The sequence below is a fragment of the Heloderma suspectum genome, chromosome 4, assembly GCF_057233095.1.
Source record: "Heloderma suspectum isolate Gila_16-S chromosome 4, 16-S_ref, whole genome shotgun sequence".
Taxonomy (NCBI): Eukaryota; Metazoa; Chordata; class Lepidosauria; order Squamata; family Helodermatidae; genus Heloderma; species Heloderma suspectum.
Genome location: NC_139461.1, coordinates 111,508,123 through 111,652,301, shown reverse-complemented (window position 1 = coordinate 111,652,301; position 144,179 = coordinate 111,508,123). Strand labels below are relative to the sequence as shown.

General features: G+C 43.5%; 3 protein-coding genes across 4 annotated transcripts; 1 reads left to right on the top strand and 2 right to left on the bottom strand.

The window, feature by feature from the left end:
* Positions 1-38,852: 38,852 nt before the first annotated feature.
* Positions 38,853-57,981, bottom strand: SSR1 (signal sequence receptor subunit 1). 2 transcript variants are annotated; one of them, XM_084850369.1, is made up of 8 exons: positions 57,790-57,981; positions 50,415-50,533; positions 47,488-47,575; positions 47,077-47,339; positions 45,892-45,968; positions 45,243-45,321; positions 43,801-43,894; positions 38,853-39,932 (listed from the first exon to the last, which is right to left on the bottom strand). In XM_084850369.1, the coding sequence occupies exons 1-8, from the start codon at positions 57,875-57,877 to the stop codon at positions 39,865-39,867; spliced, it is 876 nt and encodes a 291-aa protein (XP_084706495.1). In that variant the 5' UTR covers positions 57,878-57,981; the 3' UTR covers positions 38,853-39,864. The 2 variants fall into 2 exon arrangements, with proteins under 2 accessions (XP_084706495.1, XP_084706496.1); XM_084850370.1 differs by lacking the exon at positions 38,853-39,932 and adding an exon at positions 43,315-43,452.
* A 7,455-nt stretch (positions 57,982-65,436) lies between these two features.
* CAGE1 (cancer antigen 1) lies at positions 65,437-105,233 on the bottom strand. The gene is made up of 12 exons (XM_084851492.1): positions 105,176-105,233; positions 101,920-102,059; positions 99,639-99,735; positions 89,766-90,250; positions 88,451-88,645; positions 85,727-86,950; positions 82,260-82,409; positions 73,844-73,954; positions 72,087-72,164; positions 69,674-69,781; positions 66,918-67,022; positions 65,437-65,508 (listed from the first exon to the last, which is right to left on the bottom strand). Exons 2-12 carry the CDS (start codon positions 102,022-102,024, stop codon positions 65,437-65,439), a joined length of 2,730 nt encoding a protein of 909 aa, XP_084707618.1. The 5' UTR covers positions 102,025-102,059; positions 105,176-105,233.
* A 924-nt stretch (positions 105,234-106,157) lies between these two features.
* On the top strand, positions 106,158-135,778 carry RIOK1 (RIO kinase 1). The gene is made up of 18 exons (XM_084850368.1): positions 106,158-106,265; positions 108,923-109,047; positions 111,197-111,392; positions 112,819-112,909; positions 115,605-115,674; positions 117,581-117,623; positions 118,563-118,655; positions 120,360-120,472; positions 120,608-120,688; positions 122,799-122,885; positions 123,605-123,742; positions 125,025-125,128; positions 126,538-126,644; positions 128,365-128,430; positions 129,166-129,285; positions 132,608-132,661; positions 132,973-133,122; positions 134,298-135,778. Exons 2-18 carry the CDS (start codon positions 108,977-108,979, stop codon positions 134,406-134,408), a joined length of 1,695 nt encoding a protein of 564 aa, XP_084706494.1. The 5' UTR covers positions 106,158-106,265; positions 108,923-108,976; the 3' UTR covers positions 134,409-135,778.
* The last annotated feature ends 8,401 nt before the right edge of the window (positions 135,779-144,179 follow it).

Here is a 144,179-nt window from a genome sequence, read left to right as displayed (position 1 = left end):
TCTCCCAGTACTAACCAAGTACTAACCAGGGCTGACCCTGCTTAGCTTCCAAGATCAGAAGAGATTAGGCACATCCAGCCCTGGGAAACATCGGAGGGCCAGATTGGGACCCCAGGAGGGCCAGATTTGGCACCAGGTATAAGGTTTCCCACCACTGTCCTACTCCCTGGTGAAGCCTCACCTCAACAACAAACTCCGCAGGTGGTCCTAGGCAAGCGACTCCCTTTCTCAGCCTCAGCCTCATTTTTCCTCTCCTTCTAATAGCAAACTCATTCTCTTAGCATGGATCCTTTCAGAGGCAAAACAGCACCTTCCATCAGCTGGCTTGGGGAAAACTCAAAGTTTGCAAAAGTATTTTAGAAAACCTGGCGGGGGGGGGAGGGAGAAAAAGTGGGGGGGGGGACACACACCAAACACAGCCCAATGAGGACTGAGCATGCTCAGTGGGCAAGGAATGCAGGCTGACTGTTGGGGTAAAAAAACAATAGGCAGAGGGGGGGATGGAATGACACATCCCAAAAGAGGGTGTGACTGGCTAGCTGGCATACTGAGCAGGACTCGTGTATATATAAGACGGAAAAAAGTCCTACAACTCCCAGCAACTCCCTGGCTGGGGCATGCTCAGAGGTGTAGGGCTTTTTTCTGTCTAACTATGCATAGGATTGCACCCTGACATGACTTTTTGCCAAGGAGTATGTCTATGTTTAGATGTATGAAAATGACACAAGAGCTTCCTGGTTCTGGGTGAATTGCTCTGGAATACCGGGAATGTATTTTTACCACCCTTAGCCAGAGAAAGGTTACCATCTTTTCTAAGGACCCTGCTTCTGTGTCTTTAATGGCATCCTGGCACACAGAAATGGAACAGGTAGCGCTTTCCCCTGGCATGGGGATAGAGTGATGCAAGGCCTGGGGATCTTCTTTGGATTGCATTTGTAGCCTCTCCTTCGTCCAAGGTCAGGGGCACATACATGGGGTTAGCCCATTTTATCCTCAAAACACAGTTTTCAAAAGGGACTTTGAAAAATTTGTGGTATGGCATAGGGCGGCCTTTCCCAATGTGGTGCCCTCCAGATGTTTTGGACTACCATGCCCATCAGCCCCTGATCACTGACCATGGTGGCCAGGGCTGAATGGATGTCTTTCCCACACATCAGCGCTCACCCTTTTCAACAAGATCTCCTGACTCTCCGGGCAGCATTTTCAGGGGGCCAAAGGGCCTGTCGTGAGGAGGGAGAATTGAGGAGATTCACTTTCCCCAGCCCCATAGCTCACACTTAATTCTGGATCCGACCCCAGCACTGGTAGGAAATGGTGGTTAATGATTCTTTCCCCTTGAAAACATCCATTATAAAATCTTCAGCTGCCATCGGTTTCATCAGACTTTATGGGGAAAATACCGCTCAGTAATACCGCCATACTCTATTGTAGACTAATCTTTCTTCTCATATGTATGAAGTGCAAAACTGTTGCCTACAGTCTGTTTTCTATTGCTGTGCTCAATTTATTTTTAAGTGAATCAAGATGGGCCCAATTGTTATGCCCCAAATCACCTGTTCCTTTTCACAGTTTAAGCAACTCTGTTAATACTCCCATAAAACCCATGCCTATATTTAATAATTTCTACAGTATTTTCCCAGGGCTTTAATTATATTCTAATAAATTGACTGGTGAAATTTAACAACTTATTGGCTTTTGGCTGCATGCCTTGTAGCTACACCTTTGGCATGTGAGCGTAGCAGACAGCAGCAGTCCCTGCAGGTGTAAACAGAAAAGTTTGCTGAATGCTTTACATGCAGAGTTTTTATTGCATAGTTGTTTTTAAAGTTGTCAAAACCAAGTTGGATCCAGGATTGGCCTTCCGCAAGAGGAAGAGCTCTTGTCACGGAAGTTCCCTCCATCCCCCTCCCCGACACACAACACAGCTCACCCCATTCAGCAGGGCCTCCTAACTCTCTGTGTAGCATTTTCAGGGGGCTGGAGGGGCTGCCAAGAGGGGGCGGGGAAGTCCACTTCTGCCAGAGCAGTTGATCCAGCATAAATCTGTATCCAACCCACCATGTTTTGGGAACTAAAAAGGATTGAATAACAAGTCGAATGAGTTTGCATGTTTGGGGGCTGAAAAGATTCCCAAATTGGCACAACCAGATGCAAAAAGGGAGGGGCAGCATTTCTGTGTCTTTAACAGAATTTTGGAAGGTGCTAGGTTCAAAGTAAGGAAATTTTAGTGCTGCTCCACTGCAGAAAAAAATAGCCCCTCTCTAGAATGGTCTTTTGGTTTTGGTTCAGTTCCGCTCCCTGATTCTTTCAATCCTGATCTCCACGTCCTGTGGATTTCCTGGTCACTATCTTGAATTCTTTGTTCTGCCCCCCTGGTTAAGCCATTGCCCACCCTCAGTATCTGCTTCCAGTCTTCCCTACTTATCTGCTTCCTGCCTTGGGTTCCTGGGCCTCCCTTCCTGCTGGTGGTTGCCATTCTGCTTGCCTTACCAGAACTCCCCACACCAGCCTTGAATCCCAGCCTTCCCTAAAGACCTGTCTTCATACTCCTAAAAAGGCCATGTTGTGTATAGTTCTTGAATGAATATGATGAAGTTTGATTCTATTCTTTGGATCTCAATAGGGGCAAAGGTTTTTCATTCCATTTTGGATGTTGACTTAGCAATGCTAAGTTGATTAAGCTGTCACCAGTGACTGCTGTTGTGAATGGTCACTGTGCTTATTTTGCATACATTTAAGCTCTAATCAAATTGTCATAGACTGTACTTTTTGCATTTTGTTACTATTTAAGTCAATGTTTTATAGTTTTCCCCCCTCTACATCCATATTTGTGTATTTGTTTATATATGTTAGGGGCAATGTGAGCTAAATGGTGAATGTGCATAACAACTGGCCATTATGCACATTCACCACACCTCATGGAGAACGTGCATATAATCTGTGCATGAAGACGGAATTGTGCACATTCTCTGGCCACTGTGTATAATCCTCAATAGGCTTTGGGGAATGTGCATATCTCAACTGCATTTTGCACATTCTTCAGGCATTATGTAGAGAAATGTAACTTGCCCAAGAATCTAAGCACAAGGCAGAGGAGAGATCCGAGTTCTAAAACACAAAACCACTGTTTTGGACCCAAATAAAGATGGTGCTGGAAGGCAGTCCTTTGCTTTGCAGCATGCCAGCCTCCAGTTAAAAATAAAATTAATTTAAACATTTTAAATAAATAAAATAAAAATCAGGAGATGAAGGCCCAGAGAAGTGTCCATAGGCATGTTGGAGACCCCCACCTTAATCGATATTAGCAATGTTGTTAAATTAAAGGTGATTCTAAATAGAAGGCTCCTAACGCTACTAGTCAAAAGACATTTGTTAGCTACTCTGTCTTCTTTTTTCCTCAACTGGTTGGGGGGGGGGGACGACAAAAAGGCAGAAGAAGCAACGCCTAAACCTGGGAGGCTTACAAATGGAAGAAGACAAGGTCTCTGCACCCTCCATAAAATTCCAGGCATAAGGCTGTGCAATTGCATGACAAAGCTTCACCTGGAAGCACCCTTTGTAATAAAGAAAGCTGGGAGCTTCAGGGCTCTAGCTCTTCCAGACTGTGAATTTTTAGCACAACAAATAAACCTTTGTCACTAATTCGTTATAAGGTGATTGCATCTCCCCTACTCAAAATGCAATGTTTTGTCACGGTAAAAAAATGCAATTGTGGAGTGCAATTACACAAGTGTTAAAGGCACTTATTGCATGTGACACCAGCATGACCCAAATGAGTGATACAACACGATGCCATACAGATGCCTTGTAATGTCCTTTAATGTTTTTTAATAAAAAAAATAAATCTACAGAAGTTTTAGCAGTCCCATGCAGTACCAACAAAGCACAGCAGTACCTATATCACCCTTTAAGATGTTGGAAACATGAGCGAATTTACTCCCCACAATTTTATTTTGCTTGTAGTTTTATCCTAGTTTCCTTTCCTTTTTAACCGTTTTTTTTAGTTCTTAGAACTTTGCTCTCTAGTCCCTTCCATTATTTCTAAGTTTCCTTTCCTTTTTAAAAGTGCTCTTAGTTCTTAGAAGAATGTGTGGTCTTGCTCTTCGGTTCTGAAACGCTCTAACTAAAAATAAAGGTGGTGAATGCTTTACCCTGCAGCAAAGCTGATTCCCTCCTGCAGCAAGTTTTCCCACCCATGCCATTTGTTGCGTGGAGGACCAATCTACAACTTCAGCGACAAACACAGGTCTGGTGACCCTGGTTGCCACTTTTTTGCAAAACCTTCCTTCCAGGGCCACTCCTGCCATTAGACAGAGTGGAGCAGGCTCCTCAGGCAGCAGATGCCGAGGGGTGGAGTGTTCGAGGACAGAGAAATGTGGTGCCATGTGGGCTGCACCCCCTAAGCAACTCTGCTGCTCTTAGGTGCAGTGGATGCTGCCTTGTTGCCAGTTCAGTTGGCTTCTGTACACAGACTGTGTATGAGGGGGCAGAGAACCATCTTGTCCTTTGCTTCAGGCAACGTTTTGGTCTGGCCCTGCTTCCCTCACCTGCCATTTTCCCCCAGCTGGAATGTCCAGGCACAATTTGCTGCATCATAAGAACATATGAAGAGCCCTGCTGGGTCAGACCAAGGGTCCATTTAGTGCAGCATCCTGTTCCCACAGTGGCCAACCAGATGCCCATGGGAAATCCATAAGCAGGACATGAACGCAACAGCTCCCTCCTGCAAGTGTTCCCCAGCAACTGGTATTGAGAGGCATCCTGCCTTTGATACTGGAGGTGGCATACAGCCATCATGACTATAGCCTTATCCTTGGTAGCCTTCTCCTCCATCCAGTGTGGGGAGTGTAGTGTAACTGAAATGATGGCAAAGGCAGGGTTAAGCCCCTTCTGTCCACCGGTCATTTCTCCCTTGCAGTGGGTGTCCACCTCACCCCACCTCACGTCCATTTTGCGGCTGAGGAGCACCGGCTAGGCCTCCCAGCTCTGCGTTTGTGTTTAGATCAGCTCTCTAGATATCACATTATTCAGGCTCGCCAGACCATCCCACAATGGGTGAAATACTGTTGGGGCATGCTTTGACTGATCATCCGGAGAAGCTCTTAGGTACAAAGTATTTTACATGTCAGCAGCAAGTACACAGAGTGAGAAAATAGGTACTGTACCTCTTAAGAAGGTACAATGGGAGGGCGTGCTAGATTTCTGCAGCAACATAGTAGAAGTGATTAAATCAAACCCAGAGAAACGTTAATCAGATGCTAAATTACATGAATGAGGCTTGTATGGTGTGTCCTTAAGGTCACTAGACCCAAGGTCTGGCTGGCTGCCAAGGTCGCAAACGCCAAAGGCACAAGCACTCATCTGGGGAAATCCTTGCTGTTCCATGTGGAGGGGTGAGAAACTTAGCTACTGGCAGTACAGGCAGCGTCTCAGCTGATCCGAACTGCCTGGCTGGGCACAGAGGGGAATCAACATTTCAGGAATAACTGGGCTACAAAATGATTGGGGGGCCTTAAACAGCATTGGTAACCTCTTGGATTGCACCCAGAAGTGCATAAAATAAATGCACAACAAACTCTGTTATCATCTACACACCATCCACCCACATTAAGGTGGCCAGTTACGAATCATCAAAAAAGAGGACAAAAGGGGATACAAGTTTGCACAGAATGTGCATATGCTCACTGATATGTATAAACGTAATTTCTGACATAATTATAATTCAAATGAAAATATAGCAAATACATAGTGTGGAAGACTGTGACCAGCTGACCTGTGAGCCGGCCTCTTCAGCCTCCTGTCCAGGTGCTAAGTGTTGATGGACCACAGTTCTGAGAGTCCTTTATCTTTAAACTGGAATTGGGCAGCCCTTTCAAATAGAGGACTGTCCCCTGTAAAAGAGGACACGTGGCCGCCCTACATCTTGTTGGGTGGCAGCCATCGACCACCTTCACTGTTAGGCAAGTCACTCTGTAGTAGCTGAGGTGGATTAGCTAGGTGGCAAAATGAACACAGCAACTTTGTCTGCTGTAATTATCACCCTGTTGCTCCACCTCATTCTGAAACTCTGCCACAGCCTTAGAGTGTTGTGATGTCAGTCCCTAAGGAGCTAGACACACTTGGACAGAAAGTGGTCAAGGTTGCCATTTAGGACAGGTGGGGAACAGACCACATGTGATTATTTCCCAGAAGTGCCTATTTTTCTGGTTGACTCACTAGTTTGTTTATCGATTAAAATATTTATGTCCCGCCTTATGATCCCAAATAGTTCTACACAGGAAGTGACTGTTGTTATGAACAATTAAGTAGGCCTGTGCACTAATTATACACAAAAAGGCTTACAAATCCCTTACAAAGAAAGGAAGACGGACGGCAGGTGTTATGTAGTGGCTAAATATACAAGCCATGGTTCAGAAAGGCCCCAGTTCAAATCTTGCCTCTGACAAAAATTTCCTAGGTGGCCTTAGACAATCAGTATCCTTGCAGCCTCAGCACACCATCCGGAATGTGGGGATTATAACAGTACTGGTCTATCTTACAGGGCTCAGTAAAAATTTACTGAGATTGTGCATATAAAACTATTTGAAATGGGCTATATTAAGTCCAAGTATCATTAGTATTAATCTTGGATTTCCATTGATAATATTGCTATAGTTATTATGAAGTTTTTAAAAAAGAAAAAAAAACAACCCTACCCACAACAAAAGCTCTCAAAATACACGGGTATTATTGTTTTTCAGTTTAATCTTAAATATATCCAAGAGTAATTGTGAATTGTTCCTCCCCAACAGAAACTCTGTTCTAATAACACCACTTAGTAAAGGGTGGGCACCAGGCCAGTCTGAGGAGAGGATGAGCCTTGAGATATATGTGATAAACTGCTGCCCTTATATGACCTACTGTGGGGTTGTGTGTGATGGAGTGTGATGTGAAGAGCAGGTGTTGCTAACCAAGGCACATTAGGTAAAGAATATTAACATGGTCATGTAGACTGAATTACCAGGTGGACCTGAGGGATGAATAGAGGGCAGAGAAATACTTGAACGCCATAAGATGAAAGCAGGGTGGGGACAAAGGCTGCACATACAGATTGAGATGGATATGAATAGCCATCATGAAGATTTGGAAACGCAACAAGTACGGGATATTATTGGGAGCCTCCAGGCAATCCAGTGTTCTGGCTCTTGCAGCACCATTGGCTTGGGGAGAGAAAGATAACACATATACAACAAGTCCGACAAGTATCTGTTTCATGGGCACATGCTTCCCATTTCACTGCCAGTGTGTAAAAGGTCTTGAAAGCTATAGCTCCTGGCAGTATCCCAGGCTGAGAGATCTCACTGGGCTTTTTCAAGTGGAAAATAAACCCTTTGAAATGCACATGCCCAAGACAAGCTTCGCTTGATGGCTTTGCAACCTTAATTAAATGGGCTTCTTTCTAGGAAAACAAAATGCATGATACCTGAATTCTTTCTTTCTCTTTCTTCCTTTCTTTTTCTTTGACCACTTCCTCCCCCACCCTCCTTTTTATGACACTTAAAAGTATTGTCCTGGCCTGTCAGCCTTCTACAGTATCTGGAAAAGCTAATTTCAAATATACAGGGATGTTGCTAACTGGGAAGCACCATACAGTGATGTGGGTGACCTGGTGGATTTCTGAATATCTAATTGTCTGACCATCTGTCTCAAACCATCTCACACAAGAGTTGGTGAGGGAGGGAAAGAAGAAACTGCACATTAACATCACACTCCTATACATGTCTAATGAGAAGTAAGTCCTATAGAGTTCAATGGTATTTACTCCCAGGAAAATTGATACAGGATTTCAGCCTTCGGGCACAAGCCAACCCAAGTGAATAATTTTCCTGAAACAGAGAAGCATGTGCTTAATGATGTAAACAGAGTGCCTCGCTCTTTAGGGTTGAATCATGCCTTAAGATGTTGTACGGGGCTAAAAATGAGTGTGCTTCCAGATGGAGGGGTCCTCGCAGGTACAGTCAGCAGGCATTGTGCAGCTATTCTGTCTTTGCTTCCTTAACAGATTTTCTGTGGTAAGAACAAAGATGGAAGAAGTGGTAGGAAAACATGGAAGGGTTACTGTGGAAGACATCATCTAGACACACCCACATAAAATTCCATGGATGAGGCAGGTCTATGGTGCCATAAAAAACTTGTCTGGAACCATCCTAGGAGGCAAGAGCTACTATAGTTCAAAGCTGTAGCTCAGGGTTGGGCAACCTGGTATTTCCAGATATTTTGGACTACAGATCCCATAATACCCAGCCTGCAAGGCCAATGGTCAGGGATCAGCTGTAGCTGCCCTTTTCCCATTTTCAGTCCCTTATGCCATGATGAGGATTCAGTGCAGTGGCATCTCATCCCCTTCCTTAGCCCTGATTCGCCAACTCTTGGTACTAGTATCAATACAGAGAGCTTCTCCCAACCTGAACCTGTCCGAATAGTACAATCAAGATCAGAGGCCTTCCTCCGAGTGCCTGCTCCAAGGGAGGCTCAGAAGGTGGCAACAAAGGAGAGGAACTTTTCAGTGGTGGCTCCCCCATTGTGGAATGCTCTCCCCAGTGAGGTCCGCCTGGTGCCAACACTATTATCTTTTCAGTACCAGGTTAAGACTATCCTCTACTCTCAGGCATTTGATGGCATATGATGGTACATTTATGTCAGTTGTTTCTATCAAGTCCAGTATCTTATTGTAAACATTTTAGCTGTTTAAATTGTTTTACATTTTGTATGTTAGAGATTTTATATTATATTCTTACTATCTTGTATTCTGATGTCTGTGTTTTGTGAACCGCCCAGAGAACTTCAGCTATTGGGTGGTGTAGAAATGAAATAAATGAAATGAAATAAAAATACCTAACCACACACTGAGATCAGCTTCCCTGACAGGTGGCTGACCAGCCCCTGCTTAAATACCTCCAGCGAAGGACAGCCCACTGCCTCCCGACATAGTCCCGTTGTTGAACAGCTCTTTCCATTAGGAAGTTTCTCCAAATGTTTAGCTGAAATCTGCTTCCTTGCAGTTTCCACTCATTGGTTCTGGAGCAACAGAGAACAAGTCTGCTCCATCTTCTATGCGACAGCCCTTCAAATTCGTTTTCAACAAATCCAGGAGCAGATGTGCAGTCCTTGAATGAGGGCCTGAACATGGTCATGGGATGGATGAAGCTTAGTTTAGACAAGACAGAGAGGTATTGATGGAAGGTCATCCTCCTTAGTGTGCAAGGTTGTTGGTTTGAACAACACTGCCCCTACAGGACAAGAAGGTGCATTGCCTGGAGATTCTCCTAGAATAGATGTGGACAAACTCCCAGGGTCACGGGAGTGCACCCCTATCCCCCACCGCTGCACTGCCAAATTTGCCTCCGAAATTCAGGGGCATGGGATGGGAAAAAGCAGCTTTTTTCCTTAAAACAAGGCACACGTGGAGTGCACACCTTGTTTGGAAGCAAAATCACATTCTTGGGAAGCTTCTGGGAGCATGATTCTGCTTCAAAACAAGGCGCGTGTTCCCTGTGCACCTTGTCTTTTTTTTAAAAAAAGAAATAGCTGCTTTCTTTGCTGCTGCCATGGCAAATTCAGCTGGGGGCCCTAGCTGAGGCTGCCAAAAAGGCCAGGGTGGCACGTGCTTTGATGTTGGGTCCCGAAGTGGTGTGAGTGTCCCAGGGCATCCTTCATCAACTCTCTCTCTGGCTAGTGCGTGGGCTGAGACCACTTCTCTAAGATGAGGATTTGGTCTCAGTTATCCATGGTTTGGCAACAAAACTACAAGAAATTATTAGAAAAAAGAAAAGAAAACTAAGGGCTGGGGGAATCCCCAAAACAGCCTAACGAGTACTCATGGAATACTGGTGGCAGGGGAGCAGAAAATCGGGTGGGAGGGGGAATGGAATGGAATATTGTGGAGGAGGGCATGGCTGGCTTGCTGGACAATTGAACAGGTGTGCTACATGCTGCAGCATTTTGTCCCACTTGTTATTCTGTTCTGACTCAACTGCATTGGATGCCTATAAACATCCAAACCCAATTAAAAGTGCTGGTTGGTTATTATCTTTAAAAATGGCCTAGGGCCTGTGAACTGTAATATGTTCCTCCCCATATCCTTAGATCTGTAGGGAAGGTGTTTCTCTGTACCCCATCTTTTATAGAAGTTAGGTCTGTGAAAGCATGGAAATATACCTACTCCATGGCAGCATCCACAGACTGGAACATGTTGCCTGCAATAGTGCATTTAGCACCCTCTTCGTTGGCATTTCGATGGCCGGTTAAAACCCGGTACTTCAAGTAGACATTTAGTGTTGGCTGAAGGTGGTTGGGCTTGGTTTCTGTTTCTACCACTGCAGTTATGGATGCATTTATGGAAGTTTTTATGACTGTGTTTTAATAGCTGCTGTTAGTGTTTTAAATTATATTATTCTTGAGATTCTATTGGTATTTTAATGTTTAACGTTCACTTCGGGTGCCAGTTTGGCAGCAAAGGACACAGTTTAGAAATTCTAGAAAGAAGTACCAATTATAATAATGTAAATACTTGTTCTCTGTAAATCTTTGATTGCAACGTTTTTATTTATTTATTATTAAATAGGCATGCCTAAACAAGAAGGAGCTAGCATTTATTTTCTAAAGTGAAAAGACATTTCCAAAGCATCAAATGCCTGATCTCCTCCCTGGGTTCAGAGCAAAAAAAAAATCTCTCTTGGGTTTTGGCCATTACAAAACAAATGATGTATTTCGGATTGTGGAGAAAGAAAAAACTGGAACGGGGAATTCCGTTCCATGAAGATTCTGTTGCTATTCTGGAAACAATCCTAGTTTTATTCTCATGCTTTCTTTTATAGATGGTCGGCGGTTGCAGATGTTTTAAGGCTGCCTTCCCCAGCCTGGTGCCTTCCTGATTTTTGGACTACAACTCCCAGCATTCCTGACCATTGGCCATGCTGGCTGGGGCTGGTGGGAGTAGAAGCCCAAACCATCTGGAAGGCACCAGTTTGGGGAAGGCAGAAAAATGGGGGAAACATGGGGGACCTGCAGCAAAGTACTGCAGTGTGAAGCGTCCCTGTTCAGGATTCCACCCTATCCACTATGGCTTCTTGCAGGAAACTCCATTCCAGTCCCCTGCTGAGTCAGCCAGCTTTCTGTGGCCACTGAGTATGCTCAGTCCTCACTGGAGTGTTTTTGAGTTCCCCCCTTGGGGGTTCCCCCCCCTATTTTTGTACTTCTTCAAAGCTTGAGATTCCCCCAAGGCTGCTATACCTCATTCTTGTATGTGGGCGGTGTTATCTGCACACTCGATCAGTGAGTTTGATATTAGTATGCAGGGTAGATAAGGGTGTGCATGAGATGTGTGATATGTGAGTTTATCTTCAAAAAAATCAGAAGGTCATTTTATGTTCCTCTCACTTCCCCCCTTCCAGCTGATCCTTGTGCTGTGCTTGCTCAGAAGGAAGTCCCATTGAGCTCAATGGGGCTTACTCCCTAGTTATCCTCTGATGTGACCGGCACAAAGGGGAATCCCTTTGTTATCACCACTCAGAGATAACATGGGGATTCCTCTTGACTGCCCCCCCACCGGGGTCAGGTCGGAGCTTGGGGAGCCCATGGAGGGTACTCAGCCCTGCACAGGCCAGATTGGGCCACAGCGCACACCAGATTAGGGCCGCAGACTGGAGGTTGCCCTCCCATGCTCGTGCATTTAGGATTGCACTATCAGCCATCCATGTTGAAGGCTGTATTATTACTTAAAATAAAGGTGATTGTTCTGTCGGCCATGCTGGCTGGGGATTATGAGAATTGTAGTCCAACACATCCAGAGGACACCAAGTTGGAAAAGGCTGTGTTAACACTTTGGTGTCGCTGCCTGTTTCCTGATTTTGAAGACTTTCATGTTGCTGGAGCACACAGGCATGTATTTCTTCTCCTTTCAACCTACAATTGGAGGAACAGGAATATTATAAAAGGCTGTGTAAAGCACTCTGCTTGAGCTTCTGCAGTTGATTTTCTCTCCTTGTCTCTCAGGCTCCACTCTTGACTCACCACGCTGTCCAGTTCCACCTCTGACAGGTGCAATCCTTACCTGCCCTCCCCCCCGGCAGGGGTCCACTGAGCTTTCAGGCTCTACCCCTGTCTCAGGGTATGAACCATGGGAGACATACAGCCTTATTTCAACACTGTGCTGTATAGATTGTACAGCTAATTAGCAGGAAGAAATTTTGAAGAAGCACCCATGTCAGACAGGCTTTGTGAATTAGCGACCGTTCCAGGACAGCTGTTTCCCAATCGAGATCCTGTGTGGGCCTGCAACAAAGAGCCCATCTACATAGGGCTTTTACTCTGGTGCAGATGCGAGTCGAGGACCCTTATGTTAGATGACATAGTTACAACTTCACAGCCATCCGTGGTTTTCCCCAGAAAAAGCGGAGTACCAAGGAGTTGTTTCACTGTGATTTTGGGGTTTGCTGCAGGTTCCCCCGCGGTTCCAGGCCGTCGGTTCCTTTCCTGAATTGACTTTGCTTCTTACAGTGGGTGTATTGTAGGCGTGCATAGTGCCTGCATCACTCTGTGATGCCCCTTTGCTCCCCCATCCCGTCGCAGCTGCGCAGTTACAGAGGCACAGAAGGACGTTATCATTCATTTAATCACACTTTCCCACATTTTTGCAGCTTCGTATCTTCGCAATGGTTGTGGACTCAGTACCCAAGGACTGGGGGGGGGGGTCTTGGGGGGGGAACAACATCATTCCGGCCACCATTTCGGAGCAATGGCTAGGCACATAGCACTCACACTTGTGAGTGAGAACCATCGCTAGAGTCTCGGGCTGGGGAACTGACAAACTGATGATGCAGAAATAAAGGAGCCCAAAATACCCAATTTTTACCGAAAACAGGATCGTAAAGACACAGCAGAGCCCCTCAAATATAAAACAGCCACTGAAGGATTGCACCCCCACACTCATGGGATGGCACAGCTGCACATTTCAGTATAATGGCAAAAAAAGGACACGGCGAGTCTCTTAGGGAAATGTGCAGTACATCACGAGGGTATCGCAGGGGATGGTGATTCGAAGCCACATTGCTGCGCAGTTGCGACAGGGTGGGGGTTCGAAGAGGTGCCATGTAGATGGGGCCAAAGTGTTTTGACTAATTGGAGTGGGAGATTTGCATGCATACTTGTATTTATTTTAAGGATTTATATGCCACCCTTCCATAAAGATATTTTTAAAGTGGCTTACAAGTAAAACAATGAAATCCAGAATAAAATGCAACTACATCAAAAAGAGAGCAGATGAATGCAACATAAGACAGATGAAATAGAGTTTTAAGTGGCTGGGAGAACAAAAAGATCTTTGCCCGGTGGCAAAAAGACATCAGAGTAGGCACCAGACAAGCCTCCCTGGAGAAAGAGCGTTCTATATGTGGGGACCACCACCAAGAAAGCCCTTTATCCTGTCAACACCTACCTCACCTTAGACATCAGGTGCACCTGGAGGAGGGTTTCTGAAGATGATCTCAGTGTACAGGCAGGGTTATGCTGGAGAAGCCGATCCTTCGAACATCAAATATGTCCTTGTATTTTTGTACATTCATCTGCACTGTAAAATCATGTCAGAATACTATTTGTCACAGTCTTTTCTTGGAACAGAACTTCAGCAGCCCTTGTCACTTGCATATGACTAATATTTACAGGCTCCCAACCTAGCAACGGGGCTGGAAACACCCCTCTGCCTTTATTAGGCTTGAAGGAACTATCCAGATATTGCTCTCCTTTGGTACTAATTACAGTTGTCAGTACCTGTGTCTGCTTGCTCATGTTTGTCTGCTACTGATTCGTTGGCCTTTTAAAGGTACGTGTTTTATGTTTCTGCATCCTTGTGGCAGTCAAAGAGATGCAAGTGAATTAATCGAAGACAGGCTATTTGGGGTTAATTTCTAAAGTGAGATGTGAGAACCACCCCAGCCAGGAAGTCATACTATCTGCTGTGGCAGACCACATCTCTTATCCTTAGGATGGTTGCCAGCTTTTTTTACTGGCTTTGCTCCTATGCCTTTAACAGCAGCCTGAACCACAGAAAGGAAGCAGGTGAAGTTTTTTCTGGCATGGAAAGTATTTGACAGGAAAACCATTACCTGTTCCATTTCTGTGAGCCAAGCTGCTGATAAAGGTACAGAAGCAGGGTCAGCGAAAACACCAGCACCCTACTTTCCCCAGATATGGCACTGGTGGCTGCAGTTTTCAGAATGAAAGGCAAAGGCCCTGTTCATGTACTCCGATCGAGATTATTACTTCATGTGTGTCAGGTTAAGTCAAAGCACTGAAAAGTGGTGTTGGGTTTTAGGAACCCCAGAGGGCTGGATTAGGGCCAGAGGAGGGCCAGATTTAGCACCTGGGCCTGAAGTCCCCCACCCCTGTCTTAGGTGGTCTCTAGCTAGTTCCCATAGGTCTGTGGGAGCAGGACTTGCAGAAAAAGGGTGTGATCTGGGAGATGTTCAGCTCAGCTAGTGACTGTTTGAAAGCTAGCAGCAAAAATGAGCCTGAGGGAAGGCAATTTCAGCAGCAACAGAATCTTATTGGAGCACAGAGGCGAGAATGTAGTTAGGGTGAGTCAATGGCTATGGCCAAAAGCCCTTTGCGCACCACCCCTCCCCATATGTTCTGAATGCATAGAAGAGGGACCTGGCTTGCGCCCGCTGGCCCTGCCACAAAAGAGGCCTCAGTGCCTCAACAGCTGTGCACGCGGGCCCGTCCATGTGATTAGAACCTTGCACGGCCAGGGTTCCCGATTATGTGGAAGACCCAACAACGCGCATACATCCATTTGCACTCAGCGGTATCTCTCACACCTTCTGCTGAATGCACAGAGATTGAGAACAGGGCTAACACACATGCAGCGTTTGGGGAGCGGAGCCAGGAAGTGCGGTCCTCTCTTCAGTGTACTCACGGAGGGAAGATGTTAACACGGCTATCAGAGACAAGAAGCAGGAGGAGCAGGATACAAACACAGAAGGTGAAGGAATTGGGGCAGTTGTTTTTTCAAACTTTCAATCTTGGGGAGCTCTATCCACATGCGCTTGCAACCTAGGAGGAGATTTGGGGGTATAGTCTAGGCCTGGATGTACATTCAATTCAGCCAGGGAATCATTGGCCAGGACGTTTGGGCCGCACCATTGCTCAGTGTGAACTGAAAGTGTTCCCTAGGAGACGCTTCCAGTGTCTTTGCAGCTGCACCTAGCAGAAGAAATGCAGTAATAGGCAGAGCTGCCTCCTTCCAGGGACGTTTTTCTTCCATGACTGCTACAATACATTGCCGAGGGTTCCTCAGAATGCAGTCTGAAAAACCACTGGGCTGCGAGTGTTCTTCGGCATTGAGCACTGTCTTCTCCTATCTCCCTTACTCTGTTTCTAAGCTTGAGAAAAGACTTCATCATTGTTTACTTTTAATTTTTTATTTGATTTTAGCCCACCTTTCCCCCCCAAAATTGGCACTCAAGGCAGCTAACGATAATAACCATCATTTTAAAATAAAAACTTGCTTAAAACAATCATGGAACAAATATATTAAAAACACCATTCCAAAAACACAATAACAAAAGAATAAAAACAGCACCCAACCCAACAGACCAGCTCACATGCCAAAGGTCTGCCTGAATAAATACGTCTCTGCCTGCCAGTGGAAGGGCAACAGAGAGGGAGCCAACCTAGCTGCCCTCAGTAGGGAGTTCCAGAGCTGAGAGCAGTCCCTGAGAAGGTCCTCTCTTGCTATTACTATTTATTTAAGGAAAGTGCTGTACAGCACTTAGCATGCTGTGAGCAAGCCTTTGGCCATGAGCGTGCACAGAGTCCCTCTTACTGACTTACTAGGGCTGGCCCAAAGGACTAGGGGCTTTGCAGTCAGAGTGTTGGACTTTCCAATAGGCCTGAGCCCCGATATATGTCTTTTTATCATTCTTTAGGAATGCTGTCAAGCGCTGGTACCTTGAGGCTCATCAGGACAGGCTCCCAAGTGGCTAGAACACTAGAAAGTGTGCAGCCCATTGCAACAGCATTGTTGCCTACTCTGGAGAGGTTGCGTGGGGCTGGTGAGCAGAACTGACTGGGTTATGATTGCATTTCTTATACCACCTTCCCATTCAATGAATGCAAAAAGCCGTGTGTACGGAGGGCCAAGGGGCCAAGCTTGTCTGACAAGGGCAGTGTTCAGGGATAGTCCCCATGAAATGTATGCTGCATACATTCCAGGGACTATGGGCTATTATTACATACATGGAGCCCAGCCAAAAGGATAGCATACTGCTCAGGAGGGCACGGAAGGTCGTAGTGCAGAGTCACAGAGACTGAAAGCAGACAGACGAGATTTTCCATTCCAGCCTTTCTCCCCCAAGGAAGGTCTTTTATACCCCAGTCTCCCACAAAATGCCACACGCAAACACACTGCCCCAACCCCCAGGGAACACAATGGCTCCTTGACCCTTATTTCCATGGTGAACATGAAGTTTTAAAACACCTTGTGCTTCAAACTCTACAGTTTTAGGAAATATTTACATACACCTGTTCACAAGGGTGTTTCCAGAGGGAGGGTGCCGAGGTGTTGCCAATCAAAATGCTGCCTTTCCCTCCTTAATTGATTTTTTGAAGAAAGGACAAAGACGGAAGGAGTGGGTTGGAAAGACACAGGAGGTTTACAAAGGGAAGACAATGCTGTTCGGACCCCCTGTAAAATTCCGTGCATGAGGCAGGGTGATGGTGGGATAAAAATCTTGCCTGGAAGCACCATTAGCGTAGGCCTGCAGCCAGAATGGTTATATGTGGAATGGCCCCCTCTCACATGGTCCTGGCTGAGAGGAAATGGTGACAAAGCATTGATGAGCTTAGCAGTTCTCCCAATGGTTAAAAAAAAATGAGGGGGACCAACTCATCCTCCATCCTGCTTTGTGAGTAAGAGGGAGTCTTCATTGTCCTTTCAGTAGGAAAGCATTTATCAGAATCCCTCTGTTTAACTCCCTGGGTGAGCTGGCGTGTCACTTATCATCACAGGACTTGCGAAGTGGTAATTAAATTGTGCAACTTGTCTGAGTAGCTCTGATGAGGGTGTTCTAGCAAAGCAGGCAGGCAGGGCGGAGTTCCCCAAGTGTTCTCTTCCCCCTCCCGAATGAGACGGTTTCGGGGAAAGCGAACGCACGATGTGAAAGGCAATTACTGAATTAAATGGGCACCTGCTGCTGCCATTCTTCTAGGGCTGTTAAACGTGTAAGCAGATCACGATGGACTGAGCCGAGAATACCTATCAGGGATGCTGGAACTAGAGAGGAGCCACAACTTGGCTGGAAGGTTCGGGCTCAAGCTACACAGTGACTGGGTCATCTATGGTCATGATCCCAAAATAGTCCCAGTTTACTGACAGTCAAAAGGCTGGGGTGAGCAAGCACAAACAAAAAGACCCATTCACATCGGCAGGTATGGTCAGTTCCCAAGATACTCCCTGCAGCTGAAGTGTGCATGTAACTGTATATTTCAGCTCGCATGCAAGAAATTATGCCACCCTTTACGGCAGGCAGGAGAGCTAGACTTCTCCAACTGACTATCTAGTGAAGCCCACTAGAGACACTTCTTGAATTGGACCCAGGAGAGATCTGGCTTCACGTCCCAGATCCTCTAATGACCGCAACTGACTGCCCTGGGAAAAATCTGGTTTCTCCTATTTATTTTTGTTTACTTTTATTTTTATTGTGCATGTACACAGTCTAAGAGGGGACGCAAAGTGGGATGATAAGACTTGATTGCCTCCGTTTTGTCCCCACAGTCTCATTTTTGTCTCTCGGTCTCCACCTCCTCTGTGATGGCTAGTTGGCAAGGGCTAGCTATCCAAGACAGGGCAGGCTGGCCACGTGGCCTATTTTACAGAGAAGAGTCTTCTGTTTGAAGGGCTATCAGAGGACAATCTTCTATTTCAAGGTGTCCTCTGTTTGAAGGGGTGTCTACTTGTCCAGCCCAAGTCTGATTTAAAGATAAAGAATAACAGGAAGGGAAAGCCCGTGGGCCTTGAAGTTGCCAGTAAGCACGTGGACAGCGGACTGAGCAGGCACACAGAAGAACACCTGGTCACTTGTATTGGTGAGATGTATTGTATTTCTGTTTAAATCATAGCAATTCTTTCTGAATTTGCAACTATACATATAGATTAGCATATGCAAATGTTATGCAAATAGGCACCCTCTTTTGTCCTCATTTTCAGTAGTGCATTTCCTCTCTTTGGGCAATATCGAAGTGGCCACCCTAGGACAGGGTGTGCTTTCAGTTGCCCCCTTCTATTGACATGGGAAAGAGAGAGTTCCTAGGCCTTGGGCTAATGAGCTCTTGGATGCAGAGGCCAAAGTCCCCCACACATCATAATGCAATCAGGACAACACCTTGCCACTCATTAACTGGCAATGGAGAGGCTGGAGCTCTCCTGTGACCTCCTAGTTAGCACCAAAACACAGCAATCCAGTGTCTAGGACTCTCTGTTCAGAACTGCAGATAAATCAACCACTCCTTTTGTTCCCTCAGAAAATCTCTTTCAGTTTACAACCAGCTTTTTATTCTTCTAAGACTAGCTGGTCTTGGACCCCTGAATTCAGTAGCCCTGTGCAGAGCTACTCTTCCCTGCCCACCCCGGCAACCTCACTTACACTGCTGGCCTCGCCCTTGCATCTGCGTCCTCCATCTCTCTATGCATTGGAGGCTGAACTCCTGCAGTGGGCAGAAGCGCCAGCTGCCCACGTGATGTAGAACCCTGCTCTCTCCATGATGCAATTCTAAATGCATGGTGTGGTCCTGAATAGGCTAGTCTTTTTCTTTATTTGAGAGAGGCCCTGCTGGCATCTGCATTGGCTGTGATTCTTTGTCTCCCCTGGAAGACTACAGCTAAGATGCCCACTGCATCCCTACTTTAGAACACTGGGTCGCATCCAGTGCAGCCTGTCTGCCAGTGGAATGGGAACCGCTGGCAGAATAGATGCCTCCTCCTCTTGGGTGCCCCCCCCCCATTTGCACCAGAGCAGGGTTGTTGAACGTCCGTCAGCCAGAAGGCTGAATTCACTTTTGGAGTTGCTCTTGGGGGCCGCTTTCCAGTAGTAAGTAGGTCTGAAGGCAAAAATGCCAGCCTCTTTTAGCTTGAAACTCTTGTTGCCCAGTAACTTAGCTTTAGGGAGGAATTTCAACCTTTTAGAAAAAGCCGGGAAACCACCAGTCGGTACTAAGGAGAAAAGAGGGTGAGGCCAGGGAAAAGTGGTGTGGCCATCGGGGGGCCAGATTGGGACCTGGCCAGGACAGATTTGGTCTTCAAGCCTGAAGTTCAATATTCCTGCACTGAGGGTTTTGGGATGCTCTGGACCACATGTGCAGGGTGCAGGGGTAGGAAAGCAAGAACAAGACGCACTGCACATGTGGAAACCCATTCACATCACATTGGATCGAGTCCATAGCGTGATTTCAAGAGAGCAGTCTTGCTGACAGCCAGATGGTCACTTAACATGCATGGCCTTTTGTGCTTCGGCTTGCTTTTGCAAATTTGAACTGGCTGTAGATTGGGGTTGTATATAATTTTAGATGTGGAATTAGATTATAGTTAGATTTTAAATAAATGCATCAGGATATTGACATTTTATTCGTGTCTGTCTTTTCCCTGGGCTCTAAACTTTCAGAATGGTGCTGGGAAAATGTCCAGACAGATAAATCACAGTGCCAGCCTATACATGCCTACTCAGAAGTAAGTCCCATTACATTCAGTGGGACTTACTCCCAGATATGTGGGTATAGGATTGCAGCTTTAATTCCCCAACTGGCAGATCTGCACAGAAGATTTCCTAAAGGTGAAACTGGGACCAGATGAAAAGTGATAATTCAGTTGAAAAGGAGTTTCTTAGAAGACTTATAAGACAAAGGCTTATTTGAATGAGTCATTCTCATAATTTTGTCATGGGGAGCTGGGGTGGTCAGTAGCAAAGGAGGAAAAGGTTCCTTGTATCTTTAATGATCACACAGAGAAGAAAAAATTCACTCAGAAATGGCCTAATATGTTCCTGGGCCTGAGCCAGAAAATCTAAAAGGCCCATGTTTTGGGACTACAACTCCCAGAAATCCTGGCCATTGGCCATGCTAGCTGCAGCTGATGGGAGTTGGAAGTCCAAAACATCTGGAGGGCACCAGGTTGTGGAAGGCTGTTCTAGACAACTTTATAAAGCACAGGATCCTTGATCTTTTGGCATCAGGTCACCCTGTGTGTAGATAAGAAAAATACACATGGAAAAAGAAATGTGGCCTTAACCATTGGGAGTAAAAGCCTCCATTTCATCCTAGTAAGATAGTGATGCTATAGATTTCTTGGATTTTTCACTGCTGTGCTTCCACAAGAGCACCAGTGTAAATTAATCTTGTTGAAACAATAGAGAGCATGTTCTTAGCAGAAGCAAAGGGCTTGAATTTACTGGTGTCTGGGAGAACCTTGAAACAATAAGTGCTGCAGGCAAGGACCATAGGATCTGCCTTTGGGCTGTAATTATATGTTTATGATTCAGGTACTAGATCACTCAGTTATAATTAATTGTTGTGGAAGGTTTGCGCTAGAATCAAAGGCAAGGATATTTAGAACTGGGGAAAACCAACAAAACATCAAGGGAGCTAACTTTCTTTCTAAAATCCAGACTAAATTCCATGATTAACAAGCCACCCTGAGGGCTCTGAGTGGAGCCATATAGTAGGGAGATAAATAATAAAATAAAATAAAAAGGCAGATTCCCAGTTAGGGGAAAGTCTTCGCAAGCGAACATAGCGAATTTATTTATGTCATATAATGGTTTTTCTCCTACCTGAGGTGGCCATGTGTTCTACTTTAGAGAGTACAGTGCTCTGTGCGAAGGCCTGTCAGTGGACAGTCCTCTATTTGAAGAGCTCTCAAGTCCTGCTTAAAGAACAAGAATCCTGAGAAGGGAGAGTCCAGGGCCTTGAAGTTGCCCATCCACAGTTAGCACCTGGACAGCAGCCTGAGCAGCCACACCGGTCATAGTCTTCTTCACGATTGTGAGATGTACTGTATCTCTATTTAAAGTATAGTAATTATTTATGAATTTGCATCTGTACATAAAAATCGGCACATGCACATTTTATGCAGACATCTGTCCTCTTTTGCCCTCTTTTTTGGTGATGCATTTCCTCTTTTTTTTGGCAATGTGGAAGTGGCCACCTGATCCACATCTTTGGTCCTAAAATGAGCCCCTGGAGTAGCTTAACAGGGCATATTTTAAACATATTAAAACAAAACAACCATTCAACAGTCGTGTATCAGATGTTAATATAAAGCAGCCCAACCACTGAAAAATAAGAAAACACTGAAGACAGAAAAAACAGGCCTAAACAAGACTGTTTTAACTTCTTGCCTAAAGGTGCACACTGAGGGGGCCTGCACTGACATCCTGAGGCAGTGGCTTTCATAGTCAAGACACTGCTACAGAGAAGGCCCAGTCTTGTGCCTCCATCCTCCACACCTCTGAAGGTGGTCAGACATGCAGCAGGGCCTCCTCTGATGATTGCCAAGATGGTCCGTCAGCTAAACTGTTCCCAAGCCATTGAGTGCTTTAAAGGTGGTAACCAGCACCTTGAATTACAGTGGAATTCCTCCTGCACTGAATCCTGGGGTGACTGAAAGCAAAACAGGAGCCTTTCAGGGATTTAATCCTTAAACTCTGTGTATACACATTTGCAAAAGAACATCTGCCTGTACAGTGCCATGGAAATGTCAAGTTCTGTGACATCATGTTGGCATTGTTGTTGATGTGCTTTCACCCTGAGCACTCAGGTGTGACATAGAGAGTATGTTCATACAGCTGCATGAATGCTGCCTTAATTTGCACAGTCCTTCCACCATCACCACCCTATTTTTTGAGGCAAAAGGATCACAGGAATTGGGGTGCCATATATTACATCATATGTAACGTAGCAGGTATGTGTGAGGATCTGTTGTCCAACTACCTGTTCAGTATTTCTGGCTGGTAAATACATGAGTTGGCCTCCAGCCACAGCCTAAAGTTTTTAAAAACTGGCAGACCAGTGAGGATGGCTGAATAATACAAATCCATCAAGATAGTAGCTGATCATTGCTGCCTCTTTCTAGAAGTGTGTGTGTGTGTGCGTGTGTTTGTGTGTGTGGTGGGGGGAAGGGATACATTGTGTTTCTGCTGGAGCACTGAAAAAGTGCAGGATGTTCAGTGGGATGCACAGTTCAACTTCTTGAGAATTTTAATGTTTATTTTAAAAGCAAGTTTCTATCCCTTATGACTACAAATATATGCTTGACAATGTGTGGGCAATGTCTGTTTCCCTGACTAGTAAAACCAGACTAAATTGGGCAAAATGAGGAATTAAGAAAATCTTGGTACTGAAATACGTTAATGCCTCCTCCCAAACCAACCTGCTTGCGCATGAAGATCATTGCATGAGGCCCTTCTCTGAGGGCCTTCGATAACACAAGTGCATTATGAAGGCATAAAAGAGAGGCCATTTTCTGTGGTGGCATCCCTCCCAAGGGATATTGAGCTGGTGCCAAGATTATATTATTTTAGGCAAAATCCTTTTGCTGGACATTTTAGGGTGCAATGCTTTGCATGTTTAGACAGAAAAAAGTCCTACAACTCCCAGCATTCCCCAGCCAGCTGCTGTCTGAGGAATGCTGAGAGTTGTAGGACTTTTTTCTGTCTAAACATGCATAGGATTGCACCCTTAATTGGTTTTTAACTGAAGTATGGTTGTAGCTAGTTACTTGTTGTTTTATTCCTCTCATTTTTTTATTTTTATGGATTGATGATTTACTGTATTTTATTGTTGTATTCTAGCTTTCTCAAACTCCCATCATCTGCCGAGCAGCATGGACTAGAAATTCCATCAAGCCATGCTGCCTGGCAGATGATGAGATTTCTAGTCCAAAACATCTGGAGGACACCAGGTTGGAGAAAACTGTTGTATTCTCTTACCTTTGTACACTGCCCTGCAACACTTTTGTAGGTGAAAGGCAGTACAGGATTTGTTTGCTTTAAAAAAAATGCAAATCAGCTCTATTTATATAATTTATACCAGCCCCAGAATCCAGCTTTTCTTGGAACAGAATTTGGATTGCCTGGTTGCAGAACTTGACATCTTTTTCACATGGACACAGTCCTGGCTATGGGATTTCTATTGGGTTCAACTCTAGATGCATAAAGCAGCTGCTTCTAAGACTGAAAATTCAGTAGCGTTTCATCTTAGGGAAAAAAGGGGATCTTAATGCAAACAGAGTAAGTTACAGAGGGCTCTTGGATGCTTTGGTCTGGCATACAATAAAGTTATTGTCCTGCTTCCTTCTCATCTTGGGGCCTTTCTTCATAAAGCAAACATGAATTGGTACATTGCTTGCTTCCTTCCTGTAACAGATTTAAAAGCCATCACGTCTTCATATACAGTGTGAAGAGTTTTCTGTCCATTCAGCAGTTTGCTTTTGAATGGTATCTTTATGATGCATCCGATTGCTTATTATCTTAAAATACTGACCACATTATCTGTCAAATATGAAGAGCTGGGCTTCATAAGGAATTGCCAAGTGGCCAGAAATACAACAGCCTGGTATACTTATGTTCCTTTAAGAGAGGTTTGATATGCAGAAATCAGCAGTTACAGAGTCTGGTTTAAGAGTGACAAGCCTAGCTACAGTAGGATGTTTTCAGGAAGGAAGAATGGAAGAATGAATTTTGAACCAAGAACAACCAAATTCTGCTCTCAAGATAAATTATGTAGATTAATGAAATGTTGCATGATTTATTCTTCCTTATTGGTGTTTTCCATTGAAGAGAGAGAGAGAGAGAGAGAGAGCGAGAGAGCGCACATATGCATGTATGTGCAAGGAATAGAAGCTGCTAGTCCAAACAGAAGGGCCCAGAGAACAAAGGCTGTCAGGATAATAGATGGGAGTCTTGAAGTTGGTTTTTTAATTAGAAAGAGAGGGACTGTATACCTTCCCCAACTGGTGTCCTCCAGAAGTGTTAGAATATAGTTTCCCGAAATCCCCTAGTCCAACACATTTTGAGGGCAACAAGTGTGAGAAGGCTGGGATAGAGCATAGAAGCTCTACAGCTGCCAGGTCACAAGGCAAAGAGCCCCCTTGTCACTTTAGCAGCCTCTCAGCTGCTGAGAAGGATACAGCTCCCTTTCTCAGATCTTGCTTCTCCTTCTGTCCCATTGCTCCCTTTCCCCTCCTTGTGTAAGGCAAAGTAACAACACTCTTTTTTGCTCCAGCAACTAGGTGGGATGTGGACATCAGTCATGGAAATATTGGGTGGGATAGGAGAAGCCGTTGCTGCAACCTCTTCCAGAGCTCTGGAGTTGTGAAAGACACAAGAGGTTCTCTGAGTTGTGATTTAGCAACCCCAGCACAGCTCTCCCTTTGATCATTGCCCCAGCGCAGCTAAGCTCCAACACAGCTGGCTCTTATATCACGTGAATCTTGTACTCCTCTTGTATTGTGTGAGAACTAGAAATGTCGGGCACAATCCTAGGCATGTTTAGGCAGAGAAAAGTCCTACTATTCCCAGCATCCCCCAGACAGCCATGCAATCTTATGCACGTTTAGACAGAAAAAGTCCATGCTGGCTGGGCATGCTGGGAATGGTAGGACTTTCTCTCTCTCTCTAAACATGCATAGGATTATGCCCCAAGATATATAAAATGAGAGGAAGCCTCTCAGGGTGCCAAATTCTGAAGCAGATACCTACTTCCGCAGTTTGTCTAGTGAGCTCACTGTCATACATGGAACTCCTGCAGTTTGATGATGATAACCTAGATGAATTAGCTCCCCGCTGCAGCATTTCTGCAATGGAATGCTTTTACTATTGTGATGGCAATAAACATAATGATGCTGAAAGCTGGCTGTAAGAAATAGTAATTGACCTCATTCCTTGTGGGTAGCCCCAGAATTGTAATGGCAACTCTGGCATTGTTGAAGAAGCTTGACCTTTCAATATTAATTCTCGGTCACTATATAATACTTTCTGAGTGTTTAAAGCGCAATTCTCTCTCTCACACACACACACACATACACACACACGGTGACTGTTACAACTCTGCAAAACAGGGCAATGCATTATGGATGTGGGTGCCTAAGACAGGGTGGGTGACTTGTGACTCTCCAGATGTTGGACTACAACTCCCATCATTCCTCACCATTGGCTATGCTGGCTAGGGTTGATGGAAGTTGCAGTCCAACAACATCTGGAGGGCCACAAGTTGCCCACTCCTGAGATAATGGCTTGGCTAAGGCCATTAGGAACTTGTGAATGATACAAGATTTGGACAAAGGACTTCATGCATCACAGCCATTGCACTACATTAGCTCTCAATACTATCATGTGTCTCTATGGCCAAATCCTTTCAATACTATTGGAGGAATAACACTGTTGATGAGTTACTCTGCCAGCTCTAGAGTAATTGCTTCCATTGGTGTGGAAATTAACTACCCTAAAAGTTGTGTTGGCTTCTAACCAAGGCCTAGGTCAGGTGTAGTGATTAAGGCTGCAGTCCTATACCTGGGGAAAAGCTCCATTGAATACAATACAATTTACTTCTGAGTAAACATGCATAGGATTGTGCTATAAGAAACTCTTCCGACACACTCTTGAGGTGCTCGTTTTGAATGGGCTCTACAGCATTTAGCATGTTAAGCTGAAGCCCAGTATTTCCTTTCGATCTCATGTGACACATGTGAAAGATCACCTTTGATGGAATTTACCAGGGTGGGGCTGGGGCTTCCACCAGCTCTCTCTCTTCCTTTGCTTGTGGCTCTGTGTGTATCACCGCAAGTCTTAGGAGCCAGGACTGCCGGATCTGATCACTCTTATCAACCCCATACATGAAAATGCTGTTGAAAGGAATGGGAATCACGTGTGTTTTGATGTGATAACCATAGGATGACAGATCCCAGGCTAGAATGGGGCTCATTTTTACCTTTAAGATGTCAGGACTGAAGACTTCCTGCCCACTTCCCAGCTGCTGCCCCCTTCTCTCTGGGTGGCACACGGCTCCACAGGGCCATTTATAGCCCAGAGACAATGTCTGTGTTGAACAAGTTGATTAGCTTGAGCATTTTTAAGGGAATCTGGAAAGACCTTGCAAAGCATTGTTCTTTGTTTGTTCTGGTTGAACTGAACCCAGGCAGGAGAAACGATTTGAACTTTGCTCCTCTATCTCTTGTTTTTAGTGGGAAAGGACGAATGGATGGAGCGTCCAGCTTTCAGAAGGTTGCTATCACTGAGTGTATATCTTAAATATTATTGTCCCAATCCAGCAAAGGGTGGAAGCAGGCTTATAGAATTCATGCACATATGCATTTGCTACCCATTGAGCTGGCTAGATGCCTCTTTTGATGCAGATGTTGATATTTGTTGTATTTCCAGTGAGGGCCACTAGAGGCACGTGCTTAGAATTAGACTGGTGCCAGTATGCTTACTGCAGGGGTGGGCAGATTTCAGGCTTGCTGGATCGACGCTGTTCGTTAATAGAATCCTGAAATCCACCAGCTGTTATCAGCTGCAAGAGCCACACACTTCGAATTAGAGGCTGTGTGGTATAGTGGTTAGAATGTTGGACTGGGACTCGGAGGAGCCAGATTCTAGGCCCCACTCGGCCATGAAGCTCCCTGGGTGACTTTGGGCCAATCTGTGACTCTCAGCCTAGCCTACCTTACAGGGTTTTGTAAGGATAAAATGGAGAGGAGAATTATGTGCACCACTTTGGGCTCTTTGGAGGAAAGGCAGCACCTAGGGATTTATTTTCAGTACCAGAACTAAAGTGAGCTCACCGTCCTTTTACACAAACATTCACTCTGGGTTACCTGAAGCTTTCTTCATATCAGCAGGCTAATTTAGGTAGAAAATATGTTGCTGTTACTATTGTTAAACAAGTGGGACTCAGAAAACCTTGCTGGTCTCCTGCAAATCACCCAGAGATCTACCAGGACCCTTCTTGCCCTCCCCTGGTTTACGGCATACAGCTGGATTAATTGCTTCCCTTAACTAGAAAACAAGCACTGCTTGTATATTATCTCCTGAGGCAACCCTGCCATTGCAAATTATGGGGAAACCGTCTCTGCTGTTAGATTAATTACTCTACACTCCAGCTAGAGTAAGGAATTCTACCTGGTATGAATACCAACAGCACAACGTGGAACTCATGAGAATAGTCCCATTACAGTTACAGCTTCTCTAAGTAGCTCTAGGAAGGTGCTCTTTGTATACAAGAAACTCTGACCGATTTTTGCAAAATTAGTGCAGTAGACCCCTGTTGCTGTAAAATCAGTGCCCCTCATTCTCACAGACTCTCAGTAATAAAGGCCTGAGCAAGCTGCAGGGGCAAACCTGCCGTTCTCACTTGACATTGATACATTTGCTCAAGTAACAGGAGAAGGCTGCGCGATGTTTTGGATCAGAACTCGCTCACTGAAGGATAACAGAATTGTGAACGAGTCAGAGCCACTCATTAGCTGAATTGTAGGGTGGCCATGTGCCCTACTTTACAGAGGGCAGTACTCTCTTTGATGGGCTGTCAGTCCAAGTCCAGTTTAAAGATAAAGAACCATAAAAAGACGGGAGCGCAGGAGCTTCGAAGTTGTCCATCAACAATTAGCACTGCTACACAGTACTAACTGGGCAGGTACACACAGCCAAAGTCTTCCCCACTATGGTGAAAAGTACTGTATTTAGATTTAAATGATAGTAATCCCCCGCCCCGATTTTTGTATTTACATATAAATCGGTATGTACCATTTTAATGCAAATCTGTGTCCTCTTTTTGGGTGCTGCATTGCCTCTTTTTTGGTGATGTGGAAGTGGCCATCTTAATATCCTGGTGTTCCCCAGGTTTTTACTCTGGTAAATGTGTGCACCTTCTGAAGGGGAGATGTCTAGCTGAAAACACTTCAGAATACATTCCTGAGAGCTGTGATTGCCTCATCTGTTGTATAGGGGACACACCACAGTCCTCTGGCTGCAACTTGACACACATCTCCTTTTCATTCTTTACCCTGTCAAAAATGGCATCCCCAGGCTGCCCATGCTGGCAGGGGCTGATGAGAGTTGTAGTCCAAAATATCTAGAAGACTCTAGGCTGGGGAAGGCTGGTCTACGGTGTAGGTCTCCACAATGCTTGGCAGCAAAGCTCCAGGGGTTCAAACATGAGCCTCTGCCTACCCTACATAGATAAGCCAGGCATTGAACCTAGGGCCTTTTTTGTGGTGGCCCCCACTCTGTGGAACTCCCTCCCTAGGGAACTCCGCCATGCCCCCTCTTTAACGAGCTTCCGTCGTGCATTAAAAACTTGGTTGTTCAGGCAGGCATTTGGGGTGGGTTAGGGTATTTTAGAAAATGTTTTTACTGTAGAATTTTGTTTTAGACTGTTTTATTGTACGCTGTACATCGCCCAGAGTGGCTGGGTGACCAGCCAGATGGGCAATTAATAAATTTAATAATAATAATAATAATAAATAAATAAATAGGACCTTTTGTATGCCAAGCATGTGTGCACTCCCACTGAGCTACAGTTCTTCACCCAAATCAGTGAGTGAATATGAGAAACGAGCCTCCACTATGAGGGACCAGCAGGGTCAGAAATGTGTGCACCTTTATATTACAAGAGCTTACACTATTAACGTGTTTTATTCTCTGGCGTAAGCAAAACAAAACTACCAATCATGTGTGGAAATTCCAGATGTGACAGTCCCTCTGCAAACAGACCTGTTTATCCCCATGCATGGAATTAGCTCCTACTCCTAAAAACCCACAGAAAACTCCTCCCCGCCCCATGTGACCAGGTGTCTATAAAGCAGCCCCCTCTTCTTCTCCCCCTTGGCTCTTCACTTCCTTAAGAGTCCTGCAGGTGTACCTGAAATGTACTTTCTAAATACCACAAGACAGGGCTTGTGAAGAGTTTATTTTGGAACATAGTCCTTGCTCTCAAAAGATAATACACGTCATCATTACAGCAAAGAGGAAATTGGAGTCTAAACAGATGTGACATCAAGGAACAGTTCTTGCCATTATGACAGAGACAGAACAGCATTTGTTTTCCTGTGTTTCTGCCTATAATCTAGTACCCTTAGCTGCCTGCTTCTCAATATGTTTGCTTACAGGTCTCACTTTTTTCCTTCGAAGCTGCATCCAAGCAATTGCTCATAGGACTGCAGATTAAATCTGCAATCCTATGCACATTTACCTGGGAGTAAATTCCATTGAAATGTACGTTCTGAGTGGATACAGAGGATTGTAGCCTACATTTTCCTTATCTAAAGCGACCTCCCTTATTTCAAAATCACTATTTTAGAGCATAACAGATCCCAAACCCTAAAACTACTGCCCCTTATAATACAGCGTCATGAGAAATCTATGGAAAAGCTCGTTTGTTACATCTGTCCCATCCTATGAACCATCCTGACCTACCATTGCAGATGTGTGCATGTTGTTTCTAGTTCCATAGCCTTCTATTCTGTCACAGGGCAGCATACATGGGAATACCATCAGTGTTTCCCCCTCCCCCCAGCTGCTCTTTTGAAACACAGGCCTTGGTTATTGGGGATTAAATGGAACAGATGCATGTAAGACGCTTAGAGCTTTGGTCCAGACACAAGGCCACTTTCCAATCAGCTCAGAGGAAACAAGGTAATTAGATGGAGTCTTGGGCAGAGAGCAGAATAACATGGAATTTGCCTGTTACTGCACCAGAAGATTTCAGTTCTACCCTCCCTCCCTGTCAGTGCATTTTTCCCTCTTGTACACAGCAGCTGATGTCAGCTAATAGCTGCTAAGCAGGTCAGGCCTCTGCGGCTGAAGTAACTTGTGTCACTTAAGCAGGGCAGTGAATCAAGCGTGTCCTTTTAAAAAAGCAACAGCATTTGGATTTGCTACAAATGATGTGTTCCTTTAGCAGTTTCTAGGATGGCAGAAACATCAGTAGAAAAGCTCCTAGATACAATTTAAGCTTTGTACCAGTCATATCACTGGGACATTCTAAAAAAACTCTGCTAATTTAGATTGAGATCAGGATTGGAAAAGTGGTAGGATGCAAAGGCAGATGAGCCAAAATCACTTAAGCTTGAGAGATTTTTTATTTATTTTTATATATATATATATATATATATATATATAAAATAAATAAAAGAAAACATGGGTTGGGTCACGTGGAATAGACAGGCTGAAAAATATTGTTTGGATTGATCATCACTGGGAACAAATGTGATCTTCACCTTGCAGCTGAGAATGAGACACAGTGCTGTTTGGGTCCATCACAACTTTGCCATTCTGAAAGCACAGAGTTATATATGTTGACTCAAACATAAGCCCTACAAAGTTCAGTGGGGCTTACTTCCCAGAAAAAATGTATAGGATGTAGCCTTTGAATCAGTTTATAGCTTTTAACTGGTATCCCTATCTGAGCTCTTTGGAGAGCATGGAAAATGGGGGAGTATTGTTCAAACTTGCTTCTCAGTGTTGGAAAAATAGCTATTCACCTGAAGCAGACGTTCCTTGCTGAGAAAAAGAAGCGTAGGGAAAGCTCCCATTTCTCTTCTTTCCCTGTAAAACTCTTGGTGGGGAGAGGGAAGCAGTAACAGAGTGTGTGTGTGTGTGTGTGTGCGTGTGTGTGCGCGCACGTGTGTGTGAGAATCTAAAAGGCTGGGAATTGACTGGTATTGTCCCTGGCCCCCCAGACTTCCTTTCAAGGGGCCTTTCCACATTTACACTTTGTTGCTATTCCATCTGCAAGAGTCAGAGATTGGGGGGGGGGGTGTCTCAAAGCCACATCAAATGCCACAGTAGCTAGTACACTGTTTACTTGTGTATTTCTGTATAATGTATAAGGCAACTATGCATCTCTTTTGCATTGTATGTAAACTGTGAAAAAACACATTGGGGGCAAATCAGGACACACATTGCAAGGATAGAGGCCTGACCTGTTTAACATATACCTGCTTCTAGTGTAACATGCAAACTCCAAATAAATGTTCTTTTGACAATTGAGAGGTAGGGGGATAGAGGTTGCACAATCTTGCCAGCAAGTGTTTGACTCCAAGCTACTAGCAAGAACGTTAGATTCTCTGTCTCACTCCCCCCCCCCCCCCGGTTGCTGGGCCAACTTTATCATGCTGTTGTATTGAATAGACTTGAATTACAACTGTTGAAGAAGCCCCTTCTCCCCTCACACCCAACCAAACAGTGCAGTCCTCTTTCAAAGCATGTGGGAGCCTGCACCCAGATCCTGCACAACTGGATGGGACTGTTTTGTGTATTTCCACAATGCTTCAGGCTGATTCTCATCTGTAGTATTAAATAATTGGCCTTGCAACAAAGTGTTGCAGCATGGAATGCTTCTGTTCAGTGTTCCAGCCAGCCGTACCCTCTTCTGTTCCACCCCTGCAACAGATGTGGCTTTCTGTGGTCACCGAGCATGCAGTCCTCATATTGGTCCTCAGCACCTGAGTTTTCTATTAGAGGAAGTGAGCAAAGTTGGTAGCATTTATGAAGTACTTTCAAGTGTTCAAAACACTTTACATGCATTTACCTAGCAATAATTCTTAAAACAGCCCAAAAAGTAAATATTAACCCATGGTAGTATTATCCCCATACTGTATATTGGGGTGAGGTGGGGGGTGGGGAGACAGAGAGTAAGGGAGTGAGAGGCTTGTCCTTGCACCAACAAGTGGGTTCGATTCAAGCATGTGGAAGTGGGTTTCCCTGTTCCCTTTTCCCCACAGCAGCCTCTCCAGCTCCCTGTAAATACTAGAACATACTGAATGGGGTGAACTGTGTGTGTGTGGGGGGGCACCTTCTGTGAACAGAGCCCTTCCAGCTACAGAAGGCAGATCCTGGATCTAACCACGTTGGTTCATGATAGAAGTGAGATATGAACCACTCTGCAATACAGAGCTGTTAACTTTACCCATCTACATAGGAATGCATCCATATAAACAGAGCAGGGAAACATCCATGGACAGCACTATTACATCTGAATTGAGCATCTGTTGAGAAACTAGTATGCCTGAATCTGTGGATACTTTCATTGCCGCTTAAGTGTGCCTTTTTTCAGTACTCTTCAGTTTCTGCCAAAATTTGCAACCAGCTGCTGTCTGGTAAATGCAGCTACTTGTAGAAGAAAATAGAGTCTCCTCTTGAACCAATAGATTCTTAATTATAAGGACTCAGACTGGCAGCATTTCCCAAGCTGCCACTTAGATAGTCCTTAACAATGGCTCCTTGTGGCAGGGTTTTGATGAACAGTTGCAGCAGCAGAGATCATGTGTGATTTTCTTGTTAGCATGCCGTTTTAGTGCTGGCACCAAGGATCTCTCTTGTCCCAGCACAGGAGGAGGAATCTGTACAGCACAAAACTGAAACAGGGCAGTAGCTTTCGCATGTATTAATCTTAAAGATAACAAATACGGTGCATTTAAGAATACAGGGTAAGTTGGTGCTCTGCTGATTTAAGTCCTGAACAGATGAAAAACAACAGCTTTTGCAGATTGTATCTACACAAATATATGATGAATCTTTGAAATACCCAATGTCTCCATCTCAATCCATGTCATAGATGTAAGTTCTCACCTCCCAGAACTCATACCAAAATAGACTAGCAATTCTTATTGCTCATCAACTACTGGTGTCCTACATTCCCAGCTCAGCCTGTTTCTAAGAACCATTTCTGCCATGCCAAGGAGGTTCATACTGTCCACAGGCAGCATCTTCAGCAGAAAGCTGTAACTCAAGCCTTCCAAGTTCAAGGCTCAACGTATGGATAGAGGCTGGTAGAAACCTCACAGTACCTAGACCATATCTTCTCAGGCTGCTTGGAATTGTAGCCCAAAGTAGGTGGTAAATTCCACCTACTAAATAGGTCATGACCTTTTTAGGGTGGCAAAAGCCTCTCTTTTTTGCTACTGCAGGCAAATCCAGCTACTCTTTCTGAACTGGCCCCTTTCATGAAATATAATTTGCTTCTGGATAGCGCCACTGTGTGGCAGCTTCTGATAATTTACTGTTTCTAACAGCTTCTGTTAAATGTGATTACTAATCCTTTCTGCCTCCTTTCCTGGCCTCTTTCAACACCTGTAGAACCATTTCTATTCTGCTTGAACAGATGTTCTGACCCTCGCTCTCTAGGAAATGTTGCCATTTCCATTGCTGAATACTTATAGCTAAAGTGGACAAAACTGCATCAGCATTGGGGGCATAACAACTGCAATACAAACTTTCACACAATTTAGTAGCCTCTTTTGTTAAGGCACCCTTCCCCTCCATTCATGGTTTAGCGTTGCAGTCATGGTGGTGAGTTGTCTTCTGAACACTACCATATTTCTGATCATAATAAGGGGGGGGGGTGTTAGTCATAGGTTTTGCACAGCTCAAACACTGCTTGGTAGACATGAATCTACACAGAAGTACCCACTCAGGCAATCAGTCTCCTCTTTTGTCTCTTCCAACACCGCATCACCAGCAAAGGCATGCTCCCAGCATCCTTGTTTGTGCATGCAGAAGACAGACAAAATCTAGACCCCACATATCAGACTAATTTCAAGACAACTTCATTTGTTTTCAAGAAAAAATATTATACAATTAGGACCTTTCATGATGAAGAACCAGTTATTTAATAGAACTAGCCCCATACCACCTCTATGGCTTGAGGCGGCAGAGATGGCTTCGTACTCACCCTACAACATGCAGTAGCAGTTGTGGGGTGGGTACAAAGCCACTCCTGCTGCACTGTGCACGAGGTTTGGACGACATGGCAACCTCTGCTCCGTCGCAGGTAATTATGCAAACTGCGGCCACACGCACAGAGGCAGAAGCCACGATGACTTCTTTCACCCCTGTGATCATCCGAACCCAGCCACTGAGTCACTTTTCTTCATCTGTAATAGTCTGCCCTCCAGCTGTTTTGGATACAATTCCCATAACCCTTGATCACTGGCAATGCTGGCTGGGGCTTATGAGAGTTGCAGGCCAAACTTCTGGAGGGCACTAGGTTGTCTACTCCTGCATTAGGGTAAGAATAGCTATACTGTTTGTTTTTATAAAAGGCAGGAAAGAGGTTATCGCAACAGAGGAACTACACACAAATGCTCATGGGATAGAAGGGCAGTGTTCAACTTTCAAAAAATAAGAAAATGGCGCATACAAGAGTGACCATGACACTAAAAAAACACACATTCCACAGAGCACTACTGCAACTGATGTGCTAGCTCAAAGGGAAACATTTTAACACTGATGAAATTACAGTACTGGGAATGTTTGATTTCTTCCCAGTAGAAACATGGCCTTGAAGACAGACATCTGGATTCTATGAACATACTGCGTACCATCTGTGCAATTAAGGCAAGGGGGAAAGTAATCTGGAAAAAGTCTATATATTTAAGGCCATTAGACTCCAAGTGTCAGTAGATCAAAAGATCAAGCTGGCCAGTAGCTTATATTCCACACTAGCCAGAGGAAGTCTGTCTGTCTGTCTCTCTCTCACACACAAAACCACTACAGGAGCCATGCCAGGCTTGTATCACTACAAACAAGCCCTCGTACTTCAAACTTAAATATACTTACACTATGGTTACTTACCCCAAATTAAGTCCCACAGATTTAAAATGAGTCTTGTTCATGGGTACAGTTGCAATTTAGTACATGTAATAGTTGTCAACATTGCTCTAATAAAAAGGCATTTCTTACCTAAGCCATAAATTAAAAATTTGACCAGCACTTCACAAAATGGAAGCCCAGCCAGTGGTGCATGATATTTCAATCTGGTATCAAACGGCAAGTCAACCCGCACACTATTTTTATAGGGATGACTTTGGCCTAATTTGCATAAGTGCCAAGAGCCCTGTTGTCTTGGAAACATTGCTTAGGCAATGAGAAGGGTTTGACCAAAGCAGACAGTTTAATACAGTTGCATGCAACATCAAGCAAGTATAGTACCAAGAAAGTGAGCCAAAGCATTCCGACTTCAAATGTCACTTTAACCGCGAAGGCACTAGGGTAGCTTTAATGAAAGGGTGGGGAATATATGACCCTTTAGATATTGTTGGACCGCAACTCCCATCAGCCTTAGCCAGTATAGTCAATGGTGAGGGATGACAGGAGCTGTAATCCAACAACTTTTGGAGGGCCACACATTCTCACCCCTGCCTTAATCAAACCATCCTGCATCAGCCCACTTATGTCCCTATTTGCAAGATGGGAATATCACTGCCCATCTCACTTTGCAGGACTTTTTAAGGTTTGCTAAGAAAATTTATGTCAATTTATGAAGTCAGTGGAACCAGTTAGTCATGACTAACTCAATTCTCACTGATTTTAATGAGACTAAACCATGACTAACTTAGGATGGATCAAACCCTAAGTGAATCTTTACATGCACTAAAGCACCCTAATAAATACTATATTCTTCACTTCCTGGGTAAGCTTTGTGGAAACATGAGTGGATATTTTCTTACTAAGATCTGTACAAAACAAGAACAAGAACATAATACATAATGATAAAACTGGAAAGATCCCAAGTATCTGATTTCCCTGGCACATAAAAATGTGATGGATTCTAGAAGCGGAATGGTTAGTCTGTTATAACAAAGATGTTAGAGCTGTGGTTTATTACAGCCTATTGTACCGTGAGCTCTTGTATTAAAAAACAGTAATTCCAGTCCAGGTAAGACAGAAATTTCACACAGAAAAAGGCTACTCTAAAGTATCAGCACTAGAAATTGGAACTGCAGTTATTCTAGGGTTTAAACACTATTCGATGTAGTATTTTTCTCTCCAATATAGTATGTCACAATTTGGCTTGCAATATTGAAGCTTTTCCTATACCATTTGACTGGCCTTTCTAGTGGCCTTTCAGTTTGCAGTATTTTGTTCATCCAATTTGCAAGCTCTCTGCTTAGGAATAAAGAAATCTTGCTACTCTCCAGTAAGTCTGTACTGACCAAAATCGCACACTCGCGCGTATATATATATTTATATATATATGTAGATGCTGAATTGTCTTTTGAAGAATACTGCTTCTCTTCCTCTTGAGCCGGTATGTATATGCTGAAAGGTATGGGTTAGTTTCATATGCAGTTATGAACTATGATACTTTCAGCTACAATACCACTAAAAAAAAGAGTTCATAAACTTGAGATTGCCCTCGTACAAGAGCTATAAGGAAGTTTAACCTAGAGTAAACAGGGAAACTGGAGAAATCGGTCATCACACCAAATACACATCAGTGGCATCTGGACTTAGGGATGTCCATTGCTGGGAAATCTTTTTTGGCTTGGAGTTCTGCAGCACGTATGACTCAATTTGCATCTGCGAGCCAAGCTGCAGATTGATACTTCACTTCCAAACTTACAATTCAGTGGGGACTCTCTTGCCGTGTTGGCAGTGTTGCTAGTACAGAAATTAAGAATTTCACTGCCAAACTATGGCTGCTTGAGCATTATTAGCTTTCAATGACTACCTTAGTCACCCTTCAATAATCTTGACAACTTTCTTGTGTGGTATTTTCCTTGTTTTTCTCTACTCTGAAAAAGGAGAAGGGGGAAATATACAGCAATATTTCAGCAGGCTATAGAGCAAAAGAAGATAAGGACTATTCCATCACCTCTACTGAGAGACCAGCTGCCTTTGGCCCCCTCTCAACCTGCACTTAGCAGCAGCCATTCCATCAGGCTCTTTTCACCCCAGCTGGTTGGTATAAAGAACTAACTTTAAAAACTGGTACATGCACTTGCTTTTTCCCTCCTTCCTTGTGAATCATGTGTTTTAGATTGCAAGCCTGAGGGCAGGGACTGTCATATTGATCAAAGAATAGTAGGGTTGGAAGGGGCCTACAAGGCCATCGAGTCCAACCCCCTGCTCAATGCAGGAATCCAAGTCAGAGCATCCTTGACTGATGGCTGTCCAGCCTCGTCTTGAACACCACCAGTGTGGGAGAGCCCACCACCTCCCTAGGTAATTGGTTCCATTGTCGTATTGCTCTAACAGTCAGGAAGTTTTTCCTGATGTTCAGCCGGAATCTGGCTTCCTTTCACTTGAGCCCATTATTCCAAGTCCTGAACTTTGGGATGATCAAAAAGAGATGCTGGACTTCCTGTCTGTGACAACTTTTCAAGTACTTGAAGAGCGCTATCATATCTCCCCTCAGGCTTCTCTTCTCAAGGCTAAACATGCCCAGTTCTTTCAGTCTCTCTCTTCACAGGGCTTTGTTTTCAGTCCCCTGATCATCTTTGTTGCCCTCCTCTGAACCCTCTCCAGTTTGTCTGCATCCTTCTTAAAGTGTGGTGCCCAGAACTGGACACAGTACTCCAGATGAGGCCTAAGCAGTGCTGAGTACAGTTTGAGTACAGGAAAATGCAGATACAAATCAAATACTATTTGTCATGGAACAGCGCAAGTGATAAGTACATCAACTTTAGACTCAACCCCAAGTTTCTAAACACTACAGTAAGGTACCAGTCATAACCCCAGTCATAATGCAAAATGAGTCACTGAAGGGCTCAATCCTATGGTTGCTAGTCAGCGGCTAGATGGCCATAGGATAGGTTGGTTCCTGGATAATCAACCTCCACCCCCTCCCGTGTCACCTCATAGGCAGCGTGGATGGGCCCACACTCAGAAGAGCAGCACGAAGCAGGGGAAATGGGGTGGTGCTGGGGCTGGGAGGTCGGAAGTGCTGGTATGATACATCCTATGTGTCGTCCAGCCGCCTCTCCCCACATTCCAAGGTCCTGTGGCTAGGCAGCCAAAACTGGCTGTCTAGCAGTGAAAGCAGGGTGGCAGGAGAGAGGAGGAGATCTGCTCCTCACTACTCCTCCCACGCTGCACTAGATAGGTGGTCGCCCCTGGGCTCGAAGGCGACTGTCGATCCGCATAGGATTGCTCCCTAAGTGTATTATAGCCAGTGATCCCCCATCCCTCAAACTCAGATTAAGTGCATCTTAAATTTTAAGTCTGCCCTCAATTGCCACTGTTTGTTGAATGCAGCCAGCAGGAATCTTTATTAGCAGATTGCTTATCTCAGTTGATGTTTTAAATGAATGACATGCTATTGACAGAAAATGTAACCCATACATGATGCATATTTTGGGAATACCATCTGAATTACCAATATATAGTAATTAAAATATTTCTTGATCAATTTTCCATTTAGTAAACTGAAACTAAGAGGAGAACATCCTGTCAAGTTACCCCTTCCATACAGACTACTTCAGTGAAAGGGAACCATAAAGTAATGCCAGCACAGGTTTTAGACTTCAAATTTAATGGTGAAATGGCTTGCAGGTATTCTAATTGCTTTGGCTCAGACATGCATCCCAGGAGAACAAACATTAAGTACTTTCTGATGCAAAGAGAGAGACAACAGAAAATGACCACTGAATTTCACATCTTGAATTACTGTTGTTTCCGATCCATAGCGAGCTTTAAAAGAATCAGATTTTCTTCAGAGGAAGAGGCCTTCAAAGGTGTTGTATCATCACTGTTTCCAGTCTTCCCTACTTTCAGATACTACGTTAGTCTAAAATGCAGCATCTGCATTATGACAACCCACGAAAAGCCAAGGAGGTCAGTATTAAATCGTTTAAATTATGAAATCAATGTCCAATTCTCAGCAAGTCAAGCAGGAGGTTAACAATGGAATTAAGTTTCCGGTTGGGATTTTCTTTATAGTGAAATGCGGAGTTGGATTCCACCTCTAGGCATAACTCTAAAAAGGTAATTCTAACTCTAAATAGAAACTAATAAAGCTCAAAAAGAGAGAAGGCACCACAAAACTCAAAAATAAAACTTAATTTATATTTTTACTGTAATTTTAGAACTTGTTTTGTATACAATCAAATATGGGAACGGAAGAGCACAATTCTGATGTACAGTTTGTAAATGGTTGCCCAAAAACACCTTCATGAAAGTCAAACCTTGTATCCAGCTTTATCAAAGAAATTCATTGCATTTTTCTATCCATGATTGGTGGGAGAGTCCCTACAATTATATTGATGAGGCCCAATTTATATCAATTTGAACTAGCATTCAAAAGTTACTCATCTGGCTATGATTACCAGATCTGTTGACTAAAGTCAAACTACTAACAATTTATTACAGATATACAGTTATATTGCAATCAAAAAAGGGGATGACATGCTGAAGTGAGCACACAATCCATACTTCACAAGTGCGGCTGCTGTAGAAATCCCTTATTTGACACATATGCAAGAATATTTGGGATTTCAGACTCAGTGTGCACTTAATGTCAAACAGCAGCAGCAATGTAAAAAAAATACTGCTAAAAGCAGTTACACCTGCTTGTGCCTTTAGAATACTAGTTACACAAAAATGCGACTCAGTGCTTTATGAGAGATTCAACATGCTTCCTAAAAAGTAGCTGCATACATGTAGCAAAGAATGAGATCAATGAATCTGAGTAATAGATAGGAAAATGCATAAAGACCTTATATGACAGGATACAATCAGAATAGCGTAGGAAATGACGTATTTGTGTTTCTGACAAAAAGTCAGAAACAAAGGCGTGCAGATGACAAATCAGCATTATGAAGAGACTCTAAAGGCACATTTCAGATAGCACAATGATTCTTAATTAAAAGTTTCTTTAAAAGGAACAAGAAGTGCATTTTTAGCAATGTTCTCCGAACACAACTAAATGCTTAGTCCAAATGTTTCATAGTATTCTCCTCAGTCAATATGGCTTCTCAGCACAACTCCCAATTCAAGCAAAAACAAGAGGGAGGGGTTGGATGGCTGGGTTAGTAAAGGCTGACAATACTAACAATATTTACTCGTCAGATCCCACTGATCTCTTCTGTGACCTCTTGCGGGGCAACCGTCTTGGTGAAGCTTTGTCTGAAGGAAAAAAAGAACAGGAGTTACCTAATATGATCAATTAACTGAAATCTTTTGGGGGGGAGAAACTATACTATTTATCCACTCAAGAAACTATCATGCAATAGGCAGATGTGAAAGCACCATATGTGCTTTCTGTGGTTATGAACATGCAATAAGTGGTCTATTTCCTATGTAATCCTAAAACAATGGGAGCCCAAGGCATTCAACCACAGCTGTTCTATGGAAACTGGATCACCTTGAGCAAGATGCTTTTGCTCAATTTCGGTTCCTGAATGTAAAACAGGAGTGGCAGGGCATCAGCTTGCATAGCTGTTATTGGGATGAAGGAAACATTATGTCCCATTTACCCTCTATGGCTAAGGGCAGCTAGTTCTAAAAATATTCTTCTTGAGGTCTACTACCTGTAGAATTATAAATTGCACTAAATAGGAAGGATGCCAAGTATTAAGTTAGTAATTCCAAAAGGGTAGTCACATTAATCTTTGTAAACCACCCTGAGAGCTTTGGCTATGGGGCGGTATAGAAATGTAATAAATAAATTAGTAGCTTGTACCAAACACAATGGCACCTTAAACTATCATATATTTTTGTAAAAGCCAAATGTTTTTTTTATTTTTGTAAAAGCCAAATTAGTATAAGGACTAGAAGTCTTAATACAAGTAATGCCTGGTTAGTTCAAGTCAGTGACTGGGTTTGCACAACACAGCTTGCTGTGGGCACCATGCTGCTTATGCAACCCCCACTCCAGGGTTGTCGTGTCATGCGAATCCAGCAAGTGTGGGTTATCTGAGGGTTAAACAATGCTCATTGAATTTGCACGACACAACAAACCCTGAGCAGGGTGGGTGGGTGGGTTGCATATTCAAAATGATGGCTGTATGCACTCCACAGCCTCACTGGGGATTAAAGAACCCATAGTGGGCTGTCATGTCATGTGAACAAGCCCAGAGTGTGGAATTAAATTCCCCCAAACTGTTTCTTGCCCTTGGCTGGCCCCTTAAGTTTGTCAGTTCACAATACTGCAGTACCAACATCGGGAATTCCCCTATACGGTCTAGACTACAGAACTATCAACCCTATCAACTCCCAACTCCCTGGCCGACAGTCCTCTAAACCTCCGTTGCCTCTCCACTGCCTTCCTATGAATTTGCACAGGCCCTCCTATCTCTATACCCCAAGTTTTGCCCCAGTCCCTCTCATCAACTTCATGTCTCCACCATCCATTGTTTCCTCGGGCCCTGCTTTTTAGGCCTCTGTCTGCATCATCTCATTTCCTTTAGCCACCCTGTCTCTTGACCAACATTCCTATTCCTGTTCTATCCCCTTCCTGCACCCCCATAGCAGGCAGCCCTTTCTGACCTTAAGCGCTATGAAGTTTCTTCATAGCCCCTTCTGACTAACTCCTCCTTGCCTCAACTCCCTCTATCCTTTTCTTTTAAGTCTCTCCATCAAGCTTTAATCTCCATCACTCTCCATCAAGCTTTAATTCTGGTTTCTCCTTCTCAGTACATTCCCTACTTCAGTACATCCAGTATTGTTGCCTCCAAGCTCCTTGTGCCTTAGGTTCCCCAATTCTTTCCAGTTTCTAGGCTGTCCCAGTGAGAATTCTTAATCCCAGCCAAATTTACAACTTCACTTTGCCTCACAGAAGCTGTTCTGCTGTTTAGCTCCTTTAGTAACTGAATATTCTACACCACACCACCAACTCAACCAGTGTTAGAGGCTTCAATGCCACTTTTACCAGCCATAAATATGAGCACCAAGTCCAAACAGTGACCTAAATCTTTTTTAAAAGTCCCCCAAGAGCTCAATCATGACTTTCTAGTCACCAAACTGCTGTTTTGCATCAAGAGTGAATATCTTTTGTTTCAATATGGAACCGGTGATGTGAGACCATAAAAATTATAACGTTATAGTGTGCATTCTGAAAACTGCCAAGGATTTGCCTAGTTTTTAGCAATACAGAGAAACTGTTCATATTTACTTTGCAAAATTAGGTATGAAAGACTGTAACAAGTCTATAAGCAGCTTTAGAAAGAGTTGCTTCTTGTTCTAAATTCTGTTAATCTGACGTCTTGATGCTCTTAAGGTTGTGTGAAGCAGATTTTTTTCCTCATAAAAAGTGCAGATATCACTAGAATAACAGCCCTTTGATCCACTTGGGGGTTTATTTTCGATGTACGTGAAGGAAGGAAGGAAGGAAGGAAGGACGGACAAGTCTTGTAGCAAGACTTGTATTTCTCTGGGGAAGTTAACATCTCTTTGGCTTAAGTTTTTAATCTATAAAGTTCAGAAATACAAGACTAGAGGCTAAATTAAGTAGAGACTTACACTTGTAAAATGAAATTTACAGTTGTAGCTGAAATGCAGATACTTTGAAACTGCTTGTGGTTATCCTTTGAAGCTATGCTTCAGTATGAGGTATTTTTTAGGACAAGCATGACACCTCTAGGTTTGGGATCTTTGCCCTTCCCGAGTCTACACATTATTTTCCTTATAATCAACAAATGCTACGATCTTGGGCACATAGAGCAATCCTATACATGTCTACTTATAAGAAAGCTCCACTGAACTCAGTGGGATTTATGCCCAGCTAAGTGTTTATATGATTGCAGCCAGTTAGGCTACTTAAATCCAGTTGACTTCATTGGGATTTAAGCAGCCTAACTGTACAAAAAATTCAATGAAAGTATTTTTATAGTGTTCCATTTGAGCTTTTGCTAAGTAATAGCACTTATTAAGAACTCTGGCTATTAGCTAGTCATGATGTTTATTCCTTTCCTATCACACTGTACAATCTCAGACAAAGAACCATGTGACTGGAAAGTTTCATGAAACTTTTTCTGTTTATAAATTTTAATACTGCTCAATGAAAATTTTGTAGTGGTCCTTAGATATCACCCCTCAACTGATCACACTTGGGCTCATCAATGGGCAGATCACTTTCTCTTTTCCTTTCCCCTACTGATTCCTTGGTGTTCCCCTGCCCTGATAGGTACAATTCTGCCTTAGATCCAACTTAGGTAAACCAGTGACACCCAGAAAGAAATAGGTGAGTGGCAAGCACTTCACACTTGTGCCATTCCTTAAATAGAGCCATTTTGAATAGAGCACAGCAGTCAATCCCATACAAATAGCATGGTAAAATAGCTAGAATGGAATGGTTGAAGGCATATCTGAAAATTTAATGGTTTCTAGGTGATTGCACTGTGTTAACAAGACAATGAAGTTTGTGTTTGAACATCAACCTCCTTAAAATATGTAATAGCTAATCTATCAAATGGGATTAAATCTGTGGGATTTAATAAAAATGTGGGATTTAATCTGGCTTTTTCGCTCAGAGATATTGGTGAAACCCTCAAAACCTTGATGTTATTTTGCAACCACATGCAGTTATTTGAAGTACACTAGACACCAAACAGAAATAAGTTCGATGCAGAAGAACCTAATTAGTGCACAGATATGTATTTTAGAAGCCTCAGCCCAATAAAATTTGTCTCACCTCGTCTACTTTGCACTGAAGCCACAGGAAAAACAAAACAGAAGAGACAGCAAAGATGTTAGAAAAGTCCACAAGCATTTAACAGATCTAATGACATATTTGGACTTATTTCTGAGTCAGCTAGAAGCCAGCAAGATTTAGAGCTCTGCAGCTCCCTCAATCTCCACCCCCACCCAGTACACAGCATCACTAGCCAGAGAATTACAGTTCTACTTTAGAAAAATAGCTATTAAATAAATCCACCAACAACCCAAACCATTTAGAAAGCAAATTTGGAAGGTTTTCTATTACAACATTCACTTATCTAAATGGGTACTGTGCCTATACGAAATTCATTTCTGGACTACAGGTCTTGATACTTACTGATTTGGTTTAAAGTTTCTTGAGGAATCCAACTCATGTCAACATCATTCTGATTGGATGTCCCCATCTCTACTTTTTGAGGTGGTCTTTTTCTCTGGAGGCATTAGAAACAAAATTTAGTAAGGAAACTGGCTATTTTCTTCCCTATAAAGGGCACTATCACCAGATTATTAAATGAAAATATAATTCAAAGGTAAATAAAACTGGCATTATGTTCACTAGATGTTCAGAAACATTAAGGAACTATGAGGACAAAGCTGTATTAGCTGGAAATTCAGTTTTATAACTGCTACTCCCCTTAAATAAATCTTTTGTCATCTTCTGTACAAAAACTATCTCTTCTATTTATAGTAAAAGATAATACATCTCACAACTGTAAGAAAATATATTTTACAAGTTTGTTTTCAAGTTACTGAATTTAGCTGGTCACACAACTTGTGGTATGTTTGTACAATCCTAGCAGTTTTAGCTTTACACCAAAAGTTGCTGATTTGCCCAACATTTTCAATAGTTTCAATGCTTGGTGGCCTGGATATCATTAGTTCCTTACATAATTCAGTGTACATCTTACTGGTAGGCAAAGATCAAAAATCTAACTTGCCATGTTTCTACACAGAGCTGTATTTAGCCATTTTTCACTGTTCAAATTGTGACTAAGGTTTGCTTAAGTAGTCTTATACCTCCTCTTACAGTAACACTTAACATTTGATCCCATTTTAAAACATTCTGTTAGGTAAGAAAAATGTGCAGATGTGGTCCATTAAAGTCATATGCTAATTGCACAAAGTACCACTGCATGGAGAAGACATTTACTGACCTGGTTTACAAGTCACCAACAACCCATGGTTCAAAAGCCACAAGTTATTAAAAATTCAGTGGGAAAGAGCATGTGGACAGTTCCTCCTCGCCCCCCTCCCCCCGCTATGACCCAGAGACAACCCAGACACCCTATGGTGGGTTCAAACTCTGGGTTGTCTATCCCCCAACACCCTGGAGGTCTAGGTTTGGATGTCACAATAAACAACCCAGGGATGTGGGGTCCCCAGGTTGTTTAGTACATGGAAACCAGCACACACACTTTTCTGCTGTATTTTCAAAGAGCCAGTTTCTTCACCATGGGTTGTTGACGATGTGCAAACCAGGTCATTCAGATAAACAGAAATTGACCCACTGTCTCCAGTATAAACTATATATTGGTTATACTGATATCGCATGGTAGTTTTATCTTTGTGTAAACTGTATTGCATTAAGGCTTGCCTCAAGCAAAGCAGTTTTTAACTATATGGCATGACTTTTCCTTCTTCTAAGGATATTAGAGAACACCCATCCTCATACTAGACAGATGAGGTTAGCTTTTGAGAAATATGGGACCATCCTGAACCCAGAAATAAACATTAACATCCTATAATCAGGAAAGGGGATGCTCAGAAGCAATTACTTACCTTCCTAGATTCTAACAGCTGGTGCAGACCAACAATGACAAGCAGGCCAAGTCCACCAAGGAACATATACATAAAGATCCTTATTTAGAAAGAGGAAAAAGTGTAGTAAGTTCTCATTTCTTTTAACAGAGGAAAACTGCAAACATTATCCCTGAACACTTTTACCAGCTTAAAAGAAACAAGGGCCTCCCAATATTAACTCAAGTATTTTCTGTAAAGTACTGTTAAGGATCCATGCCTGGATAGAAGGGAGCCAGACTATCCAGATTATCCAATCAAAGATGAATCAAGGGACACCAGTACAATCTAGATAACCTTGGTGGGATAGCCAAATGCTCATTTGGATCAATGTTCACAGGAGTATTCAAATAGATGAAGAAAGGAGCAAGTTTGTTTCAGCTCTCCATTATGTAATCGTCCTGTAATAGTTCTTCAGTGCTGACAGCAAGAATCTCTTCTGTCCCTCCAAACATTTCGGTGATCAAGAAAACCAACACTTCCAGCTACTGCAAACCCTGATGTCTTATTCATAAAAAGTGAGGCTAATGGAGCTGCGTGCAATAAATGAAACACATCCCTTAGCTTCTTTGCAGTGCTGTGAAAGACAAGTTACTATTCCAAAATCAGCTAATAGGGTATTTAATCTTACGTTTCACCATCTAATCCATCTTCTTTTTCAATAATTGTAACAGTTTGATTGAAAACAGCATCCTGGAAGAAGTTCCCCTAAGATGAGACATGCACTAAGATTAAAGCTTGCCAAAAATATCAGATTCATGTCAGTAGGTGGCACATATATTACTATAGGTCTCTAGGGATGAACTACATTCCCTGCCCTTGCCTCCAGCTCTTTTTAATGCTTGTCCATGATTTCGACACATGTTGCAGATGACAAACAACAGCATTTATTGTCTTACATGGCTAGATGATTTCTAGGTCTCTGCTTGTCAACACCCATTTTAAAAGCTTTACACATATTATGTGCACACCAAATGGAAGAGGAGCATCCAGTCTACTGAAAGTGGAGCTTGTCTTGTAGCCAGAACCCAAAACAATTATTAATACTGATTAAGGAAGGCATGATAAATAAGAATGATAATTTGAGATTTAAGAAGCTTTCTTGGTAAGGGGGCATTGGTCAGGGAGCAGGGAGTGGGAAGGGAAGAGAAAAAAATCTTTAAATGGTCCAATTCTGGGCCAAAAAAGGCCCAATTCTGGTGCAAACAAGAAATAAAACATGTATGTCAGAACATATAAAAATTCTGAAGTGTAGACTATTGGGGAGGGAGGGGAGGAGTCGACAGGCAAAAACACGATTTTTAAAACGCACTGCTCTTCTGATCACAAGACTACACCCGTTCAAACCAGGCTCTGAGACAGCCCTAGCCTATAGTGGGCCTGTTCGCATATAATGACCACCAATCATGTGAACAACTCACGGGCTACTGGGATGAGCAGGAGAGGGTAGATTAACTGCTGGGTTGTTTTGCCCCTAAACACCCCATCAGTCCAGCTTCACATGTCACACTCAACAACCTACAAATAAGTCGATCATAGGTTGTTGATTAGAAGCAGAAGTGGTGGGCATGCAGGAGACAGCGTGCACGTTCTCTCCCACTTGTGCATGACAACCCATGGGTTGTTTAAACCATGGACTGTTATGTGTGAACCAGGTTAACGTCTCATCCCAAAACCAATTATCACAAACCTTGGAATGTCATCCTGGAATGTAGCTATAGCAGAACTTGTAGATCAACTACCAACCACAACAAATACCTAGTTTAACACTGAAAACTTAGCCCCTTCCTTTCGAGCTAACCAGACCACCACTCACATTTTGGTCTTTGTAATTCAGATTGATAACCAGTCCAAAGGGACGACCACCCATAGGCTCTGCAGGTATAAAGGAGTATTCAAAGGTTGCCTGTCTCTGTGGTGGAACAACTGTGTTCAGCGGAAGAGCGGTGAAATTCTGAATGAAAAACTGGTAATCTTGAGGATACCGGAATGAAGCATCTAGAGACTCTATAATGAAGTCTTCTGTACCCTTATTAGTAAAGCCTACTAAAAATTTCACAATGTTGTTTGCTGGAAAATCTAGGGAGGAAAATTAGGGAAAGGATTAAGATGCAATTTTGTGCACAACGTAAAACATTCAAGACACTGCATATTAAAATCTATATAATTACAAGAGACTAAACTGACAAAGTATGCTGGCCTGATGTAAAATACAGCTATAATTTACCTTCTCCTTTCACAAACAAGATTGTTGTATCAGCGCTAGGTGACGCTTTGGGTTCTCCTGAAAGGTCTTCTTCCTCCTTCTCTTCTGTCTAATACAAGAGAATGTTTTTGAAAAGCCTACGATGAACAATGAAGCAACAAATTCCAGCCATTGTAAGGTTACTATCACATCAAAGAATTTCCATACAAAATAATGCACTCCTCAAAAATCATTCAGGATTTCTTCAGATTTAATATTACTAACAGCAGCAGCCGAAGAGATTGTATGCAGAGATGCACAGGCAGAGGGGGCAGGTGGAATGTGACTTTTCTGACCATTTTCCTCTGGCAGCACCCTCAAGGGTTCCCTGATCCAGAGGAGAGACTTGTGTGCCAGGGGGAGGAAGATGGCAGGGAAGTCATGTTCCACCAGCATGTCTCTGGATCCAAGCCACTAGCTGGAAAAAAAACCTTACACTGTGTAGCAATGAGCATCAATTAAGGAAAAAGTTAAAGCTTGTTTTATTCCCAGCGATGTTTCGATATTTTACAGTAACATGGCCTACAATCTACCTCAAATATTAGAAATGTTATGAGATAATCCTGAAGCAAAAGATTAGTAGCCAAGATGAAAAATCTATCCTGTTTAATTCAGAAACAACATCCTGGTAAAATTCCAATGACAGCTTCACACAATCCAAATATAGAAAGAAGACAGCATTTTCCTAGCACAATTCTCATGTACTCAGCATGAGATTTAGAGCGTTTCTCCAAAACTCAGCTATAACCTACATCATTGAATAACTGGGGTTCTGGAAATATATTTGATGCCCTAAACCAATGGGGATCTAATTCTGCATATTTGCTAAGTAAAAAAAATCTTGTTAATTTAATACGCTGTATAAATATATAAAAATAAATAGCCAAAAGTATGAGTTGAAATACTGGAATATAAAAAAAAATCAACTATAATAGGGCTGTAATCCTATACACACTTACCCAGGAGCAACTCCCACTGAATTGCTCCCACTGGGGCTTACTTCTGAGTAGACATGCATAGGACTGCACTGTTAATGCAGTTTCATGCAATTACACCTTTAACATTGGTTTTATTTGTCTTGCAGCCAATCCAGTGAATTTATAATTTTTGGGTCTGAATTATATGTACTTTTGGTTTTAATTTTACCCCACTGTTCCCCCCACCCCATACACACACACTTAGAAATAACTAGATCTTTTGTGCACGATTAAGGGCGCAATCCTGTGTGGATTGCTGGCGGCCTCCAAACATGGAGCCTGCTGAGTATCCAATGCAAGGCAAGAAGACAGCGGAGGCAATCTTCGCCTCTGCACTCCAGCCACCCTGCATGTCTGCCAGATGGGTGATTTTGTCCATCTAGCGGTGGTGCCATGGAGGGGGGGGGGAGGGGGGAGGGGAGGGGGCTGGGGTGGCCACAGGATACGTCATAGTGCAGCCACCCTGGTCTCCTCCCCTGCCTGCCCCCAGGAAACCCCCTTTTCCCTGTCTCTGTGCTCTGTTTTCCAAGGGTGGAGAGGTAGCCAGCGTGGTTCTCTCCGCGCTGGCTTCAATGGGGAGGGGCGGGGAGCATGGTTTTGTCTCCGAGGTCAGAGCACTGTCTCCAACCTTGGAGCCAGGAAACTGAACTATCCTATCCCTCCCTCCAGATGCTGTCTGGAGGGTATAGGATGGCTCCCTATATTTATCTGGTATGCATGCTTCCTAAGGATACACATAAAAAATTACTACTTTGAAATTATATCCATTTCATAGATTTCATAGAATCATAGGGGTGGAAGGGGCCTACAAGACCATCGAGTCCAACCCCCTGCTCAGTTCAGAAGCCTGATTCCCAGGCAGTCTCCCATCCAAGTACTAACCAGGGCTGACCCTGCTTAGCTTCCGACATCAGACGAGATCGGCTTGCTGCATTTGCTGTTTCACTAATTAGTTTTATGAAATAAATGTATTCTTAGACACATTTCCATGAAAAAATATAGTCATGGAGAGTTTGCTACCCTTAGGGAGCAATCCCATGACTGCTAGACGGCCATAGGATATGCTGTTATCTGGGAACCGACCTCAGAGCCCACACTCTGAGGTCTGTTCATGGAGAACTGACCTCCCCCCACTTCTGCGATGCCTTGAAGGCAGCGTGGAACAGCCCCATCCTCCATGCTCACAAGAGAAGTGTGGAGCAGCAGGAAAGGGGCGAGGCTGGGGGTGTTCCAGGGTGGGGAGAGTGTAGCTGCCTGTACGACACATCCTATGTGTCGCACAGCAGCCTCCTTCCCTGCTCTGTGCTCCTGTGGCTAGACAGCCACAATCGGCTGTCCAGCAGAAAAAGCAGGGCAGGAGGAGTGCGGAGGGAACGATCCCCTCCATGCTTCTCCTGCCTTGCTTTGGATAGGTGGCTGCCTATCTAGATAGGATTGCACCCTTAGTTACTATCTCCACCACACTGCCCACATAAGCAACATATTCCTGCTTAAAACAAGATCAGTCTTCTTGTTACGCTATGGAAGCAAACATTAAATATTAAGGAGTCAGTCTGAACACTGAGCAGACCATTTCAGAAACGCACGTGCAGGATTATTATTTCTGAAAGTTTCCCTATAAATGTTTTCCTGCATATATAAAGTTCAGCACATCAAGAAGAAAAACTCTGAAGGTACTTTTTTCACAACTGGAGCAGGAGGACATTACAATCAGTAAACAGATATTCCTTCTCTCTAATGTAGTGCTACATTTCTCTCCCTACACCACTCATTTTGTTGACTGCTCCTTGTTTCAGCTAGCAAAGATCTGTCTTTATTATGTCCTATTTATAGCTGGGGCAGCTCAAATATCTTGATATCAGTTAATCTGCTTTAAAGATGGTGGTGATAAACATTAGTTTGTGGAACAGAAAAACATCCTTGAAGATCTACCAATTCTGTAGGTTCATCCTCTTCAACTTCAGCTTCATCATCTTCATCTTCAACTACTGTATCTTCTATTGCTTCCTCATCTTCTGTGGCATCTTGAGCAGCCACTAGCAAGCTAGAGCCTAGAGGCAAATAAGCAAACCCGTTTTAAAATATTTTCCATAAAACGTTATTTTCAACTTTGTTTACAAAAGCTTCTAGTGCAATTACATGATCAGTTTAGATAAGACATGAATACACCACAGAACTTGTCTACTGGGAAGCATCAATACAGTGCGTAACATTAGCAAAGAGCACTAAAAACCTGATTCAAAAGGAACCATGTGTTTTACACAGAAGTGCTCAGTGTAGCACAATCCATAGTTTACTCTGTTTATAAGCAGTTATCAAAGCAATTTTATACAGTACCTACTGCACTAGGAACCATACAAAGTATTTATTTAAAATATCTGTACGACACCTTTCAATTCCTTCCCTAACTGCACTTTTGTCCAACCAGCATGCAGTGCTCGAAAGGTCATCGCTCAGTGGTAGAGCACATGCTCTGCATGCAAAAGGCCATCGGTTCAATCCCAGGCATCTGTGTATGGCTGGGGAAGTCTTGTGTCAGTATTCCTGGGAAAGCAGTCAGTTAGTGGAAGACTGGCATTTCCAGCATCAGCAAGGCCCCCTACTAGAGGTTTTATTTTTTAAAAAAAATGGGAAACTAGGCCCACTACAAAGTGAAGCAGCTGTAGCCTTGCTGTCACTTTGGTTTGAAATGCATCTAGCCACCTTCCAAGAATGCTTCCAAACAGAAGGGAAGAACCATTTCTGCCACCTAGTAAGCTTCAGGGAGTGAAGGTGGCAGTGGGTTGACCATAGCTGAGTTGGGGAGAGCCGCTGGCCCGCAGAGCTGCTATCACCACTACTGCCTTTCTGGGGCAGATGCCTAGGGGAAAGGACAGTAGGCCCACCAGCTGGAATGGGGGGAGGGGGGAAGCATGGGAAAAGGCCAATGTGGCCACTACTGCAGCCTTCCTGGGGGGAAGAGTAGGGGGAGGAAGGCAGACAAACAGTCTGGCTAGGGTGTGTGGTGAAATCTCTGGGGAGCTACTTCCTGTCACTGCTGCCTGTGCTTTGCTGAAGTGTGTGAGTATACATGCATGTGTAATGTTGTTTGTGTTTTGGGGGGGAAGGTTTGGGTGCCTGAGCAAAGCAACTGTCTCCACTCTGTGCACACACATATTAAGTGTAGTTTCCTCAGCTCTCCACCTCTTCTAGCCATCTACACCCTTCCAAATCCCCCCCCTCTCTCTATATATGTGGTCTACTTGCATGTTTTATACATAGTGCAAACTTTTTTCCAGTCACTCTGTTATTGTTTTGAATGAAGGTGAGTTTTCTTGAATGAAGGTGAGCCACTCACCGCCTCCGACTCTGGAGAGGAAGGTTGGGGCTGGTTGTTTTGGCAGGGGCCATCCCCTGCCAAATTCAGCCCCTGCTCACCTCACCTACCTCTAAAAGTTTGGAGCTGGAGGTGGAACAAGCGACTGCCCCAAGGTTAAGGGCTAAGGCTGTAATCTAATGCACATTTGCCTTGGAGTAAGCCTCAGTGAATGTAAAGGGAGTTTCTTCCAAGCACAGTGCATAGCATTATACTGAAGGGGAGGAAGGGCAGGAGCCTGGTGACAACTTTTGGTTTGGCTACCAAAATGGATGTTTCATGTTCTTTTTAAAGTAGTTTAGGATCGATAAGTAGTATTGCATATATTTCAGTTTGAAAAGATTGAAATTTTGGGGACAGAAAAGGAAAAATCACATCCATTATTTCAAATTTTCTGGAAATGTTACAACTCTAGAACTAGGTCTGGGCAGATAACTGAAGCAGTTCACAACTGCCCAGTTAAGAAAGTGAGCTGAAGGGAGGGAGCAGCATGCCACAGTGGGGTACTTACTGCCAAAAGGTAGAGCTGAATCTACAGTATGGCAACTTAAGTCCACCCACAATGCAGCACTGATAGAATTCTGACAAGAAAACTGGCAAGTGGAGTTATACCTGTTGGTGTCAGCACACACAAGTCAAGTTACACAATCAGAGCACACAATACTGTGGATAGAGCATTTTGCCAAAACTAGGGATGGCAATATAGGGAAAAACTGCAATAAAGGAGTTTAGGAGACTTCCTCCAAATAAAAGGCAAAAGCAACCCCTCTTTTTTGAGGGCAGAAACAATGGAAATCAAATTTCCCTTTCCCTTAAGACATTAGGGCAAGGTCTTAGTTGTCTATCGAGCAAGCACAACTCAGAAGCTTCACTACATCTCAGTTCAACTGATTTCAGAGCTTAAGATCAACATATTGGTTTAATTTAGCTGTCTATTGGGAAGAAAAGGTTAGAACAGGCCTCTTACATCACAATTATCATAAATGTTTTGAAGTGGAGGCTCACAATATGAAGAATGTGAGCACAGAAATACATAGGAGAAAATGTAAAATCTTTCTTTTATTTCCCAACTGGCTTTAGCTATTCTACTTAAAGACTTCTGGATACCTTTTGGGAAGAAGATTCCGTAATACTTTCCTAAAAAGCAAGCACAACTGAAGTACTTAACTACAGCAGGCCACTCAAAAGTTTTCCAAGCAACTGGATGTTTTCCAGCTTTCTTGATCTCTCCTATACATTTTAGAAAGAATGATGATGTGGCATCGCCGCATCGTAGTGGAAGGGAAGGAGTATATTCAACATCTGTTAAGGCAGCCAGACACAGCCCCAATAATTAAGGGAAGTGCTACCCTTCAGTTCTCTTGAACAAGTATTCCTGGTGCAGTACTAGGTGCAATACTGATTGGGTTTGCACAACAACCCACACTCAAGGCCGAGTGTGGAATGTTGTTGTTGAACCATGGGTTGTCTTGGTGCGTGAACCCATCCCCGCTCACAAACCATGGTATGTTAGTGCAGATGGATTCACACAACACAACAACCCATGGTTCAACCATCACCCATGGTTCAAGGACAACCCACATTCAATCTTGAAAGTGGGTTTTTGTGTTATATGAACCCAGCCACTATAAATGTGAACTAACCAAAATCTAAACGATATCTTATGCGATTACAGATAAGGAAGTGCACTGGCATTTATCTCTGGAATTAGCTCTACAATTCTCAGCCAGAATAACTTGCTGGGCAAAATAGTTGGAAGATAATGAGCACACATTCCACCACATACTATCATTGTACATGCCTCAATGAAATGAATTTGTTGAATACATGCACAAATGCCTCCCAATGAAGTGAATAAGGGTTGCACATCACTAGTATTTGCACCAAAATTTGATCAGAAGCTTGACTTTATTTCACCTAAAAACAGTAACAAAAGGTACAAGGGAACAAGGATCTGAAACCTCCAGAAGGAATAGCTAATTAACAAGTAATCACAAAACCCAAGAAACATAATTGTATGACCATATACAGGTACAAATGGAAATATAAATCACCTACAATGATACACATCAGAAATCAATTGGACATGAAGTTTGCTAGCTATAATGAGAGTAACCTGATAACGCTAGTAAACCGAGTAATAGCCATGTAGTTATCAGAAGGACAATCCATAAAACCAAAAGGATATCTTCAAATAGGATGAATGGGCAATAAGTTGACAAGTGTAGTTTAAGTGTAAAGTGATGCACACAGGGCAATTTCCCCCCTAATTTTATATAGACACTGATGGGGTCTGAGCTGGTGGTGACTAACTAGGAGAGAAATCTTGGGTTGTGGTGGATAGGTTGGCTCAGTGTGTGACAGTTGCAGAAGAAGGCAAATTCCATGTGAGGGATTATTAGAGAACAGAATGAAAATAAAACCACTAGTATTGTAATGACCTTATATAAATTTATGATGCAGCCACATTTGGAATACTGTGAACAATCCTGCCCGCACCTCCATCTCAAAAAGGATATTGCAAAGAAGGAAAACCAGAATGATTAGGGAACTGGAGCATCTTCCCTACAAAGACAGATGTTTTTGGATTTATAGTATAGAAAAAAGGGTGACTGGGGGGCAAGACAGTAGCTGAAACATTTAAGCACAATGGAGAAAGAGGATAGGAGTTTCTTCCTTTCCTCTATTACAGGGAAGGACAATCTCCGGCCTGTGGGCCACTGGGACCCAATCCTGCCCCCAGAGGTTTGAGCACCCTTTGCAGGCCCCACACCTTGTCCCCAGGGAATCTCTCTGTTATCTCCATGCAGAAATTGGGAGATAAACTGGAGACTCCCCCGCATCACGCACCCCTATCAGGATGTAAGCAGCACAGGAAGGAGTCTAACTTGGGCAGAGCTTGCAGGAGTCAGCTTCTGCAAGTTCCGTCCGAGTCCCTTCCCGTGTTGCTTGCATATCAAATGGGGCACAAGCAGTGCGGGAAAGAGAAGCGTAACTCAGTTGGGGCTTGCAGGAGCCGGCTTCTGCAAGCCCTGGCCGAGTCCCTTTCTCCATGCAAAGAAAGAAACATGGAACTCCATGTCTCTCTCTGCATTATTTTTTTAAAGTGGTTGGGGTGGATGATGTCATGGGAGTGGGCTGGGCTTTGGGTATGAGGCTATACTCCCTGACATCATCCAGCCCACCGGTTTGGTTCGGAGTGGTTGCCCTCCTCTGCCATATTAGATCTTTGGGGTTCATGGTAAAACTGCCAGGAGATTCAGGACAGTCAAAAGGAAGTACTGCCACACACTTATGGAATTTGCTTCTACATGACATCATGACGGCCACTGCTTGATTGTTTTAAAGGGGGATTAGATAAAGGGGAATAAAGCTACCAATGGTCACTAGTGATGATGGTGCTATCTAGGTTTAGAAGCAGTATGCGACAAGCTACCACCCTTGTGTCATGTTTGTAGGCTTCTCATGGGCATCTTGTTGGTCACTATGGGAAACACAGTGCTGGAGAAGGTCTATCCAGCAGGGCCTTTTCTTATATCATATAACAGACAATCAGTGATATAAACATCCAAAGAATAGTTGCTAGTATCAGACATTGTGCTTTCTATACCTACTCTTTATAAACTCTTGGATACAATTTCTTTCCCTGCCTTGACATCCACCTTCTCATGCTGCTAATGATGCAGATTCACCATGAGGTCATGAATAAGGCATATGGTGGAACAGCTTTTTTATTATATTATTATTATTATTAAATTTATTAATCGCCCATCTGGCTGGTCACCCAGCCACTCTGGGCGATGTACAACATACAATAAAAACAGTTTAAAACAAAAAAATTCTACAATAAAAACATTTTCTAAAATACCCTAACCCACCCCAAATGCCTGCCTGAACAACAGCGTTTTTAACGCACGACGGAAGCTCATATAGTTCAATATTTTGAACTATTTTCACACAGAACATATGGAACACACAGCATTTATGGTATCCACATATGAAATTGCCAATTATTTGATGTTTGTTTTTTGTAATTCCTATATTGCACATGAGTTTGGAAGTATGGATGTGTGTTTTAACTGAAAATAACTCCACGCTGTCAGGACCCCAGAGAGGTTTGAAGAGACAAGAACTTGAGGGTAAAACCACATAATGCTCGCCAAGAACATCACCACATGTGTCATTGTATCCTCAATATTCAGCCTTGGCCAGCATGTGTAAAACGTGCTAAGACAGCTCAGTGAATTGTACCTGTTGCTGAAACCATGTTCACACCTGCATATAATTAAAAGCCCAACATACAATTCCCATACTTCTATTCTGCGCTAGTTTTTCATGATCAGGGTCAACTACTTTCTCAAGTTCTCTGCTCACTCACCAACGTAGACTAGAACCCTTACTACAAACACGATTTGAGAGGCCAAGAAAGTAAGCCATGCTTTTACCACCTGAATGATTAAAAAAGGGCAATAACTATGTTAAATTAACTCCTGTATTTGTTCATAGGCAACTGTGAAACACAAAATTAAATTTACCAGGTACAAAATTCATCACACTTATGCAGACAACTTTCTGTCTCTAGATTAGGGGGGAGAAAGTCACGTCCTTGTGTCCGCTCTGTTCCAAAGTGCCCAGTTAATTAATTGTAACCAACTTGTAAGAGGCAATACAGTCCATTTGACAGCAAACACTCTCAAGAAAGCATGGTGTTACTGCATTTTTTAGGCACATGCATGAAGAAATGAACACTGACTGTGGGGAACCACAAAAATGCTCTAGGTCAACTGAATGCTGTAAGGTCCAACTCGCGTATTTCAGCAACCTCTCTACACTAATTCTGATCAGAGATTCTCAAAATCCATCCCACGCCTGAGCATATCTGGGACACCAGATGCAAGCATACACAGCACTACCTTGATTTTCAGATGAAACAGCTGCATTATGTCTACTAGATATTGAAGCCAATTTTTGACATCATTAATCTCCACGCTCCACACAACTTTTATTAAAATAAAACAATTCCACAGCAGACTTAACAGAGCTGACAGAAATTAGCTCCAATTAAGCACTTACTAAGGTTATTTCAAGAAAACTTAACCAAAATAGCGCAAACCCTACAAACCAGCACTAGTTATATGACTGTCTCATCTGTCATGGAGATGAGAGGAATTCAGTAAGTTGTACTTGATATCAAACAAGTTGTATTCCACGATCATGTCAATTTGAAATGCTATGCGTCCGTTAGCTATTTCTGTTTTAACAACTCTCGCTCTTTTTAAAGAGAAACTGGTCTGTCGCTTGCTCACCCGCGAGGCCAAGTGCTGCAGTTAGGTTGCTTCCTAAGCCTTCAGGTGGGGTCAGAGGACAAACCCGAGCCACTACTGTAAGCTCCGAGGAACCGCGCGTGGTTTTGCGAAGGAAGTAGTGAGGAATCACAGCAGCATCGGCTCTCGGGCAACGTACCACTTCGAGGCATAGGCTGCAGCAGGGGCTTGAGTTTTCCACACGGGTCCCGCTGAGGGCAGCCAGAAAAACCTCACTCCCACCCCGGCTGTTAGCCCATTACACAGCATAATAATAATTCCTCAGAAGGTGAACAAGAATAAATAAATAAATAAGTGAAGCTACACGCCGCCATATGGGTAAGTGTGCGCGCGTGGGGGGATAGTACCAGCGAACTGGACTGACACGTCACCCCGCGGGGAGGAGGGAGAGCGCGCCGGAGCAGCGGCGTAGCCCCCTCTGCCACAGGGGCGGGCAGGCACCGAAGCGGAGCTCGCTGGGAACTCGCCCGCCGACCCGCCGCGAGGAACCGCCTCACGCGCTGCTCCCGTTTAAAAGTGCGCAGCCCCCGCGCCCCTCGCAGCAACCGCCGCCGGCGCCCGCGACGAGAGAGGGGGAGGGCAGCGCGCGCCCGCTCGCGTTCCTTCTCCCTCAGTTCGTCTCTCTCACCTGGGCCACTTCGGGCGCCGCCGAGCAGCAAGGCGGCGGGGAAGGCGAGCAGCACGAGCAGCAGCAGCTGGGGCAGGGATTTCCTCATGGTAGCGGGCCAACTAGCGCCCTCCGCGGCAGTTAGTGCTTTTTCCTGCCGCTACGCAATGGCGAGAGGCTCCCATCCGGCCGACGTCCCGCCTTCCTGACCCCGCGACGCCGTTACGTCACCGCGGCATCACGCTGACCCATTGACTCCTCCCCACGGTACGGGAGACGTGTCCTCCCCTGGAAGGTGGAGGGCGGGTCACGTGACTTGAGGTTCCCCTAGACTTCCTAGCCAGAACGCTGGCGTCTAACTTCAAATGCGCATGTGCAAGAGCTCTCGCGCAAACTTTTCGTATCTCGATGCTTCTCCACACGCCGTTCCTTCCCTGGACAGGCTTATGCCTGGGGCGCATGCGCACGCCTTGACTACCTAGCGCTCGCCAACCAACCTCGTGCGCATGCGCAAAATCGTGGCGCGTTGGCTTGAGGTGCGAGCGGAGGTTAGACCGGCCTCCGGTTTCTTCAGTGGTTCGCGACAAATTCTTATACATAAGCAGTGTTTTTCTTCCCTGACCTGAGCCGTGGGTGAGGTTCACTGATATTGCTTGGTTACAGCTCAAATGAAACGCAGGTGGGAAACCAGTGGAGGCTGGTAGCTCCTGTTTCAGTGGGGCGGTGAATCTGCTCTGCTTTCAGTCAGAACTCTAAAGGAGCTACCCAAGGTGCTGGACCCTAGTAGGACCCAAAATACTGCAACAGTAACTAATCGTCAGTTCCTAATAGAGCAATCCTGTGCCCCCTAGGCAGCGTCTGGGGGATATAGGATTGTTCGGTCTCTGGGGTCTAAAGTCAGAACCGGGGCTCTGACCTCGGAGCCCAGAAACTGCACTTCCTGCCCCCTCAGAGCCAGCGCTATTCTCTCTGCGCCAGCTACGCGTCCGCGCTCAGAAATGGAGCATGGAGAAGGAGAAAAGGGACTGGGGCAGGGGGGAAGACTGTGGAAACTGCTTTACGCAGCTTCCTATAGGGTCTCCAGGCTCCTTCCTTTCCCCTCTCCAAAGCCACGGCTAGCCAAAATGCAGGGCAGCTGGAGCACGAAGGAGGGGATCCCCTCTGCGTTCCAGATGCCCTGCATAGGATAGTCGGAAGCCCCCATTTTCAGAAGCTGGCGACTAACCAGATAGGATTGCGCCCTTAATGAGGTAATATTACTAAAAGTGCAATATGAGATTTAGGAGAGATCCCTGTTGTTGGTGTGAGACCAGCGTGCTTGACACTGTCTTGGGCCCAAAGCATTGGGACAAACATGATCCTGGGGAGTCTTGTGGAGCAGAAGGTAGATGTTTGGGACTTCAGTTCACAGAAGCCCCTGTCAGCATGGCCAAACATCAGGAATGCTGGAAACAAGTCCAAAACATCTGGAGATCTACTTTCTGCCCACCCTTGTTGTAGAGGACACTCCTAGAGGTGTGGGTGTATTATTTGGGTGGGCCAAAACTTATTGTGGGGTGTACACGCAAGTTCTTGATTTGTAAGTGCAGTCTGGCGTCATCATGCATGTGCATGGCATAAAAACAACGGTTTTGATTGGAAAGAATTCTTGTGGATCTCAAAGAGAAGAGTTCCTCAGTCATGGAAATACATGATGTGGGGTGTGAACACATAAATTTCAGTTCCTTATTGAGGTTGTATGTGCAGCTCTGTTTTGAGCTTTGGTGGGAATTAGAAGTAAGGAATTGGGAACTAGTAACCAACTTCAGCCTCATAATGGGCAATTGCTTCCTAGTTCCAATGTGATTTGGAAGCTAAGCTATACAGCAATACCAGCAAAAACATCATTGCATCTGATGCTCACATACTCTCCAGTCTTGTCTTTTGAATATACTGATCCTGTGCATATTTACTCAGAAGCACCACTGGATTCCATGAGACAAGTTCAATATAGCCCTCAAACCAGAAGCCGCTAAAGTGCAAGTACGGAATAATGTGAATACAGCTGCGGCTTTAGGATGCTGCCCTGTGCACACTTACTTGGCAGTGTCCCATTTCATTCAGAGAGTCTTACTGAATAACCATGCACAGGATCAGCTGCAGCACTGCAATCTTAAGCATGTTTTGTTGTTGTTGAGTCGTTAAGTCGTGTCCGACTCTTCCTGACCCCATGGACCATAGCACGCCAGGCCTTCCTGTCCTCCACTCTCTCCCGGAGTGTGCTCAAGTTCGTAAGCATGTTTACTAGGGAATAAATTATGTTGAACTCTGTAGGACATCCTTTTGAGTTAATTTTCTAATGCACCAACTGTAACCTAGCTGTTTTCTAATGGACTGGTTTGGCATATATCCTGCAATTATACATAACACTGGAACTTGTTTGGAAGCAGAATCTATTTGGATAACATAATACTGCATTTTGGGAAGCAATTCTTGGTGTACTTGGCTAGGCCAAGTATCAGAACTTTTTAGGTGAAATAAGGTTGATTTTCTCACTCAGAATTTAAACCATGTGTTAAAGACAAGACAGGGATCGATTTAATTCAGTTAGCAGCATTTTAAGAAAAGAATTCACTATTTACACACAGGTCTCTTACTAATCAGAAAACTAATTTGTGTGCATGCACACACACACAGAAGAAATTGAACAGCATTTACACTTTTTATCAACTTTAATATGTCATTTGTAAACACACTTTGCTGCTATGGCACTGACAAGCACACTGAGCATATTTAATTGTCTGCTCCTTAGTAACTAAATGGTTTCCACCTAGTCTTTGAAAATCCTGAAAATGGAAGAAAAAAGATTACAATTCAACATTTTCCTTCAATTTTCAAAGTTACTCATAGTGTAATCCTTTGTATGTTTACTTAAACAAAAGTCCCACTGTGTTCAATAGGGCTTACTCCCAGGAAAGTGTACATGGGATTGCAGCCTTAATGTGATTTCATAAAGAATTTTGGTTTGTAATGCTGAAAATCACAGGCTGAGATGACAGAAACCGTAAAAAATATAAAGGAACCTAAGGGTGCAATCCTATGGATGTTTAGATAGAAATAAGTCTTACAGCTCTCAGCATTCCTGAGCCAGCAAGTGCTTAGCTCTGTCAATGGTAAGTAAAAGTGCTTAACTATGGACTGTGTTCATGCGTACTGGACAAACAATACAAATGCATGTAATATGCTACCTTTCCTTAAAATAAGTGAATAAAAATGATATTTATTTAAATATTTCCAGTTTGCCTTGTATTATATAAAAATGGCTTACAACAGTGCAGTGGGCTGGGGATTAAATACCCTGTCAGCAACTAGATTTCTGGGGCAACCATTTTATGAATGGAGTCAGAGGTGAAGGGTCAAGACTCTCATCCCTCATGGCCTGGTTGCAAGTCCTGTTGCTACATATGTTGCTCCTTTCACATACTTGCCTCTGGGTTGGCAAGCTAAGAGGCCAACATGGCCCCAGGCCTCTAGTTGCTAATCCCAATTTAATGCAAAACATTTTGACTTACCCCCTGAATCATCATTTGTGAAAAAAATGAAGACCATCTTTGCCTGTGGAAATATAAAGAAAGTGTATTGAGAAAGAGGGCTTAATGCTATTTTATTTGAACAAATCCTAAAGGCACAATCCTATTGAATCCGCCTTCAATTCTCTTAAGCCTCTGACCTCGGAGGCTTACAACTATCCAGTGCAGAACAGGAGGCACAGCACAGGCAATCCTTGCCTCCGTCATTCCTCCTGCTCTGCAATTTAGGTAGACGGGCTTTTTTGCCCATCTAGCTGAAGCATCGGGGAGGGGAAGGAGGCTGGGGAGGCCTCTGGATAAGGTGTAAGCCAGCCTTCCCAGTCTCCTCCCCACCCACTGGCACACCCCCTTTCTATCCTTTCCAAGGTCACTTTTGTGACCTCAGAGAGGCAGCCAGCGCGGTTCTCCCCACGTGGGCTGCAAAGGGGACGGGGCACAGAGCTTGGACTCCTGGGGTCAGAGTGCTGTCTCCAACCTTGGAACCAGGAATCTGAAGCATCCTATGGCCTGTCTGGGGGGCCATAGGATTGCTGTCTAAAAAAGGCTATTGGACTGTGCAGGAGTTATAGTATGGGATGAGATAGCAGAGATTGTACAGATCTCTGCCCAAGACCTTGGATGGGATCAAGGCCTTCAGCCAGTAAGGACTAACAGTACTGAGGAACAGACTAGCTATTACGAGCAAATTTGTAATGTTATTGAGCAACAATCCTTTTTAAACTGGAAAAGCAACTGCTACATGGGCATTCAGGATTGGACAAGAAGCAGGAGAATAAGGAATGCATAACACTCCCGGTCCACCACTTTCTGCTCCAGTTGATCCAAATGGCATTTGCCTCCATTAGTTTCAAATAAGTGTTGCCCATATTAGGAACTGTGCAAGGGAAGGGGAAATCCATGGGATGGTTTGGAGCACGGAAACAACAGGTAGAGAAAGGGTTAAGCTCCCCCCTCTCCACTACTCCCAAGCCAGTTGTCCCCCTGGAAGCAGCGTTCCCTTTTAAAAAGGGTTCTCCGGAGATTGTTATTTATTGATTGATTATATTTCTATACTGCCCAATCTGGGCAGTTCACAATAATTAAAACCACAAAATACATTATAATGTTACATATATTTGTGTGCCAGCTTCACATAACATAACTGTAACCTATAACAAATGTAGAATACTGCTTTACCCACATGACAGCTGGAGCCTGAATTGTATTGTAATGTGATTGACACAACCAACTACCTCACCGTTTTGTTGCTGTTGTTGCAGTGCCAGCATGATGTAACCCAATGACCCAGTTCACATGTAATGGTAATTCCTGGGTTGTTTAATCCAGGAATTGCTATGGCTGAACAGGAGCGAGTCCCTAAACAACCCAGAGTTTGTTTAACCCCTAACAAACCTAGAGTTCTTGAGTTTGGACATCACAACAACAACCCAGGAATGGGTTGAAAGTGGAAGGGACGAGCGCACAGGAAGTAGTGTACTCGATTGCTCCTACTTGGCCATAGCAATTCCTGGGTTAAACAACCCAGGAATTGCCATTACTTGCAATCTGGGTCATTGTGAAACCTGCTCTTGTGCCAAGGTCCACCACTTATTTGACCCGTCGTATTGTTTTTAGGAATTCAGATCTTTGAGGCTTGCTGAACGTTTTGTACGTGGGCCTGAGGAGCCAAATATGGATGAGACTGGATTGTATGTGCGATTCATGATCTCACCATGTGATGATAGCAAAAGGTTCTTCCATGATGAGAAAATGAGCTGTCAGAAGTAACCCTGAATTACTAGTGCATTTTCTTAAGAAAGAGCTGTTTAACTTTCTCTCAGTACTGGTCTTAATACCTATTTTGGTGGTGCATATCAACATAATTTCAGAGTGGGTAAGAGAGATCAGAGTCTATTTTAGTACTGAGGACTTTGGATTCTTAAGTTGCGTATTATTCTTTACTGCATGCTATGGAGGTAACTATGCCAAGAAAAAAAATCAAACTGTTGTACATACCATACAAATACATTGTAAGAGACATTCCTGTTTATCTGTTTTCTTGGTAAGAATCTAAGGAAGAATACTGGGATTTTCCTATATATACTGAGGCCCACACAGCACATTATGAAGAGCATGTGGCTTATTGCCAAGAACAGCAGCCCTGTGTCTCCTCCCCTTGTCTCCTTAGTAACTTTTCATTAAAGAAGGCTCGGGATAAGATGACATTGTGTTCAGGTTTTTCCCGCCAGCAACTGCAAGTGTCAGCCAATGAAGTAGAGCAGAAGCGGGAAAACTAACCTCAATGATGTCATATCACACAGTGACACAGTGGCGATGGAGAGGGGCAGGGACAGCATGATCCCCCTCCTCGCATGTTTAGTGTACTTAGATGTAGAACACCTGAATAGAGTTATAAGCTGCTTCAAAACCCTTCTCAACTCTGAAATATATATGACATTTACCTCAGCTTTCTGGTTTTCATTTTGAACTTCTTAATTAAATCTTCCAAATCCTGGTTTCTTTTCTCTAAACTGTCAGTAAGAGACAATTTAACTGATTGGTACATTTTGTTCAGTTATATGCAATATGTTGTTATAGAATGTATCAAAATATATGCTGTATAGTAAGTCACCATGGTGATGATTCAAACCTGTTAATCCAGTAATTTAAACTGGATTTAAGCAATTAGCCACCAATCTGAAACACATGTATTTGGAAAGAAGTCCAGTTGATGTAAATGATATTACCTTCCAAGCAAAATAAAATGAGTTGTATCCAATGATAGTTCTACTTAGAGAAGACCCATTCTTAAATGGGATTTAAGTTAGTCAGGACTAACACTGGATATAACCCAATGTGTTTAGCCTTAGGATACAAACTCCCTTTTAAAAATATCAAGGTTACTGTTGGTGAATTGGAGTGCACATTAGTTTCAATTTTTCAGTCCAGAAGGGCTTGTGTTTCCCAGTGTGTACCTGAAATTTGAAATTGAAATATAATGGTATTGTTATGATTTTGATTTCTTGTCCTACCTTTCCCAAGAGCCCACATTAAGAAAAACAACAACCACCAGCAAACCTTGATATAAAATATCTATTTAAATATAAAATACTGCACTAAAATGTATGAAAATTCCCCATGCGTGTCTTGAAAGCTAACCTAAACAAGAAAGTCTTGCAACATTTCCTGGAAGTCCTCAGGTTCAGGCTTGGAGGAGTCCCTAAGAGAAGTGAATTTGAGGCAGCAGTAAGTCACTCTACATGCCCTTCTTGTTTGGATTTGGTGCACAGATGGTACACATGTTGTGTGGGACAGAAAGATCACTTGGTCCCAAGCCACTAATTTGTTAGTGACTTTCCACAAGATATCTGGCTTTCTTCTGGGTCAGAAAAAAAAATTGAAATCAGTCGAACAACTCCAATTTACTTTAATGGGCGGTATATACACATGCTCAAAAGTGTTGTTTGCCACTGAGCTGTGGCATTGAAAAGAGTGGTCAGGTTTGAACCTGAAACACTCAAAGCAACTCAAATTAATGAACAACCCAAATAAAGGGGTCCAAATTAATGGAGAGCTACAGTGAATGTGGAGCTGAACACTTCCTCCTTAAGAAATATACTGAGTTGGAACTGTGACTCCACATTCTTCTGTGGTAGTGACTGCCAAAGCATTATCAAATAGCTTGCTGCCATGTACTTTAATATCAGGCCAGTATTCAGCATAAGAGTAGCTAACTTGGAGTGGCTGTGGTATTTGGCATATTCTATAAACATTATTATGCTAAAAACTCCTGATTACATGCAGTCACCCAAGTAACTGCATGAAACCAAGTACATGATTTCAAGGACATGGACTCATTTTCTAGCTGCAGGAGTTGTCTCTTACTATGTGCTTCTGGAATGTACACAACAGGGCTTCAAAAAGAATTGAGCAGCAGTGATACTGCTTTCTTCTATCAAAACCTGATGAAACTGCACATAATATATCCATAGAACCTTTAAAAAATCTCTTGGGTACTGAGATAAATAGACATTGCTGTAAGCTACTTAGATCTTACAGGACAGTACAAGGTAACGGTATAATCAGGTAACATGATACGGTAGATAATTCACTGAACCTACTATAATATTTCTGATTTGGCTAGTTCAAGCCTTTGGTCAGCACGTTCAATAATTTCCTCATACGATGTCACCTTTTGAAATAAAATCAGAAAACAATGAAGGGTGATATAGTACAAAAACCAGTCAATGCTATCTCCATTAAAGTGTAACATACACATAAAATTTATTTTTATCTGTTATTTTATTAATTATGAATTGCCCTGAGTACACTTATGGTAGAAAGGCAGGAGAGGTAGGAAAGGTTCCTCCTGTGCAAGCACCGGGTCATTACTGACCCCTAGAGGGACGCCGCTTGCGCTGGCGTTTTCATGGCAGACTATAGCGGGGTGGTTTGCCATTGCCTTCCCCAGTCGTGACTACCTTTCCCCCAGCAAGCTGGGTACTCATTTTACCCACCTCGGAAGGATGGAGGGCTGAGTTAACCTGAGCCGGCTACCCGGGACCCGGCTTCCACTGGGATCGAACTCAGGTCGTGGGGAGAGTTTCGGTTGTAATATTGCCGCCTACCACTCTGCGCCACACGAAGCTCATGAAGAAAGGCAGTATATACATTATTATAATACAGGGGTGGGAAACTTGTGGCCCTCCAGATTTTTTGGCCAATAACTCCCATCATCCCTCACTATTGGCTATTATGGCTAGGGCTGATGGGAGTGGTAGAACAAAACTTCTGGAGGGCTACAAGTTGCTGACCACTGTTGTATTACACAGTTATACACACACACTATCAGTATTAACACTGGTATCCATCTGTGGAGCATTATCCACATGAGCATTGTATACAGAAAGCCATATGACAGTCTTTTTATGAATACAAATAATCCCACTGAATCAATTGGGAGTAATTAATCAAGTTAAATGGGCTGGAGTTGGACCTTGCAAGTATGTTCGCAGCATCATTTTGAACTATGGCTTTCTGCTGAACTGATCACAGGAAAGAACTTCTATCACTGAAGCATTCACTTTATCACAATGGTGCTTTGGTTTTCAATCCAACAGTTACCACTGGAAAATTCTGCAGTAACACAAACAGAGATTCTCCTCCTTTAACAAGACAGGACGGATGGCTCAAACATTCAAGACAGTGATCGCTATTCTTTGGAACAGAAATAACTTGCTAGTGCCTCCTTGGTATTCCTTACTAACTGAAAGAGATATAGGACAACCAGTTCCTAATATGAAGTGCAAATAGAGAGAAACTGGTGCAAATGTGGAGTAAGTTCACTAAACAGTATGTCAGCACCAGCTGTTTTTCTTGGAATGGGTCCCAGAGAATCCAGGGAACAGCTGGGCACCACTTTCAAGTTTTGTTTCAGGGATGTTAGTACCTCAGTAAAGAGCTTCCACATGCAACTGGCCATTGCTGGAGATGGAATTCTGGACTAGATGGATCTTCAACTGATCTAGCAAGGCAGTTCTAGCATTGTCAGCTCCAGATCACAGTGACTGTATTTTGAAATTTTGAAACAAACGGTCATACCTTGCATGTCAAGCTGTCCAAATCCTTCTGAAGCTTGTCATTTTCCACAGTGACCTTCTTGCATGCTGCTTCTTTGGATGCCAAATTACCTTCCAGTTCTTTAACCTTTAATAACAACAACAACTACTACTACTACTGGCAAGGGAGTAGTCATAATTTTCAAAGCCATATTCCTTGCTCCATTCCATTTCATTGCTGCTTCTCCCTTTGAGAACTTAAAAACTGAAATGAAACACTGGGGCTCTTGCCAACCTAATCTTTATTGTCTCATCTAACAGCCATCTGTGTCTTATGCCGACTACTTGTACTCTAGATTTGACAAGCAGGGAACCACTTCTGCTTTGTCCTTGCTGTAAAATCCTTGTGATGGAGAACAGCTAACACAATAAAACTGGCAAGCAATATGAAGCCTCTAGATTTGCCAAGCCTTGGAAAAATACCAGGAGCCTGGTCAACAAAACAATGCCTTCAGCTTGCTGCTCTTCAGGCTCCAGTTTCCAGCTGAAGCCATTGACCTCACAGACTGTAATACATACCCGCAGGCCTCAATTTAGGTTTGCTGCCCACAGTCCCAGCATGGCTCTACAGGCTTCTGATGCCTGGAACAGCCTTACTTTATCAATTTGCCTTCCTCTTCTCCTACAACTGCCTCTACTCAAGAATTACTTTTTCAGCATAACCTTTCTTGAGACATTCTACCATTCTATTGCCTCCCCATTATTATTTCTCACTTTGTAATTAACGGATCTCCTCTATAGTGTAAATCCCATGTCACCATGGGAGCTAGTAGTCTGACAATGATTGAATAAAAATACGTTTGTCCATTTCCTTTGTGACTGGAACAACATTCCACTTTTAAAATAAATGTACTACAAATAATCCAGCAAAGGTGATTCCCCCCGCGCCCACAATGTTCTTTTTAAAAAGATCGTTTACCATTACTTGAAGTTTGAGGTCAAAAACACATGATGTAAGATTTTTCTCTCCTCCCTCTGGTGTCCTTTCAGCTCTTTCTCCTCAGCTTCTCTTCCTCTTCCTCTAACTATCACTAACTGACTTTTCTTCAGGCCCTTTCCCAACATTCCGTACCTGTCCTTTCTAAGAGCTCACAGCATTATTACATGTGCATACACACAGTGTGTCACATATTACATTACATGCACAGTGTGGGGCATATGCATTAACCTCCCCTTTGCCTCATCTTTCTCCCTTTCTGAGCTGCCCAAAGCTCAGGCTTTGAACTTCCTTGAAGTTTCAAAATTTTCCGCATGCCTGCACTGCTCACACTTCAATTTAGAACAAAAATGAGCAAAATTGGTCTGGTAGATCTCTAGTAATAAGCCTTACACTTATATTCTTATATATTCTTATATAAGATGATTCCCAGTCCTGGTAATCTATTTCAGGCTTTCTGGGCAGGGGAACATATAATTTTTCTGTTCTCCAAAATGCCTAGCATTGCCCATACCGGTTATTTTCTCTGGGCTATATCCTGGGAGGAGCACATGCAGTCCTCATGTCATTCTGGGAAAGTGCCCACTTCCTTTTCTTTTATTGGGAAAGTCATTATCTATTCAGTGAAGTAATGGACTAAGCCAATTTACATTTGTGATTTATCCCAGTACTACAACATCTGGTTCATGCACAAGGCACACTCCCCAACTTGTTGCTATTTCTCCCTCAATATTCTGTTTTCCCCCAAACTATTTTTATGACTTTTTGGAGGTGCTTGCTGTTTTGGTGTACAACAAAGATGTGTGTTTTAATCTAGCAGTATTATTACTCTTGCCAGTGGGAGTGGCTTTAAAGCTGTAGAATCTGTTTTGCAACATTTCCCCCTAAACTTTCCCACCTACACTACCTTCTCCTCTTTTCATTCCCTGATTTTAATGGTATTTGTGGGAAGAAGATCTGTGCTTTTGTTTGCAGCTATTTTTCACTGTGCGCCTACACAGCTGTGTAGCAGTGAATAACCACACAGTTTATTTTTAAACCTCCATTCCTGCACAGCTATGTAGTTAACAGACTACAAACAATAACAACCTGAAACAACAACATACCATTTCACCCACAATCGCAGCATTATACTGTGGTTTATAGCACATGCTCATGCTATAAACAGAAACACTTAAACACACATGACTGTTCAAACTACTCCTACTTCTCCTGCAGTTACAACACTATGCTTTTGTGCATCACACTCGATGGTTATACACATCGTTGATACTGTGCCGTATTCATTACTGTGTGTCCCAAGAGCAGCAATTGTGTTTTGAAAAAATACCAGCACAATAGAGCCTCACAAACTAAAGGGACTCTAGCATAGATTCTCCGTAAAACTGGAATGGGAATTGCCCAATCCACACATGGTTTGTGAGTGACTGGTGATTTGTTTCAGAGTGCTAATCACCCAGAAATCCATTCTTCTGAAAGTGCCCGTAGCAGTCTTTCCAGGAGATATCCATGATGCCTTGCAAAACAAGATTCTCTTGGTTCTTTGCTTCTGAGGGCTAATTCCTCTGTTACTCTTTGAGCTAAAAACTGATAATCTGGGACAACTCTGTGGGGGAAGATTTTCTAATAGACACCCAACAGAATCAGGTACAGAATTCCCACGGATGCATTCTGAAAAGCTTCAAATAAGTCTTGCCAGTAACAACGTAAACCCGTTTTCTGATAGTGGAAGCAGTACCAGATGTTGCATCTCATGGAAATTATTCCCAGGACCTCTTTTCCTCATCTCTGATTTGCCTCACCACACCATGGAGCTCATCACTTTCTTTGTGGTATTCACTCAGTTTTGTTCTCAGAAGGTCAGGCAGGTCGGTACCATTATCCGAATCCTCATCACTAGCCCCTGTAGCCTGCGAATAAATACCCAATCACCCATTCAAGACAATAAATTAACTTTTAACATTGCAATCTGAAGCAAGAAGTAAGTCCTAGTGAGCTCAACTGGGCTTAAGCTCTGGTAAATATATTTAGGGTTGCAGACTAAAATTTCTATTCTTCTTCGCATAATAGGCCCTTAACATGGTTGTGTAGTACATATTAGCGGTATTATTTACCCCTTGGTTTCATCATCCAGCCATGGCATATGTCTCCATGCTATATTTGTAAATCGCTTTGGGTGGCAGAAAGGCAGTATAAAAATGTAATTATTAATTAAATAAATAAATATTACACTATAATCCTCCCAGTCAACAGGGAGGGAGCATACAAAGGAGGAGGGAAACAAACAGCCCAGGGACTGAGAAAACAAACCATGGTTTGTTTGATCATCTGCCAGACAAACCCTGGGTAGGGCAACAAACCATGGGGTTAAATAAACCAAGGGTTAGTGGTACGTCCGAACCAGGCCAATGTGGTGTTACATGAATAAACTAGAATATATAGGGTTGGATCCAGGGGAAGTTAGTTACAGTAGTCTCATTGAAACCAATGAGACAAGTCAGTCCTGACTTAACTTCAGTCCTTTTGAACTCAATGGGACCTAAGTGTGACCATCATCCTCTGGATCCAATCCATATTAATTGTAAATCCGTTTGTAAATACAAACAGTAGGATTTACACTTCAAAACATGAAAGGATTTAGAGTATTAGACAGTTTTTGCAAAAGAGATATCTCAGTTATATTGGTACCAACTGTTTCGCTTATCCAAAGGTAATATTTAGTCAAAACCTCTTTTAAAAACCAGTATGGCTAAGGGCCTAACTAAATGTGAAGATGGCTGTATCTCCATCTCTTTAAATGTTTTGCAAATAGGAGCAGGGGGGAGAGGGAGATCCAGATTAAGACCATGGTGCAGGCAAAAGCAGGGTGGGCTTCATCCTTCCCTCCATGACATTTTCCCAGTGAAAATCTGTCTCTCTCAATCACACACACAGACATACATGGAAAAAAACATCCTATTATTCGCCCTAGCAGGAAGAGCATACACATATGTTTTCTTTACCATCACAGATTGGAGGGTGGGGGTGCTATTTTCATTTTGTAAATGGAATGGGTGGTAAGGGTGAACTCCCCTTTCCGCCATGTCAGCAGTCCCAATCTGAATCGCACCCCATCCCTTATGGCTGTTTGCAAAAAAATGAGAGACATGGTGATGCATCCCTACATGTACATTGTCACATCGACGTTTGCTCTTAATATTAGAATAAAACACTTTGAAATCACACCTCTGCAAAGTTTAATCCAAGAACAGAATAAGATATGGGAACACAAAACTGACAATAGTATGATTGGCATAAATAACTCATACAAGGACATAAAGGGTGCTTCCTGATGAGGCTTTTATAACGATATTCCCTTGCCTCATTCATGAAAGTTTATAGGGGGTCCAGATGTCATCTTCCACTCATAACCTTCCCAGGTTTTCCCACCTCTTCTTTCATCTTTTTCCTTGCTGCAGAAAATCCGTTTGGGGGTGGGAAGGCAGAGCAGCTGCACAATGCCTTCTGGTTGCTAGCACTAGGAGCCCCCCATCTGGAAGTACCCAGAGCAAACAGCCTACTTGGGATTTGCAAGATAATATTTTTAAAAATGCATTAATATAAACTCAAGCAGCCAGAAAGCTTCTTTTTAAAATATGGTTCTGAAACTAAGGTAGTTGGAATCTGTTTCATTTATAACCTTAATACAGTTTGAACAGATTCCAATTGAGCATATTCTAAGTTACCTTACATTTTTCACAGTATCACAAAAAAAGGCACTGTAAATTGGCATTTTGGTAATGTGCAAGTTGATTTAAATATAATTGAGATTAATCAATTAACCAGATAAAAAGCAAATTATTAACTTTTTTTTAAGGGAGACAGCCCTCATCACTTCTTGCTCTTTATTATTCTAAACATGTGCTTCTGTAGAACTCAGAAACTACAGTGGACCAGGACTATGCAACTGTATTATATACAGGTAGTAAGAAATCATATAAGATTCATTATGTCAGGAATCTATCAGGGCAATTCTGTGTATGTCTGCTCAGAAATAAGTCCCATTGAGTTCCATGGGGCTTATTCCCCGGTAAGTGTGTATAGGATTTCAGCCCATAATATACTTCAATATTAGTAGAACTACATGTTTTAAATAAGTGCCCAATGAAAATAAAAACCCAATCCTTCCTCTGCCTTCTTTTTAATTTCTGTACTTCTTCATATCACTGAACTCACCTCAGTATCTTGGTTTTCAGATGATTTCTCAATAATTAACGACCTTATGGCTGCTATGTTCTCCTTATGTTTTTGCAACTAAATATGTATAGTGATAAATTATACATGAGAGACAGGGAAAGGACAAAAGAATACATTTCAGTTGTGTTTTGTTTCCAACCACGCCTTCTCATAAGCTATATACTCCAAAACAAAACTTGTATATCCCAAAAGCAGGCAACCTGAGCCATAATAAGCAATCACTACCCATGTACTTTCATTGAACCCAGAAGTCCTGTACTTGGGGCCTCGTGTATACTTCATCATTTATTTTGTATGATAGTTACTGAACTTTATGGTTAAACTTTACCATTGTTGTCTATATGACTAGTATGCTGCAGTGGATCCTTGTGAAGTCCGTTTCCTGTTGCACTCAATTCTCAGGAATAAGACTTGGATGAACAGATCACATCAACAATACTTGCAAGTGTTATCCAACCTGGATTTATTATAAGTGGCACTTTAGGCATTTATATCTTTAGTACCATATATGGATTATAGGCCTTTTCTTCTTGCATGTTCACAGAGTAGATCTGGATTTGGTATTGCCTTAGTGATCCTTGCACTTTTTGGTATAGTATTGGTTGGGTATCATCCTCCCTGATATTGGTTGGATATCACATTTCTTGTCATTGCAAAATTCCTGACAGTCACAAAGAGAGCCATTTCATCTAATATCTGGGGCTTTGCTCTGCTAGCCCTCCCTTCCCCTATTCAGTTAGGTGCATGTACTACAAAACTACTTCCAAGCTGTTGTAATTACATATTTCCATATGGGGAGCCTAGAGAATGACCTAAAGGCACATGATAAAGGCCAGGCTCTTCAGGCTGCCTGGATGGAGGACCACCTACTCTGAGCTCTTCAGTGTAAGAACATGGTGTGGTAAGTAAATATGAATGAGGAGACACATGGCAGCTGCTGTCAGTCATCCCCATGACTGTTCGTTCCATCAACATCAGCTTGTTATACATACTGCAAGCCCAGGGTTTTTTTTAATGACTGTTTCCCTCCCAATGCAAATAGCAGCTGGGGATGATGTGGTGATTATTGTCAGGTTCATGGGGGGGTGGGGGACACCAACGTTCCCCAACCTGATGCCCTCCAGAAGTCCCGGACTACAACTCCCATCAGCCCCAGCCAACGTGGTCAGTGGTTGGTGATAATGGGAGCTGTAGTCCCCAAAAACCTATCAGAGGGCACCAGGTGCGGGAAGGCTGGGCTAAATACTCTCTACCCACCTGCTGCAATCCCAGGGTTTTTCAGGTTCCCCCACAGCTGCTATTTATGTAATAAAAAATCTGTATATGTTAATTGCAACTTTGGCCCTTAGCTCCAAGGAGACAGAAGGATAATCTGTAGGCCAGATTGCTGCAGTCAAACAGCTGTTGCTGCATTGGCTCAGCCTCCAGGGTTACAATTTAGAGCAGCCTCTATGCTGTGGGTTGCTACTGATTTAGGGCGTAATCCTATGCATGTTTAGACAGAAGAAAGTCCTACAACTCCCAGCATTCCCCAGCCAGCTGGGGGGTGCTGGGAGTTGTAGGACTTTCTTCTGTCTAAACAATGCATAGGATTGCGCCTGTAGACCATTAACCATTCTGGCAAGAGGATTAATAGTGACACAGGAGTGCTCCCAAGTCCTACAATTGCAACATGAAAAATAGACTATAGCCACATACAGCAAGCCTGAATTGGAAGGAAACAACAATAGCCCTACCTCTTTCTCCAAGGCTTTCTTTTTACATGACAGGTTCTTCATTTTTTCCTTCAGCTTGATTTCAGTTTCAGTTTTTGTGGAACATTCAGCAATTGCCTGGTTATCTGTGTCCTATTAAACAATAGTGATATGAAATGAACATCGTCTAATGCCTGTGGATGTGTATTGGTTTCCCAAGAATCAGTGCTTTGTTTTCAGTAAAAGCTCAGCTGCTAGTCATGATGGTTATAGTTTTAGCAGGAACTCCCATGTTACACATTGAACAAAAACATTGGGCCATGAGAAAATGGCTAGCATGTTTCGAGGAACAAATCACTCAAAGAATAAAACCCAACCACAGAGGAGGCTGCCTGCATCTCTGCACAAACCATTGTTCTGGCCTTGCCTCCTTCTTGTCAGGGCATACATACCCAGATCAGTGGCTCATGCAGAAGCACAGGATATGAGTACCAAGAGCAGGTAATTCTTACCCTTACACACTCTTAAGTTTAATATGAAACTCCTTATGTGTTCATAGGGGGAGTGCATGAAGGAGTGGCAGGAATGCGCCTGCTGGCCATGCCCCTCCCAAGCTGTGCATTAGTGACAAAGCAGCCCTATGCGTGTGCACCGGTTTGTGATTTCAGCACCTCCACTGGATCCAGAATCCTGGACAATCAGGGATCCCAACTGGGTAGAGGAGCCCTATATGCATACAGGTCAATTAGTTGGATCCATACTTGTTCACAGAGTGTAGAGGCATTAAAATTGCTTAAGTTAGTCATAACTACATTTTCCCATTGATTTCAGTGTGTTTACTCTACAAGAATGTAAGAACAGAAGAAGAGCCATGCTAGATCAGATCAAGGGTCTGTCTAGCATTCTGTTCACACAGTGGCCAACCCGATGCCTGTGGGAAACGCATAAGTACAAGTTAAAAACAACAATAAACAAGTAATAAAATCACATGAGATGCATTTTCTTTAGTCTCTCCCAACTGAAACTGATGAGACATCAAAGAGCTTAAGTTTGGCTGGATCTTCAGTTTGATGCTTCAAATGGCAGAAGGAAATCACAGAAGAGGAACTTGCTCACAAGTCAATATGCAGTTTGCTTGTGGCTCTCAGGTCCATTTTCTCTTTCTAACAACTAATTTATTGTGCCTAAATGAAGTATATTACGCTGGACTCCCAGCAGTCTCATATCTGATCTCTAATCCAGACCACACCTACTTAGCTTCAGTGGTGCTACAAAAACTACGATCCCCACACCATTCAGTAGAGCCTCCATGAAAACCAGGGGTGGAGAACCTATGGCCCTCCAGTTGTTGCTCGACTCCAACTCCCATCGGCCCCAGCCAGCATGGTTAAAAGTTGGGCATGATGGGAGTTGAAGTCCAACAACATCGGCAGGGCCACAGTTTCTCAACGCTGGTGTAGATTGTTGTCAGTGTCTTCATTCTAATCCATCAGGCAAGCCAGTCCCTCACTCATTCTGCCATGGCAGACCCATATTCTGTCCTCTAATATACTTGTTCCTCCTAATGCCTGCATTTAGCCCTGGGTAAGGAAGGTCACGGGAGGATGAGGACATACTTGTGCCATCCATCTTTGTACTCAGAACCTGACACTAAGGTTAAAGCTAAGAAAGCTCCAGCCCTCGGTTTGCCCAGGCATCACTGAGATATCCCAGCCCACCCCCAGTGCAGGATGTCTGCTGCTTTTAAGTAATAACCTACAAATAGGGATGTCAGAGAAATCCGCAATGGAACCAAATGAGTTCAGATTTTCATGAATCCAATGGGCAGATTCCGCAGCAGACCAGCTTTCCCCCTGTGGGTGGATTCTGCAGACTTGCAGACCACTTTTCTAACTTTCCCAAATTTCGTCATAGAAAAATATGCAAAATCAAAAAAAGCCTGGCCAAAAATGTGTATTCCCTCCATAGGCTAAAGCCTGAACATTCGCATTTGGGGGGAATTTGCACATTTTTGCATGTGCACATTTGTGCAAATTTGGGAAAAAATCCAATTCCATTCACGTGCTGATGACGGAACAAAAGGTGCCTGACAATCCACGAAACACAGATGGAATGGATTTTACACAATCCGTACATCCCTACCTACAAAGCAGCTTCCCTGACCATCACATATAGAAATAAGTAACAATATAATAGGTGTTGAGGAAAAGAGAAAAGGCAGGTCCAGAGCTTCACTACACCACAAGACAAATGGAAGCTGATATGCTTTTATTATATTTGCATTAAACAGTGTTGAGCATAGAAATGTCTTTTGAAATGGAGCAAAATGGAATTTCCTGTTACATAGAGCAAGGGTGTTGAACCTCAGGCCCGCAGGCCAAATCCATCCCTCTGGGATTCCCTGGATGGCCCCACCCCTTTCCTCTGAGCACCAATCATTGGTGATTTTCCAGCTTTTGCAGGTTTGTTCTCCCATTCTTAAAGGTTGAAATGCCTCTCCTAAGGCTGACTTCCTAGCAGTAAGAAGCCTTAAACTAAAATATCCTGGTATTCTGGCCCCACCCCTTTTTGCCTTCTGCTTTGCCCACCCACCTGTGGTCCCCGTGGATCCGGAGAACTTCCCCAAAATTGAATTCAGCCCTCAGGCTGAAAGAGGTTCAATAAGCTTGACTCAGAGAATCTAGCCACAAATTCCAGCTTTTACCATTTGCAAAGGGAAGAACTACATTACCTTGATAGGTTTCCAATACACACGTTTGCTAGGTAACAGCAATGCAGGTCAGCTGGGAACATTTTCAGGAGACTTCCCACCCACTACTTCTCTGCAAATCATTGCCACCCTCACTCCCACAGTCAAGCCACTTCCTCCCCAACTGGGATTATTTCTAGTATCCCTCCTGCTCAGGGAAAATGGAGAAGAGTTAGCAGTTGGTTACACTTCCCCTCCCCACCTGCCTATGTTCCTCTGCAAATCCTTCCCCGCCACCCCACAAATCCCACATTAGTGTTACATAACAAAAACAGATCTGAGAACAATGTTCTAACATGTAGTTCTGTTCTCAGTGGTAGCACGTACGTAAATCTCAATATTTGTTCATCTACTGTCAACAATGATTCACATTTCTGGTCTCTGCTGTGAAAAGAAATAAGGCAAAAGAACAGGTAAACATATACACTGAGGAGAAGCAGCAAGCAGACTCTTCTTCAGCAGGATGGCAGCCATTCTTTTCTCCCTGCTTCTCACAGCAACTCATTCATCACTTGTTGTCGTAGTTTCCTTAGGGTACTTCCAGATGGAGGAAGATCCAAGTAACAGATTCAAGTATTAACACATGGGGATTATGTTGATCTCCATTCTGACTACTGCCAATCCAACAGACTAGCAAGGTAAACATGGGTGGCACAGCAAACATTTTGCATGACCAGCAATGGTAGCTCTAACCCCACCATGTTAGATGGTATCTCTTCCTAGAGGTACTTCTTCTCCAACCTCCTGTTTAGTGCTACCAGCACTAGGGAAGGTGGCTGTCTTGAAGTGGCCTTAGGAATTACATAGATCCATGCAATCTCACAGTGAAATGTTTCCTATTTCAATAGATAGTTCACTGGTTTGCACAACACAGCTGTATCATCATGGGTTGTTTAACCCACAATGAGCTGCGGCATGCAATAGGCATGTGCGGTTGCCATTTTGAATATGCAACCCCTGCTCCTTTTTGCCCCTTAAACAGCCCTCACATAAAGTAGTAGGGTTATGCAAGGGTTGTTTAATCCTTGAATAACCCACAATGGCCAGGTTCGCACAACATGGTGCAGCCCCCAATCATCCCGATTGTGGGGGTTGCATATGCATAACGGCAGTCGCACACACACAACACAGCTCATTGTGAGTTAAACAACCCATGATGACCCAGCCATGTCATGAGAACGAGGTCAGTGATTCATGCAGGCTGGGCTGCTCCCCCTCTCACTTCCAGATCTCTGTGCAAAGTGTACCCTCCCCTCCATGTTTGGGCCCAGCAGAAATGGTTTCCCCCCTTCTGTGTTGCCTATACTGTGATTGGAAAATGCTACCGGGCAGCAACTACAGAGCCTATTTCCTGGAAGAAATCAGATGTACTGAATTATGGGGATAGTCTATCTAACTAGACTCATAAGGGATAAGAGGACAGAACAAGCGCTTCTCTACACAAGTGATTTATTGCATGCTTGTGACTGGCCACTCACGGAAGTTTGCGGGTCGTTTACATGACATTATCAACCTCCAGGACGTCTCCCGCGCCTTCCCCCAATAATCTCGCTTTAAAAAGATTGGAGATAATGCACTATTTAAAATTATTGTAGGATCATGGCATATTTCCAGTGCGTAAAGTTGGTGTTTTGCTATAATACAGCCACTACAAGGTGCTATTTCACTGAACCTTATGGAGCGCTGCTGAGTGGGGAAGTTTTCAATTACAAATCACATGGTCACCATTGATCACCATCTAAAGGAGCCCATAGTGAATGCAGAAAGACTCCAGAAGAAGAAAGCCTGGTAAGGGTGCAGGTTTTTCCTTTAATGCAGAGATGCTCCAAGTCATCAAGAAATGTAACTGAACAACATTGCCCTACTTTATATGTTAGCATTTGTGGCATTTGTGGGCAGCACCGTGATCTTGCTGAACTAGTGAACTCCATGCTAAAATGGAGCTACTCTGTGCCAAAACTTTCTGATCCATTCAGAAAGTGTTACTCAGCTGCCCTTGAGCAGTTATTCCACGTTTTCCAGAGTTGAAAATATGACAGCAAGACATTGGGATGCAACCTAACACTGGAATCTGTCTGCAAATATGCTAATGCACAATAGATGCTTTGCATTAACAAATCCTTCCCATTGTTTAGTCCTATGGAAAATGCAAACGGTAAGGTCTTGTTCTTGCATTTGTCTCTGATGCTCATGCAAATTTAACTTGTTATTAACTGAGGCTAATGCCTCGTTTAGAGGCGGACAAGCAGTACAAATAGGCAGCCAAGAGCTGGAAAAATGAACTACAATCTACAGACCAGTTATTCTGGAGTAGTCAAAGCTGGCCTGAGGAATGTGGCTATCTAGGATGGCCAGCCAGGACCAGGACCTCTTTCCAACTCCTTAAGCTAGTTACATTCTATCCTCTGGGCTCTTCTTGGGGAGGCTGTAGCTTAGCGGTAGAGCACCTGTTCTGCATGCAGAAAGGGGCCAGGTTCAACCCCCCGCTCAGTGGCGCAGGCCCGGACCTTGGGGCAGACGTCCAGGGCTCCACAGCACAGGGCGCCTGTCAAGGGCTCCTTGGAGGCCTCTCTCAGTCTAATCCAGTAGCCAAGTCCAGACACAGACAAAGGGATTCCTTTCAAAGCTTTATTCTTCTTTTACAACTTAACAACTCTACCGTTTGCAACTAGATCTGAGCAGCACAGTACCTATGCCCTAAGTTGGAACAGTTGGTCCCCGTTTGAAAGGGAATTACTGGCAGACCCCTGAACTTAAGGACTAGGGAGAATCCCTCCCCTTTTCCCTTGGATCCTCTGGGCGCAGCCGTTGTTTGCGCGCCAACCGGGCACTACGCCTCCTTTCCGCACCCTCCATCTGGCGCCGCTCTCTGCGTCAGCGTCGCGCGTCCACCAAATCTGCTATCCGCACTCTGTCACTCCCAGGACTGCTATCTAAGCTAGGAATGCTGGTGGGAGGAATCTCCGTCAGCTGTGGGCCCTGGGAAAGAGGAGCGCGCTCCCCTCCCAGGAGCGACTGCTCTTCCTCAGAATCAGAACTACTCTGGGATTCTATGGGCTCAGTGTCCACCCTGACAGCGCTCCCACAGGGCCACCCATAGAGGAACAGGTGATGGGGACAGTGGCGCACTGGACAAGCATGGGGATGCAGGGCCCACTGGGACTGATGCTGGTCGTTGCAGCAGCCTTTCTCCATATGTTTAAAACCATTTTATAGTCCTGAGCCAGCTCTGGATGTACATGTTTACTGATCTCATTTCATTATGCATACTTTTAAAATACAGTCTCCTCTTCTACAACAAAATGGTCCTTATTCCCAAGTGAAAGCATGAGGGCGGCAGAAGCAAAGTTTTTTATTTTAGTTCTGTAGTCACGATGGTGTCATGATTGAACTGTATTTAAAGTGCAACAGTGCACATGGTTATTTTTGAATCAGGGTAGAGAAATAATTTTTAAAAGCTTTGTTTGCTCTAATGTATCAGGCAGGTAGAAGCAGTTTTAAAGCAGGATGGGTGGGGTGAGGTAAGGAATGTTAGTTGTGTGATTCACAACTGAAGTAATGCCTATGGCCATCTAAAGGTGCCCCCCCCCCCATAAAACTATTCAGGCTGTTTACACAAGGCATTTATAGTGCACTCGTGACTGGCCACCCACAGAAGTTTGTGGGTACATTACATGACACCATCATCATCCAAGGACCTTTCTGCGCTATCCCTGGCAAAAAGTGTAGTTAAAAAAAAGATGTTGGAGGGAGCAGTCCTAGTCAGCTGCTAGACGGCCATAGGATATGTGGTTTTCTGGGAACCGACCTTCTCCTCCTTCTGCGCTGCCTTGCAGGCAGCGAGGAATGGCCCTGTGCTCCCTGCTCGGAAGAGGAGCATGGAACAGCCAAACGGGACATTCCGGGGGGCATTCCGGGGCAGGGAAGGTGGAAATGCCAGTACAACACATCCTATGTGTCGTCCAGCAGCCTCCTCCCCAGCTCCACCTGTATAGCCGCAAATGCAGGGCAGGAGAAGCATGGAGGGAATGATCCCCTCTGTGCTTCTCCTGCCCTGCATTGGATAGGCGGTCGCCTCTGACTTCGGAGGCGGCTACCTATCCCCATAGGATTGCGCCCTAAATGAGGTATTTAAATACAACGGGGTGCACCACTATTTTTCAGCCACTAGATGGCACTGTTTTTCACTGAAAGATATACAAGCTGGTGAGAAAGGACTTTTGGTCGCCTTCCTGGTCTAATGAGCCAATTCTCATCACGCCATGGAGGTGGAAGAAAATGCTCAGGGGGGCTGCTGGATTTTCCTTTAATATAAAGACGTCCTCAGTGCAGGGGTCTAAAATTACCTAGCTGTACCAATACCTGCATTTCCAGTTAAAGGAGTTCAATATCAGGGCTGAGAGACCCGCTCCCAGTCAGAGCAGAAGACCCTAAACGGACCAATGGTCTGACAGTATGAGGCAGCACCACGTGCCCTCTTTCCTATTTTTCCATTCTTCCTGCTCTAACCCACTGTGCCCCTCCTCTCTGTTTTCCTCTGTGGAGCCACGTAGATTTCCATACATTCACTCTCTTGCTTTCACATTCGCTTCTCTACCTGAAATGGCTGCCCCATTCATCCTGTGGATGGGATGGCCCTAACAGCAGTATTAGGAGTGGTGTGATGCCCAGACAGAAACCTTGTGGAGTTCAGCCACGGGCCTTAGAACTCCAGTGCTTGTTTATTCAACAGACAGCTTTGTACTCTACTGGAATGGTCAAATGTTGGGCACCTCAGCTGTATGAAAAATGATAACCCCAAACTTCACAATGCTATGCAGACTAGGGTGGTTCATGCAGCACTTGGCCAGACTGGGCCAGCTTGCATGCCCCTCTCCAGTCATACAACTTCATGAGTTGTTGTTCTTGGTGTTGTTAAAAGGGCTTTTAAAGCAACAAAACCAAACCAAAAATGCCTTGCTCAGCTTTCAGGCACTCAGCAGCACTGGCAAGCCCCAAGGAAGGAAGTCCTGGTTAAGTCTTCTAGGTGGCTAGCTCAAGCAGCCGGAGAGGCTGCAAGGAGAGAACGGGATAAAAATGGTAAAATAAAGAGCACACCCCTCCCCACCCTAACCACCTCCTTACAGTAAGATAAGCACTGAAGCCCTGCACCCTGAAAAATGCTCAGAAATTCTCAAAATCCTAATGAAAGAGGCAGAAAAACGACTGCCTCTTTTGCAGGGTAACAAAGAGGTTGAGAAAGGACAGGTGGGGTTTTGGCACAGCACTAGTCTCTATCCAACATAAATGTGTAAACAAACTCTCAGTGTGGTTTGGGCAGGTAGCCATTGCATAGTAGTGTTCCAGGTGTTTCGATCCTGCTGTCCTTTTATGTTTTTTCCCTCCAAAACAGGCAGAGAATTTGCGCATTTGAATTTGTGTCATATCTGTTTGTCATTAGCCTAGGAGCCTGAGAAGTGCAGATTTTTCATAAATAGTATCCTACATGGGCTCTGCCTGCATAACGATGATGGAACGAAAGCTGGAGGGAAGGGGCTATAATAAAGACTGGGTTTTTTAACTGACAGAGACGAAAGATCCTTTATTTCAATCTTGTTGGAAATATACAGTACAATGTATATTGGGTGATCAGCCATTCTTGGGTAGACAATATAATACATGTGTTAGGTGTTATCAAGACCGTTATGGAAAAGGACTGTTTTGCATTACCTGGCAGGTAAGTAATCCCTCTGTAAGAGCCAGAAGACTGCGGATTTTTGACAAGAGGTGGGATGCTTTCTGGACGTATGGAGAATTGAAATGGTCTTCTTCACTATGGAGGCTTCTGATGGATAAATCAGAATGCATTGACTTCATGTCCTGTTTAGACAGAGCATACAGTGAGGTAGGTTAGACTACCAAGAAAACAAGCTTAGGGGGCAATCCTATGGCCGCTAGACAGCATCTAGATGGCCATAAGATTTTTCATTTTCTGGGAACCAAGCTGAGAGCCAGCGCTTCAAGGTCGATTCCCAGAAACCCAACTCCCTGCTCCCTTGTAGACGGCATGCTTCATTCAGACGAAAAGGGGGCATTCCTGGGGGCAGGAAGGGGAGGGCAGAAGCACCATTACGATGCTTCCTATGTGTTGTCCGGTCTCCCCACCCCCGCTCCGAGGTGCCCTGGCTAGACAGCCGAAATTTGCTGTCTAGGTGCAAATGCAGGGCAGCTGGAGCATGGAGAAGATCCCCTCTGTGCTCTGCCTGCCCTGCATTGGATAGTCGGTCACCTCTGAGTTTGGAGGTGGCTGACTATCTCCATAGGTTTGTGCCCTTAATTAACAACTCTGGCTCAGTAAACCAAATAAAAAGCATTATGAAAACAAATTATTAGATTTTGATTGCCATAGTTAGCATCGGGAGGAAAAATGGAGTTTAAAATTTATGACTCCCCCCCCACCCCAGTTTAATATTTTATTTTAAATAAAAATAACTTTACAAGGAAGAGTATATACAGACATCTGTGATAAGTCTCTCTCTCTTTGGGCTTCTCTACACAAGTGATTTATTGCACTCTCATGATTGGTCACTCGTGGACATTTGCAGGTCCATTACATGACGTTTTCAACCTCCAGGACGTCTCCCGCACTTTCACCCTTTATCCTGATTTCACAAAGATGGGAGATAAGCTGTAATACACATTAATGGCACTATATCGGCAGTGTGTAATGCTGGCGTAGCGCCATAATGTGCTACGAAATTTCTGAGGAAGACTTTCCTCGATTCAAACCACACGTCCCCCATGTAAATGCTTGAGCACATTTCTCGACTGCAGGCATGGGGAGTGCGTAGCAGGTCTGGAGGCTCTGCCCTCCCCAAAACAGGCCCAATCCACACTGAGACTGTCTGTCCACAAGTAGCAGGAGCAAGCAAGCAAGCAGCTTTGGTTTCTCATATCAGTGCCATTGCCTGCCTGCCTGCCTCATCAGCTGTTTTTCCCCACCCCCACCCCAGATCCGAGAGAATTATGCAATGGCTAGGACAGAGCTTCCAGCTCACTCACCTACGTTTGGCGTGAGGGGTGAGGGGAATGGGGATCGTAGATTTCCTGGGGGCTGTGAGGAAAGTGTCCTGCACAACTTGAGTGATGAGAACAAGACCCCACTCACCCACCCTCCCTGCTCCTTTGCACACATGCCAGAGAGGGAGGGAGGTGCTCCCTCCATCCCTCGATTAAAACCACGTGTCCATCATGTAAAGGAGCCCATTGTAATTCCACGAAGAAACCAAAAGCAGAAAGCCCTGGTAAGGATGGGAGGGTTTTGCTTAATGCAGAGTTTTTTGCTTAATGTCTCTCTCTCTCTCTCTCTCCAAGAGCTTATTCCAAAAACATTTCTGTCTTTTAACCAACTACTGCCACTGTTTATAATTATATCAATATCTCTAAAGATACATTTTTGTTAAAATGAGTTTTCCAGAGTGGTGAGACCACTCCTGAAGAAATTCTCCCTGTAGCCTGAAGATCTCAACAACTTCAGGCCAGTGGCAAATGTTCCTTTCCTGGGCAAGGTCCTTGAGCGGGTGGTTGCCAATCAGCTCCAGATGCTCTTGGATGAGACTGATTATCTGTATACATTTCAGTCCAGATATTTTGGCCTACAACTCTCATAATCCCTCCCCATAAACTATGCTGGCTGGGCCTGATGCGAGTTGTAGGCCAAAGTGTCTGGAGGCCCACAAATTGCCCACCCCTTTTCTAGAGGGTGAAGTTTTAAGTGGTGGCGACTTGGGTTCAGAATGCACCTCAGGGCCTTCACGTGCTCTGGAGGAGTCCGAGTTCCACTGCTCGCACTCTTATGGTAGCAGTATCTTCCTGGGGTTCAGGAAACAGGTTGCAAGATATAAGTAAGGGTGCCTTACTTGAGAAGGACTGGGGAGTGAGTCTTTCTCCTCAGAGTTCCTGCCGCTCAAGGACTCTGCCTCTGAAGCATTTTGGTCTGTGCCATTACAGAAGCTGTTGGTTTTATGAACATTTCAAGCCACAGTTACAGAACATTTTATATCTAGCATAGCATAGTCCAGTTTTTGTGCTATACAGATCATACTCAAAACTCTCCTTACAGTTAACTAACATTGTCCTGATAATGCATTCACAGCCATTCCATGGCAACATATTCACTAGGAAAGTAACGTCCATGGCTGCAGTCCAGCACACAATGTGATACACCTAAAAAGCCACACCTAAATTCTGTGTTGGTTTGTGGACTAAGTCTACTGAATTAAAATAATAATAATAATAATAATAATAATAATAATAATACCCAGAGGGGTTGCCCTTGTCATGGCATAAATAGAGCAGTAAACTGACTGTACCAAAAGAAACCTTCCCAGAACGTGCATCTTCCATTCTATTATTTCTTCTTTCTTTCTCAACTCCTCCTGCTGTAAGCCAACTTTATGTTTGAGTACCTGGATCATTTGGAACTGCATCTGCTCCTAATATGAAGACAGCACAACAACATCAACTTAGGTCTCTTGTATAGCTCTTGAACATAAAACCCGATTGGTCATAGCCTTCATGTTCACAGGTTTCTCTAAAGGGTTTTTTTAATGGTTAAATTATTCGCTTCTTGTGAGCTGCCTAGAACTCTACAAAGATAACGCAGGATATAAAGGTTTTAAAATGAAGAACCTCCCCCCGCTCCACTTGAAGTACGATCCAGTAAGGCCATTCTAAGTAGCTATATTTCTAGGGTAGCCACATGCCCTACTTTTTAGAGGTCAGGCCTCCATTAGAAAGGCTGTCAGAGAACAGTCCTCTATTTGAAGACACCCTCTGTTTGAAGGGCTGCCTGGTCCATGTCCAGCTGAAAGATAAAGAACCATCAGAGGGAAGAGCAGGGCCTTGAAGTTGCCCATCAACAGCACTTGGACAGCAGACTGAGCAGGCACACAGGTCATGGGGCCATAGTCTTCTCCACTATGGTGAGATGTATTGTATTTCTATTTAAATTATAGTATTTTTGCACTTATACATATACATTAGCATATGTAAATGTTATGCAAATCTGTGGCCTCTTTCCTCCTTGTTCTGGGTGACACATTCCTTCTTTTTTGGTGAGGTGTTCGGTAGCCACACTATGTAGTCCTAAAATGATAATAACTATGACAAAATCATTTCAGGGTGGTCTCTGATACCTTCAGTGTTTGTGACTCTCTGATCCGGTCATACTGTTCTTTCCACCGGACAGACTCCAGCTGCAGGAAGTGATTTTGCTCTTTATCCTTTGCCATCTGCTTCTGGAGCTCACTGTTCTCTGTTCTGAATGAGCAGACCTGTTGCTGCATCTTCTCCATCTCAGCTCGCTCGTTCTCAAAGTCTGCCTGCAAGGTTTTAATCTGAGCAACCAGCCGATTGTATCGGCAGCCCAGCTCCTCTCTTTCTGCCTGCCTCTCATCCTTCTGCCTCTGCATTTCTGCCTGCGAGGACGTCAAATGCTTCTTGGCCATGTCCCTCTCTTCCCTCAGTTTGTGCAGAGCGGAGGTGGTGCCGCTGACCTCATGCTCTAGTCGTTGCTGGAGGCAACACAGCTCTTGTATCTTTTGCTCTTTCTTGCGGAGAGCACACTCCAGTTCTGCACACTGATTCATATATTGATTCTTCTCTTCCACCTCAGTCTGGTGCTTGGCTTGAAGAATGCTATGATCGGCATGGAGCTTTTCCAGTTGCAGCATCAGAGTCATCTCAGACCCAAAGTCCTGCAGATGATCCTCGGTGTTGGCCAATGCATCTTTCATGCCCTTCAGGTGCCTCTCGGCCTCATTCTTCTCCTCTGTGACTTTGTTCTTTGCTTCGGTGAGATCAGCAATGTTCCCCTCAAGCTGCTTGATGGTGTCAATAAAGCTGTGCTTCTTGAGAAAGTCCACCTCCAGCATTTTAATCTTGGTCCCCAGGGAAACATGATCATAGTAAAGGTCCATGATTTGGGTTTGTTGCTTCTTTTGGTCCTGCTCTAGCCCCTGAATGGCTTTGTTCAAATCCATATCTCTTCCCTGAAGGAAGACTTTCTCAATTTCTTTCATCTTCTTCTCAAAAAATATATTGCCATACTGAAGATTCACAAGGCGGCATAGCTGCTTCTGCTGGTCCTGTTGTAAGTCCTTAATGACCCTGTTGAAGTCCATGTCGCCTTCCTGAAGAAGCAGTTGCTTTGAGCTAAATTCTGGGGGGTTACTATTCCACAGTTTGTGTGCTGCTTCATAAGGCATCAAGCAGCTGCTCTTTGTAGGATAGGATGGAAAGATGCCTTTGTCACCTGTGTCCCCTTGCCGGCATTCTCCTGCCATCAGGAGCGACTTTGCAGAACAGAGAGGCAAAGGTGTTGCGTCAGCATTATGATCCCCTTTGGACACCATATCAACCTATGTTAAAATAAAAGCTTGAATCACTTAATAGGCAAAGAAGCAAGACAAATTCTCATGGACAGAAAATAATTTCTATGAGATCTGCTTTCTATCACAAGTGGACTGACAACTTCTAAAGTGAGATGGGCCATGCAGCCTTAAACACTCCAGAATTTCACCTAGCAAGTTGTGTCTTTGCTGTGGCTAAATTTCTGGACCTCCATGCTTGCTCTTTTCTTATTATTTATCTGGCTACCACCTCTGTGTGTTTCTCACCTTCACCTGTATTTGGGGCTCTACATGGGCCTATGGTAAATTCTGTTGAGTGGTAGGGCTCAGGCCTAAGAAGTACATGCTCCCCAAATATTAATGCCATGTGTGCTCTGGACCAAGGCCAGCCCTACCATTAGGCAAAGTGAGGCACCTGCCTCAGGTGCCAGATGCTGGAGCCAGTGGTGGCAGCCCCCCAGACATTCCTTCTGAGCCCCCCAGTCATTCCCCTCTCTTGGAGGGTAAAGCTATGTTTGCCACATAGCGTCTTCTGCACCCTTAAACTAACATTGACTTCAGGTGTGGTGGAGGTCAATGGGTGTCATCCCACTGACAGCGCTGAAGTACAGTTCAACTCCTAGTCCAGTTGGCTTCTGTATGTGGAAGTGTGTGTGTGTGTGTGTGTATCGGGGCGGGGGTGGGGGGGATCTTATCCTTTGCCTCAGGCAGCGAAATGTGAGCTGGGCAGTTGTACAATTTGGCTTTGGGGTGGTGGGGATGATTTCTAATCACATCAATTCATACTGGATTCCTTGGCAATATTCAGGCAGACACAGAACCTGGTCTTTTGCTGAAGGCAATCTTAATTGGTTGGGTGCTATTTCTTTAATTGTCTGTGTTTTAATTGTGTTTTTAATATATTTGTTTTGATGCTACGTTTTAATAAAGTTTTTGTTTTTAATCTGTAATTTATTGTTAGCTGCCTTGAGCACCATTTTTGGTGGAAAGGCAAAATAATGATGATAACAATAACAATAATAATGGCTGCTTCACACATGTGCATCACTTGATTTCTCAACACTTAAACATAGAATGCCGCCTTATGCAGAGTCCATTTAGCCCAGTACTCTGACTGACAGCAGCTCATCAAGGTCTCAGAAAGAGATCTTTCCCAGCCCTGCTTCCTGAGATCCTCTTGAAGGAGAGATTTTAAGTGCAATTAAACCTGGAACCTTCTGCATGCAAATAATGTGCTCTCTCATTGAGGTACAGCCCCACCCACGTCATATGAGGTGACTCCATCAAAATTCATTATGTCTGATGTGGTTACTGTGGTGTTATATCTGCTATTGCCCAGTCACATGTAGAACCAGCTCTCATTTAACTTAGGCCAGACTCTGATCCATGATTTTTTTTTAACTGATGGATGCAGCTGCATGTTACCCTGGTAGTGCTGCCACTTCTTCTCCTGGCTGCTTTCACTATGATCAATAAAATATTTAAGGTTATAAATAAAAGACACCTTACACTTTGTGGTGGAGCTGTGCATGCAGCCACTTTCTCTTTGTTGGTGCAGTGTGCTAAATTGCTCTTGAGACGTTCTTTCAAGCATCTGTTCGACTGCATCAGAGTGCGAATATAATCTAGGTTTTCATCCAAAGCATCTGGAGAAACCAAGACCTCAGTGGCTTTTGTTGGTTCATTGTGTTGTCCGGAGTCCATCTGTCAACATGATGGATTCAGAGTTCGTTCACTCAATGGGACTGAAGATATACTATCACGAACAGATAATTGACAAATACCAGGATCTAACCCAAACAATGTATGGGCATCCTATATTTCTCACTATGAAAGACCATGGACAGTGTACTGGGCTTGAACATCCTGGGAATAGAAGAGGTGGAATTTGGCAGCATTATTAGAAATAAATAAGAACATAAGAAGAACAGTGCTGGATCAGACCAAAGTCCTATTTAGTCCAGCACTCTGTTTCCACAGTAGCCAACTAGATACCCCTGGGAAGACATGGGTGCAACAGCACCCTCTCACTCATGTTCCCCAGCAAGTGGTATGCAGGCCTGGCACACTGCCTTTGATACTGGAGGTAATATATAGCCATCATGACTAGTAGCCACTGATACCCTTATCCTCCATGAATTTGTTTAATCCCCCTTTAAAGTGAACCATGTTGAGGATTCCAGGTTCCAACTTCTTCCCTCTATTTTCAGCAGAACAGAGGAAGGGTTGGAGAGAAGAGTTTGCTAAATGACAAAATCTTGATAAGAACACAGCCACCATTTCTCTTTTAAGAATCACGAGATCATTAAACTTGCTTGTAATGAGAACCATTCTTCTGGTTTCTATGTTCTTTGTAGACAACATATTTTTACAACTGTCACATAGAAAGCTGCTTGAGCAGGCTTTAAATTATTTCTTCTACAGTCTAATGCAGCTGTCCCAAATACATAGGGTACGGTGCTGTAAGCAATGGATAGGCTTTGTTAGGGTTATGTATGCCCCATATCACTGAGATGTTTGTTGTTGAGTTCCTATTAACAATGCTGTGAAGCACAGAAGGAGATGATTTTAACGTAGTGTTTGTTTGCTCTGGAGAAGACCTTCAGCATTTCTCTCTTTCTCTTGTTTTGTTCTTGTTATGGTGACCACACAAAACTGTGCTGTGGGCTTTAAATTCTCCTTAGTTGGAGAATTTAATCATATGCTACAATGGTTCAACATGGGAGCCAAGAAAGACACCACCATGTATCCATTTCTCCCAATGGACTTAAGAACCTTCAGCACCTTTCTTCAGTTATAAGCACAGAGCTATACGAAAACTTACCATATTGCCTTCACGACTCAATGTTTTTTCAACTGCATTTGAGACATCCAATTTAATGAGTAGATCTTCGTCAGCAGAACACACAGTTGTCTTGAATAAACAGCCTACAGGCTGAGTGAGAAAACTTGATACTTCTTTGATGGGGGATTCCTTCACAATGCAGTCCAATAAAGACTCTCCCATGATCATAAACAGATCTTCCTGAATAGGCGCATCTGATGTATCTGCCACAAATTCCTTGACGAGTATCGCATTCTCCGTCATGAGTTCCCGTGAATCTTTGTGACTAGAGTCTTCTCTCATTCTGCAGCTTTCTTTTGGCCACCGTCCGCATTGTTGCTCCGATTCCCCTTGGGACAATAATTCCTCATTGGATTCCTTCCACTCAGTGCTAAAGGGGGAATCTTTGTTTAGCACTTTGTTTACAGGGCAAGTTCTTAAAGTGTTCAGAGGTGACATTAATTTTTCCGAAGCACCTTCAAAATCTGCAAATTATCAGAAAGAATTACTGTCAAATAAATTCAGTGACAGAAGTGATGGTACTTTTCAGGTCTGTAGGAAAACTTACCAACTAACTGGGAAGTTTCCCTCTTCTGTACAACCCTATCATGCAGACTCTGGGGACCAATGACAGAAACAGCAAATCCTCATTTGAGCCCCAAAACAGACTGATTGCTTACACACTAGCCATTTAGCCTGGAATTGCCATCCTTCAGTCACTTGTTTCTTATGGAGAAACTAGAGGACTTTGGTGGCAGCCCATTACAGTGTAGTGTTTTCCTCCCATCTTTTATATATATATATATATTTTAAATATAAAAGCAAATCAATTACAAATCCATCCGTAAAATTAAGAAATAAATAGCACCCAGCAGTTAAAACCTAATTCAGGACCAAAAGCCTGTCTGACTAAAAAAATGTATTTGCCTGCTGGCAAAAGGATATCAGAAATTAAGCAAGCCTGGCCTCCCTTGGCAAGAAATTTAAAACACAATTGCAGCACTACCCTATACAAAGTTGACTAGTAATGGACACTTGAAGGTTTTCAGGGCTACTGTCCCTTTAATAAAAGCTTCCTTCTTCTGCCTTCTGCCCTTGCAATTGCTTCCTGTTCAGCAGGGATGCAGCATTACCAAATTGCCTCTTAACTGGTCCCTAATTTGTCCATTCCCATTCACTGTGGAGGAAGGCAGTTAATGAATAGTTTTCTCTTTGCAGAGTGCTAAACTTAGTAATTTATACGTAGTTAAGGGACAATTCAGGGACTGTTGCAAGGGACCTATACTGAAAGGATTTCCAAAAAACATTATGGTTGGATCTTGGCCATGGGAAGAACTATTGCCAACTAATATAGGGCTATATTAAGTGCCCTGGTGTCAGGCTCCTTGTGGACCTGAGGTTGGGGACAGCTTTTCAAAGAACAAGGATTGAGATTCCAGAGACTCCCACAGATGACATGGGGCAGCCTGGGCCCCCGAAGAATCCCTTTGACCCTTATCCTAAACCCTGACTTGGTTCCTGACTCTCCTCCCTCATCCTGCAGCTCACCCCATTCTACTCAGGAGCAAGGGTCTACTCAGGAGGAGGGAAATGTTCCAGACGTAGACACTGAGCTTTTCTACACAAGGCTGTTAATTGCTGTATCTACTTTTGGTTTCATCGCAGAATTGAGATCCAAGCTCCACACAAAGAGCTTTTCCTTTCCTGATTTTCCAGTACATAACCTTTAGGTGGAGCTGTGCAATAGCAGAATAGCACAAATACACAAGTAATTCTTTTATTTTCAGAAATAATACCCCATTTTCTCCAGTATAAACCCCCCTGGGAAAGTGCTCTTAAAGAAGAGAAGTGAAACTGGAGGATCACAACATTGTCTAAAGAATCCATAAAATAAGTAAGGAATCACACAATAAATGCCTTGTGTAAAAAGGCTCACTGAGAAAGCAGACCCAGCTGCAACTGCCAAATCAAGACTAGAGGCAGCTGATGGCACACATATAAGCTCTCAGTCTCTTCCCAGACCTTTGCTGGGTTAACAATTCCCATTGAGCTTCTTGCTTCATCCCCCTTGTTCACAGACACGTTTCGGTTGTCAACAACAAACATTCATTAGATCATGGAAGGAGGACCTTTGGCACATCTGTTGGATGCGGCCCTTGGAGGATTCCCATCTGGTGTGCAGGGCCTCTCCTCCTTGGCAAAGGAGAACAGTCATTTTTGAGGAAAGACAGTTAAGCACGGTTTCAAGAGTGTTTACATGACCATTGCTTCTTTTTATTTGCCAAGCTAATAACCAATGTCACACATAACAGAACATTCCCAAAGGTGGTCCAATGTGGGTTATGCGGTCAGAGATGGCAGCGTTCTGGCAGCCTGATAAATGAGCTCCTCCAGTTTTTAGTTTCTTCTTCCCTTTTTAATTAGAGGGATCTTAAAACTACATTGAAAGACTGTTTTAAGTTTTTATCTCCTGGACTGTGTTTGTAAACCAGCTGGGAGGAGTCTGGGGAAGCTCCAAGAAATAACAAGGACCCAAAGCAGATCGTAAACTGTTTACTCATGGGCAATAAAAAGCAACACAGGACAAGCTCCGGAACTCTATCCTCAAAGGCTCTGAAACAACAAAGGATTGACCATCTCCTCTCAGCCAGTGGCTCTATGGGTAATTTATCATCCCCCACATCTAAAAATAGGTATGCTGTCTTGGAGTCTGAGTTACTCTCTCCACCAGTAGATTTGATTCTCCCTCCCCACAAACCAGCTGAAACTTCATTTCTGGGCTCTGAACATGTGCAAATTCCATCTCCTGGAAGTAGAACTCCAAATATTATAAAGAACTTTTCTTTTGAATATGTTGCTCAACAGTGTCTCTTAACTGCCCAAACTGTTATTGCAATATTTGATAGTCTCCAGGCAGTCTGCACTATAGTTGATGCCCTTGGGGAGGCAATGGGAAAACTTGAAAAGTGCTGCTTCCAAGCTGGGAACATTTTACAGATTTCTTAACACCAACTCCACAGACTCAGTTACTAAACCAGATCTGTCGGGACTGGGATTGAAAAACCCCTCCATAAAAAATGTAAATAAATCCATGTCTACAAACGTAAATAACAGTATCCCCAATGGTTCTACCTCTGCCTGAGTTCTCCAGACTACACAGGTGCTCCTATAAATCACTCTAATCAGAGTTAAGAGAGACAGATGGACCTTGCGTAGAGCCATGATTTACTCCCTGAGCCAACTTTTACCCTGCAACCTTCAATATATCGACATTCTTTCTATAGATTGGCTCCCGGAAAAACCAGGTCAGAAAAGGCTGCTACTTACTTTTAGACAAGCTGCTATTCCTCTTATGCTTTTTAGAATGACAACTTTTGGGGCTGGATTCCACATTACTCCTGTGAGAGCTTTTCCATGATACAGCCATCCAGCCTCTTCTGTTACATCAGGTTCCACATCTAAAGCACTCTGCTTATAAGGAACCTATGGAAATGACCTTGGGCTATTCAACAGCTAATCTTGGGCTCTCTGCTAACCACCCTGCGGCAGTTTTGTCAAACTGCCACAGTGATTTGCCTTGCTCTGATCCATCTGGGGTTCAGAACAGCCCTGACAAGGATTTATTATGTTTCACTGACCTTAACGCTAAATGGAAGGAATTAAAGGCCAGTTCAGCCTCTCTATGTACTATTGTGGAACCGCTATGGGAGCACTTTCTACAACAGGACTTAGTTAATCTGAGCACTTATGTTGATGAACAAACTGTTTTTCAAACCAGGACTTCAAGTGGGGCAGCGACCTCAGAGCCTCAGGCAGATTTTCAGCCAACAGATTTGGCCTCTTTCAACAATGTGACACCCTTGGATTACAAGTGTCCTGTAGCACAGAAAGTACCAAGGGCCTCAGGCTCATTGATACATCAAATGAAACAATTGTCACAATCACTATCGTCCCCTGCAAGTGATGAAAATGTAATTCCACACAACTTTTTGGCTGCTTCTCTGTTATCTACTCGCTTGGATGCCACCTTACTTGAACCAGCTACCATGCCTGCATAGTAGACCTCCTTCCAGAAGTGATTTACAAGGATCTAAGGATAGTCCTGGTCCTTCCCTTTCTATTCAATGACGACCGAAGACAAAATACAGCTAAATCACATGGAGGTGCTGTCCCCTATGATGCAGTCTCAGACTACAACTCCCTTATATGTCCCGCAGAGCACTGGTTCAGAAGATCATCTCTTGGCTGAACATGACATTACAGAAATCATTACAGAATTTTCAGGGAGGCTAATCCCCACTATGGAGTCTTCTCCTGAATGCTCAGATTGACTGCCGACCTCTCAACAAAATTTTTCTGTGCTTTCATTGGGTGGAAAAACAAGAGCAGTGATGATTCCTTTATAAATTACATCTCTAAATTTGACATTTTGATGTTACAAGAGACCTGGGCTCTGGATGATATAGAACTAAATGGTTTTGTTGGCTACCAACTTCACGCCTCCTCTAGTGGTAAGAAGGGCCGGCCTAGGGATGGCCTAGGCATTTTTGTCTCTACACAGCTTCGCATGTCATTGACTAATCTTCCCTGTTTTAATCAGTTTGCAATTGCAATAATAATGAAATCCAATCAGTTTAATATGTTACTCCTGAATGTATATCTTCCTCCTCAACGACTCCATTCACAGATTAACACGCTACAGCAAGATCTAGAATTATATATTGGAAATCTGATATTAACCACCCAGATTACACAAGTACTTATTGGGGGTGATTTCAATGCCAGATTGGGACCAAACGACACTGTCCTCCACACTCATCATCATCTCTGTCCTCCTGAAAGGCCAACTTTCTTTCCTACAAACTCCCGCCTTTCAATACTATCTGCAGTTATGCTGGACTATGCCTAGCCCAAATGTCATACCATTTGGATTTATGTATTCTAAATGGAAGTGTTACTGGTGACATACTGGGAGAATACACATTTTGGTCAGGTACTAGGATGAGTGCTATTGATTACCTGATTTCCTCACGTAACCTGTTATTTGGTGATAGACAATCGACTTGACAGCAATCATCTTCCCTTGACCTTAGCCCTAAAGCCCCTTGAGTGCCATATGCACGTCGTTGCTGCTTTTCAGCCTAACATTGAGGCTGATATCAGAACCACTAAGATCACATGGACTGAGAAGGAGGACAGGTCCAATACCAAGATGCTAAATGCCGATCATTTCCACAAGATTAGTTCTTCCACTCTCACAACAGGCACGAACTCCGGAATTTTAGATGTTTACGAGATTTTGATCAATGAATTAAAGGCTCATTTAACAGTTAAAAACCTGCAGAAGCATCAGACTACCCAGTTCAGATCTAAGAGCTGGTTTGACCAGGACTGCATTTGTGCTAAGAAAGGCCTGATTGCTAAATTCAGCGCCTACATGGAAAACCCCTTAGCAGTCTCATTGGCTGATTTAATATCACACAAAAAAACGCTATAAAACCCTGCTTAAGGCCAAAAAGGAGTGTGCTCAAAAAGCAGGGTGGGAACAACTCATCCATGCTGTGAGGTCCAAAGATACGGCCTCCTTCTGGTGCTTGACTACAGTGCTTCCTACCTGTGGCCACAATGTCTGGACTGTCATATCTCTTCTGATATGGGAGACACATTTTCATGCATTATATGCTGAAGAGGAGGCACCTACTTTCCGGATGGAGCGTATCTCAGGACCCCTTATTGAATGGCCTCCTTTCTCAGTCTCTGAGATCATTGATCTGGTAAACCAACTAAAACCTGGCAAGGCCCCTGGCTGCAACTATATACCTCTGGAGCTAATCAAAAGAAATATTGATTGGTGGGCTCCTATTCTAGCTGCTCTCTTCACATACATAGATCAAACTGCCCATATTCCTCCAGATTGGGGCTTGGCTATCATCATCCACATCTTTAAAAAGGGAAAGAAAGACTTCCGGTTGGAACCGATGTCGCTCTGGTAGCATCCTATGGGCTCTCTGTGGAAGCTTTCTCAAACAGCTTTTTAAAAGGTTGAAAAACCTTTTCATTCCTCCCTGGAATTAAAGGGGGGGGGGCCAAGGCAACATCTGGATAACATCCTGGAGAAAAGTACCCTCCTCGAGATAGTGGGGCGGGGCTGGATTCCAGGATTATCTCTCCAGAACTTTACCAACACAAAAAGCTGTACTGAGACTCCTATTTCTTAGGAGAAAACAGGGCTGACGTGTTCCATAATAATATATGTTTTAAGAAATATCAACAACTTCTGAAGGATGATTTAAGAAATGTTAACAATATTTGAGAACATCTGAGGACCTGAAAGATCTGTTTGAGGAGAAACATGTCTGCGCCGAGGAGAAGAAAGGAGCTGGCATCAACTCCCCCTGCACCCCCTGTGTCAAAAATTATGAGAACAGAAGATATAGGGGAATTATTTACTCTGATAAAGACTTTATCTTCGCAATTTACGGAGCAAGCCAAAAGGTTGGATTTAATCCAAAATTCCATCACTGCCTTGCAAGGAGCTGTAGATTTAATTAATGCGTCATGGCAAAAAATGGAGATGAAAATTAATGAGCTAGAAGATTGAGTGGCAGGAAATGAAACTACGACACAAATTTGTTTTAAAAATGCCCCTGACAGAATTTCTCAACTGGAGGCCTTCACGAGGAGATCCAATGTACGTATTATTGGGATTAAAAATCTGTCTAATGATGTAAAATTGCCTATTTTTGTGGATAAACTTTTGCATGAGATACTCCCTATTCCATCTGATTATTTACTTGATATTAAGCAGGCATTTCGTGTGCCAAATGCTAAAGGGGCTGATTACACGATCATAGTCCAATTTACAAAAGTCTCTACAAAGAATTATATCCTGCGTTAGGCAAGAGAGGGTGGAAGCCTTTCCTGGAAACAAGATAAAGTTATGTTATTTCCAGACTACATCAAAGAGGTGGCGAATAAAAGAAGGCAATTTATCAAAGCAAAAAATATGGCAAAACAAATGAACTTACAATATTACTTAAAATATCCTGCTACACTTTGTATTGTGTCTGAAGGTCAGATGGAGAAGTTTCTAAAACATGAAATGGGGGAGGCATGGCTGAATGTAAAAATGCGTGAGATTTCTGTTACAACCCCCTGAAATGGAATCTTTAAACAAGCTTTGTTAACTGTTTGTGTTTAGTCTACATGATCCAGGCTAGCTCAGAAGATAAATGATTATACATATATTTGTTTATTCTCTTTCATCTTTCGTTTTTTCTTGCTTTTCTTTATATTTTTTATTTCAAAATAGATAATATATCTAGTATAAAATATATCACTGACTGTTGAAGGTTTATATTAAGTTTTATTATTATATAACACTATATATTTTATTACTATTATTAATAATAATAATATAGGCTTCTGGGAATGAATTGTAGACCTGTTTCTTTGATATAAGACTGATGATATGATATTGAAATGTAAGGTTGTTTATTAAACTGTAAGATTGTTAAGTTATAGATATAGGGTTTTTTTTAAATAGAATGGCATCGGTGGCCAGGGGGTATTGGAGTTTAAACTTAATTCTTTAAAGGGGAGGGAGAGGGAGAGGGGGAGGGAAGGGGAAAGAATCTTTTTTCTTCACTTCCTTTCCTCCTCCTTTTTCCTTTCTTTTATTATTTTTCCTTCTCTTTTTGTTACTGTGGTGTCCTCATCAGAATATTGTATTGCTGGGCAATTGTAGTATTGATCAGGTTGTTGGTAATTTTGGTATTGTTTATTTCATTTATAAAGATAAAATAAAAATATATTTTTTAAAAAGGGAAAGAAAGATGACCCAGTCAATTACTGCCCAATTAGCTTACTTACCATTATTAGCAAGCTATATGCCAGGCACCTCTACTGGAAATTTCAAACTTGGATGGAACATGAAAACATTCTGGCTGATGAACAGGCTGGTTTTAGATCAGGCGGATCCACTATGGACCAAGCATTAACCTTTCAACATCTTGTGGAGAAACATATCAGTAAACTTAAAACTTCCCTGTTCACAGCTTTTGTAGATCTTAAATCTGCCTTTGATTCCATCTCCAGCGATAAACTTTGGCATAAACATGAGGCTTGTTCGGTGGATTGCCGCTTACTACTTCTTATGTATAAGTTACATGAAAGCACCACTTTAAAAATTAGATGCAACCCGGCAGGTCTGTTGTCTAGCCCTATTTCAACATTCAAAGGTATAAAGCAAGGTTGCATACTTGCTCCTCTGTTGTTTAACTTTTACATAAACTCATTAGTTAAAGCTCTTGACCGTTTTGACATCCACCCTCCCAAGCTAGCTGATAGACACCTATTGGTGCTACTTTATGCCGATGACGCGGTAATCCTGTCTCAGTCATCTATAGGCTTGAAGAGAGCCTTGCGGGCCCTGGCCCAATATTGTCACGATGAACATCTGCAGCTAAATTATCAGAAGACAAAGGTCATGGTCTTTGCCAAAAGACCGAGGACATACAGTTGGATGGTTAATGGCCATAAGATTGAGCAGGCAAAGATCTTTAAATACCTGGGTGTAGTTTTCCAAGCCAATGACAGCTGGAAGGCGCACGCAGAATATGCCACCCAGACAGCCCAAAGAAGTGCCACTGCTACTTTAAATTTCTTCAGTACAAGAGGAGGTCACTATGTACCAGCAGCAGTAAAGCTGTTTGTGGCCAAATCCCAGTTGTGCCCAACTCTTGTATGGCATGCAGCTTGGCCACTATCCCAGTTTTGCCCCCATGGAAGCAGTACAATCAAAATTCCTGAGGGCTGTCCTCCAGTTGCCCCGCTGTGTTTCCAATGCTGCTTTGAGACTAGAAGTTGGCCTCCAGGAGGTTGAAACTAGGGCTTGGCTTGCCGTTTTTAACTTTTGGTTAAAGTTAATTTTTCCCCCAGCAGGCCTAGCTCCATTAATCTTTCAGGATGTATCTCAATCTTTTTGGACTAAAGTTTTATCTCAAAAGCTTCTGTCTCATGGACTCTCCCCTAATTATTTGATCTCTCTGGGGTATGAGAAGGCCAGAGCAACGCTCAGGGAACGCCCAGCAGATATTGAATATCAAGTTGACTTGAGTTTAACTTCAAATTGATATTGCACTTCGACTTCACAAACCAGCAGATTACTTCTATTCACTCTCAGTCCAGAAGTACCGCAGAGCTTTTACATTGGCCTGTCTCAATTCCCTCCCCTCAGCTGTCTTGGAGGGCAGATTCCGCAAAACTCCCTACTACGAATGGAAGCGTCCCTGTGACTCAGGAGAGATTGAAACAGTGACCGATGTTCTCCTGTACTGTCTTTTTTATTGTGATGTTCGTAAAACTTTTATTGATCCCATTTTATCTGAACTGCCAGGACGCTCGGATGCATTTTATGTCCTTTTATTTCTCTCCGATAAAAAAGCATCCATTACTCTTATTGCTGCCAAATTTTTTGCAGCAGCAAGCAAAATCCGTCAAGAATTTACTCAACTCACTCAGTAAATATATATATTTTCTTTGAAATGTCTAGAACTTTTCTGAAATGTCTAGAACTTTTCTGAAATGTCTAGAACTTTTCTGAAATGTCTAGAACTTTTATAATTTTTTGGTTTTATATATATATATATATATAGTCTTATTTCCTGTTATTGGTCAACGTGTTTTATGTTGATTATTGTGCTATTTTGGTCATTTGACCGTAATAAAGAGTGATTGATTGATTCCCAAAGGTGCTCATGTACCAGTTGTGCAGTGTGGAGGGAGAGTTCAGGCTAATCATTCCAACCTTCAGGAAGGAATGAGAGTTCAAGCTCCTATTGCTTTATATCATATAGTAAAAAAGGCAGATACCATATATGAAATCTTTGAACAGTGGCTCAGAAAGGTGGTCTCCCTTGTAAAGTGTGCAGTCAAGTTCACTTTTCCTCCTTGAATCCTGCACTTCATCCTGCAGTCAACCCACACATAAAAGAAAAGCCATTAAGAACCAGTTCCTGTTACAGAAAAACCAACAAGCACCATAATAAATCTGTTAGACTATAAGGTGCCACAAGACTCTTTGTTACTGACAGTGGCGTAGTGGTAAATTTTGAACTGCAGGTGCGCATCGTAACAGTCCCCATAGCCACACCCCCAAGGAGATTTCAAAAATGCAGGAAGCTGTGTTAATCCATATCTACAAACCAGTTCTTGCAGTTTTATCTCCACCAGAACCCATCTTTTGTAAAGATAATGGGTTTTAATGGCCCATTCAAGACCAAGCCAGGCCAAAACACTTTGCATTACAACAGGGAACAATATATAATTGCTGGGGAAAGTAATTTGCCCCCAGCTACTGTGAGAATTGCAGCTAAACTCAGAGGGAATTTCAAGGGCAGGGGGTGGGGGGGTGGCAGATGACATCAGAGTCCCTGCTAATGAAAAAGTGCTGGCGCTGCATCCCTGTGAGCCCTGCCTCCACTACACCACTGGTTATTGCTAATCATTGCAACGAACTCTACAGTCAGTACTGGTCCCAAAAGATCTATAGTGGTTGCCAGTTGGTTTCACGACATGGTTTAAGGTTCTGGTTTTGAACTCTCACTACCTGGGTCTTGCATATCTGAAGGAGCACCTGACATATACCCTTCACTCCAAGCATTGAGATCGCTATTGTGAATGCCCCCCGCAGTCAGGGATTCAACACAGGCCATTCTAACATCAACAGCCTTCTTGGTGGCAATGGTGGTGCTACAGTTGTAGATTCATTCATTCATCCATTGCATTTCTATACCACCCAATAGCTCTCTAGACAGTTTACAAAAAATTAAAAACTTTAAATATACTGTATTGTACATATTATAAAAACATATAAATACGTACAAAGATATAAACAGACAACAGAGAGAGAGAGAGAGAGAGAGAGAGAGATCTCCCTGACCACTATCCTTCTCTGTTGGTTTTTAGAAGGAAGGTGAAAGCGGTTTTATTTCAGAGAGCTTTTAGCTGAATTTGCTGATGTTTCAAGCTGGAGCATGGCTGAGTTTCAATTTTTGCTGCAGATATTTATGAAAAATGTTTTGTTTTGGGGGGTGAGTGTATTTTAATTGTACTATTTATTTAATTGTACTGTGTTAAAGCAAAATTGTACTGTTTAATTGTACTGTTAAGGCAAAATCCTATGCATGCTTAGACAGAAAAAAAGGCCTACAGCTCCCAGCATGCCCCAGCCATGGCTGGCTGGGGCATGCTGGGGGTTGTAGGCCTTTTTTTCTGTCTAAACATGCATAGGAATTCATCTTTAACCACTTAGAGCAGGGGTAGGCAAACTTCTTGGTTCTGTGGGCCCATCTGGCAATTTGAGAAACGGTTCTGGGCACCATCACAAAATGGCTGCCATGGGAGGCATGGCAAAGGCCAAACAACTTGTCCAAAAGATTTGAGTACAAGGCAGAGGTAGGGTCTGAGCCCCAACACACTAAAAGACTCCTTTGAACCCACACTTTTCAACACCAACAGAAACCCATTTCACAGCAATCCCAGCTTCCACTAAGAAAAGGTGTTCATTATTTTTTTTAAGTGAGAAGGGTAGAGCACCTTGACGGGCACCAAACAGGTGTGTGGGGGCACATTGGTGCTCACTGGCACCACACTGCCTACCACTGACTTAGAAGACAGTTTTGACTATAAAGCCATACATAAATTAAGCAAAGACATAAATAAGGAAAGCCACCAGGCTCACCACTTTTCAGCAGGGGCATGTTTGTGCCTGGTGCAGGTAGAGCAACAATGTGAAGGTTCTGGCCACCACCCAGCTTCTAGGTCACTTAGTGTGTGTTCAGTCACTACCAATTGGCCCATTCCCCCTTGGTCAGCCAGCCAGACATTGACTGCTTAAGGGACAGTGCTGTCCCTCGATGAACTGGTGTGTGACTCCTTCCCTCCCTCAGGTCAGCTCCCAGGCCATCAAAGGAGGCCTGGGGCCTGTTCTGTCTCAACCCAGTCCTGAGTGGTTCTCATCCTTTGTTTGCTTTCCCCCTCCTCCTCCTCTGCTTCCTGCTGCAGACACAATAGTACTGGCTACGGACTGGAGATGTAGATTCCTAAACAGGCAGAAGTGGACACAAATGATATTCACAAATGGTATACTCACTTGAGAGATCTCTGAAGCTATGCTGCAGCTTTCTACTTTCAGTGAGTCTTTATAGGTCTGCTCCAGAGAAACATGGCTGATGGAAAGAGGGTCTTCTTCACTCATGATAGTTAAAGGCTCCCGGGCACACAGATCCTCCTCTGAAGGAAAATGACAAGATTTTCTTCAACACCTTATACATTGCCAAAGTATGATATGCAATCTTAAAAAATACGCATAAAACAAAATGTTTGAAACAAGGCATGCCTTAATCATGCACAGGACTACAGCCATGGATATTTTTTTTACTACATAGAGTAACAAATGTTCCATCAGAGGCTCAAGATTACAGTAGTTTTTGTGTTAAAAGTAAATGTGTAATTGCTTTCCTTAACTTTAAACTTAAAACCGTCTTTGACGTTCCATATTAAGAGAATGTGCAACATACTTTTAAGCAGGGCAGCGTGTAATATATTAACAAGATTGTTCTTTATATATACATCCTCATACTAGCCCTTTAGTTTTTTATCCCAGCTATTGCTCCCTTCTCTTTTTTTGTAATTCGCTGTTTTTAAATGTTTGACATAGCATCTAATACAAATATGTAGTGTAACAATTGAACTCTGAGTTTGCAGTCCTACACCCTGAGAGTAAGCCCAGCTGAAAACAATGGGACTGAATTCTGAGTAGACATGTACAGGATTGCACTGTAAAGCTGGTTATGTCTGGTGTGGTGGTGGGGTAGCTATGTTATAGTAATTTGTTACTACAAATTATAGAAAGAAATGTGAATATTACAAAAATAAAAAATCAGCTACAGTGAGTAGACTTTGGGTGGTACTCTGAGAGCATATATACTCTACAAACTTTATATCAGTTTATTGTCATGGCTTGTTCCAAGGAAGTGTAGTCTGCTGGTAGGGTACTGCTTTTGGAGTAGGCATTTTCTTTTGTTTTTAGGCAAGATCTCCTGGGTTATTTCCATAGCCATGGCTAGTTCTCATCATAGTGCAAACAATGATAGCTGCTCATAGGAGGCAATATAGAAAGAAATCCAATTTTACTATTGCATTGATTGGGCAGCATGGTAACACCCCCCCACGGCACCCCACCCCAAGGCAGAAGTTTGTTTTTGCAGACATAGGTTTTCTTATGTAAGGAAAATGTGATTTATTTTTAATGCTAATTTTTAAAAACTCTTCTTTGCTTAGAGGGCTGTGCAATATTATTATGCCCATATTATTGGTAAGGGGTGGGGGGTGGGGCTGTGAATGTGAGTGCTTTGTTGTTGTTCAGTCGTTAAGTTGTGTCCGACTCTTCGTGACCCCATGGACCATAGCACGCCAGGCCTTCCTGTCCTGCGCTCTCTCCCGGAGCGTGCTCAAGTTCATATTCATTGCATCTGTGATGCTATCTAGCCATCTCATCCTCTGCCGTCCCCTTCTCCTTTTGCCTTCAGTCTTTCCCAGCATCAGGGTCTTTTCCAGGGAGTTTTCTCTTCGCATTAGGTGGCCAAAATATTTGAGCTTCAGCTTCAGTATCTGTCCTTCCAATGAGCACTCAGGGTTGATTTCCTTTAGGACTGACTGATTTGACCTCCTTGCAGTCCAGGGGACTCGTAAGAGTCTTCTCCAGCACCACAGTGCGAAAGCATCAATTCTTCGGCGCTCAGCCTTCCTTATAGTCCAGCTCTCACAGCTTACAACAATCCTGTAATGTGGTCTCCAGTGTTATTATTCTCACATTACAGATGGAGGTTGTGGGGAGACAAAGTAATTTAAGCCACAATTCTATGCATGTTTAGACAGAAAAAGCCCTACATTTCCCAGCATTCTGGCTGGGGACTCCTGGGAGTTGTAGGACCTTTTTCTGTCTAAACATGCATAGGATCGTGCCCTTATTCTAACCTACATCTACTCACTTTGTTGTTGGATGTTTGGGGTTTCTAGCAAAACAAAACAAAAAAGCCCACACAAGCCATATCTTCAGTTCCAGCAAATCTAGTTCAATTGCCACCCCATTTCCATCACCCCCTTTCCACATACACCCACAAGAATACTGCTCATCTGAAAGCAGATTGCAGACATGTTGTATCCCAATCATTTGCATGGACTTCATACTTTTAGCAGTCTGAGATCCCAAATAATGTTTATTGTTATTTTATTATTTTTATAATAATACATTAACCATAAGAAAAATTCCAAAATCCATGATGCTGTAATACCTTTGTTAGGCTGACTGAAAGATCACCAATAAATAAATAAATGTGCAAGCTTTCAAGATCCCCATTTCTCTTCTTTACAGGCAATATTTATAAAAGGGGGGGGGGAGGTGACTAGATGATGAAGTCACATTGTCTGCAAGTCCAAACTAGTTAGTCCCAGGTGTAGTGTGTGTGGGGGAGTCTGCAGGTAAGCAGGTCATGTGATGGTTTTAAGAGAGCTCTGCTGCCCCTGGTTACACTGGAAAGAAAGGGGTGTGCATCCTCCATTTAGGGGAGTATGAAGTCCAGCTATTTGCAGGAGTGTTTTCCATCCTGCTCAAACCACACTGGCTCCTTTTGCTGGTGGATCAGGGAGAGAAATTAGGCAGTCTTTATATTCACAAAGCAGGAGGTATTTAAGATACTGTTCTAGGCAATAAGTCAGTTGATGCTAAGTTGGGTAGCATTATCTAGTGGTTGGAGGGAGTGAACCTTCAGAAAATGAAGTCCCAGCTTTTTTGTGAATCTTGGAGAATATAGTAGTCATTCTAGAGCAGGACCCCACAATGTTGGATGAGTCTTTTACACGCCCAGAAGCTGGGACTTCATTTTCTGAGAGGAATGAGTATTAACATCAGCCTATATATAGCATCACTGATGCAATGAATATGAACTTGAGCACACTCTGGGAGAGAGTGGAGGACAGGAAGGCCTGGCATGCTATGGTCCATGGGGTCACGAAGAGTCAGACACGACTTAAAGACTGAACAACAACAAACATATCTGGAGGGCATTAGGTTGGGAAGGCTGGTTATTGAAATCCCACTGTGTGCAGTGACACGCATTTTCAGGTATAGGATTGCAGCCTGAGTCAATACATAGATACCCTTTCTATTTTCCCCTTACTACTTTTTCTTCAAAAGTGTTCAAATATGCCTAACTTGAAATTGGTTATATGGGGGGTGGGGGACACACACGATTTATTCATAAGGAAAATTATTCAAGTCTTCTCATAACTTTTCCTCTCCTTATAATCTTCATTATTCGGGATGGTTTTAATTCTAAAATGCTCACAGTTTCCTGGATCCATAGAGATTGTCCCAGATTTCCCTGAGCAGAGCCCGCCCCTTACTTCCCCGATCTCCTCTCAAGCAGCTGTTGACTGGTTCGTGTTCATATAACTGCAAGTGGCCAAAGCTGCGGTGACATCACAAAGAATCTTAGCCTACACGGCCAATCCGCTTGCCTAAAAGTGGCAGAGAACGCCAGGCTAGTGCTGCTTTGCGAATAAACGTTCTATTTCTCTCGTTCAGCATCTGCACGCAGTGCAACCCGTTGGGTGTATTTCTCGTGTTCCAAACAATAAATAAAAGCAAGATTCATCGTAATGACCGCTTATGCAGGACGGGGATTCAGAGCGTCTATCCCAGCCTTCCCCAACGCGGCGCCCTCCGGATTGTGCAACTACAACTCCCAGCATTCCCAGCCAGCCATGCGGGCTGGGGATACTAGGAACTGTAGTGTAACACATCTGGAGGGCGCCGAGTTGGAGAAGGCTGATCTATCCTCAAAAATACTAAGTTGGATGGTATATTCCAGACATGGTATATATCAAAGTATATTTTCATAGGGAGGGCACCTAACGTGGTGCCCTCCCTATGAGTTGGACTACAACTCCCAGAATCCCTCAGCAAGGATAGAAACTTACTCAAAATGCACGCACGGCATTTCTAACATCAACTTACAAGGGCTGCCGCGAAGCAGCGGAAATACCAGCCTTTCCCAGCCTGGTGCCCTCCAAATCTGTTGGACTACAACTCCCAGAATCCCCCAGCCAGCATACTTGCTCAAAATGCACGCGTGGCAATTCAGCTATTTTCAACGTCCAAATTTGCAAGGATGCCCCAAAGCAGCGAAAATACTAGCCTTTCCCAACCTAGTGCCCTTCAGATCTGTTGGACTACAACTCCCAGAATTCTACTAGATTCTCGTCGAAGCAGCTGTTGGGGAAACGCATTCTCAGGCGGCTTTGCATGGCCCGCCGGGGGAGCCGTACGACGTAGGTTGTGACGCTTGGGCAGGAAGGAGTTTGATTTGCGCCTCGTGGGTCGGAAGCTTGGAATCGCCACCTGGACGGACTGGTCCGCGCGCGGTTGTGCCGCAGGTAGGGAAGCTGCGCCCTGCTGGGTCAACTCAGCGCCGTTGGGCAGTCGCCGCACGCTTGGCAGCGCTGGAAGCGCTCGGCAGCGTCACGCAGCAAATCGCTCTGCTTTTAGTCGAAGATGCTGCGCTGGAGTATTGCTTACACCGCTGCCGCCGCTGTTTGAAACTGTTGCAGCGCATTTGTTCAGCTGGGTTGGGAAGTGCTTGAAAGGGCTGTTTCAGCTCCGCAGTTTTTCAGGGCGCAAACCTATGCATGTTTGGACAGAAAAAAGTCCTGCAACTGCCAGCATTCCCCAGGGGAATGCTGGCAGTTGCAGGACTTTTTTCTGTCTAAACGTGCATAGGTTTGCGCCCTGAATTAGTTGATTTTTAACTTATTTTATGTTTTAACTTTGTGTGCGGGTCACCTTCGCAGTGCTTTTTGCCCTGAAAGGTGGCGTGGAAATGCTGCTAATAAATGAACGTACTTTGGCAGGTGTCAACGGTAGCGCATGGATACAAGTCATGTACCGAATAGGCACGTGACGAGAAGCATACCTTCCAAATTCTGGGAAGTATTAGTTGCCCTCTACTCAGCACTGCTTAGGCCTCAACTGGAGTACTGTGTCCAGTTCTGGGCACCACACTTTAAGAAGGATGCAGACAAGCTTGGGAGGGTTCAGAGGAGGGCAACGAAGATGATCAGGGGACTGGAAACAAAGCCCTATGAAGAGAGACTGAAAGAACTGGGCGTGTTTAGCCTTGGGAAGAGAAGACTGAGGGGAGATAGGATAGCGTTCTTCAAGTACTCGAGAGGTTGTCACAGAGAGGAAGGCCAGGATCTCTTCTCGATCATCCCAGAGTGCAGGACACGGAATAATGGGCTCAAGTGACAGGAAGCCAGATTCCGGCTGAACATCAGGAAAAACGTCCTGACTGTTAGAGCAATACGACAGTGGAACCCATTACCTAGGGAGGTGGTGGGCTCTCCCACACTGGAGGCCTTCAAGACGAGGCTGGACAGCCATCTGTCGGGGATGCTCTGACTTGGATTCCTGCACTGAGGAGGGGGTTGGACTCGTGGTCTTGTAGGCCCCTTCCAACCCTACTATTCTATGATTCTAATATATTTACTGTAATTCAGCAAAGTCGGAAACCTACACAGAACCTTATGCAGACTGTAGATTGACTGGTGCAGGTAAGATGTACTAGGGGTCGGCAACCCTTTCAGCTGTGGGCTCATTTGACGTTTTGAAAAAGTGTCTGTAGGCTCCACCACAAATTGCTGGGGGGCAGAGTGCCTTCCCTTGCCCTCAGGATCTCACCCCTCTCCCTGCTGCCTGGCCGAGAGGGGGAAGAAAGCAGCAGAGGGGAGGAAAGTGGAGGCACATGGGGGAGGAAATCCTGATGCGCCCTGGTGGAAGCACCCACAATCCCTGGCAGACGCATCTGCAGGCCCTGTCAGGCACTGAGTTGCCAACCCCTGCTCTATATTAATTGCACCCTTGTAATATCGTTAGCATTTATATTATTTAGAGTACCCTCCCCCAGTTTGGTGCTCTACAAATGTTTTGGACCATTGGCCATGCTGACTGGGGCTTATGGGCATTGAAGTCCAAAACATCTGGAGGGCACCAGGTTGGGGAAAGATGATTTAGAATATGAAATTCACTGGGTGACTTTGGGTCAGTCACTGACTCTCAGCCTAACCTTCCTCACAGGTTTGTGAGGGTAAAATGGCGAGGAGGAGGATTATGCTAGCTGCCCTGGGTTCCTTACAAGAGGGAGAGAAGAAGGGCTATAAATCTAATAAAATATAAATCAATAACCTGGAATAGCTGTTGCCCTTTAGTTCTGTAATCACAGAATCCAGAATCACAAGGATTAGAATCCTCATCCTAACAAACCCTAGGGCTGGGTACTGGACCAGTTAAAAAAGATTTGATCAGTTCTCTGGTCAAATAACAGTCATGTATTTTTAAAGCATTAATTTTAATAGAACAGCAAACGAGGGACTTTAATCATCAATATGTTTGATACCTACACTAATTACAAAGACAATAGTAACTTACTGTGGAACAATGACACTAATTGTAAAGGACTCTAATGATTTATTATAATTTCAACAATGTCACATATGTGAACAATTCTTGAACATTTGGCTTTCACCTTGGAATATCAGGATCAGCCTTCGCTTAGAAAATTAAAAAATGAAATGAATACAGAAATAAAACACAAAAACAAAGTTAAAGTGCAAAAATCTCTTAAAAAACCCTGATATGTATTAGAAGGGTGAAATAAAACACCATGTTACTGCTTTAATTGTTCAAATTGTGACTGTGAAAAGATAAATAATAAGTAAAATAGCTAGGGGGAGTGATCTTCTGTGCCACCTGCATTTTGGTCAAATAGAATACACTGCATACTCCAAGATGTTCAAGTTGTAATACAGAGATTTTCAGTCAGTACATGATAGTCAAATCTACATGGCAAATAGTATGCTCATATTTTTGCTCATAATGTAGGTTATGAGCAAATATAGTACTACATCTACATTATTTTTGGCATATTGTAATGAGTACAATTTGCATGGCCTATATAATCAAGTACAGCACACACACAATGCATAGTGTATCATATGCTATCTTATTATAGCATCTGCATATATACATTTTATAGGAAACGGAGAGGACGGAACAGGTTGTGAGCGTTGGAGACCATTTACTAGTAGTCATGGATTACAGGGAGGAAATTATGAGCCAAATCGTTCCAGGACAATTTGACGATGCAGAAGCTTCAGACAGGTAATGCAGAAATGAACTGTCCAGATGACTTTTAGATCATATGAAAGAACAAACGCTCTTCCCTATCTCTACCGTGCCCCAACTCCTTCAGTTTTTATTTGGATAACTTCAGTAATCTTTCTAGATATATTGGGGGCGGGGGAGGTATGGAGAGAAAAAAGGGAGTACTACTGATATAAAAAGCAGCAATATTTTTGTCAGGGTTCCCCCTCCCTTCACTCTTGTCCTAAATTGTCATGTACCGAGGACAGTTAACCTTGCTGAGCATTAGAGAGTCCAGTAGCTTGATTTTGTCAACGGTATGAATGGGTTATAGGGAGTTATTGTACTGGCTTCAAATACAGGCAATTTTACCCAGACAGCTGTATCTATTTGCAGGATTGAGGGCCTGATAATCAAACATGCTTGGATTTCTGTTCCCAGTTTGTCCTGCTGGATTTTTTGTGCATCCTTATTGGGAGAGAGAGAGTATATTCCCCCATAAATCAGGGGTGGACAACTTGTGGGTTGTATGCACATACACACACACACACACACACCCCCGACTGTTTCTGTGGCCCTTGTTGCTCCCTGCTGTTGCCACTGAATTTGCTGCTGCAGCAACAAAAAAGCCATGCTTTCCGTTCATGGTGGAAGCAGAATCCCACTGCCAGAAGCCTCCTGGGAGTGTGGTTTTGCTTCTCTACAAGCCACACACTCTCCTCACATCTTGTTTTAAAAGAAGATTGCCCTTTTTTGGTCCCTCAACCCTGGTGGGTTGGGGGGGATTGGACCCCAGTTCCAATTATTTTCTGTCTAAACATGCATAGGATTGCTTCCTAAATTAGTTGATTTTTATCTGTATTTTATGTTTTAACTTCATGTGCGAGACACCTTGGCAGGGCTTTTTGCCCTGAAAGGTGGCGTAGACATACCAGTAATAAATGAATGTACATAGGCAGGTGTAAAGAGTAGCACATGGATACAAGCCATGTATCGTATGGGCACATGACAAGAAGTATTCTCCGGAAGAATGTATTAATTGTAATACATATTACAAAAAATACAGATCCACGTATGTTGCCCACCCCTGCCATAAATTAGCTAAAAGTATTATCAAGAACCTTATCAATAAAGCAAGTGTCCAGAAATTTTGGTTGGTCTTGGTAGCCTGCCAAAATTTTGGGTTGCCAGCAACATTATCCCTCCCTTAAAGCACAAGGGGCAGAGTCTTGTCTATGATGTCATGCTGCAAGCGAAAGCACCCACAGTCCTCCCCTAGTTCCCAGGCTCAGTGCGAGTCAGAGAGATTCCTGCCACACTTCTCTTTGGTCAGGAGAAGGGTGGGGAATTTCCCAGGTGTTGCACTAAGCCTCAGAGAGGCTTGAAAAAGAGTTGGTTGTCAGACCTGGGTTGAGAAGCAGCAGTGAATCCATGCTTCCGGATTCAATGTAATATATTAGGTGTATGTGGAACCTGTGGCCCTCCAGAGGTTTTTGGACTACAACTCGATATTTGAGGGAGTGCTTCTCCTTATATGCCTGCCTGAGGATTGAGATCTGTTGGAGGGGCCTCCTCTGCATCCCACCAGTTTGAGACATACACTATGGTGGGATGTGGGAGAGGGTCTTCTCTGCTGTGGCACCCCGGCTGTGGAATGCCCTCCCCTTGGAGGCCTGATTGGCGCAGACATTGGTTTTGTTTTAGCACCAAGTTAAAACATGACTTTTTACCAAAGCCTTTCAGGGTAATTGAATTCCCTAAAGTTGGACGCTGTTTTAACTGTTTTATTGTTTTAGATTTTCTAATTGGTATTAGTTTGTTTAATGTTTTAATATGCTTTTAGCCGTTTAAATTATTCATTGCTTTATACTATTTAAATTGATTTTACCTGTACGCCACCCTGAGATTGTAATCATATAGGGCGGGATATAAATGTTTTAAATAAATAAACAAACTCCCATCAGCTCAAGCCAGTATGGCCACAGATGGTGCAAATTGTAGTCCAGCAACATCTGGAAGGCTGCAGATTCCCCACCCTTGTAATACAAAGTTTTCAAAAAGAGTGTTGAGGAGAGAACTAGCTGTATTATGTTGCTGGTTTATTGGTATACTATATGATGAGTTCATGATGATTTTACTAAATATGTGCTTCTTTAAAAAAAAAAAGTGAACATGCACAGGTTATTAAAGCAGTTCTGGAAGAGAAGGTGGTCATTAAAATGGAGCAGTCACGTTTGTGTGAGGAAGCCAACGGGGATGAATTTGATGAGAGCGGCGAGGATGAAGACGACGATTGGGACTGGGATGACGCCACGGGAAAGCTGACAAAGCGAAATCCGGTATCTGGAGGAAGAAACCCGCAGGTATTTATTTTGAGTGTTTTTATCCTGCTTATCAGCCAAAAAGGCTCCTGTAGTGGCATACAAATAGTAAAAGGAAGTCCCTACCTGCAGGCTTACAATCTAGGAGACATGACACACAAGGAAAAAGGAATAGGGAGGGGTGGAGGTGGTAATTTAATTTGAGGCCCCAGCTCTCTTCTTCTCACTCTTAAGTGAGTTTATGCCCTCATGTAGCTGCTATTTAATTCAAAGCGTTAAAAATAATTTTACAAGGAGGCTGCCATAATAGCCCTCATGCTCTGAGTGCACAAGAACCCCATTTTGTCTCAAGCAGCAGAAAAGTGCTGTGACATCTTGGAGGGTAACTGGTTCATTGTGTTACACGCTTTTATCTCAGCAATTCACGTTTTGTATTCTTGAAAATGTAATGTGCCAATGGCTGCGTTCACACATAATGCTGAAACATAGTTGAGCGCTATATGAACGAGCAGAAAGGATGGTGGACAAAGTGCTGGGCTTAAGTGCCCCCCTCTCTTGCACTCCCATGGCCAGGAGGAGAAATTCACTTTAGCCTATTCCTGGCTTGTCGTTACATGTGAATCAGAAATCATGGCTTAAAATAAACTCTTGATCAGCCTTCCCCAAGCTGGTGCTTTCCAGATGGATTAGACTACAACTCCCATCACCCAGTATGACCATGATAGCTGGGGATGTTGGAATTGTAGTACAACCCATCTGAAGGGCACTGGGTTGGGGAAGGCTGCTTTGGTTAAACAAAAACAAAAGCCAGCTAAACAATCCAGGGGTTTTAGCTGCCTTTTTGAAGCAATTGGCTGGAGTTTTATTTTAAACCACAATTTCTGGTTCGCATATAACAACCAGCTAGGAATCAAGTAAAGTAAAACTGAATCCTGGCTTATTCTTCCTCCAGGCCATGCAGGAGGAGAGTTGCGCAAGAACCCGGGGCTTTGCTCAGTCTCCTTTCCGCCTGCGTGCATAGCACTAAACCATGGTTTAGCGTTGTGTGCAAACTCTTCCTATGTTGAATTCTCTAGAAATTAGGGTGGGGGGTTCTCACTCTTACCTTTACGTCAGTCAGCTACCTTTGTAGTTCACCTCCTGCATCTGAAGAAGCAAGCTGTTTTCCTCTATGAGCTGGCCCTTAACTCTGATCGAAGGATCTGGAGTGGGCTGCAGGATTGCACACTCCTTCCCTTGTGCAAATCCCTCCTGCCCAGTTTAACCATGGTTAAGGTTTACGTAAGCACTTGACAACATGCTAACCAAGGTTTTGCAGCAAGGGGGATGATGTGTAGAGTGGCTGGGCAGGGGGGCAAAAACATGCAATCCAGATTGTTTGACCAGTTATGAGGTCAGGAGCATGATGTGTGCATTTAGAATTGCTTTTATATGAAAGTTCAGTTTTATTGCAAATCATTTGTTTCAGGCAAACAAACAGGTTCCCCATTGCAACTCGGCCAAAATGTCCACTCCTACAGATAAAGCTCTAAGAAAGTTTGAACATAAAATTAATCTAGGTAAGTGGTACTTCTCATCTTCTTCTCTAAATATAATTCGCTAAGGACAATTTTAATGGGTTGAAGTTGGTAGATCTGTGCATTTTGAGCCTGTCTTGCGAGTGCATCAGCACGAGTCCCGAAGGTGATTTGCAAAATTAACTAACTTGTGTCTCTACTCATCTGTATCACAAAGACATCGTTGTGCTCATCAACCATATTTGTTTCTGTTTGTCAGTCTCTTGCGTCCTATTTCCAAAGATACTTTTACTAACCACTAAAGTAGGGATGCTTGGATACTTGGGCCGTGGTGGCTTAGTGGTTAAGACGCTGAACTGCAGACCGGAAGGTCGGCAGGGCAGCAGTTCGAGACCCAAGTGCTGCGTGACGGAGTGAGCTCCCGTCTTCAGTCCCAGCTTCTGCCAACCTAGCAGTTCGAAAGCAAGAAATTGCAAGTAGATAAATAGGTGCCGCCTCGGCGGGAAAGGTGACAGCGTTCCGTGCACCTTGGTGTTCAGTCATGGCGGCCACATGACCACGGAAGCATCTTTGGACAGCGCTGGCTCTTCGGCTTAGACATGGAGATGAGCACCACACCCTAAAGTCGGACACGACTGGTTGGGGACACCTTTACCTTTTTTTTAAAAGTAGGGATGCACAAAGTTATTAGGATCGCAGTGGAGGATGGCGTGCACAAGTGCCTTGTGAGGTGGACCAGTCAGCAACTTCTCCCCAACCTTATTTATTTCTGCCACTACCCCTCTCTTCAATCCTAGAACTGGGGTGAGGGGGACTCCACCATCTGTGGGTTTTAGCTGGGAGGAGGGCAGCCAAACTTCCTCAGTCTCCACCAGGCAAGATAAACCTGTTTATCCTTTTGACTGTCTTCATTAAATCATGTAGCCTAAATGAGCAATTTGGCATATATGGGACAGATCTTTGGGCTATTCAGAATATGCAGTCAAACCCAGCTTGCAGTGTAGAAGCTTTATTAAGATTAAGGGAGGAGGTAGAAATTAGGTGGCACTAGGATACAAACATTTTATTCTCGAACCCAGCCTTTCCCAACCTGGTGCCCTCCAGATGTTTTGGACTTCAACAACCTTCAGCCCCGGCCAGCTTGGCTAATGGTCAGGAATTCTGGTAGTTGCAGTCCAAAAAATCTGGAGGCACCCAGGTTGGGGAAGGCTGATCTAAATATCCTATACAGGTTACATGTTTATGTGCAAGCCACTTGAATCGCACATGAGTTCCAAGGTGGCCCAGGGATGTCTGAAGGGGTGACCAATTTCATAGGGGAACAGCCTCATCTTTATCCCCACAGTTCAAGCGAGGGTAGTGGTGCCTGGCAGGGAGTAGAGAATCTACCAATCAAATGTGATGAGCTTTCCTTGATGGGGACTGTAACGTTACCATTGAGACATGATTTTCAGCAAGTAGGCAGAGGAATTGTGGAAATAAGTTATTAATGCATTTCAGCAGCCCAGGTAGGTAGGATAAGAGATGTGAATCAGGAAGAGATATCCTATCTCTTACTGGTAGACAAAGGGAATTCTCATTCTCGGTATCGGTGTGAGAGATGCATGAAATAAATGACAAGACAGCCTCTTGGCAATAGAGATACTAGTCACTGTGCCAGAGAGATGTTTTTATTTTTAAAAGACAGGCGGCTTTTCCCAGAGGTGCGTTTATATTTTTGCTAGCTTGAGAGGACCGCATTGCAAAGCTAACCATGGAAAAGAGTTCATTATAATTTTAACTTGGTATTTTTTCTAACCCATCCTTTATTCATGCTCTTTTCTCTCTGTACCCTGTGGCACTCTCTTTGCACTCCATAGCATGTTTGTCCTTCTCTCTCTCTACACCACTGCTAGTGTTTCAGAGTCTAAACCAGGGATGGACAACTTGTGGCCTTCCAGATGTTTTGGCCTGCAACTGCTATGATCCCTCACCATTGGCTACGCCGGCTAGGACTGATGGGAGTTGTAGGCCAAAATATCTGGAGAGCCACAAGCCCAGCCTTGGTCTAACCCAACCTTTCCCAATGTGGCTCCCTCCAGATGTTTTGGCTTACAGTTCCCATCAGCCCCAGCCAGGAGAGCCAATGGTCAGGCATAGTGGGAGTTGTAGTCCAAAACATCTGAAGGGACCCACATTTCGGAAGGCTGCTCTAAGCATTCCATCCTTTGTTCTCTCTGCACCCCGTTGTGATGCCCCCTGTTACCCCCTATGATGAAGGGGGCTGGGAAAGCCCTGGGGCCCCTTTGGCCTCAGCCAGAGGGAAGAGGGTTATTCATATACCTGGTTCCTTCTCCTCAGAGTCTGTCAGGCATGAAAGCAATGTAATAGCTTTTTCTTTTTCCACTTGCAGTTTTATATAAAAGCCCAGAGAAAGTTGGATGGGTGTATTAGCCTCTGGCCTAATTTTCCATATTGTTGTTCTGCTAGAATAGTGGGCCTGAAACTACTTGTGAGTAAATGGGTTTAGGATTGCTTCTGAAGGAATTGAATGTAATGCTAACTTATGTCAGGGAAGCAGATTTATTTTACAAATGTTGTAATAACTACTTTTTCTTGATGTGTCTTGGTTAAGGTATGTTACGCATTTTCTGGCTGCAGAGTTGAAGCTTGTTTTAAATTGGAGGATGAGGAAGGAAAAAGAGTGTTTGGGTATTAATTTCTTCTTAATGTGTGTGCCTGTTCATATGTTTTCCAGACAAACTACATTTTGCTGACTCGGTTATAAATAAAGTTACAGAGAAGTTTAGGCAAAGAGAAGCAGAAATGTAAGTAATGTGGATGTACTCTGGTAAACGTCTTAAATAAATGTTCTGTTGTTTGTTTGGATTGATACGGGTTTATGTTGTATCAAAATGTCAACTTTTGAAGAACATTATCTATAAAATGTTAAAAGTAGAATTATTTTATGTCTTAATAGGTCTGCAGCATTAACACCGCTATGCTATAGATGCTTACTTGGAAGTAAGTCCTAGTGAGTTCAGTGGGACTTACTCCCAGGTAGGTGTGTTTAGGATTGTAGCTTCAGTCAGTTAAATGATTGATTTTAACAGGTCCCCCTGTTACCAAGGAGCTCAGACCCACTGCCGTTCAGGTATATCCATAGCACTGTGTCTCTGCAAATCTCCACTTTGTCCGGGATGGTATGCACAGCAAAAGATTAGGCATGCAGCAATGTACATTGGAGAATCCTCCTTAGCATGTACCATGGGAGTGACTCACCCTCGGTTATGCCAAGAGGCAAGAGACCTCCAGAATATGCAGATACCTTCCTCCCTGTCTGATTCCTGATGGAGCCAGGCCATCCAAGGCACACCTATCTAACTGGCCATTCTAGAGCCTCCTGACAAAGAAAACTACATGTCTGAGGAACTGCCACTATCGGTAAACACATTACAACTCATTACTGCTGGTCAAGACTAGGGACCGACACCTAAAATGTGCCCATGTAAACCCTATCTTTACACGCCTGGCACTCCTCGCCCATGGTGGGAACACTTTTATTTCAAGGGTAGTAGATCCCCATCCCCTCTTTGATCCAGGAAAACGCCTTCAGGTAACCAAACCTCTAAGAGACATCCGCTTTTAAATTCCAGTGTTCATCTTAGTCACTTCAACTTCGCCATCTTTCCTGTAGCCCAGTTAGGGTCTCCATGCACCTATTGTCATCCCCTCACCTTATTTGACATTAGAATCCACTTTCCCCAATCTCCTCTATGGAATTATGGAAGCTGCCAGTTCTATTCAAGTGTTGTGTATGTGCTTATTTTCATATTTCTGTAATAAACAGGGTATTTGATTATTGTAACCATATCATTGATGATTCCCGGTCTTGTGAGTCCAGTTCCATGCCTTTTCCCCTGTCTGGGCACCTTGATTCCTGCTGTAGCGCACCATGACTATAGACCAACTTTCCCCAATCTGGTGCCCTCCAGATGGGTTGGACTGCAACTCCCATCATTCTTGGCCATCATAGCTGGCCATGCTGGCTGGGAATGATGGGAGTTGCAGTCCAGCCCATCTTAGGAAAAGCCTGCTGGAGACTAAAGACCCAAACCTATGTTTGGATGTACACATATATAAGTGCATAACACGTATATGAAGACATGCAGTAACACCCCGATTAACTGAGCAACATTTAAAAAAAACAGTTTTAATATAGGTACTTAAAATTGCCAATTTGTGCCATGGTAGATTCATTCTTCCTCTCTTGTAGAAGAAAATTACTCTTCTAAGGTGGCATCTGCTGCAATACATAGACAATCATAATCTAAAAAGAAAGGAGTTACACTTGGCCCTTTAAAATTATTGTTAATATACAAACGTATGCAGGTTAGATCAATTAAAGCTGATAAGGGATGACAGTACTGGTTTTTAGGAAATTGGGGATCTTTGTATACATTCTGTCTTGATATACTTACTTGGCATGTGCTTTTAAAGGATATTTACAGTTTCTGAAGAATGTTAACTTTTTGGTTGTGTATTGTACATAAATTCTAAATTGGTGGTCCTACAAAAAATTAGCTGGGGGAATTTTGTTTTTTTTAATTAAAATACTTGTGTACTGCTGGTGTTGTCAACTTTTCCTTAATACGTTTTAATACATTTGTATCTCAGTACTGTCCAAATAACTCTGATATGTAACAGATCATAGAATTATTTTATTTCAACTAGGTACCGGGTAAAAGATAAATCGGACAGAGCAACTGTAGAACAAGTAAGTCTTGTAAATTATCAAAAGTAATTGCAAAGATCCTAAACTTTACCAGAATTGGGAGTCCTCATTCGTTAAAAAGCAAACTGATGAAGTGATCCTCCTAACCATCTTTACTCAGAAGTAAATCCCCCTGAATTAAGTAAGATTACTCCAGCCTTCCTCAATCTGGTGCCCTCCAGGTGCTTTGAACTACAACTTGCATCACCCCTGACCACTGACGGTGCTGCCTGGGGCTAACGGATGTTTTAGTCTAAAACATTGGGGGGAGGGGGGGCACCAGGTTGGGGGAGGCTGATCTAGTCTCTAGGGAGTGTGCTTAGGATTGTACAGTTTAGATGAAACCCTGCCCTTTACATTATCCACATATGCTTAATTTAGATATTAACTTATTCCACCTTTTCAACCATTTCTACTGTGATGGTTTGTTTTTTTTTTAAATAGGCATTAACCTATTTAATTTGATGCTGTGTGTTATATACAAGAAAACACACACTTTCATATGCATTAGTGTAGATGGGAAAACACAGTAATGTCCACTGTGGCCAACAAATGTAAGAAATAAATTCCTGAACTGGAATTCATTCACAAAATTGATAATTCCCAGGCTGCTTCGTACTTCTGATAATGTGGGCTCCAGTCAATAAAAGCTCATACCACAAATCAGTGTATTAGGTTTTTGCTCTTATACTGGAATTTGGGCCAGACTTCAATGAAACCCTATTTAAATTAGGCCGTAGAGCTTTGAGACAGATCAGAAAGCAGATAATTGCCTACAAGCCAAAGGTTTACAGAGGATTTGATTAATGACATGGTACAAACTTTCCAGAACAAAATATTGGTTCTACTTGTAGACCTTTCCTTTGAGTTTTAAGCTTGGAAATTACTCTTCCAGCATCTCTGAGTACTGAAATTTTGCTGCGGTGTTTTTGTTGTCCTGAGGTTCTGGACCCAAGAACTCGAATGATCCTGTTCAAGATGCTAACGAGAGGTGTCATCTCGGAGATCAATGGCTGTATCAGCACTGGAAAAGAGGTTGGTGTCACTGTAAATAGGGCCGGAACAATTCATTGCTTGGATTAATACATTCTAAACTATTTGATCGACTAAAAGGATGTTCTGGATTAATCACACAACATGTTTTTTGAAAAAGAAAGTGAATTGTATGTAAAAACAAGTTCTTATACAAACTCTTAATGGCCATCTTGGAAGAACTATTCCCCTTTGTAAGCAACGCTAAGCCATGGTTTAGGGTTACGGGGATGAGCTGCAGCAAACCTGCGCGTGCCTCCTTCCTTCTGGCACACCAATGAAAAGATCGGAGGTTTCTGCTTCCATTTAAATTAATCACAGCTTACCATGTCTTCTAAACCCTAGCTGTGGTTGATCTTAACTGTGGCTATTCAAACAAGCCAGCTTTGTAAACCACCGTTTGAAATTGGCTTGTTTCAACAAACCATAGTTAAGATTACATTGTGTTGGCTTCAAAAGACATGACAAGCTGCAGTTAATCAAAAATGGAAGCAAAAGCTTCTGAATTCCTCCTTGCAGCCACACATGAGAAAGGAGGGACTGTGCAAGCCTAAACCAGGGTTTAGTTTTAACAACCAAACTAGCTCACTGTCTTTTCTAAGACAGTGCCTGCAGTAAGACATACGGGCATCATCTAAAAACAAAAAAGTGTATGTTGTGATACTATTGTTTTTTTCTTATACAGACTTATCTAGACATTAATCAGTTGATTTAAGCTCATACAATTAGTCAACAAAGGCTGCTTTAAAACAATGATTTGACATTTTCATTTAAGGGTTAATGTTAACCAGACCCTAAATCTGAATGCTAAATGTGTTATTTTTCTCTCCATCTTTGAAATTTCAGAAGCTGAGTCATGGTCATGGTAACACGGAAGTTAATATAATCAGGGCTGCGTGAATTCTAAGCTTTTTATGCCTTTTGGGTCAGATCTGGTTTGCAGGCTGCCTAGTTGGCTAGATGATCAACAGATATTAAATAACACCTTCTGGAAGCCAGTCTGATTTTAAGTGAGCTTGCTAGATGCAGCAGAGTCATGTACAGAATTCGCGCTAGAGAGTTAAACCCAACGGATTGTATCCAGTGTTACTCTAACCTAAGTTCCATTCATTTCAATGGGTTTACTCTAAGTAGGACTAACATTGGGTACAACCCTAAGGTTGTGATTGAGAGATCTGTGTGAAAGAGATTCACATGACCAGGTGTTGTGCCTACTTTTCACTACAGCATCTCTGTGCCAAATTGAGGTCACATTTCAGAGAACCTTTTGTGCATGCAGAAAGAAACAGGCTTGCAAATGAAGAGGGGCTGTTTTTCTCCTCCACCTTGCATATGAAGTTCCATGAGAATAAGAAAGATGCATGCTGAGCGATCTGTTCTACATGTTTCATGCCAGTAATCATGCATGTAATTTTTGCAAGGGTTTGCACATCTGCATGGAGAACTATGGAAATGTTCTTCTCCCCTCCCTCTGTTCATCGACCAAGTGTTTGGGGAGGGGTCTGGGAACTGAAAATGCGAACAGAAATGTGGCTGTATACATGTGACCTTTAGACTAGGCCTGCACAACTAGTGACTCTCCAGTTATGTAATTTGGTCTGCCCAGCGCTTAATAAAAACTTCTAAATCCCCATGTGAATATCAGTTTATGCATACTTTGATATACTCCTTACTGTATTTTTATTTTACTTGTTTACAATTTGCTAGGCGAATGTATATCATGCCAGTACTGCAGATGGAGAGAACAGAGCAATCAAGATCTATAAAACTTCTATTCTGATGTTCAAAGATCGGGATAGATATGTGAGTGGGGAATTCAGGTGAGTCTGAGGATTTAATTTTTTTTTAAAGCTGTAGTGCCACATATGCTCGTGCAATCTTACTTGGATGTTTTTCACCAAAATAATTTCCATGCTGGGCTTTTATAATCCTATTTCCCTGTTTGTGCTCTCAAGGTTTCGCCGTGGATACTGTAAAGGAAACCCAAGAAAAATGGTCAAGACTTGGGCAGAAAAAGAAATGAGGAATCTAACAAGGTGACCTTTTTTTTTTCTTCCGTCTTGGCTCTGGGTTCATTCCCGTACTCTGTTTTGCAATGGACCAGATGAAGCCTTTGATCAACTCCTTCTAGAAGCTGAAATCATGGAATCGCAGGGTTGGAAGAGACTAGAAAATCCCTAAGGCCAATCCCTTCTCCCACAAACCCAAACCAGGCTGCGTATTCGAGTCCCCTTTCTATGGATCATTTCTGTGGCTCATTGGCAGAGCCCCTGCCTTGCATGCAGAAGGTTCCAGGTTCAGTCCCCACCATCTCCAGGTAGGGCTGGAACAAGTCCAGCGTGGTGTAGTGGCGAGAGTGTTGGACTGGGAGCCCGGAGATCTGGGTTGTAGTCCCCACTCGGCCATGGAAGCTCACTGGGTGACTTTGGGCCAATCAGGGACTCTCAGCCCAGCCTACCTCACAGGGTTGTTGTGAGGATAAAATGGAGAGGAGGAGGAGGAGAATGTAAGCTGCCTTGGGTTCCTTGCAAGAGGAAAAAAGGCGGGATATGAATGCAGTAAACAAACAAACCCTGAATTGCCGCTGGCAGTCAGTGTTGCCAAGACTGGTCTAGATGGACCAACGGTCTGACTCAGTATAAGGCAGCTCCTGTGTTCCTATGTACCGGTTCCCAGCAACTCAGTGTCACTTTTTTAACAGATAGAAGATACCTTTTTGTGGTATGAAGTTTTACATTCCCTTTTTTACACTTCCATTGTCACTTACAAAAATATACCAACTTCAAGGAAAATTGGATCACTTTGGAAGTAAAATTCCTTTCTTTTTCTGTCTGTTTACCTATAACGCAGACACACATCCACATTCATGAATGCTTCATGCAGCTATATCAAATGCAAGCTTAGTGAATTATAGGCACTGGTTTATGGAATACATGTTGCACTCTTCCTCAGAAAAGAAAGCAAGCTGCTAGACTACTCCCTTCAAGGATAGCCTTCAATGTTCCATCCTTCCCAGGACAAGAAAATGGAGGCCTGATGTTCTTGATCTTGATTAGAGAGCCAGTGTGGCGTAGTGGCTAGAGTGTTGGACTAGGAGCTGGGAGATCTGGGTTCTAGTCCCCACTCGGCCATGGAAGCTCACTGGGTGACTTTGGGCCAGTCACGGACTCTCAGCCCAACCCACCTCACAGGATTGTTGTTGTGAGGATAAAATGGAGAGGAGGAGGATAATGTAAGCCGCCTTGGGTGCCTTGCAAGAGGGAAAAAGGCGGGGTATAAATGCAATCAATCAATCAATCAATCAATCAATCTCAGACAGCTATTGAGAATGCGGGAAGGCTCAAGGAATAAAGAGAAAGGGAAGAGAATAACTTGATTCCCTCACCCTTTTTTCTGCCCTAGAAAACACAGGACAATCTAGTTGCTGGCCGTTGCCCCACAGGCTAAGCTACATAATCCAGAGAGGAGTAAGTGGATATCTCATGCAAGTGAGCCAAGCCTTATACTACAAGGGAAGGCAGAGAGGACTCCAGGGTCATTAGCCAATATGGCATGTCTGTGGCTATGTGTGCACCATGCCTGACCACAAGTCCATAAATGAATTCACTTTGACTCATCAAATGAAAGGGGTGTGTGTGTTTTTTTACTGGAGCACAAGTCCCCTAACACCCTGCCTCTAATTCTCTTACATTCAGAGTCCTCTTCTGCCAAAATATTTGTTGGGGAGAAAAAAAGCACTTGCTAACTCGGCAGTCTTCAGCCAAGGCAGCTGAAATTGTGACTCTCTATATAGGTTTGAGAATAAAAATGAAAAGGAACTATAGGTATTTACACTGCTGAGCACCCTTCTCCAACCAGGTGCCCTCCAGATGTTTGAGGCTTCAACTCCCATCAGCCCCAGCCAGCATGGCCATTGGACAGGGATTATGGGAGTTGGAGTCCAAAACATCTGGAGCACACCAGGTTGGGGAAGGCTGGCAGAGAACAAGGGCTGTGAACGTGCTCTTAAATATATATTGTCAGACTAAAGGAAGTCCTTAAGGAGAAAAAATGGCTTCTTCTGCAGCAGTTCTTCAAACTATTCTTGACATGTGGGTTTAAAAAAGTATTATACTGGTTAACAGCAGTTTTTGGCTTTTTTTGTAGGTTACATACAGCACAGATTCCATGTCCAGAACCCATTATGCTAAGAAGTCATGTTCTTGTTATGGGTTTTATTGGCAAAAATGACATGTAAGTACTTAAATGCTGTCTGTGCTAAAGAAGAAGAAACATTGCCTCGCTTTATTAGCTGTGCAGTCCTATACACGTCTTCTCAAAAGTATGTCCCACTGAATTCAGTGGGGCTTTTTCTAAATGAAGTGGATATAAGAGGGCAGACTAGATATATTAAGTTTTCACATTCTGTGCTTTCTTGGCTGATTTCACTGATGTTCAAAAGAGTTCTCTCTGTTTTTAAACACTTGTGATTCATTAGCACTAGGGGTCTTGGGCTTGTATGTAGTGTTAGTCCTATTTAGAGTAGACCCATTTAAATTAATGGGACATAAATTAGACTCACATTGGGTACACCCCTTGGCCACCTCAGCCAGCTGAAAAACCAAGGTCTGTTTCTCACATGACAACTCTTATCATGTAAATGGGACTCTATGGGGCCTTTCTTAGGCTGCCACCCACTGAAATAAGTGGGGCCTACATGCAAGTAAGGCTCCCATTACAGAGTTTGAGCCCCTGACCTGAAAGCACAGAGTTTGCTTAATTGTTCAGCTTGATTGATAAGGTAGGTAGAAATCTTGTTGCAGTGGCCACATGCTGGCTTGTGTTAGGTGGGGGTTCATTCCATCCTCCTTACCCCACCCCACACTGAACCAGAGTGGGTAAAATACTGAAGGAGGAGGATAGCTGATGATGGAGACAAACACTTTATTCTTTGTTTCTTCTTTTGATCCAAGGCCTGCTCCGTTGTTGAAAAATGCCCAGTTATCGGAGTCGAAAGCCCGGGAGTCGTATCTGCAAGTCATACAGTATATGAGAAGAATGTACCAAGATGCCAAGCTTGTCCATGCAGATCTCAGTGAATTTAATATGCTGTATGTTTTCAGAACCTGAACATCGATACTGATTATTTGTGTGCATAATGGTTAAAAAAGTTGTGCAACTCTTCCCTGGAGGTAGGGTATTGTTATCCTGGCTTCGCAGCTTGTGAATTTGCAAGACTCTTCACTCCACTCTTACCTGAAATCTCTTCTAGAGTTAGCATAGTTTCCAAAAGCAACGAAGAGCTTAATTTATTGTACAAAATGAATAAATTACAAATGACCTTCTATTATCTTTTTCCTAAAATCATTTTTGGGGTTCAATGACAGAACCCCAAAAAATCTTCCTTACAAATAAAAATTTACAGTAGGTGATAATGAATTAGACCTATTGATCAAACATTCTCTGCCATCCTGAGATGATGATAATACTTAGCACATTTCAGGTGTTCAGAGTGCTCCGTATATATAGAAATGGTTTGCACATAATGGCAAACCATGGTTTCATTAACCATGGTTTGTTAAATCTTGGGTTGTCATTACGTGTGAATCCAGAATTATGGGTTAACTATGTGGTTGTTCACACATCACGATAGCCCACCATGAGTTCATTTACCATCATGTCACCATAGGTCTATGGGTTGTTGTAGGTCTATGGGTTGTTAACGACAAACAACCCCATGAAGAGAATCCATGGTTTGTTGCTGGGTTGTGAACTCTGGGTTGTTTAAACCATGGGTTGTCATTACATGTGACCCAGAATTGTGGGTTGTTAAAGGGTTTTGCCAACCTACAGAGGCAGCAGGCAAGAGGAGTAAAAAGACCCAGACTCCTTACATGCCAGTACTGCCGTGCTGCAAAGACAGCTGGGATACGGGGAGGGAACAGGCGAACGAGGAGGTAAACAAGTGCACATCCAGTCCATGGATTTCACAGTTACCTGCTTACCTGGGCTGTGCCCTTCCATTCTCCCTTCTCCCCCTTCCTTGGCATGCAGAACGGAGTCACGAAGGTGCCAAGGAAATAAGAGATGAGATCAAGGAAATACTTAACACGTTTATCCAGCTTTTGTCTCCTGATCTGCCCCTTCTGTTTTCAGATGGATTCAGGGCCTGTATCTTGACAGCACTGTTTCACAGAAATGACCTCTGGTTTGAAATACTAAGGCACCAAGGCCTCCCACAAAAAAATCCAAAGGCACTTGCCTCTCCAGGTTTTCCCCCAAATGTTAGGGTGTTCTCTTTAAAAGCTACTAGTAGATCTAAAGCATTTTAGAAATAATAACAATAGTTATAACACTAACAAAAAATATATTCTGCTTTTTCTCCTTCTCCAGGTATCACAGTGGGGAGGTATATATCATAGATGTGTCCCAGTCTGTGGAGCATGATCACCCGCATGCTTTAGAATTCCTGAGGAAGGACTGTGCCAATATCAACGGTGAGTAGCAGATAATTGGGGCCGATCCAAAGCCGAACGGTGCTTCAGGCGAGGAGCATCTTTAGTGGCTCCGCCTCCCCCGCATTTGTTCACCTTGTGAATACCGTATGTTTTTATGCATGATCTGCATGCATGATTATCCCTGTAATATAAGGTGGTAGACTTGCATGTACAGATCTGATCATAGTCACTCAGTTGCAAACTATCTGAACGGGCCTTGATGTTGCAAGTATTCCAGCAAATTGGCGGGGGGGACGGGACCCTATTCATGTTAACATAACGCTGGCTCACAGGACGGTGCAACCAGCGTTATAGATGAAGATCAACTGTTTGTACTATTTGTTATACAGATAATCATTACAGCAGCCCTGCCCCAAACCTGATGCCTGAGGCAGTCACATGGGTTGTTTGCCCCTAAACACAGCCCAGGGGGTAGTTCATCTTAGCTTCTCAATACAAAGTTTAGATTCCTGCTAGGTTCTGTTTCAGTCGGTAATAGGGTGCGTACTAGTGGTTGGTTTTGGCTTGGAAAAGATGGTCTGCATCCCTATAAATCTGTCTAAGCCCTAAGATCTGAGGACCCCACTTACTGGTCCACAGTTGAGAGCTTCGGGTTGGCAAGTACCAGGGATAGGGCCTTGTTTGTGGTGCCACCTCTGGAATATTGTCCCCAGTGAGATGACCCCTTCCCTCCCCATATGCTTATTTTTGTTATTTTTTAGGAGATCCTTAAATACGTTCTTATTCCAGACTGCATTTGGATCATTTTATGGAGTTGTATTTTAACAAATATTTATCTGCTGCTGTATTATTTTTATGTTAATGCTTCTGTTTTATGCTAATTAAATATTTTTTAATAATTTGGAATTTTGTTATTTTGTTGTTGCATATTCAATCTGCATTGTGAGGGCATCTATCCTGAAAGATGGGGTAAAAACAAACAAATAAATGCTTGAAGAAAAAGCATATGGGGCAGTTCTGTCCTATTTTGATAGGAGATGCCCTAAAAATTTGGTGCTTCAGCTCTTGGTACAGCAGCAAATACATTTTACTCGCTTTCATATCTACCTTCCTTCTGTTGGCTTAGCTAGCAAGTAGAGCTGGTCAGATTTTACAATGTATATTTTTTAAATGGGAGACTTCAAAATAATCTGGATGACTTTCAAATGAGATTTCTACTCTGTTGTGCTTGGAAGATTGGTTGCTTGAACATGGGCTTTTCCGGAGAACTCTTGGTAACTTGGTGCATTCTGAGCCGCCATGAAATAACTGAGTTTGCAAGTTTTCTAGTAGTTTTTACAAGAATTCAGGGGCACGCTATATTTGTTGTTACCAGGGTTCATGCCAGCAGCAGGTGGCAATAATGGTCCTAGTATCTTAATGTCACCTTCATCTGTCCTTTCTGGCAGATTTTTTTCAAAAATATAACGTTGCAGTGATGACAGTGAGAGAGCTTTTTGAGTTTGTCACGGATCCATCGATTACATGTGAGAACATGGATGCTTATCTTGAAAAGGTAAGATTTAGAGATTTCTGTAGGGGAGGGTTTTTAATGAAGGTATGGATTTTAATTGCATCCAGCCCTGCTTTATAAACAAAACATATTTTTAATTTTGCTTTCTAAAGTGTTATGTTTTTTATTGTTTTACTGTGTTATCTGATTATGGGTTTTTTTTTCTGTTTTGGATCTTTTGTAAACCCCCTTGATTGGTCCAGAAAGACAGTATAAAAATACTATAAATAAAGTATTCATCATGAAAAACAATAAGCCAGTTCTTACAAGACTGTCTGAATCTTGCTTTAACCCCCACCTCCAACTATGACATGCATACACTGCTCATGAAATATGAAGGATGCATATGTGTGTTTTTAGTCCCTTTCCACTTCAGCATGAGCCCTATTAATGCATTACTTGCATGTAGGACAGTTCCAAGGGGAGGGCTTTTTCTGCTGTGGCACCCCGGCTCTGGAATGAGCTCCCTGGTGAGGTTCGCCTGGCACCTACATTGTATTCCTTTCGGCGCCAGGTGAAGACCTTTTTATTTTCCCAGGCATTTTAGCTTTCTAAACTTTTAGCTTTGCTGTTTTAAATCTGTATTTTAAACTCCTGCACTGCTGCTAGGTTTTATTGTGGTTGTATTGTTATATTGTGGATTTTATGTTCTGTATATTTTAAATTGTTTTATTGTGTGTTGTTTGGTTTTAATTTTTGTGAACCGCCCAGAGAGCTTCGGCTATTGGGCGGTATAGAGATGAAATCAATCAATTAATCAATCAATCCAGGGGTGGGGCTGTGCTTCTGGGCCTACCCCTGACTTCACAGACCCATCTTAAACCCGTCTCCCAGTATCCATGCATTCAGCACAGTTGTCTTTAAAGGAGCCCCTACGTGTGAGCAGTTGCTCGTGCACAAGGGTTCCTTTTCAGACAACTTTGCTCAACGTGCAGACATCAGAGCTAATGCAGAGGCATTATACCAGGCGCAGGGGCAGAACTGTGGTCCCGCTCCTGCTTCACCGCAGGACGGCGAAACTCGACGCATTCTAGTACACTGCACTGTTTCTCTGAGCAAACCCCTCCTCCTTTGTCTGCCTGGCTTAAATCTTGGATTCGATCAGTCAGTGTACTAGTTGCACCCAGTGTACTGTTTGTCCCATGTGCACCTGCTGCTTGTCGAGCACCTGGCCTCTGGCTCACCAGTTCTAGCAGCTTGATGCATCCTGAACACTGGGACTAGACAGCCCTGTGAAAGGGGCAGCAAGAACTGGAAGGGAAGGGCCTCTTTGTTTAGTGAACCACAGCAGGCCTGACAGCAGCCTCTAGATCCCCTATGGCAGGGGTGTTGAACCTCAGGCCCGGGGTCCAGATGTGGCCCTCTGGAGTTCCCCAGATGGGCACACCCTTTCCCCCGACCACCTGGCTTTTGCACGGTTTTTTCCCATTTTAAAAGGTTGAAATGCCTCTGCTTAGGTACTGGCAGTAAGAGTCTTAAGCTACTATGTCCTTGTATTTAAATCCCTGTCCCTTTGCGCCCCCGCCATCACTGCAGCGCGGCCCCCGAGAGCGTCTCTGAAATGGCTCAAAGAGGTTCAACACCCCTGATCTATAGAGAATCAAAGCTTCACTAAAAGAGGCGCTAAGCCAAAATAATGCAGGGAAGTGTCACTTGCTAGGTTGTTCTTTCTAAAGGCTTTTCTGATACCAGGGGCTGTTGAATTATACATTATGTCCTGCAGGCCATGGAAATATCATCTGGGAGGACGGAGGAAGAAAGGTCCAATCAAGATAATGTGGATGAAGAGGTAAGACAGCAGACTGATTCACGTTTTTCTCTTCTTTATCTATCATGTCTCTTCTGAAAGAACTTAAAAATGTTGCTTAGTGCTCTAACAATGCCCTGTACTGTCTTTATTACCAAATGTTTTTACACTGCCTAAACACTTATGGTATGGCTCCTTTTTGCAGTCTTCAAATAGTTGCCATAATTCATTTAATCCAGGGTTTCATTTTTATATTAAAATAATAGGATACAGTGAGGAACCTTATAGGGAAATAAATTTGACTCCTAGAAATTTCTGCTTCCAGATCTTGATTTTGTGCTTGGCTTTTTTTAAAGCTCCAGCAAACATTATTTCCATTTGTGTTTGTAGGACTAGCCTTTTTAATGGGCTGGTTTACACAAGATGTCTCTTTCTACACCCAAGTGGTTCTAATTGTCCCGAAGTACATACTCATGTGGACCACATAAAGTAGGAACAAGTAGATCACAGATAAAGCCAGTGGTAAAAAATGGTAAAATGTGTCAGTGTGATCACATCAGTGACTGCTGGCTGCATTTAGGACTTCTGATCCACATGTTATATTTGCCCATGCAAGTACATACTTCAGAATCAATCTAGACATAACATCGGAGATCCATGATCTATCCTGTCCTGCTGTCTTAGTCGCTGGTAAAAAAAAAAAAAAAAGTTGGAGAGGATGAGACTTTAAATTATGGTGGAACTGATTGAACGCTTGTGATTATTTTGCCTTGTTAGGTGTTCAAGAAAGCATATATCCCTAGAACCCTGACTGAAGTGAAGAACTATGAGAGGGATGTGGACATAATGATGAAGCTGAAGGAAGAAGACACAGCCTTAAATGCGCAGCAAGATAATGTAAGGAACCTTGGGCTTTGTGGACACCCAAGACCCTACATTCATTTGTGGTTTCTGATATTGCTTTGCACATTACACAGTATACTGGATTGGATCCAGATTGGCCATTCCACGAACGGAATGGCTCTTTTCATTTATGGAAGGAACTGGGATCCAGCAGAGGTGCCACACTGGAAGAACGGGGTGGAGAGGCAACATACGTGACTCCCCCTGCATTGCCATTCATGCTGCTCAGGAGGATTCCGCAGCTGTCCGGAGCAGCTTTTTGGGAGCCTGTGGAAGGAAGGAGGAATTACAGAACTCCCCTCCCCCTTCTTTCAGCACAAGTGGAACTCTGGATCCAGCCCACTGTCCAGAATGAAGATAGCAGGCTAATGATAAGACTGTCTTCAAAAGGGAAGCTCTCGTCTTGCCTGCCACTATTAGAGTACTACAGTGACAGGCTGAATTTGTCTTGGAAAAAGTTCAGAACCTGGAGATTCTTCTTGTAAAAATTCTCATAATGTAATGCAGCGGTCCCCAAACTTTTTGGGTCAGCGGGCACATTTTGAATGTTGCAAGTGTTGTGGGTGCTCTCGCAAAATGGCTGCCATAAGGAGGGGACTGCCCATTCATGAAATGACTGCCACGATGGGCATGGCTGGTCACAAAACGCTAATTTCCCAGAAAGCAAACTGGTGAGACTAAGAGAAAAAGAACTTGTCCAAGAACCTAATTTCAAGGCAGAGGTGGGGTCTGAACTCCAAAACATAAAAACATTATTTGAAACCCAAATCGAGATAGCACTGGAGGGTAGCCCTTCACTGTGCAGCATGCCAGCCTCCCAGTAAAAATTTTGTTGTTGTTGTTGTTCAGTCATTCAGTCGTGTCCGACTCTTCGTGACCCCATGGACCATAGCACGCTAGGCCTTCCTATCCTGCGCTCTCTCCCGGAGTGTGCTCAAGTTCATATTCATTGCATCGGTGATGCTATCTAGCCATCTCATCCTCTGCCGTCCCCTTCTCCTTTTGCCTTCAGTCTTTCCCAGCATCAGAGTCTTTTCCAGAGAGTTTTCTCTTCGCATTAGGTGGCCAAAATATTTCAGCTTCAGCTTCAGTATCTGTCCTTCCAATGAGCACTCAGGGTTGATTTCCTTTAGGATGGACTGATTTGACCTCCTTGCAGTCCAGGGGACTCGTAGGAGTCTTCTGCAGCACCACAGTTCGAAAGCATCAATTCTTCGGCGCTCAGCCTTCCTTATAGTCCAGCTCTCACAGCCACATTACTACTGGGAAAACCATAGCTTTGATTAGACGGACCTTGTCGGCAAGGTGATGTCTCTGCTTCTTACTATGCTGTCTAGGTTGGCCATAGCTTTCCTCCCAAGGAGCAAGCGTCTTTTAATTTCATGGCTACAGTCACCGTCTGCGGTGATCTTGGAGCCCAAGAAAATAAAATCTGTCACTGCTTCCATTTCTTCCCCTTCTATATGCCAGGAAGTGATGGGGCCAGATGCCATGATCTTAGTTTTTTTAATATTGAGTTTCAAACCTGCTTTTGCACTCTCCTCTTTCACCCTCAACAAGAGGCTCTTGAGATCCTCTTCACTTTCTGCCATTAGGGTGGTATCGTCTGCATATCGGAGGTTGTTGATAATTCTCCCAGCAATCTTAATTCCGACCTCTGATTCATCCAACCCCGCATTTCTCATGATGTACTCTGCATATAAGTTAAATAAGCAGGGTGACAATATGCAGCCTTGTCGTACTCCTTTCCCAATTTTGAACCACTCGGTTGTTCCATGTCTGGTTCTTACTGTTGCTTCTTGACCCTCGTACAGGTTTCTCTGGAGACAGGTAAGGTGGTCTGGTACTCCCATCACTTTAACAATTTGCCACAGTTTGTTGTGATCCACACAATCAAAGGCTTTAGCGTAGTCAATGAAGCAGAAATAGATATTTTTCTGGAATTCTCTTGCTTTCTCCATGATGCAGCGAATGTTGGCAATTTGATCTCTAGTTCCTCTGCCTCTTCGAAACCCAGCTTGTACTTCCGGTAGTTCTTGGTTCGCATACTGCTGAAGCCTAGCTTGTAGGATTTTGAGCATAACCTTGCTGGCATGTGAAATGAGCGCAATTGTGCGGTAGTTTGAACACTCTTTGGCGTTGCCCTTCTTTGGAATTGGAATGTAAACTGACCTTTTCCAGTCTTGTGGCCATTGTTGAGTGTTCCAAATTTGTTGGCATATTGAATGCAGCACTTTAACAGTATCATCTTTTAGGATTTTAAATAGCTCAGCTGGAATACTGTCATCTCCGCTAGCTTTGTTGTTAGTAATGCTTCCTAAGGCCCACTTGACTTCACTCTCGAGGATGTCCGGCTCAAGTTCAGTGACCGCACTATCATGGCTATCAGGGACATTCAGATCTTTCCTGTATAGTTCTTCTGTGTATTCTTTCCACCTCTTCTTAATCTCATCTGCTTCTGTTAGGTCCCTGCCTTCTTTGTCCTTGATCATGCCAGTCTTTGCACAAAACGTTCCCTTGAGATCTCCGATTTTCTTGAAGAGATCTCTAGTCTTTCCCATTCTGTTGTTTTCCTCGATTTCTTTACATTGTTCATTTAAGAAGGCCTTCTTGTCTCTCCTTGCTTTTCTCTGGAACTCTGCATTCAGTTGGATATATCTTCCCCTTTCTCCCTTGCTTTTCACTTCCCTTCTTTCCTCAACTACTTGTAAAGCCTCCTCAGACAGCCACTTGGCTTTCTTGCATTTCTTTTTCATTGGGATAGATTTCGTTGCTGCCTCCTGAACAATGTTACGGACCTCCGTCCATAGTTCCTCAGGCACTCTGTCTATCAGGTCTAATCCCTGAAATCTATTCCTCACCTCCACTGTGTATTCATAAGGGATATGATTTAGGTCATACCTGAATGGTTTAGTGGTTTTCCCTACGTTCTTCAATTTAAGCCGAAATTTTGCAACAAGAAGCTCATGATCTGAGCCACAGTCAGCTCCAGGTCTTGTTTTTACTGACTGTATAGAGCTTCTCCATTTTTGGCTGCAAAGGACATAATCAATCTCATTTCGATATTGACCATCTGGTGATGTCCATGTGTAGAGTCGTCTCTTGTGCTGTTGGAAAAGAGTGTTTGCTATGATCAGCGTAAAAAATTAAATTGAGTTAAATTGACTTATTTTTAAAAATCAGGAGGGGCAGGGAGCCTGGTGGGCACTGAAAGAATTGTCCACGAGCCCCACATTGGCGACCTCAGCTTTAAACATTTGAAATATGCTATATAAATGTAACTATGATTTATTGACACTGTTCTTTTTTTGCACAGATTCTCTACCAGACTGTGACAGGGCTAAAGAAGGATTTATCCGGTGTTCAGAAGGTAAGGTGGTTATCTCTGGGACTATAGCTTTATTCTAGCATTACTTACTATGCAGGGTTAATATCATCTGGGGGAGAGTGAGTGCACTTGCAGTTGTGCGCGCTCGTCCTACATCCCATGATAGCCACACATTGGGGCCATGTCTGCAGAGAGGAAGTTCTCTGAACATGCTCTCCCCGGGAGAGCCTCGTTGCATCTGGCAGGTTTGCTCCCTGCAGATATGACCCAACATGTGGTCAGCAGCGGGAGCAGGACCAGCATACGTGCTTCTGTCCAGATGTGGCACCATGTGTTTCTGTTGTCTGTCCTAGGTGCCTGTTCTCCTTGAAAATAAAGATGAGGCAGAAACAGATTCTGATGATGATGGTGGCAGTTGTGACAACTCCGAATCAGGTTGCAAAGAACAGGAAGAGTCGGTGCATCCTAAAGATCGACCTGCTGAAACTGATGTGGATAAAAAGGTTAGTCGATAAGGGTGCAATCTTATGGCCTCCAGACAGTGTCTAGATGGCCATAGGATTTTTTGGTTTCTGAGAACTGAGCTCAGTTCCCAGAAACCTGACCCCCCCACCGCCTTGTGGTTCATCTCCGACTCTGTGCTTGTAAGAGCAGCGCAGAGTGGGTGAAAAGGGGGCATTTCTGGGGGCGGGGAGAGGAGGCGACTGCAGAAACACCATTATGGTGTTTCCTATGCTCCATCTGCCCCCCCCCCCCCCCCGAGCTCCAACACGCCCTGGCTGGACAGCTGAAATCGGCCGTCTAGCCACAAATGCAGGGCAGCCGGAGCCCGGAGGAGAGGATCCCCTCCATGCTCCGCCCACCCTGCATTGGATAGTCCGCTGCCTCCGAGTTTGGAGGCGGCTGACTATCCCCATAGGCGCCCTAAGCCTTCCTCATTTGGTAGGGCAGCTGTTTTGCATGCGGAAGGTCCCAGGTTCAGTTCCCAGCATCTCCAGGTACGGCTGGGAGAGACTCCTGCCTGGAACCCTGGGGAGCTGCTGCCAGTCAGTGTCAACAGTACTGGGCTAGATGGACTGGTGATCTGACAAGGCAGCTTCTTATGTTCCTGTCGCCATTATAGCTCCCCCCCCCCCCCGCCAGTATATAGTGCTTATCCTAAGGATGCAAAGTGTTTTCTTTACATAACTGTATCTCAGTAATCTTTACAATAATCCTGTAAGATAGGCCAATATAATTATCCCTGGTTTACAGTTGAGGAGCCGAGACCGAGAGAGAGTGGTTTGCCTAAGGGTGCCCGGTGAGTTTGTGGCTCAGCTAAGATTATAACTTGGATTTGCAGTTTATGCACTGAGCGCACCAGCTCACTTTATAGAAATCTACTTTTCTATGGTATATGCAGCTGTCTGCAAGAAGTTCGCATAATGGAAGCGGAAGAACAAGGAGTGTCCGAATGCTGCCATACTTAAATAGTGGGATCAAATTAATGTATATACTCTTGAGGCAGGACCTGTCATTTTTTATGATTCTGAAGTGCCGTGTGCATGGATGGCACTGTGTAAATAAAACATTTCTTACTATAATTGTCCTTTGTTCCGTAACACCACTCCGTGATGTCAGTCAGTTCAGCTTGCTGCTTGGGCCTGCTATGTACAATGCTTTCTAATCCCTTTTCCAGGAAAGGAAGAAGATGATGAAAGAGGCTCAGAGGGAGAAGAGGAAACACAAGGTCCCCAAGCATGTGAAGAAACGAAAAGAGAAGACTGCAAAGATGAAAAAGGGCAAATAGGTTGCGGTTGCTGTGTTTTTAGGGCAGCATGAGTCATTCATGACTTAATGGGTCAGTATTTTGGTAGCAAAATAACTCCACGCAGCATTCATCTTGGCACGTATCAAGAGGACGTTGGGTCAGTGCTCACCGTGGCCAGGACTGTCTTCTCTGCTCTTGCATAACATGCCATAGCACTCCACCAGAATCCATTCATGGTGAGAATATAAAAACAAATGGAGAACTTTTATAAGGCACTTGGCCAGTCCAGAGAAATTTATACAGCATAGAATTTTTCATATGAATAGTGTGAACTTCCATAGTCATGCCGCATTGTGCAAAACGTCCTTTACTTTCCATGTTCAAAAGCCATACATGCAGACTGACATGCATACATAAAAATAATATGTGTAGGGAGGACCATATGTATTCTCAAGCATTTAAATGATCTGCTACCTTGAAGTGGTGCAGGTTGTCTGTTTCCAAGGGGAAAGACTTCGAAAAAACTATGGATGTGCATCTCAATGAAAATGTTCCTTCATGTTCTACCCATCCATTGTGGGCTACAGTGCCGTTGGTATGCCGGCGTTTGGGGGGGGGGGGGGCATTGTGCAGCGGGAAGCCAGGCTTGCCAAGATTGTGGCCTTCCTCACTCTAGGTATGCCTGGATTTCTGCTGGCCTTGAAGCTGGGCTGGAATGTGGAGAAGAGGAGCAGCAGTCCTCACATTACCCCTTTGCTGCTGTTTGTCAGCCAGTGAAGGGCGAAGAGTGGGATCCAGTCTGCTGACGTCAGAGCCCACCTCTTGCTGCCTGAGGGGGGAGGAGCAGCGGAGCTCTAGTGCCTGGACAGCTAGTTCCATCCATCACCTTCTCTCTCGGAAATGTGGTGTTTATTTCTCCATTGGTATACGTGTATGCAGCGACTCTTGCTTTCGTGAGCAAGAAAATCCTTCTGTGACAGTTACGGTATTTTTTGTTCCTTCTGCTTCATTTTGTTCATTTTTGTTGCTTGTTTTCAATGGTAGAACTTGAACAGCAGCTATTTCTGTTTTAAATGAGAAGGGATACTTGCAATCTGAGGATGTGATATGTAAGAGCAATAACCCCCATTTGGATCCATCTGTGCAAGTATAACATTTGTTTTTAAAATAGGTAACTTCATCTTCAGAGCATGTATTGCTGTCTTGTTTGGGGCACACGTCTGCAAATGGGTGTTACTCCAGTTCTAATGAGCTATTTTTGGTCTAATTAAGTGCACTACAAATCATATTTACATGGTACATTTATTTGGCTCAGTCTTTTAAGGACTAGCAATGATAGCTGTGTAGAGTAATATTTTATATCCATTACTTATGGTGCTCTTTTTAAATAAAACTGAACACATTCTGCATTGCACAGTCTCTGGAATGTTACTAAATATAAGGTACAACATTGCATGACCAACAGTTGGTCTGTGGATCCCAGTAGCTCGAATAGAAGCTCAAGATTTAGGTTGCAGCCCTATACCTAGTTGCCTGGATGTAAGCCCCACTGATCTTTACTTTTTAGTAAAGTTGTATAGGTTTGCACTGTGTTGATTTTTTTTTTTTAAGCCCACAACCTTCTAGCCCTCTGGGTTTTACAGGAATAATACTGTAGTTGTGATGTCAGCCTAATGTCACAATTTGGCACTGAGGGAGGGCTGAGTCTAACAACACTGGGCTACAATACCTTAAAAAAAATGATTGCAGAACAAAGCCCCTAAAATAATCTCTTAATAATGCCAGTGTAGTCCAGCTACTGCTCTAGGAGTAGACTGTCCACTTACTCCAAAACAGTTGCAGCATGAGACTGTTCTGGACTAAAATTAATTATGTATCACAGCCTGCCCTTTCACACGTATTTGGTATGGGTTTGGAATAGGTATCAAAACTGAATTTGTAAATACCCATCACTCAACAATAAAAGATGCTGACTGAACTTAATTTTGCATTCTTTGGTCAAAATGTTGCATTAGAAAAGCATTGCTACCAATGGGCAAAGCTCATGTTACTGGCCAAAATCTCGTGAACGAGAATCTAGCACTTCTAGACTTACTTGGAAATTATCAGTGTTCATAATGATCTTAAGCTCCCCACTGGTGGGCTGGGGCAAATTAAGCATTATGGATCCAGAATCTGCCTTCCATGAGAGGAAGGGCTCTACTTGCAGAAGTTTCTTGTGCCTGATTTTTGGGAATCCCCCTCCTCTCAAGCACCACAGCCCACCCCATCCAGCAGGGTCCCCTAAGTGTGGCATTTTCAGGGGGCTGGAAGGGCTGCCTTAGGGAGGATAGTGTGGGGAAGTTCACTTGTGTTAGCGCAGTCGATCCAGCTTCAATCTGGATCCAACCTAATGTTTTTTCCCCCACCCTGGGCCAATCTAAGCAAACACCTTGTGAAGCTATTTGGGCAAAATCTGCATTTTCAGAGTCGAATTAGCTCTGCATGGTATACGCAGTGCTGTATTCCTCCGCTTTTGCAGTGTATAGGGGAACTGAAGCCGCATTAGTTGCATTGCGGTGGGCGAGTCCCGCCACAAGAAGAAATGAACGTCGGCAATTGCGTAGGTCTGGGGCAGCCAATGAGTGGAGGCTTGTTCCCCTCTCTTGCATGTTCAATGAAGTGCAGTGGAGGACTTGCTTACGAGTAGATGTTCATGACAAGCCCCACATACACATTTATGAGGTGGGCAGGCAAGCAGGCAGCTGCCGCCACCCAGAGATTGCACAGAATGAGCGGAGCACAAGAGGCACCGAGATCAGAGAGTGCAGAGCCAGCAAGAAAGGACAGCAACTAGCACGTTGTCTTTGATGTATATGAACTGCCCAATCAACAGGCTCTCTCCCCCAAAACAAACATGAGCTCAATGAAGTGCTTCTAAATCATCTGCCCTGGCAATCACCCTTTCTTAGCTGCACAGCTTTGAATCAACAGGCATCCACCATTTCTCACCTGTGCTCCTTTGTAGCTGCACAGCTTCAAAACAGGAGGGCTGGCTCCCCCCACCCCCCAAAATCCCAATGACTAAAGTGAAGGGCAGTGACTGAGCCAGCATTTCTCAGCTGTGCTCCTTTGTAGCTGCACAGTTTTAAAACAGCAGGGCTGGCAAAGTGGAACTGAAGGCAATGAGTTATGGGTAGACATCTTTATCCCTCTGGTCTCCCCACGCCCCCGCCCTTCTGCCAGTCAGCACCGCTTCCACCAGCCCATGCCGAAGCCAGCTGAGGTCACACGGACTCCTGAACAGCACTGAAGCCGCTCTGACAAGAAAATGTGACACAAAATGAGTTTGCAAAACAACAACCTGGATTTAGGGCAAGAAATGCTGGGCTAGCTATGGAGAGCAGCGTGCATCATCTGACACTATTGATTTGGGGGTAGAGTAGAACCGGAGTAAAAGCTCCATGTAGATGGGGCCACTAAGAGACTGGGAAGTAAGGGGTGGGAGGAGGCCGCTAGGTCTGAAAGTGCAGGGAAGCATGGTCTAGGGTTTATGGAGAGCAGCAAATAATTTTGTTAAGTGAAGGAGGCCTACCTTACAGACCCCCAAGCACAGTTTCAGAATTTCCAAGGACTGAATTCCCCTCCTATAATTTTTACATCCTCTAGAGGGAGCTGCAGCTTCATCCTTGTGACCCACACACACAACACACAACAAAAGGACCTAAAACTACAACTGTAGATTGTGCATTAAAAAGTACCTCTGAAAGTTACCAAATGTGTGGGAAAGCCATTTTAGTTACTTTAGTTCAAAGACTTATGAAATTAGTAATTCATTCTACTGTAGCGTTTACTCTAAAACAGGCCCCCAACCTTCTTGGACCATGGGCACATTTGGGAATTTGAGAAACTGTTATGGGCACCACCACAAAATTTCTTCCATGGAGGATGTAGCTTGTCACATGGTTGCCATGGGGGCAATAATATGGCCCAGTGCAATGGGGCTTAATTGTAGAAAGCATTTAGGATTTCAGCTTCGGTATTTTCTTTTTTGTAAAAGTGATTGTTGTAGCCCTCTGGCAAAACAATGCACTGACTGGGTTTGGATGACACAATAACCCACAATGGGTTAAATAAGCCAAGATGGCTTATTTAACTCACTGTGAGTTATCCTGCCATCTGTCAGGAATTTTTCAATCCACGATAGCTTATTTGGCCAAAATAACCCACTCTGTTAACCCCTACTGTAGATCATGGGTTATTTAACCCACTGTGGATTACTGTGTCATCTGTTGGCTGCACCAAGGGTTATTTTGCTTGCCTACAGAGTTGCGCGACGAGTGGTTCAGATTGCTGCCATCGCTCTTTTTCACGGGAGTTCTCTGTATAATGGAAACTCCTTGACAGTTTGCTGGGATGGGGTGAAAAGTGAGCATGTTTTCCCCCTATTCCCCATTCTCTCCTATTCTGCGCATGCCTCTGTTGCTCTTTTTTTTCCCCCTTTGCACTTTTACATATTTGCACATTTGTGCATTTTCGCAATTGCAGTATTGGGAACACATTAAAACCTCTATGCAGTAATGTCTATGGGGAGAAATGTGCAATTCCGCTTTAGCAAGAAAGTGCTATAGCATTTGATCGAATGAGCAAAAGAGCGCTACAACTCTATATGAGGTTTGGTCTCAATCCTGCAAACCTCCATGTTTTATAGCCACCACCCCCTCTTTTGGAGCACTTGCGATTTTTGCTCCTCTAGGGTAATTGTGCAGGGGTTTGATGGTGAATCAGGTCCTCCAGTCTAGGAGAGGCTGTGTGTGAATTTTGGGCCTGATCCTGCAACCCTCCACGTTTTTATAGGCGCCACCCCTTTTTTGATGCACATGGAATTTTCGCTCCTTTGTGAGTAATCGTGCAGGGATTTGATGGCGCATCGGATGCCTCCTGACTCGGGGAGGCCGCTTTGGTGTACCCGGGATTTTCTCTCCTTTGTCAATGGGTGAAACAGCACCACTGCTCGGGCGGGAGGACTGCAGGGTGCAGAGGGATGACTCGGATTACACACAGGAGTTTAATAAACTACTCATAGTAGTTTATTAGCCTGCTCATGTGGCAGGGCATCGAGGATTATTTAAAAAGCCACCATGGCTTAAAGTGGTGTCCAAACGTGGCCACTGAATTAAATTCAGTTGAATTTATTGATCCAATCAACAAACCTCACAAAGGTATGCATCAGTTGACATGCAGAAGTAAAGTTTAGCATCAGATCAAATATTTTTATAAATACAGAAAATCAAAATTAGATTTAATTAGACAAAATTTTAACTCATATCCTCATTGATCTTCTCAAAGGTTTAGCTACAGTTACATTCCACAGTGATATAAAATAGCTGCCTTCTGTTCTGTACTTGGTGGACCCAAGTATTGCTTCTCAAGCTAGAACTTCTACTGAGACACTTTGGTTCCTACTTTGAGCCATTATCTTAACAAAGAGTCTCCATATAAATGTTCAGTGGGAAAGAATGCAGCAAGGGGCTCTGGCTGCAATTTGTTCATTAATTATTATGAACATATATGATATTAATCTAAAGAGAGGATGCAATAGATAACGGGTTGCCAGGCCCTTGCCTGGAGCTGGTGCCCTGAGGCACCATAGCATTATTTCTGTTAATAATGGTAAAACTCCCTGCAGCTCCATATGGAATGGGCTTTGTTAATATGAGTTACTTCCCTCCAAATTTGAAAGCAACTCATTCCCCGCAACCCTGGCAAGCCCATGTATGAAATTTAGCTCTCCTAAGGATCCCAGCATCATAACTGGAAATGCAATTGGGGCCTAAATGCCACCCGCACTTCCCTAAAGATTTCTTGGGAACGACAACAACAGAGAAGCCACAAAAGAGGCACCTCTGTAAGGGCTCCATTTGTCTCTGGTGTCTTGAATGTTGAAATGGCAGTGTCCCAAGAACCCTGGAAATGGAGGTTTTTCAGGGGGTCTGGGGTTGTCAATGCTAAGGGTTCTGATGCCTTGAAAACAACAGCTGCAACGCTATATACACTTATATGGGAATACATCTCGTTGAACACAGTGGGTCATGTCCAAGTAACCATGCATTAGGATAGCATTGCATATGATCCAAAGCTCTTTGCACATGGGACACAATGATGTCAAGATGCCGGAGAGGAACTGAGGCCTGTTTCTTGTTGCAGCTGCCAGCGGGTAAGTTTGGGGGGAAGGCAAAGTGAGGCCTTCGGTAACAGGGAGGTGGCTCCAATGAACCTATTATGAGCTGGACCCAAATGTCATTATAGTTTGGGCTCAGCTCATAATGAGTTTGGGAGGGGACTCTTCACCAGTACTAGCTATCCAATTTAAAATTTCAGCGCCATCTCAACTATTTTTCCTCTCAGCCTGTATATTTTAAAATCAGGAATACCATAGGCAAATAGACACTTTTTGTGCTGAGCTACTCCCTTAGGTTTGGCAACCCCACCCCCACCAGCTTTGCTCCACCCTTGAGCATTCCAGAAACTGCTGGCTTGTGAGCTCAGACTAGCCAAAATATGCTGGGCTCTGGCCCCATCAGTAGGACTTGCCCTGATGAGCTCTGCCCCAATCTGTGCACAGGTACCAGATTTTGTTTTGTTTTGTGTCAAGAGTGGTGCCACTACGTGCCATTGCTTCTCTGGGCACTTAGAGCAACTGTCAGCATCCCCTCCATAGCCTGCATCTAGTTGTTTTCCTTCTCCAGTGGACCACATTTTGTCAGAACTCTCTGCCATGACCTGTCCGTCTTGGGTGGCCCTGCACGGCATAGCTTATGGCTTCACTGAGTTACGCAAGCCCCTTTGCCTCAACAAGGCAGTGAATCCTACAAGCTAGGCTTCAGCAGTATGCGAACCGAGAACTACCGGAAGTACAAGCTGGGTTTCGAAGAGGCAGAGGAACTAGAGATCAAATCGCCAACGTTCGCTGGATCATGGAGAAAGCAAGAGAATTCCAGAAAAATGTCTATTTCTGCTTTATTGACTGCGCTAAAGCCTTTGATTGTGTGGACTACAACAAACTGTGGCAAATTGTTAAAGTGATGGGAGTACCAGACCACCTTACCTGTCTCCTGAGAAACCTGTACGAGGGTCAAGAAGCAACAGTAAGAACCAGACATGGAACAACCGAGTGGTTCAAAATTGGGAAAGGAGTACGACAAGGCTGCATATTGTCACCCTGCTTATTTAACTTATATGCAGAGTATATCATGAGAAACGCCGGGTTGGATGAATCACAGGTCGGAATTAAGATTGCCGGGAGAATTATCAACAACCTCCGATATGCAGACGATACCACCCTAATGGCAGAAAGCGAAGAGGATCTCAAGAGCCTCTTGTTGAGGGTGAAAGAGGAGAGTGCAAAAGCTGGTTTGAAACTCAACATTAAAAAAACTAAGATCATGGCATCTGGCCCCATCACTTCCTGGCATATAGAAGGGGAAGAAATGGAAGCAGTGACAGATTTTACTTTCTTGGGCTCCAAGATCACCGCAGACGGTGACTGTAGCCATGAAATTAAAAGACGCTTGCTCCTTGGGAGGAAAGCTATGGCAAACCTAGACAGCATAGTAAGAAGCAGAGACATCACCTTGCCGACAAGGTCCGTCTAATCAAAGCTATGGTTTTCCCAGTAGTAATGTGGCTGTGAGAGCTGGACTATAAGGAAGGCTGAGCGCCGAAGAATTGATGCTTTCGAACTGTGGTGCTGGAGAAGACTCTTACGAGTCCCCTGGACTGCAAGGAGGTCAAATCAGTCCATCCTAAAGGAAATCAACCCTGAGTGCTCATTGGAAGGACAGATACTGAAGCTGAAGCTGAAATATTTTGGCCACCTAATGCGAAGAGAAAACTCTCTGGAAAAGACCCTGATGCTGGGAAAGACTGAAGGCAAAAGGAGAAGGGGACGGCAGAGGATGAGATGTCTAGATAACATCAGCGATGCAATGAATATGAACTTGAGCACACTCCAGGAGAGAGCGCAGGACAGGAAGGCCTGGCGTGCTATGGTCCATGGGGTCACGAAGAGTCGGACACGACTGAACGACTGAACAACAACAAGTTGTTTTCCTGTGTAGCAGGCAGGCCAGTCTTGAAATCACAGAAAATCTTAACACCTCACCTCCAGCACTAGAGACTGAAACAATAATCCCCATGTGTACAATGAGACATTGCATGAGGTGACTGAAAAGCTAAATGACATATGGCTAGTTTACATATGTTTCTCCATAACTGTGTAGTCTAGGAAGGACACTGTGAACCAGTGCTTTTACAGTTTCTAGGGAACCGTAGATGTCTTGCTTGCAATTGGTTCTGATTCCACAGTCTAATATCCACCATCTTTAATAATTTGATTAAGATTACCTTCTAGTCTAGAGGAAGGGTGCTTGGAAGCACACCAGAATCAAAGTTGTAATGGCACTGATCATTCTATTGGTTTTTCCCAATATATACAAGTGTGTATTTATCATCCTCCCCAACTCAGCACCATTTTTGGTTGACATGGAAACTAAAGCTCTCGGCCATTGTGAGACACACACGCGGTGTGATCTGGCAACTAACTGGAGAGATTGCGAAAACTGGGTGAAGTAAAGCTGGGCAAAAAGTAAGTTATTTGTTGGCATAAGAACCTGTTGTTGCCCCAGGGCTGCGATAGCTTGTGCTTTCTGCTTGTTTGTGTAAGTTGCTTTTTCCATAGATCTATGCATATGGGATGAACATCTGAATGCTCTGCTCATTTTTTCCCCTCCGGTCTTCTGTCCTCTTTCTTTGGCTTTATGAAAAAGGGTGGCTTTAAGATGACCTGAAGTTTGTAGTTTAAATAACTATAAAGAAGGGGAAGAACAAAAATGCATATAGATCAGTGACAGGATAGTTCCGTCTTTCCTGATGATGTCTCTCCTGATCTCAAAAGGAAATAAAAATGAATGCAATAGATCAACTTCTTTTCTGTTGAGGGCTGCATGTCTGTCAGGAGTCCATCCTCTGAGCCAGAAGTCCCTCTCCCAAGCATCTGATATATGAAGATGTCTGATATATGAAGAAGGGTTGACAATTATTTGGGGGCATGGCTCATACACCTTTGACAGATGTGTGGCAGGTGGACTTTTTCCATTGCTGTATCTCTATGGCTGAAAAAGCTTCACCTGCCCGCAATGAACATTGCACAATTTTTTCTGCCAGGCAGAGATGGATTAGCTGCTTAATTTTTGTCTGTTGTGCACAGGAGCCCTGCCTCAAAGGAGTGCATACCTTTACGACTTTTTTCTTAATTTAAGTCTTGCCAAGCACAATATAAAATCCATGTTTTGTGGACTGGAAATATGGTCATGTTATTTACTAGCTGTCTTTTTTTTTTTTTACTGCTCCTGAGCCTTTAACAGCAGTGTGGTTTACAGAAACATAGCAGGGTGAAGCCTCTACATTACTCTTTGTTAGACTACTGTTGAACCCCAAGGAGTACAGCCGGTACGAAGATGGCAGCTCTAACTAGAGAAGATGTGATTTAGGCTGCAATCCTACACACACTTATTTGGGAATAACTCTCATTGAACTCAATGGGACGTCATTCTGATTAGACATGCAAGGGATTATGCTGTCAGTTTTTGAAAAAAGAACCTGTAAACTGCTTTTATTTCTCATTGAATTCCTTTCAAGAGAATACTCTGGGAAAACTTGTAAGTGCCTAAACTGTTCCTTCCATGTGAGAAACTGAAGAATCATCACATTCCTTAGCTGAGAGAGGAAGTTGGACATGAATCAGAGGATTTAGATCTCATTATGATCTTG

What these genes read in the sequence shown, in the direction of transcription:
- SSR1 (XM_084850369.1), bottom strand. Translation starts at nt 57,877, where the DNA reads ATGAGGAAATCCCTGCCCCAGCTGCTGCTGCTCGTGCTGCTCGCCTTC. An exon ending in TGAATTACAAAGACCAAAAT is followed by an intron (nt 45,969 to 47,076) that starts GTGAGTGGTGGT and finishes GTCTCATCTTAG; the next exon opens with GGGAACTTCTTCCAGGATGC. An exon ending in AGCTGTTAGAATCTAGGAAG is followed by an intron (nt 43,895 to 45,242) that starts GTAAGTAATTGC and finishes TAATGCCTCCAG; the next exon opens with AGAAAAAGACCACCTCAAAA.
- CAGE1 (XM_084851492.1), bottom strand. Translation starts at nt 102,024, where the DNA reads ATGAGTGAAGAAGACCCTCTTTCCATCAGCCATGTTTCTCTGGAGCAG. An exon ending in TAGCTTCAGAGATCTCTCAA is followed by an intron (nt 99,736 to 101,919) that starts GTGAGTATACCA and finishes GGTTGACTGCAG; the next exon opens with GATGAAGTGCAGGATTCAAG. An exon ending in CTGAAAACCAAGATACTGAG is followed by an intron (nt 69,782 to 72,086) that starts GTGAGTTCAGTG and finishes ATTTATTCGCAG; the next exon opens with GCTACAGGGGCTAGTGATGA.
- RIOK1 (XM_084850368.1), top strand. Translation starts at nt 108,977, where the DNA reads ATGGATTACAGGGAGGAAATTATGAGCCAAATCGTTCCAGGACAATTT. An exon ending in AGGCAAAGAGAAGCAGAAAT is followed by an intron (nt 115,675 to 117,580) that starts GTAAGTAATGTG and finishes TATTTCAACTAG; the next exon opens with GTACCGGGTAAAAGATAAAT. An exon ending in GAAATGAGGAATCTAACAAG is followed by an intron (nt 120,689 to 122,798) that starts GTGACCTTTTTT and finishes CTTTTTTTGTAG; the next exon opens with GTTACATACAGCACAGATTC.